The sequence below is a fragment of the Lobosporangium transversale genome (genome assembly GCF_002105155.1).
Source record: "Lobosporangium transversale strain NRRL 3116 chromosome Unknown BCR41scaffold_19, whole genome shotgun sequence".
Classification (NCBI taxonomy): domain Eukaryota; kingdom Fungi; phylum Mortierellomycota; class Mortierellomycetes; order Mortierellales; family Mortierellaceae; genus Lobosporangium; species Lobosporangium transversale.
In genome coordinates, this window is record NW_019028997.1 from 230455 (window position 1) to 342500 (window position 112046).

At 42.2% G+C, this 112046-nt stretch overlaps 22 protein-coding genes and 2 non-coding genes across 24 annotated transcripts; 14 read left to right on the forward strand and 10 right to left on the reverse strand.

Moving 5' to 3' along the window:
• Positions 1-715: 715 nt before the first annotated feature.
• On the reverse strand, positions 716-787 carry BCR41DRAFT_t76. The gene has a single exon. It is a non-coding gene; the product is annotated as a tRNA-Glu (tRNA).
• A 14503-nt stretch (positions 788-15290) lies between these two features.
• Positions 15291-15363, forward strand: BCR41DRAFT_t75. The gene has a single exon. It is a non-coding gene; the product is annotated as a tRNA-Lys (tRNA).
• A 402-nt stretch (positions 15364-15765) lies between these two features.
• Positions 15766-17016, reverse strand: BCR41DRAFT_370825 (hypothetical protein; the record flags this gene model as incomplete). Its single annotated transcript, XM_022026559.1, has 2 exons — positions 15766-16667; positions 16692-17016. The coding sequence occupies 2 exons, from the start codon at positions 17014-17016 to the stop codon at positions 15766-15768; spliced, it is 1227 nt and encodes a 408-aa protein (XP_021881214.1).
• A 652-nt stretch (positions 17017-17668) lies between these two features.
• BCR41DRAFT_370826 (hypothetical protein) lies at positions 17669-18109 on the forward strand (the record flags this gene model as incomplete). The annotated part of the gene is made up of 2 exons (XM_022026560.1): positions 17669-17849; positions 17946-18109. 2 exons carry the CDS (start codon positions 17669-17671, stop codon positions 18107-18109), a joined length of 345 nt encoding a protein of 114 aa, XP_021881215.1.
• A 173-nt stretch (positions 18110-18282) lies between these two features.
• On the forward strand, positions 18283-20299 carry BCR41DRAFT_370827 (hypothetical protein; the record flags this gene model as incomplete). The annotated part of the gene is made up of 5 exons (XM_022026561.1): positions 18283-18546; positions 18659-18823; positions 18902-19003; positions 19111-19552; positions 19818-20299. 5 exons carry the CDS (start codon positions 18283-18285, stop codon positions 20297-20299), a joined length of 1455 nt encoding a protein of 484 aa, XP_021881216.1.
• A 326-nt stretch (positions 20300-20625) lies between these two features.
• Positions 20626-22796, reverse strand: BCR41DRAFT_353813 (hypothetical protein). The gene is made up of 4 exons (XM_022024225.1): positions 22446-22796; positions 21865-22037; positions 21308-21737; positions 20626-21218 (listed from the first exon to the last, which is right to left on the reverse strand). The coding sequence occupies exons 1-4, from the start codon at positions 22536-22538 to the stop codon at positions 20709-20711; spliced, it is 1206 nt and encodes a 401-aa protein (XP_021881217.1). The 5' UTR covers positions 22539-22796; the 3' UTR covers positions 20626-20708.
• A 202-nt stretch (positions 22797-22998) lies between these two features.
• BCR41DRAFT_336700 (WD40-repeat-containing domain protein) lies at positions 22999-25215 on the reverse strand. The gene is made up of 9 exons (XM_022022041.1): positions 24981-25215; positions 24765-24847; positions 24541-24652; positions 24289-24386; positions 23926-24129; positions 23718-23818; positions 23427-23580; positions 23238-23316; positions 22999-23116 (listed from the first exon to the last, which is right to left on the reverse strand). Exons 1-9 carry the CDS (start codon positions 25060-25062, stop codon positions 23043-23045), a joined length of 987 nt encoding a protein of 328 aa, XP_021881218.1. The 5' UTR covers positions 25063-25215; the 3' UTR covers positions 22999-23042.
• Positions 25216-25662: 447 nt separating this feature from the next.
• BCR41DRAFT_386599 (vesicle coat protein) lies at positions 25663-28785 on the reverse strand. Its single transcript, XM_022027812.1, has 7 exons — positions 27948-28785; positions 27599-27787; positions 27343-27470; positions 27084-27226; positions 26749-26958; positions 25991-26634; positions 25663-25877 (listed from the first exon to the last, which is right to left on the reverse strand). The coding sequence occupies exons 1-7, from the start codon at positions 28598-28600 to the stop codon at positions 25679-25681; spliced, it is 2166 nt and encodes a 721-aa protein (XP_021881219.1). The 5' UTR covers positions 28601-28785; the 3' UTR covers positions 25663-25678.
• A 186-nt stretch (positions 28786-28971) lies between these two features.
• BCR41DRAFT_353816 (X-domain of DnaJ-containing-domain-containing protein) lies at positions 28972-31104 on the reverse strand. The gene is made up of 5 exons (XM_022024226.1): positions 30652-31104; positions 30367-30509; positions 30130-30235; positions 29337-29978; positions 28972-29202 (listed from the first exon to the last, which is right to left on the reverse strand). The coding sequence occupies exons 1-5, from the start codon at positions 30932-30934 to the stop codon at positions 29063-29065; spliced, it is 1314 nt and encodes a 437-aa protein (XP_021881220.1). The 5' UTR covers positions 30935-31104; the 3' UTR covers positions 28972-29062.
• A 1500-nt stretch (positions 31105-32604) lies between these two features.
• On the forward strand, positions 32605-37731 carry BCR41DRAFT_370832 (hypothetical protein; the record flags this gene model as incomplete). The annotated part of the gene is made up of 2 exons (XM_022026562.1): positions 32605-35011; positions 35108-37731. The coding sequence occupies 2 exons, from the start codon at positions 32605-32607 to the stop codon at positions 37729-37731; spliced, it is 5031 nt and encodes a 1676-aa protein (XP_021881221.1).
• A 412-nt stretch (positions 37732-38143) lies between these two features.
• On the forward strand, positions 38144-39776 carry BCR41DRAFT_381008 (D123-domain-containing protein; the record flags this gene model as incomplete). The annotated part of the gene is made up of 4 exons (XM_022027285.1): positions 38144-38385; positions 38609-38675; positions 38756-39296; positions 39409-39776. 4 exons carry the CDS (start codon positions 38144-38146, stop codon positions 39696-39698), a joined length of 1140 nt encoding a protein of 379 aa, XP_021881222.1. The 3' UTR covers positions 39699-39776.
• BCR41DRAFT_305944 (TIP41-like family-domain-containing protein) lies at positions 39745-41105 on the reverse strand (the record flags this gene model as incomplete). The annotated part of the gene is made up of 5 exons (XM_022020811.1): positions 39745-39858; positions 39972-40133; positions 40300-40537; positions 40607-40822; positions 40999-41105. The coding sequence occupies 5 exons, from the start codon at positions 41103-41105 to the stop codon at positions 39745-39747; spliced, it is 837 nt and encodes a 278-aa protein (XP_021881223.1).
• Positions 41106-41259: 154 nt separating this feature from the next.
• Positions 41260-42341, reverse strand: BCR41DRAFT_63882 (guanylate kinase). Its single transcript, XM_022030956.1, has 3 exons — positions 42142-42341; positions 41907-42014; positions 41260-41790 (listed from the first exon to the last, which is right to left on the reverse strand). Exons 1-3 carry the CDS (start codon positions 42284-42286, stop codon positions 41318-41320), a joined length of 726 nt encoding a protein of 241 aa, XP_021881224.1. The 5' UTR covers positions 42287-42341; the 3' UTR covers positions 41260-41317.
• A 153-nt stretch (positions 42342-42494) lies between these two features.
• On the forward strand, positions 42495-43861 carry BCR41DRAFT_353821 (partner of nob1). Its single transcript, XM_022024227.1, has 4 exons — positions 42495-42904; positions 42996-43148; positions 43321-43404; positions 43500-43861. Exons 1-4 carry the CDS (start codon positions 42683-42685, stop codon positions 43815-43817), a joined length of 777 nt encoding a protein of 258 aa, XP_021881225.1. The 5' UTR covers positions 42495-42682; the 3' UTR covers positions 43818-43861.
• Positions 43862-44511: 650 nt separating this feature from the next.
• Positions 44512-45836, forward strand: BCR41DRAFT_386605 (hypothetical protein; the record flags this gene model as incomplete). Its single annotated transcript, XM_022027813.1, has 5 exons — positions 44512-44528; positions 44578-44733; positions 45145-45277; positions 45330-45359; positions 45420-45836. 5 exons carry the CDS (start codon positions 44512-44514, stop codon positions 45459-45461), a joined length of 378 nt encoding a protein of 125 aa, XP_021881226.1. The 3' UTR covers positions 45462-45836.
• Positions 45837-47082: 1246 nt separating this feature from the next.
• On the forward strand, positions 47083-48711 carry BCR41DRAFT_353823 (ribosomal protein L37e-domain-containing protein). Its single transcript, XM_022024228.1, has 4 exons — positions 47083-47114; positions 47797-47855; positions 47962-48038; positions 48504-48711. The coding sequence occupies exons 1-4, from the start codon at positions 47112-47114 to the stop codon at positions 48650-48652; spliced, it is 288 nt and encodes a 95-aa protein (XP_021881227.1). The 5' UTR covers positions 47083-47111; the 3' UTR covers positions 48653-48711.
• A 166-nt stretch (positions 48712-48877) lies between these two features.
• On the reverse strand, positions 48878-51210 carry BCR41DRAFT_353827 (Mps1 binder-like protein). The gene is made up of 4 exons (XM_022024229.1): positions 50971-51210; positions 50024-50190; positions 49345-49572; positions 48878-49188 (listed from the first exon to the last, which is right to left on the reverse strand). The coding sequence occupies exons 1-4, from the start codon at positions 50985-50987 to the stop codon at positions 48944-48946; spliced, it is 657 nt and encodes a 218-aa protein (XP_021881228.1). The 5' UTR covers positions 50988-51210; the 3' UTR covers positions 48878-48943.
• An 840-nt stretch (positions 51211-52050) lies between these two features.
• On the forward strand, positions 52051-55050 carry BCR41DRAFT_353828 (hypothetical protein). Its single transcript, XM_022024230.1, has 2 exons — positions 52051-53128; positions 54323-55050. The coding sequence occupies exons 1-2, from the start codon at positions 52081-52083 to the stop codon at positions 54835-54837; spliced, it is 1563 nt and encodes a 520-aa protein (XP_021881229.1). The 5' UTR covers positions 52051-52080; the 3' UTR covers positions 54838-55050.
• A 272-nt stretch (positions 55051-55322) lies between these two features.
• BCR41DRAFT_353831 (hypothetical protein) lies at positions 55323-55999 on the forward strand. Its single transcript, XM_022024231.1, has one exon. The coding sequence runs from the start codon at positions 55437-55439 to the stop codon at positions 55743-55745; it is 309 nt and encodes a 102-aa protein (XP_021881230.1). The 5' UTR covers positions 55323-55436; the 3' UTR covers positions 55746-55999.
• Positions 56000-56019: 20 nt separating this feature from the next.
• Positions 56020-57830, forward strand: BCR41DRAFT_322844 (putative saccharopine dehydrogenase-like protein). The gene is made up of 4 exons (XM_022021482.1): positions 56020-56348; positions 56486-56802; positions 56960-57512; positions 57608-57830. The coding sequence occupies exons 1-4, from the start codon at positions 56060-56062 to the stop codon at positions 57781-57783; spliced, it is 1335 nt and encodes a 444-aa protein (XP_021881231.1). The 5' UTR covers positions 56020-56059; the 3' UTR covers positions 57784-57830.
• An 865-nt stretch (positions 57831-58695) lies between these two features.
• Positions 58696-63187, forward strand: BCR41DRAFT_422265 (hypothetical protein; the record flags this gene model as incomplete). Its single annotated transcript, XM_022030128.1, has 9 exons — positions 58696-59084; positions 59693-60490; positions 60589-60649; positions 60793-60984; positions 61101-61220; positions 61345-61416; positions 61553-61693; positions 61811-61931; positions 62041-63187. The coding sequence occupies exons 1-9, from the start codon at positions 58854-58856 to the stop codon at positions 63185-63187; spliced, it is 2883 nt and encodes a 960-aa protein (XP_021881232.1). The 5' UTR covers positions 58696-58853.
• A 1807-nt stretch (positions 63188-64994) lies between these two features.
• On the reverse strand, positions 64995-67159 carry BCR41DRAFT_353834 (S-adenosyl-L-methionine-dependent methyltransferase). The gene is made up of 2 exons (XM_022024232.1): positions 65937-67159; positions 64995-65593 (listed from the first exon to the last, which is right to left on the reverse strand). Exons 1-2 carry the CDS (start codon positions 66798-66800, stop codon positions 65024-65026), a joined length of 1434 nt encoding a protein of 477 aa, XP_021881233.1. The 5' UTR covers positions 66801-67159; the 3' UTR covers positions 64995-65023.
• Positions 67160-80598: 13439 nt separating this feature from the next.
• On the forward strand, positions 80599-81752 carry BCR41DRAFT_64263 (hypothetical protein). Its single transcript, XM_022030957.1, has 2 exons — positions 80599-81201; positions 81287-81752. The coding sequence occupies exons 1-2, from the start codon at positions 80673-80675 to the stop codon at positions 81349-81351; spliced, it is 594 nt and encodes a 197-aa protein (XP_021881234.1). The 5' UTR covers positions 80599-80672; the 3' UTR covers positions 81352-81752.
• Positions 81753-107601: 25849 nt separating this feature from the next.
• BCR41DRAFT_386614 (hypothetical protein) lies at positions 107602-109746 on the forward strand (the record flags this gene model as incomplete). Its single annotated transcript, XM_022027814.1, has 5 exons — positions 107602-107689; positions 108573-108652; positions 108724-109077; positions 109188-109417; positions 109496-109746. Coding segments are annotated over exons 1-5 (954 nt in total), but the record flags the coding sequence as incomplete, so codon positions are not given.
• Between the last annotated feature and the right edge of the window lie 2300 nt (positions 109747-112046).

Sequence of the window (112046 nt, forward strand, 5' to 3'; positions counted from 1 at the left end):
TGATTGTATGATTGTTTGTATATCTACCGAAACAAACTACACGTTAGAGGTTCCTAATAACTGAACTCATCGTTGTGTGCTTAATAGTGTACGGAAGTACTAGAGATGTATGCACGCGTTAAATGAAAGAAAGCATCGGGGAACCATCCATAATCTATAACAATGCAACCAACAAAAGTGCAAAGTAAAGCTGCATAGTATATTTCAATTATAGATAAATCATTTGTAATTCTGTATTTAGTCCCAGAGTCGCATAAAGAATGCCAACATCTACTCTGAGCTACATACGACTTTGATAAGATAAATATTCTGGTCAGTATTTGATGCTTAGGCAGCGGCTCTAGATCTAAGCCTGTGTCGTGGAAGGCTTCCTGGTTATGGTGTTTAGGGCTAAAATAAAGACCCCGTACAAATAAAAAAAAAGAAATAATTTTTTTTTATTTGCACGGGGGAGCGGTGTAAATAAGGTGTGTACGGGGCAGTGCAAATAGATTTTTTAAATATTTGTACGGGGCAGTGCAAATAGATTTTTTAAATATTTGTACGGCCCCCGTGCAAATATCTTTTTCCAAAAAAAAAAAAAAAAAAAAAAAAAGAAAAAGAACTGTATTTGGCCCCCAGAAGTAGGCTGCCAAACAGATCAATCCTTCCGAAATAAAGACCCGTGCATATTACTTCATCCAACGATCAAAAAATTAGCCATGAGGTACAAATATTCCCAGTCCGGGGATCGAACCCGGGCCTTGTCGGTGAGAGCGACAAATCCTGACCACTGGACCAACTAGGAATCATATAGAGCTGATGAAAAAATCACTGTCTTAAGAACCGGGGGGTTATACTGAGATGCCCTTAAAAACCGCAACGAGACGCAAATACATAGAACACACTGAAATGTTGTACCAAGATAAAGGTCTTTATTAGTTTATGATACATATAATACTATACAAGTAACTAGTGCTGAGATGAATGAGGTTGCATACCTGAAGTGTTGTACCAAGATTTTTTTTTTTTTTTTTTTTTTTTTTTTGATAACAAGGACCCACGAGGTCATGTAGGATTTATTTTGATGTTAGCTCTATAAATGGGTTGCCCCATTACTGGGGTCGCAAATAAAGCGGTATCCAATAATCGGCCGAAGCCGCATCGTCATACTGCCACAGTACTACATCCTGTTCATAAACCACGTCAGCATTGAGTAGACTTCCTTGGTCCCAGAGGACCTGTGGCACGGCTCTACTCCCTACTTGGCCTGTTGTGCGCGAAGGTCATCCTTTAGCCGCTGTCCTCAATCATCAAAAATTTACAGCTTTCCAGGCGCTCCATAATCGCCAATTCCACCTGCTGCCGGTAGCTTGCCGCCACTCGCCGGTCTGCCTCAGTCCTGATCGCCTTCACATCTGCTGTTCGTCGTTGTCCCTGGTGAGAGCCAAAGAATTCACCTCTGCTACGTCTGTGCCTCCCAACACAGTTGCGTCCCCTGGCGCGTTTGCTCACAGAGGTGATACCATTTTCTCTTTCCCAGTTGACGGTGACTTTGCAGCGTCTGTTCCAGATTTCAGTCCTGCCGAGTTCCTCGATTGACTTGACAAAGCGGCAAACAATGTACCTTGAGATCGATGCTGTGGTTCTGAAGATCGTCTTCCATTTTTGTATCAGTTCCTTCGGCACCAAACCGTGGTACAAGTCTTGGACAGTCCAGTGGGCATGCTCACCCTCGTTCCTCCGTCCCATATCCACATCTTCCTCACCAAACAGAGTGCTCGCATGTCGAATCTCTCTGACGCCCTTGAACATCGCTTCCAAAGAGCCCCAAATCACGTTGTCGGCTACAGGTGTAAACGAGGGGCCTCCTTTATTCAGGTTTGGCTCCTGTGTTTTCCCTTGTTTGTCTTCCCAGAGCTTCTTCTCCTTCACTAATGCTCTTTTGCCATCCTTCGTGATGAGTTCTATGGCCTGCTTCCAACCTTTCAATTGCTCGTCCAGTGTCATGGGACATCGCCAGAGGTGTTCTATGTCCTCCTGCTCCTGTTCACACATCCTGCAGATGTCAGTCTCATACAGGTCCGGTCGCCACTGCCTCATATAAGTGAGTGTAGGAAGCATACCATGGACCTTCTTTATTCTGTGCGCTCTCTTGTGACAATCTGCTGGGCTGGTGAAGAGGCCTCTAGGCGTGTTGCCATCGTGAAGAATATGCAGGCTTGCTTTCCATTCTACTTCTCGCCAGTCTGCAATATAATTCCTGACTCTGTTCTGAGACGCCCACAAGTAATGTGTTCTCACTGCTGATTGGAGTTTTAGCAGGTGTCTAAGATCATCCTCCACCACCTCGTTCTCGAAAATAGCGTGGCAGCGCAGATCGTTGTGTTCCAGTACTTTGATTGTCCACATTTCGCTAAAATGAGCATCTTTGGCGGCTTGGTCTGCCCTTATATTGCCTCTATTCCCAGCATGGCCCTTGACCCATTTCACAGTTACCTTCCCGCCCTGCTTAAAGAGCGCTCTCGAAATGGCTGCCCACCACACTGCGTACTTGGATCGCAATCGCTGCCGTTCAGTGCTTGCTTCTCGCTTTTGAGCAAGGTCCTTGAACTGAACCACTACCGCCATGTTGTCTATGTAGACAGTCGTTGGAACGTTACGGGGACTGACTAGAATGGCTGCGTACAGTCCTACTAGCTCTGCCTTGGTGGATGAAGCATACCCATCGACTCTACCTGAAACTACATTTGAGAAGCTTTCTGGGCCTATCTGAGCCACCACTCCGAAAGCCATCCGCGCCGCCCTTCTTCCTGCCTCTTCAAGGGACCCATCGGAGTAAAGTGTTAGCTGACTCATCGTTGATAGTTTCTCTCTTTGACGCAGTATATTGTCCATGTCAACCTGTGGGATCTCTACACCTAGGCACTCAGAGGAGCCAAACCACCGATGATGACCCTCTGGGATTTTATTATTCCTTGTTCTTGAGGAGTCCATCTCTTCTTGCGCTTTCGTCCTGAGCCTCCTATCGAGAGCTTGTTCGTCGAGTTCATGGCGTCCACGTATCTTGTTTCGCTCTTGTGCTCTACGTCTTGCTCGGTTGAAAGCCGCTCGTCGTCGCTGTTCTCTTCTTCCTTGTTCATCGAGCCTTTGAAACCTAGCCTGTAACCGTAGGCGTTCTTGACGGCGAGCTCTTTCGATAGCCTTCGAGTGTGCGGCTTCTTGCTTGGCTTGCACCCACTGTTCACGTCGCCACACTCTCCTTCTCTCCGCCTCTTCTTTTTTCCTCTCTTGCTCTATTTTTCTTAGCAACCATTGCTCCCTCTTCCCTCTTTCCAAACGGTCGCGAAATTGTAACATTTTCCTTCCTTGAGGATCTTTCCACAGCCTATGCCTCTCGTTAGCTTCGCGCTCTTTTTCTCTCAAACGCTCTCTTTTTTCAAAATTTTCTCGCAAGTATTCTTTTTGGAGTTCGCGATCAGACTCAGTGTATCCTTCATACTCCTGCATACCCTCTTGTATGTAACACTGTGCTCTTCTTTCTCTTTCCTCCCGCTGTTCTACACTTAGGGGATCAAGTGGCTCTCTGGGGTCTTCTTCCACGTCACTGAGGTAACTTATATATCCAACTTCATCATCCTCATCATCCTCAGTGGGCTGCTCCTCCAACATATTGTCTTCTGTGAGTAGTTCATCTGCTCTCTCATTGTTTTCAGTCTCATTTAGCTGTTGGAGCTCCCTTAAATCTCTCTCTTCCTCTTCGTCTAGTCTCTGAAGAATGTTCTTTTTGTCTCTACACCATACTTCGATAAAGTTGTGTGTGTAAAGGGACTCATGAAGGGCATTTTGAACATTGTGGAACCATGCTGGAGATGCCTTTGGGTCTCTCCTTTTCGTACGTACCTCATTCCAGGATTTGAGTGACGAATCCTCGTCTAGAGTTTGCTCAGCATAATATATTCCTCTTGCTGCTAATTCCCGCACAGGCTGGTCATCCACAATGCCATGAAGCATGTCTGCTATATTGAGAGCATTTCCAGGGAGCCCAAAATCGTTTGCTAGTTGCAAGTCAAACTTCACTTGTCGATCGGCCATTAGTTTACAGACGCTTGATGCGAAGTTGTGTTTGTATGCTTTTATTTTGTGTGGCTCTGCAGTTGGGAGCTTGCTCGTCCTAAGGCGCTTCTGGAGGGCAATGAGACGTGCTCTACAGATACGTCCCATCAACCCATTGTCATTTAGGCGTAGGAACAGGGTTGATATCTGCTCCTCTGTCTGTGCGTCTTCTAAGTTTTTAATTGCATAGAATCTAGGGTGATGCATTATGCTGTTGGGTGTGGTTGACGGCATACGTGCTTTGCTCTTACATAGCTTCATATACTTACCTGTCATTCGTCTCACAAAAGAAGGGGGAAGTATCTGTGCCGAAATCCTATAAAGCACCTTGGGTATGAGGACGTTATTGATGAGATATGCTGTCTGTTTGTCGGTTACTGCTTTTGAGGAGAGAATACTACACATTGACGTGACTTCTCTTTCTACAATGTTCTCTGTTGTCTTCACCGACCCTCTGGCTGTTACCCAGACACCTAGTATCCGGACAGGGTCATCTTTGCCCAGCGGGCGGATTTCTTCTGCCGGTGTACCAAAATGGAGATTATTGTTATTGTTGAGCTTGCTGTTTAGTGTTAGCACCTGCGTCTTTTTCGCATTGATTTCGACCCCGTTAAGAACAAAAAAGGACGTGGCGACATCTAGTATATCCTGTACATGTTGCTTGGAGTCAGATATCCATGTCGTGTCGTCCACAAAAGCCAGACATGCGAGCTGAGGTGTATCTGGAGGGCCCTCTATTCTGTATCCCTTCATGTGGTCCATAACTTCACATAGTAGTGGATCATAAGCTATTCGCCAGAGTAAAGGGCACTCTACGCCTCCTTGATCCAGACCGCATTCTGGGCGGTACTCTTTCGTAAGCCCGTATTCTGTAATAACTCTATTGACCTTGGTAACAGCGATGTTCTCACACAACCTGATAAATGCCTCTGGAACTCGTAAGCGACGTAGCCCTCTGGACAACATACCATCGGAAGCACAATTGACCGAATCAAAACACCTTTTCATATCTTGGAACACTATCCATTGCTCCTTGCGAAACTCTCTAGCATCTTCCATTGCTGCTTGGAGGATATGAATTGGGTCCTTTGTCGTCGTTCCTTTTAAGACAGAAAAGTTAGGCCCCCGCAAGATGTTATGACGCCGCATCATTTCACTAAGTCTATTGGTTAGAACTGTGAACATGATTTTTCTTGCATGTTCTAGAAGCGCAATCGGCCTGACTTCCGCCATGCTTCCTGACCATTCTGCTGCCTTTGGGATGCAATACAATAGTCCAGTTTTCCAATCCTTTGGTATTGTTTCTTGGACTATTGTGGCACCAACAATCTGGAAAAGAATGTTATGTCCGACTTGGCCTTGATGTTGAAATAAATCGTTCGTGGTGCCTGATACTCCTGGTGCTTTGTTCTTTGGTGTCTCTTGGATCACTACCATAAATTCCTCCCATGAAGGTGGGCTCATGAGCCCATCATACCATTCTTCCTTGATCCTTTCGTGTGGTGCGTATTGTCTTTCCCAGCGTGTTCCTTGTTCCAGAGGTTTTGCAGGCCTGGGACCGTGCCACTTTTGAAACCATTCTCTGACGTGCCTTTTAATACCTTCTGGCTCAAGAATGTTGAAAGTGTCACCGTCCTCCTGTACTTGAATCCTGTCCAGTATGACTCTTCCATGTCCTCTACCTAACAACTTATCAATCATCCGACCTGTCGCCGTAAGCAGCTGTCCGCATCTCTGTTCAATCCACTCTGTCATCTTCGATGCTTTTTCTAAACGCCTCTCTGTCTGCATCTCCGATATTGCCTGTACCCATCTTTTCTTGATACCCTTGCTCCATGTCTCCCATTCTTCTTCATCTGCGTTCCACCCAGGCACCTCGCCTAGATCCTCCATTCCTCTTTCCGTTTCTTCCCTCATCCATTTCGCGTGGTTGTTGAATTTGATCCGCTCCGCCTCTAGATATTCTCTTGCACTATCCTCTAGATCGGTTCGTCTTCTCCGTCTAATTGCCACCGTTGCTTGCTTGATCTTGCTTAGGTCCCGCACTAAGTGTAAGATCGAGAGTTCTGCTTGAGGTTTCACCCCTGATCTACCTACTGTTTTACCTGGTAGGGTCGCTTTTGCACAGCGAAGCACTGTTTTTGAGTACCAGCGCCACGCTTGTTCCACCTTTACCTTCTCTAATTCTTCCGGAGTTATTCTGCCTTCATTTTGGTTCTCATATTTGAGTCCAAGATTCCTCATTTTCTCCTGATCGTCGAGAGCCATGTTTAAGGCATTTTCAAAATCATCCCACTGTGTCTTGTTAATGTCTCGAAATTGAAAGCGGAAGCCTTTGGGTTTCTTGTACTTAAGAGGATCTGCCTTGTGGATGAGTGCTTGGATTGTGATATTGGCCGTCACCATTTTATGGTCCGACGAGACTCCATCAACCGAACTGTGATCAACATACACAAGCTTGCCCACCAACAAGCTATCTGTAAAGATCATGTCAATTCGGCTGACACCTTGGCATGTAAAGTCTTGTGTTGTTGGGTGTAACGCCCTGTAGGTGTCGTAGAATTGCTCTGTTTGTAGCCATTTTAGGATATCGGTTTCTGGATTGGTGCTGGTCCTTGTGCAGTTTTTTCTGTCAATCCTGGGATTGCATACCCCATTGAAGTCTCCCATAATAATTACCTCCCTGCGTTCTGCTCTTGCACTAATACATTCTCCTTTGAGCCACTCGCTTAATTCTCTGCGCTGCTTTTCCTTTTCACGATTCGTTCTATCTTCACTGGGTACATAACAATTAATCACCCGAAGCTTTAATTGTCCTTTGAAATTAAAATCTCTAGACTGCCCTCTGCTTCCACATGAGGATATTCTCCCAGCATGTACCCATAGCCACTTGTGGATAATGAGGCCGACTCCCGTACCTCGCGTTTTCCCTTCCTCACCTGTTAACCACCAAAATTTATAACTTTCTTGTTTTATATAGTCTGCTGCTATTTTCGCACCATGATTCATATTTGTCTCTTGTAACGCAATAACATCATACTCTTCTGACTCTCCCCAATGACAAAGTGTTTCCAATTTTCCAGCTGTTAAAATTCCCTGTGTATTGAAGGTTCCTAACTTCAATCTATCATTCTTTCCATCTCTATTTACTGTCCTACATGTTACTATGTTAGGCGTATTACTCATTTAAGGAAGGTTTTGAGGATTGTCCAATTATCACTACAGGCTTTGATGGCAATGGTACTGTTTTTTCAGCAGCCCTGGGTGGGCCCATTAGCGCCATAATAGCGGCCAAAGTCTCGTTCGTGTCTGGGATAGCTAGTCCACTGGAGTTCTGGCCTTTCTTTGACTTCATCGCGCTGCGACTTGTGTCTGCGCTCAGACCGACTGCCATTAGCTGTTCCTTAGGGACAGTGATGCCCATATTCTTTGAGAGCATTTGAATCACTATAGACATCAACATCTGATTGGTCTGCGCAAGCTGTAATTGCTCCTGTTGCATTCTAACGATAGTCTCTTGAAGCTGTCCAATTTTCTTTTCCAATACATTTTGCATAGCTTTATTTTGTCCATTATGCTGCTGTCCAGGCTGTTGTTGCTTATTTTGTTGTGGCCCGCTGTTTTGTCCATTCTGCAGTCCATTTTGCGGTCCATTTTGCGGTCCATTTTGCAATTCGCTTTGTCTCTGTGTCTGTTCTCCATTTTGGCTGCTACTTCCAATGATCTGTGCAAATGTACGGTTAGCCGTGACCTTAAGCGCTCCACCTCTTTGGTACTCTTTCACTGCCTGGATGTGGGCCTTAGTCTTCATTCTTTCAATGTAAATTGTGCACACCCTTTGAATATGGCCTAGTTCACCGCACTCTCTACATCTTTTGTCTTCTTTATCTCCCCACATAGTTTCTTTCCCACCTACTTTAATGGGAATCTCCATGCAGCTAACCATGTCTGCTTCTGATGAGAAATAAACGAATGCTTCACGTAAAGTCTTTGTGTATTTACCCTCTTTCGAGAAAATCCTTGGGATAATTAAAAACTCAGCCTTATTTTCGCCCAGGATCTCTTTCAAGTCCAAAGGCGTTGTTCCCATAGGGAGTTGAGACAGCTTTGCGACATAACGCAGTTCCCACACTACTTTCTCCTTTCCAATTGTACTTAAACGAGCAAGATCTCTACCAACGAAAACCCACTTTTTCTTTTCCGCTTGGATTTTCTTTACACTCTCCTCTTGTCTAAAGAGAACTCTTGCCACAATTTTGATACCATTTTTGCATGGACGAGTTACAATTTTTTCCACTTCGCCAAACTGAGCCATCGCTGATTTGATCCTGAAATCATCAGTCTTGGGATGAAGACCGTAAATTTCAACTGATCTATCCTGTTCTGTGATGCGTTGGTCCTGATCGACTCTGGTGAAGATAGGCTGCTCCGAAGATGTTCCGTTTTCTTCGTCTTCTTTATGGTGAGTGAGTTCCAGCAGGTTCTCTAGGTCACCCAGCGTTTCAACGGCGACGCGAAAAACTTTTTGTCCGTCCTTATTCTTGATACGGGTTGGTCCCTCCGTGCAGTGGATGCCTTGGTGAATGAGGATCTGCTGGAGTTCATCTCTTTTCATAGCGTAGGTGTCGCCATAGATCAGATCCACAGGAGCCGTGGCCACGAAAAACCTTTCCTTAGTTCTCTGAACTTCGATCCACTCTGTTTCGTCATCCATTTCTTCGTCGTCTTCGTCAATTGCTGTCTCGGTAGCAGCGCGCTCTTGATCAACTTGCATTTGTTTTAGTCCCTTTTTGGGATTATAAGAACAGCGTTGAGTGGAATTCATTGCAATTGGGGTGGTGGCCCCAATACTTTGGCTTGGTTTTTGCGCGTCTTGGCCGTCAAGGGGAAGTTTTTGTTTTTTGAAATTGTTCATTCTGCTTGTTTCTCCATCATCTTGTCGATGATGGAGTTGAATTTTTTCAGCCCCAGACATCTTGGGTTGATAAATACTTTTGCACTCTTGTGCGCTAACGTAGGGTGTGTAAGGGGTGTTAAGAGAGGGGCAGTGTTAATGTAGCGTCCGACTTGATGGATCGGAGAAGAGTTTTATAATGGTCCGACAGTCCGGGTCGAATATGGATCAGTCAATTTGAAGTGTTGTACCAAGATAAAGGTAAGGAACACTTCAGGACGGAGAGTCCACTATTTATTATAGCGGAGGATCGGGTGGCTAGCTCACGTCCAGGCAGGACGGGGTGGGTTTGAGGGTACCACTATAGGTATACCTCTGGTCCTACCTACCATGACGTCACTTGTTATAGGACGTGAGCTAAGTTGCCTCGATTTAGGACGACTTGTAATAAATATATTTTCTATTACACTATCAGCATACCTTATAGTCCCGTGATTGTATTTAGGATTAAAGTATATAATTATCAGAGCGATACTGTCGTAGAGCATCTACTAGTGATCTCTGGAAACTAGTAGGTAATGATGAAAAATGAAGAATTGGGCAAGAGCCTCGTGGTTTTGGGATACGATAGTGATCCTAAGTAATGCTTTGAATGATTTTGAGGATGCTGCAAAAGGGCATCGATAATAAGAAGAGAGATCTTTAATAACTGCTAATTTTCTGAGAATTCATAATGAGAATAATGAAGATAAACTCACCTGCAAAAGGGCATCGATAATAAGAAGAGAGATGCCGTTTTTGCAGTGAAGGAAAAAGCTACTGAAATACTATTTAAAAATGGTAGAAAATAGGATGATAGGAAATAAATAAATTGAAAGGAAATACATATTTAGGTAAATGAATAGGCGTCATTTACGACACCCCTCCATTCGGATTGGCACTACTCCTGGAGTGCCTGGATAGACGCCGTAGCTCTCTCTGATAAATCTCAGCAGCATTTGCTGGAGGAATGATAGGAGAAAGAGGAGCTACAGCATCACGATCAGCGATGAACTGCTCTTGAGCTACACGTTGTCGTGCAGCATCTTGAATTTGTGCCGTTACTGGATCAAGTTCAATGGGTGATCCGTCCATGGAATTATCCATAGAAAATTCATCAGAAGCGCTTTTTGGTTTATACCAAGGCGCCTTAGGCATCTCGTTATCGACTAGAACAGCCTTCTTCAATCTATCTTGATGGACTAAGTCAGCTTTTATCGTACCGTCAGGCCATGCAAGCTGAAAGGTATGTAGAGGCGTTGCTCGAACAATACGTAAGGGACCATAAAAACTTTGATCAAATTTCTTCTTAGCGAAGTGCTTCACAAGGACAGCATCACCTGGAAGAAATTTATTTTCGTCGATTTCATTCTGCTTGTCATAGGTAGAAGCCATAAGATCTGCTGCTTTCTGTTGTAGACCATGTGCCTTGCGACGTATTTCATCAATCTGATCAAACTGTTGTTGTCTGTAAGCTGAGTAATCATCTTCCGTTATGAAGTCGAATAAATGAGGGTGAGAAGTATCTCCAGGGATAACTGGATCTAGACCATAAACCAGTTTAAAAGGTGACACTTTAGTGATAGAGTGTATACGAACTCGACATGCGAATAAGGCTTGTAAAATGTATCTGTCCCAAGCTGTACGATGATTTCCGACAAACTTGTTAATCATTGTGCCTAATAAGCCGTTAAATCGTTCGCACTTTCCGTTGGCTCGGGGATGGTATGCAGATGTTAGTTGATGGTTCGTACCCATCCGATTCATATATCGCTGTAAGGTCGCTGCCGTGAAATTTGATCCACGGTCTGTGACAATTTCAGATGGACATCCAAACTGCATAAAAATTTCCTCATAAATAAAGTCAGCAACTGCCGATGCAGTCGCTTCATGCACAGCACGGGCTAAGGGCCAGTTGGTAGCATAATCAATTGCGGTGATAATCCAACGATTGCCATTCTTGGTTTTCGGTAGGGCTCCTATGAAGTCCATTCCCCAGCGCTGAAAGGGCAAGGTAGGCTCTAGAGGATGTAGAGGTGCAACAGTGGCATCTTGACGGGCTAACAGCTGACATTCAGGACAAGCTGAGACCATTGTTATAATATCAGCACGAAGGGTTGGCCACCATACACGAGTTGAAACCAGATCGAATAAGCCGTTTCGGCCAAGATGACCAAAGCCAGCATGATACATATATAGAGTATCAGCTCGATTGACGAAAGGAACAAATGGGACTGGGCCGTGTTCTGTTATACGACACAAAGTGTCGTGATCGACTTGGAAATGAATTGCTTCATCTCTTACTAGTTTAGCAGATTCATCATCTTCAGGTAAGGATCCATCCTTGAAATAGGCATAGATGTATAAAGGCCAGTCAACATTATCAGCGGCAAAGTCTTTTATAGATGAAGTAGTTGCAAGAGAGGCAACTGTTGGTGTAGATAAACGAGACAAAGCATCTGCGGCTGAGTTATCGACACCTCGACGATATTGAATATCAAGATTGTAGGGCGCCAAAAATTCAATCCATCTGGCCATACGACCGCTCAGATGAGGTTGATTAAATAAAAAGCGTAGGCTAGCGTGATCAGTGAAGACGGTTACTACTGATCCTAAGAGGTAAGAGCGCCATGCTCCACATGCTCGGACTATGGCCAATAGTTCCTTTTCATGGACTGGAAAATTTTTCTCAGAATTAGAGAGCTTGTGTGACACAAAAGCAACCGGGTGAAGACGGTTATCGATCATTTGTGAAAGAACTGCTCCTGTAGCAATGTCAGAGGCATCAGTTTCCACAAAAAATGGCTTAGAAAAGTCTCCGGGGTAAAGAACTGGTGTTGAGGTAAGCAATTGAATCAACTTGTCCATGGCTGCTTGATGGCTAGGAGTCCATTGTGGTAAAGGTCTCTTTTTGGCATTGTTTTGTCCTTCTTGCTTTAATAAATCAGTCAAGGGGCTTGCAATCTTGGCGAAGTTGCGTATAAATCGCCTGTAGTAATTTGTGAAGCCTAAGAATGAGCGTAATTCTTGAACATTGGATGGAGTGGGCCAATCTTTAAGGACTGCAACCTTGTCTGGATCGACTTCAATACCTCGAGAGGATATGACATGACCCAAGAATTTGACTTCAGATACACCAAAGGTACACTTGCTGGGCTTTGCGTGAAGGGAAGCCGATTTCAAAGCTTCTAGAACCAGCTTGAGATGTTGAACATGCTCTTTCATAGAAGAAGAGAAAATAAGGATGTCGTCTAAAAAGACAACAACGAACTTGTCCAAGAATTCCTTTAAGACATCATTGGTTAAAGTCTGGCATGTAGCAGGTCCTCCTGTGAGACCAAAAGGCATGACTACGTATTCGAAATGGCCATATCTTGTATTGAAAGCAGTTTTTGGAATGTCTGCAGGGTGAATACGCACTTGATTAAAAGCACTTTCTAAGTCTAGCTTGGAGAAAACAGTAGCACCAGTAAATCGATCGAAAAATTCTTCGATCAAGGGAAGTGGGTACCTATTCTTGATTGTGATTGAGTTCAAAGCTCTATAATCAATACACAGCCGGAGGGAACCATCGCTCTTGGTCACGAATAGAACAGGGGATGCCCACGGGGAAATGGAAGGTCTGATAAAGCCTTTCTTAAGTAAATCATCAAGTTGTTGCTTTAAAACTAACAACTCTTTTGGGGACATCTTGTAGGCTCGCTTATAGATCGGGCGTGCGTCTACTGTATCAATGTGATGATCTTGAGGTCTCTGTGGTGGTAGAGTCGGACAATGGAGTGAAGACAGAATTTTCATATTCGTATAAAAGCTTCTGTAGTGTAGGATCAATATTGTTGTCTTTAATAACTTCCGCTAACGAAAGAGCAGAAATTTTCGGAGTCGATTGTTCATCTTGAAGAAAAACCAAACCCAGGTCTTGTTGATTTGACACAGCACGCTGGATGGCTCGATGAGTACACAACGAATCCATTTGAGGTTCCGAAGAAAGAACCTTTAGGGATGAGTCTTTGGAAGAAGCCTTGTATGATGCTCCATTCACAGTCCAAGTCAAAGTTCCTTGAACATAATCAGTATTTGGATTATACTTCTTTAACCAAACCAGGCCAAGGTAAATGTCTTGACTTAGGATATCAGCCACGCAAAATTCCTCGTCATGAGTAAAGTTGCCGATAGTAAATACGAGAGTGACTAAGCTTGTCAACTTTACGTTACTAAGATTGGCTGTAGTGGCGATTGTTGGCCGATTGAGTTTTGTTTCTTTTTTTATGAGCGAAGGATCATATGCGCGGATCCTGTTAAGCGCTGTTGTAGAGATCGCGTTGCAATTGCATCCGCCGTCGATAAGGGCAATCAGCTCAGTTGAGCCGACGTTCGTTTTGATGAAGATCTGTTCAGGCAACATTTTGATGTGATCTTCTAGTGGTGCTGATTTATCTGTCATTGTAATAGGCTCAACGGTATGAGCTTGTAATTGATTAACATGGGCAGATTTGTCAGGCTTATTATCAGGCTTTGTAGGGCAAGCGTACCCTTTGTGATCTGTCTTGCCACAGATATAGCATGACCGGGGACCATTGCCACCGTTTTTGTAGCATTGTACCTCAGAATGGCCGTGCCTGCCACAAGTAGGACAAGGTGGACGTCTTGTTCTGAGGGAATCTATGTCCATAGTAGATTCCGCAACATGGTCATGGTCTTGATGACGGTCTTGATGACGGTCTTGGTGTTGTTGTGAATTATTTTGATGAGAATTGTTTTGATGAGAGTTATTTCGATGATAAGTGGTATGTGAGGTTGAATGTCTGACAAAGTCATTATTTTTGTAAGATGCTTGATGTGGAGGAGGAGTATGAGGTTTGTCATTGGATCTTGATGCCTTGTCTAAGAGTCTCTTTGCGTGCCAGTTATGAGATTCTGTGCGACAAACATCTAGGACTTCATTCCAGGTCGTGGCGTTCTCTTTCTGAAGCTTGCGCTGGAGCCATAAATCTGCGACTCGACGGAAGTTCCATACTTTTTCTCCTTCGGGAATTTTATCACGAAGTGGATAGTATGCTGCCTCGAACTCACGGACGAATTCCATAACATCTGAGTTCGGTTTCATGGATAAATTGTCGTACTTGTAACGTAGCTCGAACTCATCATCCGCCTTGGCAAATTGTTCCTTAAAATCATGAGCGAATTTTTTCCAAGTGAGGATATTCTTAGTCTCAAGATCGTCAATGTGTCTAAGACTCCAATCACGTGCGATCTTTTCCATATGTAGAGCAACACGAACTGTAAAGAAGTTATCATTGACGTTGGAAATTTTGTACAAAGCGTCCATAGCGCGTAACCAGGATGAAACATCCGTCTTGCTATCGAATCGTTCAATTCCTGCAAGATTAAAATGCTGATTGGTTGTAGTTTCCATATTTACATCACCATCGGTGTCAAGAAAGGAATTGGAGGATGTGGTCGTGGTAGAGGAGCTTGCGGTGCTTTGAACGTTGATATTGGATGGGGGTTTCATTGTTGATAAATAAAAGGTCTTTGTTTGAAAAAAAAGGGCAAATAAGGGGATGAATAAATAAAAATGTGTGTAAACAAGTAAAAAGGTAACAAATAAGGAAAGAGATAAATGAAACGGAAAAAGAAAGCTAATTTTTTTTTTTTTTTTTTTTTTTTTTTTTTTTTTTTAAAATATGCGCGAAAAATAAAAGTGTGTGGTGAAGGTAAAGAATTTGGTTGAGGAAAAGCAAAAAGTTTGTAATATGATCACAACAAAAGGATGAATATGTACAATCAAAAAGTGTCAAGAAGAATAATAATGGAGTAGTAACTAGGTCGCGTTAGAGGTTAAAAGAACCTTTGCTACCATTTGTCGTAGAGCATCTACTAGTGATCTCTGGAAACTAGTAGGTAATGATGAAAAATGAAGAATTGGGCAAGAGCCTCGTGGTTTTGGGATACGATAGTGATCCTAAGTAATGCTTTGAATGATTTTGAGGATGCTGCAAAAGGGCATCGATAATAAGAAGAGAGATCTTTAATAACTGCTAATTTTCTGAGAATTCATAATGAGAATAATGAAGATAAACTCACCTGCAAAAGGGCATCGATAATAAGAAGAGAGATGCCGTTTTTGCAGTGAAGGAAAAAGCTACTGAAATACTATTTAAAAATGGTAGAAAATAGGATGATAGGAAATAAATAAATTGAAAGGAAATACATATTTAGGTAAATGAATAGGCGTCATTTACGACAATACTCAACAAAAGCCCGGCTAACTCAATCGGTAGAGTGTCAGACTTTTAATCTGAAAGTTGCGGGTTCGACCCCCGCGTTGGGCGTATAATTTTTCTATTTTGGAGTTTTTGAATAGAATATTATTGCGGCAGGAATTATTGGATACGGCTTTATTTGCGACTCCTGAAAGGTTTTTACTTCAGGACCAACAAGGATGTTTGTGTACCTGGACTTTAAAAGGTAACGAAACAGATGATAATACCTTGATGTCCAACTTACAGTTAATGTACCTGGTTTTTTCATTTAATCGTGTGTTGTCCTAGCTATCATTATAAGAATGCCTAAGTTGTTTACTGCTAAACTAAACTAAACCGAGAGCATCAGGTACTACGCATTGGTTTGAACGTTCAGAAAATACCCGTAACCTCTAATTGTGGGCAAAGCTTGATAGCAAGGGTAGATCCGATATTTTGATTTCATCCTGTTGTTTTACCGAATGTTTGGCATTAAGCCATCAATTGCTTCAAATAGCTATCATGCTTTTGGTGTTGCTGCTGGTCAGCATACATCTTCATTGTCAGTACCACTAGGGCTTCCTCAAATTCATAGCAACCACGCCAGCCTCGATACTGGCTCTTGAGCAGCCTCATTACATGCGAGCCTAGGTCTAGCCCTTGGAAGCGTACCTGTGATCGCTCTACCACATGGTGCACGCACATCTGAGTAACCGGGGGATGCTCAAATCCCCATCCAAAGTACACTTCAAGTACGTTTTCGTCTGTGATCACTTGCTGGAGCTCATTAAGGTGCCATTCCACCCAAGGCGTAGAGCTGGGGCACTTGTTTAACCCATACTCCTTGCCCAGATCAAATGTAACCCTCCATTGATCACTCCGAGGTACATATCCATCTGAGGGTAATCTTCCAGAGTAAATGAATCCTATCAACTTCTCAAACACGGCCCATGTGCTAATAGGTGCCGTCAGGACAGTCGTAGCAGGCCGTTGGTGGGGATTGTGCTGAGCAAGTGTCAGCTTCGCTGAAAGTGATGGATATATGGATAAAACAGCGTGATGTGCTCGCTTGCGGTCGAGAACTAGCCCAGCTTTAGAAATGAAACGGAACTCGACATCCGAGGTTGATGTATGATTTTCAAACTGAGTCATCATCTCTACTAAAGGGTCAATATTTCGAGCGATGGGGTCGAATTCAGAGGACGCTAAACTGTGTGTCCAGTGGCCAGCATTGTGTGGGCCTAGGAGCTTGAGTGGAAAGGAAGATAGGATTATGTAGAACTCATAGTTTTGGTCCAACCAGACATCCTTACGTTCCAAATGAACTATTTCAGGATCGGTTAAATTACAGTTTCTTCCCACAAGCTTATTGCAGAACAAAGAATATACAAATACTTGGCATATAAATCAGTACATACATTCAATTCCTTTAAAGATGTCGTCGCTCTTAATGCGCAGACTCAGTAGGACATGACGTGGATCAGGATGAAGCTCATCAGGAGCGGCTACTTGAAGACTACAGCAGTGTTGAAACTCAGTACGCTTCGCTTCCGAATGAGTGAGGGGCGCAAGCGATGCTCGGACTGTGGATTTATCTTCTAAGATCGAGAGCTGGCATGTCCATTCATGTGTGCCATTTTTTGCAACCGTTCCTATGGAAGGTGAGTCTTGAGTAGAGGCAGTAGAGTATACCCTGTCCGGAATACTGAAGTGCAAGATACACAAATTTGTAGCGATGGTCATAATTGGCCTTGTGAGTGATTTACAAGAGACAAGTGGCACGACGAAATATTCAAAAAGTGAGAGCTAAAAAGTCGAGGTGACAACATAGTCATATGGTTCATTTGCACGTGTATAGAGTAACACGGTTTATCAATGATAAAGTCAGACTGAATGTACAGTATACAGCGCATGCTTTCCAAATTAACTTTTTTTCACTTCCAGCTTCTGACTCTTTGGACCAAAGTCGCTTCACTCACTTGCCCATTAGATAGTCATTTCTTTTTGTATTATGCTCTTGATACCCATACGCAGTACAACAGACGCTGGGTTGACGCTCTGGATGCTGTTATTGTTTCTCACAGTCTTGCCCAGAAGCTGTGTATCTATTTTCCCATGGAGCCCATGGTCACGCCCCCCCGCTTCTATGCAGGGTGAGGCGCACCAGATACAGGGTACAGCGGAATCCTTTAATCCAAGCCTAAAATGTAATCAGTCTTGGATCGCTCAATCCAATTGTCAAACATGCTATACGTCGATGCCTCTGCCAAATACCTAAATATAAGCCCGCCATTACTATTCTAGATCCCATTAACTGGGGGGATGATAGTTCTGACGAAGAGATGTCTGCCCTGCATTACGCAACAGGTCTATCCATAATAACTTGTTTATTGTGATGGCTATATCAACCGCTTTACACAGTTGTTTAATCTTTTTGATCGAGTATGTTTTCCTTAAAACCATTACAGAGGCCTTGAAAGCGTACGAGCACAAGCCTGACTGCTTCAAGAAGGCAGCAAGAGCCTTGCGTAAAGAATGCAAAAGCGTTGACATGGATGAGGATGAGAAAATGAAATGTAACAAGAGAAAAGCAAGCTACTTATTATATGAACTATTAGATAGGAGAAGGATGTCAGGGTTTTTCATGTAAACAAACACTTTTTTTATTATAGTTGCGATTAGACTGGCGGCTTGCGAGATTGCCACAGCTAATATGCCTGTACCTGTTGATTGCCGCGCCCTTAGCCCAGAGGGGGAACAAGCACAAAGCGAATCTGCTACGCCGGCCAATATCCGACGATGTGTCCAGTATGGACTTAGGATTGCCCACTTTTGATGCATATTCTTTAAATACTGAGTTGTTCTAATGCTGAGCCCTTAATGGTTTCCGTAATCAACGATATATAATACACAGGTCCCTTGGCCATGTGCCACAGCTCTGGACATCCTATTCTGGATATTTTCGCGAAGTCAAAGTGATGTGTCTTGCGGTTCGATTTTCATTGGAGCATGGTACATGTAGACCTAATCATTAAATTTTTTGACGTGTCGAGCCCAACTACGCTGTCTTACACGTTTCGTACATTCAACGCCACACATCTAGATGATCTACGTGTTTTGCAACGGAACATCTCACGTTCTCATTTGGAGCAAATCGCCTTTTTGAGGGAGAAGCAGAAAGAGCTATTGGAGACACACCGATTAGAAGTTACAAGCTTTCAGGAAACCATGAATCTTCATACAGCCATCAATGATCAGACAAAAACTATATTAGTAAGAGGGTAGAATGATATGCACACTACCATTATATTGCCACACTGTTGCTCCGCTTTTAGAGGAGCCCCAAGAGCACAAGCTTATATTCAATATCATTACTTCGAAATAGTCTCAGGCTAGCGCTTTACGCGATTATTTATCAATGCTTTTCGAAGATATGTCAAGGATGAGTCGAAGAAGTGAGCAGGAAGCTATGCAACAGGGCGTTGCTATTTCGCACCTTCAAGAAGTTAATGGTCAGCTCATAACGGAGTACCACACGAGCATAGAAGAGGTATTAAACTGGCTCAATCTTTTTCAACAGATCTGCAATGTTCCTCTTGGCTTTTTTCTTACAATCAGTATTATATAGACTTTGAGTTCGATCTCCCAAGCGATGCGAAGCTGGCACAAGTCCCTAGAATCGGGCCTTTCACGAGCTGAGACCCTGGATAGAATTAATAAGGACCTTATGGTAGTGTGTCTTTCCTTTATCTAAAAGCCATGACGACACTAGCTTAAGTATTGAGGATATCAGATCAACTGCCTTATTGCAATTTCCTCACAAAACAAACTTTCTAGGCCAGGGTTCAAGAATCTAACGATGGCCTAGATGATATGAAAGGTCAGCTGAACACAGTTCGCAATAGCCTAGATCAAATAGCAAGGGTTGCTAAAGATAATACGCGCACCTTGTTGGATATTCAAGAAGTGGGCTCCCATAAAATAAATGCAGCTATAAATGCATCGATAACCAATGTCACGGAAGCGCTTTGCCAGCTGGAGACTAATAGCCAAATAGCTCGGGATGAAGTAATCAGCGTGTTTGATAGTGTGAGGGTCAACATGCGTGACAAAGTAGCGAGGACTTTGGAAGAGACAACATTTGATATCAGGAACATGGCCGCAACATCACAGGAGAAAATCGAGCAACTCAACATGCTCGTGGACGAGTTCAGAAGCAAACAGGAAGACGTTCTTTGGCAGCTAGGTGTCATACATAGAGCATGGCGATTCATGTCAGGTAGTGTAAATACGAGGCTGTTGCAAAAACTAGGCATATAAGAGTTGAATCATTTACCAACTTTGATCAAGGGGTTCGCGTGAATGATAGGCACCGTAATTGAAAGGGCTTCCATTGTTGATATTGGTATAATCTTTTCAGTACTCGGTGCCGTCTGCCTTGCAAGCGATACGAAGACTGCAGGGAAGGGGTGTTTGCCTATTGGCTTATTGCACTTTCTATCTATTTTATACCATTGATATTAATATCCTTTTTTTTCTTACAGCCATCATTTCGATGGTCTCGATTGCTGTATTTGTAGGTTGCGAGAGACTATTAACTCCAGTTTCATACAAATGGGTATTGCTGAGTGTTATTTGCACTAAGGTTTGCATAAAGGGCTCGCTGTATTGCTGGCGTTCTATGCCCAGCCAACACATAAGAGAGAAATGCCTAGCCAAAGAACAAAAGCATAATCTGGCCTACCTCCTTGATTCCGAGTTTAACATCTGGCGTAAGGAGGAGAACTATTCGAGTGGCCAGTATGGCCCACCACCCTACTATTCACAATGCGATACACGTATGCAGGTTTTGATGCAGCCAGGATGGAGTCAAATATACCGAGGTGAAACACGACTAAGCTATGATTATAATTCTCCAACACATGAGTTGTGTGATCTAACGGGATCCATCAATGAAGAGCATTGTCCGTATATGGGGGAGGCGTTTGGTCTCTCGCTTGGATTGTATACATGTGGCCAAGATTAAGAATATGGATGACATTACAGGGCGAGCTTTTTTTGCAGCGCACAGGCTCTGGTTGCTTCCATCGCTGTGATAACGGATTGCAATCTATGATGACCTTATTTCATTTTTTTTTTTTTTTTTTTTTTTTTTTTGAAAATCATGTAAAGAACGATGGGAAGCTTTGAAGGAAATATTCCAATGCGTGAGCTTTTTTTTTTTTTTTATTTTTTTTTATTTTTTTTTTTATTTTAATATCTTACAAAATAAAAACCGAACGAGCCTTTGATCAATGAATAGTCGAGATGTGATAATGAGTTTTTTTTTTTTTTTTTTTTTTTTTTTTTTTTCGAGCCATGGGATGGATTGGTTAATTATGTGTCTGATAGAATGAGTCTATTGAGATCACTGTCACAACCGTTGTCTTTCATAATTAAACCTTATGGTAACCAGCAGGGACAAAGGGGAGCTTAGTAACGATAGCTTTTTGCTTGCGGCCACGGACTTCAACCTCGAGCTCTGTGCCTGACTTGTGAAGACCATTTTTGACGTAACCCATAGCAACGTTCTTCTTGGTCGAAGGAGAAGGACAACCTGAGGTGACCTTTCCAACCAATTCGCCATTGGCGTAGATCGGAGCATTTTCGCGTGCTGGAGCACCCTGTACAACCAATCCGATACGACGTTTGCTGACGCCATTCTTGAGCTGATCTTGGATCTTGGAAGCGCCCAAGAAGCCACCCTCGGCACGACGACGCTTTCCAATTGTCCAGGTGAGGCCGGCCTCAACAGGGGTGATGGTCTCATCCAATTCATGGCCATACAAACAAAGACCAGCCTCAAGCCTCAAGCTGTCACGAGCACCTAAACCAGCCAGCTCAACATCAGGTGAAGCGAGCAAGAGCTTGGTGAACTCGACAGCATCGTTATTTGGAACCGAGATCTACAAGTACAGGTCAATGGGAATGCATGGTTAATGTACGTACAAACAACATCATTCATGTTTGCATTTGTGAAGAAAAAGTAATTTACTTCAAAGCCATCTTCACCAGTGTAGCCCGAACGAGCAACGTGGCAATCGATGCCCTTGATGGTCATGAAGCGGCCATCCATGAAGGGGAAGTCGCGAAGATCCTTCTCAACCAACGACTCGAGTACAGCAGCAGCCTTGGGACCTTGGAGAGCAATTAAAGCATGGTCATCAATGATCTTCAAGTCAGCATCACCACCCTTATTCTGGAACTCCTTAAGATGAGCGCGGATGTGAGCCAGATCCTTGTCAGCGCAGCCGGCATTAGAGACCACATAAAGTGAGTCCTCATGCTTACAGATGATGGTATCGTCGATAATGCCGCCATCTTCGTTGGTGAAGACAGACAAAGTCGAGCTGCCAACAGGAAGATTCTCAATGTCAGCTACAGTAAGGCTTTCGAAGAATTTGACGCGATCCTTTCCTGTGACTCTAGAGGAATAGCCAAAAAAAAAAAAAAAAAAAAAAAAAAAAAAAACTAACGTTAGACCAATCATGTCTTTATAGGATGTTGGTTTAATAAAAAAGAAGAGGGGGTCATTCGAACACTCGTTTTTACCTGGTGGCAAGCATATGACTGACATCAAAAACGGAAGCATTAGTGCGGGTCCAGTTGTGAGAAGCACCAACACTAAGATTAGAGTATAGAACGGGCATTGACCAGCCAGCATAAGGGACCATCTTGGCTCCGTTCTCAATGTGATAGTTGTACAGGACAGTTTTCCTGAGGGCCTAAATCACCACGAGTTAATTAAAAAAAAAAAAAAAAAAAAAAAAAAAAAACTTCGGTTATGGTTTCGACTCGATTAATTGACCTTGTATGACTCCTGTTCTGATTTGATCTACTACAGTTTCGAAGTATTGCTCGTCAAGAAGCAAAAGACACCAAGTATTTTGGTAATTGGATCATAGCCTTTCTACCAGCAGTAGTTCTAAAATTCCTTTATAGTCATGGATTTTATATGACAAATGCTGGTTCAAGTATCATAATCCTCCAATAATTGGGCTGATTCAAGTTGGTAAAGAACTTTTGCCCTGAATAAGACCATGCTCAAGCATCAAAAAAAAAAACTTGTCACCATGTCACGGTTTGAATGTCAAGGCATTGCATTCGCTCTTCATGCATGCATTAAGGCTTACCTCACTAGCAGCAGCAGCCGAATAGGCACGGTGAGCGGTACGTGCGACTGTAACAGTGGGGATTGACTTGGCAAACCTGAGTGCAGACAACATGGCGCACGGTATTGAGTTTTATAAAAAGTGAAAGAAAGATAGAGAAAAGAAGGGTGAAGAAGGTGTGGGAGAGAAAGAGATAGAAAGAAGAAAAAGAAGAAAGAGAGGAGAGTAGAAAGACGTAGAGTGTGGAGGAAAAGAGGGAAGGGGAGAGTGAAGGGAAAAATGTTGATATCAAAAAGTCTTTTCTCATGCCTCTTTATCTTCCTGATGAAACGGAAACACTGAGTTTTTTTTTTTTTTTTGTAATTCGACTCGGTGGAATGGAAGGACGGGGATTCTTATTTTATATCCACAAAATTTTGCATTTAAGCATGTCGGAAGGCTCTCCACCGCATCCATCCGTGTACTGACTTAATTCATAGAAACTCATATTCTCCTTATCCACTTACTAACACCTTCGTCGCCCCCCTCTGAACCTCAATACATCCTCATCCTACACAACACATACACGCGTTTTCTTGTATTATTTTATTTTATTGTTCTTGGTTGCGTTCAACCAAACTATCTTTGGAACGCGTTGGCGCCATCCTCGGCAGATACAACGCTCATACACTTCCAGTCGCCCGTGTATGTTGCTATATCGAAGCAATTGGGCAAAAAAAAAAAAAAAAAAAAAAAAAGGTTTCGCAGCCATTGCTTGTAATGATTAATTTCAGTTAAATTGTGAAAAATAAAATAAAAAAAGTTCCTTATTACCTTTCCACAATCGGACCTTTCCATCATCCCCTGATGAAGAGAGGATCGTTCCAGTAACGTTCCATTCGACACGCCACACCTAATACAGATATTAAGAAAAAAAAAAGATCGGATTAACAATGCGCTTCTTGAATCCCAATTTTTTTTAAGAGAGACTAGTTGAGAATTGAGAAACCTGCTCGTACGCACCTCCGCGTTGTGATCCGGGAAATCAGCAATACGTGTTACATTGAACATCTTGCGGGTCCATCCACCCGATAATGCACCACCTTGATTGTCTTCGGTCAACTTGAATATCCTTACATGTCCATCTTTACATGCTGTAGCAATCAGGTGGTAACTCCTAGAGTACATAGATATAAAGGTATTGATATCATGTTTGAGGTCAATATCTGTCTATCAAAGAAGCGAAAGTATGATACAGTTGAATCACCCAGAGCAAGCCCACTTTTTTTTTTTTTTTTTTTTTTTTTTTTTTACCTTCCCATATTAGGCGCCCAACTCACATCATGGACCACACCTCCATGACCTCCCAAAACTTCACATGCCTGCCATTTACTGTTGTGGTCCTGTCTGAAGATCTAATGTATGTTATATATAGCCATAAAGGAATGAGATGAACGGAGATATAAAGTCAAAACAATCAATATAGACATAAATCGAATGAAAATCAAGCCAGCTCCTTTACCTTGGCAACATGATCCTTAGCACAACCAACGACCATCATCTGTGCAGCAAACTTCGCAGTACACCATGATAAACAATGGTTTCCTTCCTCGTCCTTGCTTGGTCCTTCTCCAACAGGGAAGGAGTCAATCATGGTCCAATGTGCCAGACTCGTCACATCCATGGCTTCATAAATCCGAACCAGCCCATCTGCAGCAGCAATAGCCTGTCAACAAAACATAAAAGTCAAATAAAAAAAAAGTAATATTCATGAAAAGAAATCAAGATTGAAGGATATAAACATGATCCCTGATCGGTTACTGTTTGGGTCAATATGAACGTTTCATATAAAAGCAAATACGTTTCATAATCATAATCACTGTACCAGACGAAGACCAAGGTGATTTGGTGCGAATTCTACGTCCTGAACAGTTCCGCTGTCATCCCTGAGAGTAGCAACTGCAGTCCACTTCTTGACTGCATCTAAAATAAATTAATAAAAAAGCCAACCATCCATTCACAGACCAAGAGAGGGAGAGACATGTTGGTATGGGTGTAACGACATTGAGCTTTTTTTTTTTTTTTTTTTTTTTTAAAAAAAAAACAAATTCTAACATTAGACAGAGCGATCAATTACCATGATAAGTTTCTTCCCAGACAATGACACTACGATCAAAAGAGCATGAAGCCAACACCTGTCCATATTCTGGATGTGCCCATGATGTCTTGAGAACCGCACAGGAATGGGCCTAGGAGAGAAGGGCAGACAAAGTTTGAAGTATGGAACCCGCTTAGTTGTCTGAATCATCAATCTTTTTTTTCCTTTATTTATTTATTTATTTTTTTTTTTAAAAAACTTGCCTTGAATGAAATATTGGATTCCCACACACCTTCTGCTTCATTGTAGTCCCAGATCTTTATTTTTTGGTCCGAAGAGCAAGTTGCTTTACAGCGAAGGGTTTATTTAAATGTTGAAGTTGCAGTTGAAGTTGAGTTACAAGAAGGACCGCAACAGTAAAATTCACAAAGTATAAAGGGCTTTTGTAGCCACATATTGTTCTGTTCAAGTTTCCTTACCGAGTCGGTTCCCGTAATAGTTGAACGCGACATCGTGGATGAGGTCCTCATGGGATCCTTCAAACTTTGTGACCTGATTCATTTATCGTTATCGTTAACGTGCGTTGTTTGCAATGGCGACCGTCTCTTCGTAATGTGATGAATGTTGAGGAAGGATATTGCCTGAGGAATGCGTCTCGTTTCGTTCCTGTCGCCCTTTCCTGACTGAATAAAAAGAAAATCAATATAGAAGGAAGAAGATGCAAAAAAAAAAAAATTGGGACTGTGCTTCTAGGCTTTGAATTTGTGTTAATATCTTTCCGTATCGTTTGTCCCCACAGACTGCAACGACTTTGTTGCTCAATTGGGACAATGATCGGGACTGTCATCAAAGAAGAGTTGTTATAAAGTAAAGGGCTAGTCACGGGAGCTAATTTTTTCTTCAACTTTCGACGCTTCTTACCAGCACATTTTGTTCTGGGGCAATTGGTCTTGCCGCCAGACCCTGGACGCTTTGGCTGGCTGTTGCAAGAGTAATTGTTCCGTATATATCTCAATTCCTCCAGAATCTTAAATGGAGTGAATTGTCGTCTTCCACGGCGAAATTTTATACATTTAGATATCCTTATCATATTTGCCATGCATGTAGTTTACGTTCAACATGAATCTGATTATGTGTTTTTTTTTTTTTTTTTTTTTTTTTGGTCATTTTATTATTATTAGGCTGCGATTCCTGAGGTTGCAATAGCATCCTCATTCCTAAACTTTTGCAATGAATTTGATTTGGCACAGCGTGTAAAGAACCGCAGAATCTTTAGATCGCGTTTATCTACTCGCATGGATTGCAAAAATGCTTCCACTACGCTCTCATCCGATGCTTTACCTGTCTTGTACAAGTTGTGAAACTGTATTGATTTGCTGTATAAAGTGTAGAAGTAAGAAAAAAAAAGTAAGCCATCTATACAATAATTCACAATCCATAGTTCAGTCCCTCTCAATAACGAATATGTAGTATGGGGAACAAACTGTACCTGACCCATTCATCTCGAAGCACTATCAGTCTCCTAGACTCTATAGTTCGAGGTAGTTTATAGTCCAGTATACCGTTCAAAGTATCGATATAAAGAAGACAAGGGTGTTTTTGAGGCGAAAGCGTTCTCCTCCCTAACGTATCTTTCCCATTCGTATCTTTAAAGTTATCGAGGTATAATGTTTCTGGTGGTTCCTCTCCTGCCTGCAGGAGATATTTCCTTGTCTGCCATAAAGCGCCCCCCTTAGGCGAATGCAGATTGCTTGGCAAAGATGTCGGAGGTTGGGTATGATCAATTGAACCATTCGAAGGCTTCCCCTCCGTAACAGCCACAACTTTCTCCATATGGACGCTTAGATCTTTTATGTCTGATACTAGTGTCGCGTTAGACCAATCCGCTTGGTATACAGGAGACATGTCTTCAGATCCATTCTTGCGGCGAGTATCAACAGGTAAAGATGTTGGGGGAGTTGGAATGTCATGACCAAGAGGATTTGTACAGATGTCAAGTAAAATAAAGTCTTGTGGGTCCAAATCAGTTGGAATTGGGATAGAACGATGGAGTCCAAGGATATTACACGCATAGCTCGGCTCATAGCAGGATCCGTCCAGAATAACAGTGCAGCAATCTTTAGGCAAAATCCCCTAAAAGCATTTAGTTAAGAATAAAGAGGAAAATTAAGAAATCAATCAACCAAATCCATCTGAATATGGAAACGCCTGCATTGCTTTCTACCCATGTAATTCCTTACAACTTACCTCTAGTAACCTGATAATGTCATGAACAACACTGGGCTCTTCTCCGCGCACGATGACTTGATTACCTACAACACTGTTCCATATAAGGCGATTGAATTGCTGGGGTCCAAGTGCTCGTCGTAGATCTCTCAAAGATTCAATGATGATGCTTTGGTGTCCATTATCGCTCGATTGCCGCTCATTTATTTTCTCATATGGATGAGGATCGCTCTACATTTATTATAGTTTAGTTAGTTATCAATGTCAGTCCGGTAGCTAGATTTGGAATAGACCCTGGCTCTCGATGTCATTAAAAAGAAATCGCATGTGCTATCCTGTGAATATATGATACATACAATAGGACGTCCTTGAATATATCGTTCTGTTAGCCTCCGACTGCAGCTGCTCAGCACAGAAACAAATGCAGCATGCAATTGAACAAAAATATCTGGTTTGGCTAAAACGTCTGTTAATGGTCGTCCACGTTTGGTCGGGGCATCTAGTGAAAGTGGAAATCGATCGCACGTGGTTAAAAAATTGTGTGTGACAATGCTCACGTCGGATAGCATTAGCTGCAGGGTCTACAATTGCAACTACAGTAGATGCACAGCTTACTCTCTGGCATGATGGATCCTCGATGATGGGATGAAGAGTAAGATAGAGACCGCGTTGCGGATGATTGATGCGGAGGACATAGAGCGTTTGCCATCGATTGGAGGTTCGATGCGATCACTTGAAATTGACTACGGCATTAAACAAGTTGATAAAAAAAAGAGAGGGAGTGCACAAGTACCATCTGTGTTCAGTGATCCACCAAATTACACATTATTTTCACAGTAGAGCATGGTCTGTCGTCCAAAATATATCGTACCTGATCAAATATTCCATGCTGGCAACAAGATAAACCCGATCTGTCATCATGGTCATAATTGTGTACTTGACTCTATGTCCGCGTGACTGTGCGTCGTAGACTGTAAACATGTATGAGAGCACATAGCCATTGACACCGTCGCCAAAGAAAACAGAACCTTCGCGTCCGCAGTAGGTTTCTGAGTTGAGGCTGGAAGACAGGATAGGAATTGAGTGGACGGTTAGATTTTTTTTTCTTCTTTTTTTTTTGCTGATCCCGCCCAGCCGCTCAAATTGAAGCAAAGCAAAAACGGCTGCGAATCGTGCATGCATCTGTTTTGTGCTGCGAAGTAGGCATGCAAATCACATACGATCGAATGCAGGCAATACGAATAGGTGCAAACAGACTGGCATCCACTGGAATGGGCTGACTAATGTAAGAGAGCTCATGATTGATGGGATCGACCGAATGAAGTGACTTTTCTCCACTTGGGATACTGAACTGACATTCACATGGATTACTATTGCTCGATGAATTGAGTGCAGGGTGGGCTGAGGATGGACGATTGGCAATGGAAACCTGACAGGATCCATTAAGTGACGATTGATGTATTGAACGTCTTGATTTTTTAGTTTCAAGAGGTGGCAAAGGATTTGTTCCTGTTGTTGCTCCTGTGACAGAGACGGAATTAGAGCTGTTCACTAGAGCAGTTTGCGAGTCGAATGATGAGGTTGAGGTTGAGGTAGGAGGGAGAGTACCCTTATTATGAACTGAAGAGGGATGGTCTTCGAGCAGAGCAATCGGTTGGGCTATGGAAATATTGTGAGGTAAAGATGGTAATGAAGGGGTATCGCTGCTGTTATTGGCGGCGTTGCCATTGTCAGCATTGGTGGTTCGTGTGTTTCTGGATGAAGACGTTCCATTGCAAGGTGAGGACGAAGGAGGACGACGATGCTGTGTAGTGAGAATTGTGACTGGGCCATGGGGTTGACACCAGACGGCAAGAGCAATCAATGCATTCATGACAAACCAGATGGAATTGAGAGGAGGAGAGGGGAGCACTCAAAAGGTTTAAGAAACGGTGTACATATAAATGAGTGTTGCAATGGGAGAGGAGAAGAGGCGTAAAGTGGCTGAAAGCGAGCGGGATGAAGAGTGAAAGGAGCGAAGGAAAGGGATGATGGAGGCGTGGTGGAGCTGAAGCAGAGAGCAAGTGACGTGGGCCATGAGCGTACTCCAACCACATTCTTATATATTTTATTATTTTAAATTGTTTTGAGGGCCGCAGAGATGCCACATGGCATGGTTTTATTATTGAACCATGGGACACACTTAACAGAATCAAGATCTGCTGTTCTGTCTTCCTGCATGCCATGTAAACATGAATAAAAAAAAGGTTAAATCGCATGTACATCTTTTTATTCTATTTTCAAATGCCAATGTCTTTCTGTCTTGTATGCATAGTGATATAATTCACTTTAGGATCTAAGGCGTCGTGGGTTTATCGGGCTTCACACCTTCATATACTGCACCAATAATCTTTAATGCACGAGCACGCTCCAACAATGTCGCCTTGGGGACAGCGGGGTCGCCCAGAACTTTGTCACAAACATCACGCAGAACACCTTAAACAAAGAAATAAAAAAATAAGGTTGTAAGTTCAAAGTCCTTTCAAAAGTTCGCCAATGACCCCTGAGCCATGGTTCCGTTAACAAAATCATATGGCAAGACCGATAGAATTGATTAAAAAAAGACATACCTTCCACCTCAAGCTTGGAGCCCTTCCAAAGAGCACGAAGTCCCTTAGATGCTGCTGCCTCTTCAAGAGCCTTTTTAGCGGCCTCGTCCATTGCTTCCTTCTCAGCCTCTTGCAGCTGAGTAAAGCTCTGCTGGAGATCCATTGCTGCTCGAAGAGTGGAGACAGTTTCTGAGAGAATATGTCCCTTTTCACGTACGCCATGGAACCAGCTGCCAAGACCTAGCATTTCGTTCTTGCCGAGATACTGTTTGGCTTTCAAAGTATAGGTGAACCCAATAGCATGCAGCAGTTCCACACCATAGCTCTCTGCTTTCAAGTCCTCGGCCTCCAAACGGATCATTTCCTGATATCCCTTGGCAGCTTCGAGATCACAAGGACCATCTGTAAAAATGCTGAGTTTGTGTATCAGATTTTTAACGAGCTTATCTACACGAGCCTGACGAGCTTCGTCCCTCGCTTTGTCCTTGGATTCGTTAGCAGATGCTTCCCGCTTCGCCTTTTCTTCTGGAGACAATCCTGCTGTGGTTTCATCCTCAGGGTCATTGAGGGCATCCCGCATGTCACGTCCGATCGAAATTTCTCCAATAATATCAACAAAGCGATCTCCTCCAAATTGTTGTTTGAAGAATGCTTCGGGGTTTACTGTTAGGAGTTAATTAAAAAAAAAAAAAAAAAATAAAAAAAATAAATAAATACAAATAATAATAACAATAATAATTCTTGGCCAGTTGTCTATAATAGATCTCTTCGTAAGCGTTGTGCTTCTGATGTTCGTTTATGCGATGCCACCTACCGAAGCCTCCTTCTGGCGACACGTCTTTGTTATGGCCATACATGTTGTAGTCAGACCGCAATTTAGGGTCTGAGAGGACCTGATATGCCTCCGAGATCTTTTGAAACTATTATTACACATATCAGAGTAAAAAAAACCAAATTAGGCTTTAGCGGACTATTGTTGTTTCCAAACCCACGTGCCTCCCACGAGATTACAGCACAAGTTGTTGCCACTGAAAAAATGTGATTTTTTTACCTTGGCATGTGCATCGGGGTCAGGATTTTTATCTGGATGGTTCTGGAGTGCCAAGGCTCTGTAATTCTTTTTGATTTGGGCGGGAGTGGCATCGACTGGTACGCCTAGAATATCATACAGTTCGGTTTCTAAGGGACTGGCATCTGAATATTCATAATAGAAAAAAAAAGGAACCGATGGTTGGTCATTAGGATCAATGTAATGAAGAGTTTGTAGAATGTGTCAATCAGAGCCAAAAGAATATGTTTAGAATCAAAAAAAAAAAAAAAAAAAAAAAAAAAATACCGGTGCCTGTGCCAGTTCTCTTTGGTTTGGAGGAGGGACCATCCTTCTTGTTGTTGTTAGAGCTACTGCTTTTGGGTGAGCTTGTGCCTGTAGAAGCAGAGGCAGAGGCACCTTTCTCTGGGTACTGAATATCGATGCTGAGGACTTGTTTACAGACATAACATTCAATGTAGGTGACATCGCCTGTGCTTTTTGGTATGGGGAATTCCACAGGGGTTTTGCAGCCCACACATTCTGCAGTCAAGTACTGAGGCTTCCTAGATTTGATGATTGTAGGTTCCATTGTTTGTAATTATGTTTGATTGAAGACGGGATGAAGAGAGAGGAGGTGATTGTGTAAATAGTTAAGCGATTGTAGGGTGGCTCAATGACTGCAATTGTGCAGCAGAGTGACTCATGCAACAAGTCAAGGAGGATGGAGCTGAGTGGAGGGAAGCGAGGAGAAAAGGGAAAACAAACAAACAAAAGATAATAATTCCTAAACTCGTTGCTTTGCAAGAGTTGTCAGTCAACACAGTCACTTGATCATTCGATTCATTCGATTCATTCGATTCATTCATAAATTCATCTCATCTCTTACTCCATTTCATTTCTCATTTCTTCACAATTTTATTCTCACTCTCACTCTCACTCTCACTCTCACTCTCACTCATTTTTATTCCCACTTGTCTAGATCATTTTCGATCCTACTTTCAACAACGTAAACCTCCCACTCCAGCATCATCGTCATATTTTTAGTGTTCATCCCTTTATTCCTTCAATTTACTTTTTCATTTCTCTTCATTTTCTCAACAGCACTCAGCATATCTTTATCTATTTTGTTTCTTGTTCATTGCCTCTTTACATTCTTCAGAAACGTAAGTTATTATTCATTCACCTCCTTTCTTTACCAGGGCTTATGAGAAAAAAAAGAGAAAGAAAAGCATTTATGACATCATATACATCACACACATGTGCGCACACATGTTACATCTCATCGCAACATCAACAACGACAGCAGCAAGAAGTTAAAAAAAAGCGAGTGCTTTTTTAATTGAGTAATCCACTTGTCTACTGCTATTGTCTCTTGTGAGGCTCTCTCTTTCTCCCTCTTTGCCCCTCCATAAATATTGCATATATGCAAAGAGAAGGAGTAAAGTGAAAGAGAGAGGAGGAACACAAGCTGTGGTGGGCTTGCATGAGTTGAGTAAATGAAAAAGTGCTCTCGTGTTGACATCGTTGTTATTGAAGGCTCTTTTCTTCTCTCTTTTCTCTTTCGTCTCTCCATGGACGAGGACAGGGTCGAAGAAAGAGAGAGGAGGACTGGCTTGTTTTCTTGTTCTATTCTTTTTTCTTTTTTTTTTTAAAAATGTTCTTTGGAATGAGCACCATGTCTGTCATCATCAATGACTAACTAAACTTGTCATTAAAAAAAAAGGATTCTCATCTGCTCGTCTTTCATGTTCTGTTTTCTATTCCCATTTCATTTTTGCTTCCCTCCTCTTTGTTGCTCCACTCCTTTTCTCTCTCCTGCAGCTTTCTTTTTTTTTTTTTAAGCATTGAGTTGGGCACGCCATTTCCCAATCTTTCTGCTTTTCCCTTCGTCCCTCATACCTCTTCTCAGTATAATATATACAAAGCTGCAATCCTCCCTTGCCGTCCAAACGTGGGTTTCTAACCTTCTCATTCTTTCTTGGCTTATAGTAGCACATCATACTAATTGTTTTTCTTTACTCTCTCTTTTTTCTTTTCTTTTTCTTTTCTTTTTTTTTTTTTTGCACTCTTTTACAGATCCTACACTCGTCTGTACAATGAATCCGGGGCGATCATCTGCATTTTAAAGAAGGAACTTTTTAGTCCATCCTACTCTTCAGGAGATTCAAAGTCCATCCAAAAAAAACCCAATTCAATACCCTCCTCAGAAAACGATATCCACTCATACTTTTAATCTCACAAATCAATATAAATTTTGCCATGTCTTCAAAATCCAATTCAGTGGCACCTTCGTCATCCATTACCAATCTGGCCAACAAAGTCATCAACCGTATCGCCAATAACAGTAATAGCAACAACAATAGTAATCATAACAACAGTAGTCATAACACAATGGAGGAAGAAGAGGACTCTGGCGAAAATGAAGATGACGAAGATGCAGGAATAATCCGTTGTATCTGCAACTATACTGATGACGATGGATTCACCATCCAATGCGAACGCTGCCTTGTATGGCAACATGCCGTCTGTGTTGGTATTGGTCAATCTAATGTCCCAGACAAATACCTTTGCGAGCTCTGTAGTCCTCGCTCTGTCGACAGGAAACGTGCCAACGAGATTCAACGGAGGAGAAATGGAACTTTGGAGCGCAAAAGAGAAAAGTCACCTTCAAGGAAAAAACCTACTGTAGGAAGACCTCGGAAACAATTCGGTTCAGCAAACAGTGCTCTTTCAGACCAGAACGCCGCCCCTGGCTCCACAACCTCCAACTCAAAGGAAAATGGCGCACATCATAGTGTAGGCAGCAATAGTGTGAGCAACGGTTTTCAAGGAAAAAACCCTTCAATGTCAATAGATGTAAATGGGAGGAGGAGTAAAGGCGCCACAAGCAACAAGCATTCTCAACTTCAATCCCACAGCAACCCTTCACCCTTGCAGCATTCTTCCAATAAACATAAATCAGCTGGACAAGCCAATGGCTCCAAGACGTCTTCAAATATTAATGACGATGAGGACCTGGATATGGAGAATGATGGTCATGACACTATGGGAGCCTACCAGGTCGAGTTTTCGTCCATCGACACAAATATTGTCACGTCAAAGCCTGTCCAAGACCTCTTTCGACAGGTGATCGCCCAGTTCCGACAAGCACAATCAAGAAAGCGATCACTCTCGTTGACTTCAGGGGTGAAGCTTCACGAGCTTGTTGCTGCCAGTGCCAATACAGGCAGTAATAATACCCAATCATCTATAGGAACCGAAAGCACCGAGTCTTCATCCGGCTCACTTGGATCACAGCTTCCTCCGACGCCGCCAACATCCAACACTGATCCTTCTAATGTAGTTTCTATGGAGCGTGAGTCCTTGGCGCGACCTCTTATGAAGACAACTGTCAAGCACATTTTGTCTTCATCAAAGTCGACTCATTCCCCAACACCGCAATATGGACTCTTCGCAGAAAGCAACATTGGCGCAGGAAGATTCATGATGGAATTCAAGGGCGAAGTTTCCCTTAAATCAGCTTACAAGGCTGATCCTATCAACCAATACTCCATTCTGGCCACCCCAAAACCCTTTGTCCTTTTTCATCCTCACCTCAACCTCGTTGTTGATGCAAGACGAAGTGGTAATGATGCTCGATTTGTTAGAAGGTCATGTGTACCAAACACAGAAGTCAAAAGCATTGTCGTCCCGGGAGTTCAGGATCAGACTGTTCACCTTGGTTTATTCGCAAAGGTTCCTATCGCTAAAGGCCAGGAGATTACTCTTGACTGGGACTGGAATAGGGATCATCCGGCGTTGCAACCCATTGGGGCCTCGTCAGATAAGCCAAAGGACAACTCCGTAAAACGTAATACCAAGGAAATCCGGAAGGCTAAGCATCTTGTCGCATCTACTTTACTTGCACAAACAGACTGCGCTTGTGAAAACAAAGAAACATGTTTATTACATCGAATGTTGAGAGATGGAATGTCTGAATCTGGGGCTCGCGACCATGAAACCCCTACTACGACTAAAGGAAATCGTCCAAAAAAGGGAACCACTGCCGAGAGTTTGCGACAGCGGTATGGTAATCAGAGAGACAGACCAGATGGGAAGCGCTCAGCAGATCAGGAAACGAGCGACGAAGACCTTTCTATTGCTGGAAGCAGCCCAAGACGGAAGTCTCCTAAAGCAAGCAAGCTTGAGAGTTCTTCTAAAAAGGCACGACATGAGGCCTCACCAAATAATCTTCGGAGTAATCGAGAACAAGACATGGAGTCGGATTCTGATTCAGATGATCAGCGACGACGCAAACAGCCTACATCAGAGAGAGTAGGATCGCCACCCAAGCGCTCTAACCTTGGAAGTCCAGAAATGTCGGTGCGGGAAATGAAGCAGGCTCTGATTCAAATTAAGAAGATGGAAGATAGGGATGCGGCCCACGCAGGACATGCAAAGCAAAAACCAGCAGAAGCTAAACTTGGTGTTACTTCAAAGTCTCGGACAAGGAGCAAAGGCCGATCACAAGAAGTCGAGCAAAAACCCTCATCATCTCATAAAAACACTAACGCCATTGAAGACGACGATGTTTCTATTGGCGATAGTGGAATTGACTCCGATTCTAATAACCGATCTTCCCAAAAGGACTCTTTCCTCGCAAGGAACAAACAGTCTAAATCTCAAGGTAAAAAAACAAAAAAAATAATTGTATTGTTGAGCAAAAATACATAAGCAAATATGGCTGATCATTTCTTGAATGTGCCAATGTTATAACTAATAGGTAAATGGGATATGGAACAATGGGACCAGGATATGCCGTCACATTCGTCTGCAGCATCAGATTCTGACAGGACAGAGTCTAGCAGCAGGGTGCTCAGAAGAGCTTCTTCAATTTCATCTGAAAAGAAGCAACCTTATACTGCTGCGTCCAGAGGGAAGCGTATGGCAAACTACTCAGCCTCAGAATCCTTGTCTAAGAAGCGCTCTACATCCCACACATTAGAGTCACAAGACGATCTTCAAAACATCTCACGATCAAGCTCTATGGATGGAAGCTTCGTAAGCATCCTCGGGAACACAAGTGACGAAGAGGGTGAATCCTTTCATGAGACAGAGCGGAGGGTTTTGCGAGAGAAAAATTTGCCAAAGGAGACATTTCCAACAGTATCCCTTAGATCGTCTGCCTTGCCTTGCAAAAAGGTTTGGAAGATGATTTATCTCAAACAGAGGGCACTGGCGGAGGCCGAAGCGCTTGAGCGGGCTGAGGAGATGAGGAAGAAAGCTGAGGAAGTGTTCGATATCAAGATGGAGGAGAGCGATGTGTCAATAAATGGTTCCAACGTATCCACAGTTGCGAACGACCCTACAGCTGTCGAGTTACCATCATCCGAATCAGATGATGCCCTCAAACGACCAAAGGAACCCGCCACTTTTCAACCGTCATTTGAAAATGACGACGCTCTACAGCCATCCATTGTTGAAGGCGATGTTCTCAATCTATTTCATGAAGACGTCAAGCCGGAGAATAGTTCATCAGGACCAGTTAAGCGTGGGCATCACCTTGAATCAAGAGCAGAGGAAAAGCTCAAGTCTCGTGCACCAGTTATAAAGCAACCAGTTGTAATTAAGCCTCAAGAGTCCAACGCTGGCTCGCACACAGCTACAATGACTGACCGACTGGAGATATCTCAAAAGTCTAACATGGAGCCATATCATGCAAAGCGAGCTGTTTCGAATTCACCTATTCCTTCTAAAGTCTCGCTTGAGGCTGCACCGACCTCTATAGACACAGATAATCATGTATCCAATGCATCGGAAAGCATAGATGTAGAGATGAGTGAGCCTGGTCCTAACAAAGGCGTCGATGGTGCGCAAAATGCGTCTATTGCTGCAGATCATGTAAGTTCCCTGGCAACCTCACAACCAGAGCCAAAAGTTGAAGCTGCCCCAGTTATTCCAAAAGTCAAACTTTCACTGCAAGAGTACCAGAAGCAGCGCCAAGAGGCCTCACAGCGTAATGTTTATGCTGAATCAGAGATTCTAAAGCAGGATAAAACTGGATATGAAGGGTACGATGACGAGGACGAAGCGTTTAATGAGGCAAGTCAGGAACCTGTAGATATTGAAATGGTGGAGTCAAAGGGTCCGGTGACACTGTCGGTGTCAGAGAAAGGGCCATCTTCAAGTGGTGACTACTTTCAGGTAGAGAGTAATCTGCCGACACCTCTAATAGGGTTGTCCTCCCGTACTCAAAGTGGTTCTACTAGTGAATATTTCCCTGTCCAGCCATTCAGTCCTGCTTCTCTCGGCCCTGCGTCATTCTCTAAGCTAAATTTGAGTCCCTCGTCACCGTCACGGTCATCTGCACCTATGGATACATCCTCTCGACCCGAGGTAGATCCCTCTGTTGAAGGAAGGTTTTTAGGGAAGCCACCAACTGGCCAGCGCTTGCCTCATAGCTCCAGCCCCAGAGACCCTTCAAACGCCAATATGGTGCTGAAGAGTTCTGTAAATAAATCTGGATCATCCCCTCCACCCAACAATCCCAACAATAGCATTTCTGGATGGAGAACACCTCGTAATCAACGAGGACATTCGCCCCCGGCGCCAATGTCAATTGGAACTAATGGGAATTATCGCAGTATGCCATCTTCAGAATATCGGTCCATGGATGCACGATCATCGGATGCCCGTTTAGCCTCTCCTCGGTTCTTTGGTTCACCTTCTGATCGATCGGAACGGACAGCTCCTGGATCTTTAAATTCACCTGCGAGGGAGCGTCAGCACTCGTTGACTTCAGGATCCATTCCGTCTTCACCGTTCGAGCCTAATCATCTATCATCCAATGTTCACTATGGTTACAACGAGGAGCCTTCATTTAAACGTACAGGACCTTTGTCTTCGCCGACAGGTCATCCTGGATCATCTGGTCCACGTGATTACTACAAAGGAGATGAGCGAGCTCGGCACCGATCCATGAATGGAGATGAATGGAGCTACGGCGATATGGATTCATCTGGGTATGGAGGTTACCGAGGCCCTCGTGGTGGCCCTCCTCCTCCTCCAAGAGACAGAGATCGTGAAAGAGATCGTGAACGTGAACATGATAGGGAGCGCGAGCGTGAACGCCGCGATCGTTTTGATCGACGGAACGATTACTTTGGCACTGGTCCTTCTGGACCAGGTAATGGAGGAGGCCAGGCCGGCAACAATGGTGCAGGGTTTTATGGATCAAATCGAGGACCTCGAGGAGGCCCTGGTGTACCGGGTGGAATAGGTGGTGGATATGGTCGGCGGCCCAATGACTATTTCAATGGCCAGGGACGTGAGGAAGGATACAATGGCAATGGCCCGAGTAGCGGAAAGAAGGATGGGCTGCCGGACAATTCATCTCTTTCATACTAGTCTGGCTTTGCTGTCTTTTTTCTATTTCTTTTTTTTTTTTTTTTTTAATTATCCTGGTCGTTTACTCTTCTTTTTTGTCTCTTCTTGATCTTTTTTTTTTTTTTTTTTCTTTTTTCTTTTTTCTTTTTTCTATTCTTTCGTATATGAGTGTATCTCAGCTGTTATAATGTGCCTTCTTTTTGTAATACTCTTTTCTGTTCCTTTCATCAGTACTCTCTGTCTGTCTGTCTCTGTCTATCTGACTTCTTTCTCCATCTTCAACCATTGTATTGATATAAGTGTAACATAACTGAGCCCTTTCACCAAAATAAAATTGTTGTTTGTTGTGGCTGTGTGATTAATGTCCTTAAGTTTGGTGGCGAGTTTTTTTTTTTTTTCTTTCCTCACATGGCAGCAAACATTAAGTTCCATCATGAGCGTATACAAACCTGAAGATGAGCAGAATCAGCATCAGGAGAGCCAGGTGCCACTTGAAGCTATCACGCCTAGACCGCTTGTTTTCCCACCATTGACACATCAACGACTGGAGAACTGTTCCTTTTCAGCCTGGTATCCAATTTTTCGAGCCAATACCATAAAGTCGAAAATCATTGCTCTACCAGAGGATTTTATTTCATATCTGAACGCAGATGGTGTTTTTATTCCTGGGCAAAGGTAACTCATACACCTTGCTTTGTGTTTTGCTTCTATCGACTCTTTTTTCTTTTTTTTTTTTTTTTTTTTTTTCTATGAGTATGGGGTAGAATATTTCTAACCTGATCCATGGCTTTTCCTTCTTTCTTTCTTCCGCTCTTACAAGTGGCATTTCAATGGCATTAAGCGACAGTGAAGATGATCATATCAGTGACATGGATCGTCTTCGGGCTTTCAAGGAGAGAACATTTCGACAGGCAACTACAAATGATAACGATAGTAGTGACGATGATAATGACGATGATGAGGAGGTATCTTTTTATGTTTTATAAAAGTATACTGTCTTTGGCTCAAATAGCCCTTGTTGAACCATTTATTTATTTTTAATGAGATACAGGTCCCATTACCCTCTTTCCCTACATTAGAACGAGAAATTGAAAAAACGATCGAAGATCTTGGAGGAGAAGTATTTCCAAAGCTCAACTGGAGTTCGCCTCGAGATGCTAGTTGGATCGCGCCTACCAACACTCTTAAATGCCATAACGCTGCTGATATCTTTTTATTGCTGAAATCGTCAGATTTTGTGGCTCATGATCTTGCACATGCTTATGAGGATTGTTCAGATGGCGCGCCCCTGACGACAAGGAAGGATCACATCATTACCAAAAAGGCTGCAGAGGTTGATGTTGATGCTGATGTTGCTGTTGGTGTACGGCAAAGACCCGAGACCATAGAGCTGGTTCTTCGAAAGTGGTTTGATTTGGCGCCTTCAATGGAATTTAGATGTTTTGTCAAAGGTCATCAGCTGGTAGGCGTCTCACAACGGGATATGACCTATTATGACTTCCTGAAGGGCATCAAGGACGAATTGGAACAAAAGATCATTGCCTTTTATGAAGAGAAGATCAGGAATAAATTCCCGGATCCTGACTGTAAGTCCTACCTTTTTCTTCTCTCTCTATTTCCTTGGTTCGAAATCTCATTTTACTGAATACTTTTTTTTTTTTTTATTTTTATTTTTTTAAAAAAAAATTGGCAAAAAAGATACATTTGATGTGTACATCACCAGGAATAGAGAGCGGATCTACGTGATTGATTTTAATCCATTCGCCCAAAAGACAGACTCTCTATTGTTTGAATGGGAGGAACTCGTTTCAGCCAAAGAACGTCTCCCTCTAAGGCTTTTAGCTTCCGAGGCAGCTGGTCAACATATGAAGCAACCTTTTGCCTTCAATCGCTATCCATCTGATGTTACGGATCTGTCCAATGGTCAAACAGTGGCTGATTTCGCAGAGGCATTTTATAAAAAGGTGCAGGCCGCCAATGAAAAATGATTTTTATTTTTATTTTTTATTTTTTTATTATTATAATTATTGTTCCCTATTGCTCAAGGTTTGCTGCTTCAGTCCACGACGATTGTTCTGGAAGTTGGGATGATACCCAGTTGGAATCTAGTAGCAACGACAGATCCTCTCCATTTGAACGTGGGATTTTCTAACGAGAAAAAAAGAAAAAAAAGAAAAATGAATGGATAAGAAACATTAAATAACCTATATTAAAAAAAGTATTTCATCCAAACAAAACTTTAAAATCAAACATGACATTACTGCGCGTATTTCTTTGTAAGAGCTTTCACGAGTGGAGCATTCTCTGACAACAGCGTTGGTTCCAAACCGATGATAAATCCTAGTGTCATGGATACGGAAAAGCACATCATCTACGCGTAGGAAGAAGCGCAAAAGGATGAGAAAACACGATGGCATGACGCGCTATGAGTGTCGAGAAAGAAATAGAAGCAGAAAATATATATACGGGATGGAGTATATTGGAGATAATATTAGTAAAAGTTGAGCCTGGTATACATTTATATCCTCTTTCCTTCCCTTGGGAGTAGAGAAAAAAAAAAAAAAAAAAAAAAAAAAAAAAAAGGCTTACCACTTTGGTCGTCAGAACAGCGGTGCCATTGTCTGCAAGTTCATCCTCAAACAAAATATTTTCATCATAAAAGAGGATAGGATCAGGTCGTCTGAGCTGTTCGATATCGATGATTTCAGTTGTAGTAGGTGTAAATTGCATCTTTTCATGGACGCTCAAGTTGGTGCCATTGTACTTTGTTGTGTATGTCCAGTCATATGGCTTGACAACATCCGTGATATGCTCCTGGTTTACCATACTATGGTGAAGGCATAAAAAATTGTTGATATAACCTTCAGATAAAAATGAAATAATAATAATAATAAACTTGGATGCTTGCTGATTATAAACTAACCTTCGCTTGTCAAACCATTCCCTTGCATACGAGACTTTGATCAGATCGCTACTCTTGGATGATTGATCCACCATCGCCAGTGCAGGCAAAGCTTTGAATTCAAGCTTAAACCCAGAAGTGTGTTCAATCGATAAGAAATTATTGCCAAAAATCATTTCTGGGATAGGGATCCCCAAGTCTGCAGACGCACTTTTTTTTTTTTTTTTTTTTTTTTTTTTAATGATTGATAAGGTCAACAAAATAAAGAGGGATCGATATATTAGCATGTCAGTATCAAGACAATACCAAGTGTAATGCACAGCGTTTCTTTTTTTTTTTTTTAGCATAAGCTTTTTTCTTTTTTTTCCTCCACTTTTCTCCCTTACGCGTCAATTTCCTGGGAATTAAGAATGGACGTTTTATATGAGAGCACAGTCCATCCTTGAATATCAATGCCATTAGTCTGTTTGTCCTTAATAAGTTTGTGAGTCATTGTTCCTAATCCTGTTCCGTCCCTTATTGTTGCTGCAGCTGTTACTGACATGCTTTTCAGTGATTAGCGTGTGGGGAATGAGAGTAGAGAATGGTAAGAAGCAAAGAAAAAACTGGCCAACGGCAAAAAAAAACAGAGGAAAGGGGTATGGGAGAACAATAAGAGGGTGATCTTGCGCCAATTCAAGGCAGTCACAATCGTCAGGCCTTTTATTAAGTTTTTTTGCTTGCTTGTGAAGAAAAGATAAAGTCTCGCAAGTCTTCATACGCCTTCTTCAGTTGGTCGTTGATGACTACATGGTCAAAGTTGCTAGGGTCCATACCATAGCCCCATTCGTTTTTGGCCCGGTGTAACCGTTTCTGAATCGCTTCCTCTGTTTCTGTTCCTCGTCCTCTTAAACGGGTCTCCAAGGTGTCTAAACTTTTAGGTCGTACAAAAACATATCGAGCCTGTAAACCTGATTTACGGACATGTTGTACACCCTGAAGATCAATATCCAAGATACAAATCTTGCCACTCTCAAAAACATCTTGAACAGCTTTCTTACTGGTTCCGTAATGGTTCCCAGAAAAGACTGCGTGTTCTAGAAACCGATCTTGATTGATTAATTCTTGAATCTCATCTTCTGTGACAAAGTGATACGCGATACCATCCTTCTCTCCAGGTCTTGGCTTTCGTGTTGTATCTTTAATGAATTAAAGTAATGGTAATAAGGATAATCGTAACTAATAGTGAAGGAGGGAAAAATAATAATAATAATAATTAAAAATAAGGGGAAAATAAAAAAAATAAAGCACTTACGAGATACACTAAATCCAAAAGTTGAGGGGTATTCTTGAAATAGCTTCTCAATAAGAGTTGATTTCCCGCTCCCAGAAGGCCCGGTGATCACAATAGGTCGTTTATCAACTACATTTCAAAAGATGCTGCTCGTTAATCACCGTAAGTATGTTACCGTTTTCTCTCCCCCCCCCCCTTTTTTTTATTGTTGTTGTCGCTGTTGTTATTACAATGTCTTTGTGGATTGATACAATACCCAAAATTGGTGGCGAAGGGCCTTTGAGTGTGCTTGTAGTATAATTGCGGCTGAGGGTAGCAAGCGATAGACATGAAACCAATGATTGGCGTGATCTTATCGCCCCTTCCACGTTTCGAAAGAGCGTTGGAGAGAGAGCAAACATAGTTTTTGTGGTTATGGGAAAGGGAGCGAAGGTGGAGGGTTGGGATGGTTGGAGGTTGATCAGGCGCAGGCAGTCACTTTTTTTTTTTTTTTTTTTTTTTTTTAAGGCTATCGAGTGGCTTTGTATGTTTGTAAAAACTATTTTTTTTTTTTTTTTTTTTTTCTATAGTTGAGGGTCATTGCTTTGCCTATAAGCGCATTCAAACTTTTTTTTTTTTTTTGTTTTGCTCCTGCATCCACATTTCATTCCATTCTTATTTCCTCCATCCTACTCTCTTCCCTTCAAGTAAAAAAGAAAAGAAGGAAAGAACGAGAAAGGAAAAGACTTCCATATCATTAATATACTCTTCTTTTTTAAACACACACACATATATATATATTAATATATTCAAGAAAAATGTCGTCGTCCCTGGCTGCTTATAAGGGCCCGAAGCCCGTTGCAAAGCATAATGACATGGAGGAGGATGAAGACGATGTTTTGATCTCGGCTGATACCCTGCCAGGACATGGAAACGCTACTGGACACACTGCCGAGACCGAGGCTAATGCTGAGGATATGGACATGGATAATGAAGTGGAAAAACCAAAGTTCAAAGCTTTAAGCGCCAACCAAATGACTGTATGTTTCTACTTTTTTTTTTTTGTACAATATCAAAAGCAAGTTCCATGGTATCTCTTATATTTAAAAATTTATTGTGTGGATCAAATAGAGCAAAAATTCAGCCCAACAACGCAAGATCCCTATTCCTCCACATCGTATGACACCATTGAAAAACGAATGGATGAAAATATACTCTCCCTTGGTTGATCATCTCAAACTTCAAGTTCGTATGAATATCAAGTCCAAATCTGTTGAAATTAGGGTACTTTTTTTTTTTTTTTTTTTTTTTTCTTTCTTTCTTTCTTCTTCAGTAATGTCGAAGGGTAGTGAATTTATCTTGTTTATGTTTTTTTTTTTTAAAAAAAAAAAAAAAAAAGCACTAATTCAATCCACTTGGTATTATGATTACTTCCACTTCTTATATAAAACTATAGACATCAAAACATACAGTTGATACTGGAGCATTACAGAAAGGAGCCGATTTTATCAAAGCTTTTGCTCTGGGATTTGATATTGATGTAAGTCGACACAAAGAAAGAAAGAAAGAAAGAAAGAAAGAAAGGGAATGCAGCAATAAACTAAACACTACTTATAAATACCTCTTTTCTTTCAGGATGCCACCGCATTGTTAAGATTGGATGATTTATATCTGGATTCGTTTGAGATCAAGGATGTCAAGACTTTGAATGGTGATCATTTGTCGCGTGCTATTGGTCGTATTGCAGGAAAGGATGGAAAGACCAAGTTTACAATTGAGAACGCTAGCAAAACTCGTATTGTCCTTGCAGACACTCGTATCCATATCTTGGGATCTTTTCAAAATATTAAGACTGCTAGAGATGCTATTGTGGCACTTATCTTGGGTTCGCCACCCGGCAAGGTCTACTCAACACTGCGAACCAAGGCAGCTCGTATGAAGGAGCGTTTTTAAAAAAAAGAAAGAAAAGAAATTAAATAGAAAAAAAAAAAAAATAATAATAATCGATGGTCATTATATTTTCGAAAGCTTTCTATCTCCCCTCTGCATTGTCTATACAGCATTTATTATTATTTTCAATACATAGTCCATCCCATTAAAAAACGAGACATTCCACATCTATTGTAAAAAGAAGAAATGTATTAGAACACAGAAATAAATAAATAAATAAATTAACCAAGAAAAAAAAGTACTATCAAGCCAATACTTACAATTTTTTTAAGACGAAGGCCTTTCTGGACCTAGTCATGTTTGTAGTAGATTGTGTCCTACTGTTGTTGCCGGCTTGTCTCTCCCCCTCCTCCTGGACCCAGCAAAGGTCCTTTCGGTGGTCTTGATCCCTCTACTCCTCCTCCTCCTTCATCTGAAAATTTCCTTTTTGTGGGTCTGCTACTACCACCACCACTGCCACCACCACCAAGCCTTCGCCATGACAATCAACAAGAAATGAAAAAAAAAAAAAAAAAAAAAAAAAAAAAAAAAACAGACTTCCTTACGTCCCCCCTCGGTATGTGTATCTGTCTGAACACGTCCTAACTGACATCCTCTCGACAATCCTTCCAAGGCTGCAGTGTTTGAATGTGTACAGGGAACAAAAGAGGTCTAGATACAGGCTCTCTTTGTGACATTGAAGGAGATCGCATGTTTCATGGCTATCAAGACAAGGTACCCCTACAGGCACAAGACAAAGGTATAACTCGGTTCAAACTCAAAGGAACGATTTTGCCAATGGCCTTGTTCTGAATCCACTTGCCTATGACACAGTCCAGACGAAGAGACAGCAGCAGTCTGACGTAGATGAAGAAGATCTCAGCCAGGGATTGAAACTTTCACAAGGGTTCCTTAACACGGCGTGTTTTAAAGGCAGCCGGTGAAGACCTGACAGATGAAGACTACGCAAACATAAACTGGAAGAGGAGCCCCAAACTTCTTGAAAACGTTGGACTCATATTCCATGAGCTAGGGCGATGCTCATCTGCAAATACCACAACTACCGTCTAATGCGATCCTGGTATTGTTAATGCCCTCACGTTTTCTTCGCTAGACCGTCACACCCCTGACCTGCGTCAAACGGTGAAGGTGAGAAGTAGGCTCGTCAACAGCCTGTGTGCCTTATATGCGTTGCACCAATACTCACTGACAGGTTGAGTCCAAATTCGAGATACCAAAATAGCCTTCGCTGAATCCATGGGGAGGAAAGACACCAAGCCGGCAACAACAATAGGATATGATCAGTTGCATATTTCACAGTACACGTGCTACATGAAAATTTATAATACAGACATACTAACAGCTCTATGTCCCATGGTGTGGTGCCCGAGACAAACTTGCAGTTTTATTTTGATACAAATTTGGATAAATGCCCCATGGATGTGATGTGTGAACCCACATCCTATTCTCACTTCTGCTCCCTGGTTACTATTTGTCTGTCTAAAATTTTTCATGAGCTACTACAAACATGACTAGGTCGGGAAAGGCCTTCGTCTTGAAAAAGTTGTAAGTATTAGCTCGACAGTGCTTTCTTGACTAATCTCTTTATTTCTATGCTTGGTCTAGATGGTGTTTTTTTATGAGGAGGACTATTTAGACAACATATAGACCCCACATATCTTAATCATAATAAATTGGCTTGGTGGCATTGTTGTAAAAAATAAGGGATAGAAAGATAGACACAATCAGGAAAAGGCAGGACAAAGAGTGTCAACAAGATTGACAAGAGAAAATAGAGTCAAATAACCTTGACTACAAACAGCGCCATAGAATGTCAAAAGAAAAGATGGGAGCTTTATAGGTGAGCTCACAAACTGAGTTACCGGAAGACAAATGCTTGTTGTGAAAAGGGGAAAAAGATAAATGGCAAGATGAACTGCAGGTGAAGAATAAGACATGTGGGGAAAACTGAAGACTTTATTAAGAAGGAAGTTTCTTTGGCTTTTATACTCGGTAGCTTCTAGGTAAGGCGGACCCGCCTATGACTACAAAGGGCTTTTGCGCAAAGATTCCTTAAGCTGGCTCGACAGATTAGTGGATACAAAATAAACTGAAATTAATTTTAATGACCAGCCACACCACTTGCAAACAAGCGAGTCAATTGGCTGCCAATACATTTAAGAGTATTCAAAAAATATAAGGGATCGCGACCAAATGGAACGGGCTATACTATTCTAAAAAAAAAAAAAAAAAAAAAGAAAAGTTTGTAAGTAATGTCGTAGGCATATCACGAGTTCGAAACTGTTGCTACAGTAGAAAAATCCCTGATCAAATAAAAACTCGCACACTCTCTTCTCCATCAATGTCAAGACTATTCAGAACCACACCTCGGTCCTACCGAGAAGGTATGTCTCTGTTCACTTACTTTCTCTTGAAGTGGCAGTAAACACAATCAGCAATGCTCCTCCTGATGTGTCAATGGCTTGTAGACCATCTAATGTTTTCATTTGTTAGTTCTGTTGAGACAAAGAAGCCTAGCATGAAGATACTATATTGATTTAAAATAAAATAAAATATATATATAAAGGATATCCTTCCAAAATAGGCGGATTTACCAATTGACAATTGATAAACTTGGTGAGCCTCTTCAAGTGGCATCCATGAGTCTCTCTAATCATAACCACTGATTTAGAAATGGGTTCCTTCAACAGCACTCGCAAGTCTAACAACTGATTGAAAAGTAAATGTCTGTGCGCCTTCAAAATAAGGTTTCATAGTACGTAGGGTGTTCAGATGAGCTTGACACCATAAAGATTAGAGGTATAGACAAAGATAAAGTAGTTCAAAGATGATTCTTTTACAAAAAACCCTATCCCCATTTCTGCTGATTGTGAACGAATATAACATCGCTTCAATAGAGTATGTTTTCCCGTGTTCCACCGCAAAAGCGAGCTCTAGTGATGGATTGGTGATCTATCCAAGCTTAAGAGATGAAATGCTTTGAGGGTTTTTTTTATATCGATTTACTAACTAGGACCAACGAGACCGTGAGGAATCATTGAAAACAAACTCTATAAATGCCTTGATGTACTACTAGGGACACAAATAAAGCGGCTTCTCATAACCGATCTTGGCTGCCTGTAAAACACCCTATTCATAAGCCGTGTCAGGAAATGCTTGAAGTCTTTCCCTGTGTAGCAAACAAAAAATAAAGCATCGTATCACGTGGTAAGTTCCACACTTTGAAATTTTCTCTTATGACTGGCACGAGTGTCAAATTTAAAGGTCCCTTCTTTTTTCCAAAATCAATTCCTCGAAATGGTCTCTTGAGAGTGAAAAAAAAAAAAAAAAAAAAATGTATCCATACTATATAATGTGACGGAGGGGAGAGGAAGGAGATGGAAGGCATCCATCCATGGATTTACAACATCCATCGATCACAATTATCAAACAGGATGAATTCAAGGGTCCTTTTTATAGATTGGTGATTTTCTCGACAAACATACTGGGGGCAGGAAACTATTGTTTGAGCATCATCCTTCAACGCCAGTCAACTTTTTAACTTCATCTGTAGGACTATTTATATCAAAAAGACAAAAAAAAAAATATTAATGAATGCAGATTGATTTAAGTCGAACCCAACATCAGCATGCATCAATAGGCTTTTTGAGATGTCAATCCTGAGCAACAAACGAAGCAATAAGAATGGAAAAGGGCTCTATTTTCTGAATGGTCAGGATGAACATTGAGAAACGACTTGGACGCGTGAACAAAGCTGAAACAATGAAAAGAAGCTGGAGAGGCGTTGTTTAGTAGGACAGTAGGACATGCAAAAAAAAAAAAAAAAAAAAAAAGCTGTTATTGGATGGAGGAACATCATAGGACTTTGGAGATTTCTTTTCTTATCTTTGCCTCTCCTTCTTCTCCTCTCGGAATCAGGTTTTTGATGGAGAAAGAGTCGATCGACTTACCTTAAGCGATTTGTTATACTTTGTTTATTTAGACTAAGGGAACCTCTTCGTTTGGTAAACGCCACACCAAGTCGCACACTTTGTGCCGTCGGTATGTCTTTTTTTTTTTTTTTTTAATAACTTGTATTGAAGAGAGATCGTCCACTAGAAGCTAATTTTCAATTGTGGTTGTGTCATTGACTATTTCCATTTGATAGTTGCGGACGCCGCTCTTTCCACAACCAGAAGAAGACCTGTGCTCAGTGCGGCTACCCTGCTGCCAAGCTCCGCTCCTGTAAGCCTTTTTATATTGCAAAAAAAAAAAAAAAAAGTCCATTTTTATGGATGCCAGGCACAAAAAAATACATAATAGATCAGGAGACTACACAGGGGAAAAAGACTTCTTTCTTTTTCTCAGGATTTTTCTGGCTTTGACAATTATATGTGATTCGGAAACTATGACTCTTCAGGATAAGGAACATTTCGTTCAAAACAACTACGCGGATCTTCGAGTGCCAAATGAAGAAGAATTGAAAGGAGGTTTTTTTTTTTCTTTAGCATCCAGGAGATTTTGCGCTTGCTCGAGTCTCACCAACGCCCTATCAACTTGAAGGACGATATATCTTTTTTTTTTTTTTTTTTTTTTTTTTTTTATTTAGGAGCAATTACGTTCCTATATCTGATTTATTTGATTGAGAAATGTCTGACTTTTTTTTTTTTTTTTTTTTTTTTCCTATTTTCTAAATTGACACTAATATAGACAACTGGAGTGTTAAGGGCAAGCGCAGAAAGACTACTGGAACTGGTCGTATGCGCTACTTGGCCGATGTCAGCCGCCGCTTCAAGAATGGTTTCCGCGAGGGTACCCAGGCTAAGAAGCAGGTCAAGGCTGCTGCTGCCACTGCTTAAACATGAAGAAGAAAGAAACAAAGAAAATAAAAAGGTGGAAAAAAAAAAAATAGCACAACTCAACTTTCGCATCAATGATTTCGACTGGGTAAACTTTTATACACATATTTATATTCTCTTGTCAAAAAGAAGCTAAACAGATTCTTGCGCAACTGGCGAGTGTTACAGCCTTTTAATTCATATGATTATTTATTTATTTATTATCTTTATAAACAATGTAATGAAAGAAGATGTTTGGGAATTGGAGAGGAAAAAAGCACTGATTAGATTGAATACGCATTTCTCCATTTTTTAATTTTTGGCTTGGGCCAACAGGGATTCGATCAGATCAGCTAGAGGGGCCAACTCCTTTGGATCAATGAGGTTGAATTCCTTGACAAAAAGGATAAAATGTTTGAAGCTGGTGTTCAAATGGGCCTCTTCGCCCAGGGAAACAATGGCAGCGAAATGAGTTGCATAGATGTGGGCATAGACACGGAATAACCGACGAAAAATATCTTTGACAACAGTCTTGAAATCCGTTGGGAACTCGTTTCCTAAATAGGGACCAAAAAAAAAAAAAAAAAAAAAAAAGACATTGAATTGATGTTGATGTTATTTACATAAGATTAGTGGAATTACATAATGGGAAATATGTGTTGATGTGGAATATGAATGTGAATGTGTGGGGGAAAAAAGAGAGGATTGCTTACCAAGTTTGCTCGGAAAGATGGCCTCATTGTCAAGTTGGGACTGAACCCAACTCATAAGGTGATCAACGTAAACTGGAGCACTCACACGCGCTGGTTTCTTGAAATGGACGTCATCTTTCCAATGATATTCATACTTGGATCCAGCAGACATGACTGGACAATCCAGTGGTGTACAAAACTCTGTTATGGTGCCATAGAGCATATTGATTTGGTTGAAAAAATCAACGGCTAAAAAAAAAATAATAATAATAATTTTAGGAAGGTTAGGGGTATGCTCATATTCATGTTCATATCCAGGGGGGAAAGGTCAGGAGGATAAGAATAGGTGAGAGGGGACGAACGTGAGAGAGGAGGCGGGAAGGCAAGGGAAAAGTAAGGTATTGAAGAATTGCACCGTAGACCAGAGGAATGTTGCAAGATGTATTAATAAATACATTAATACATTTACAACCTTGTGAGCTGTGATGTGTGGGGGGGATGTCTGTATATCCATTGAATGGTACAAATGGTACATACACATTTGTCCACATGCTGTTCTATCCATGCGACAACAAAACATCATCATGCATTTACTCCTTCGCCTCTGTTTTTTTTTTTTTTTTTTTTTTTTTGTAGCTTAATTTGTTTCTTTGGAGTGGGAAAGAAGAAGATATAAAAAAATGAATAATAATAAACTCACTGTTGACTGCAAGCCATTCATTCAAATCTTCGCCCTCGGGTAAATGGACTGCCAGACGTAGATTTCCAGAACCAAGGGTCTGTTCTGCATATTCCTTTTGAAGATATTGTTTTTGTAAGGTCGAGGCATGAAGAGGTTTCTTGGATGTCTTTGGTTTATTGCTGGATCTAATTATGAGTTATATGTGCATTATATGAACGACGAGGGGTTATCATATGAATAGAATCAAAGAACAGACATATAATGCATCCGATCGACAAAAAATGTAAATTAAATCGCTCCTAAATATAACATGTATAACAAGTATAACATGCCGATGCTAATGCCAATGCCAATGCCAATACCAATGTCCTGTTATGTCATGCGAGCCGCTCTCTTGTAGCGCCGTTTTTTTTTTTTTTTTTTTTTTTTCATTTCCTTTATCCTCAAAAAAAAAATTGTTGGTTGCACAAAGAGCAATGGGTAGGTGCAAAGCCGAACGGTGAGCGCTGATCAAAGGGAGACATAACGTCCTTACTCCTACTCCTGTTCCTGTTCCTGTTCCTATTCCTGTTCAGCTGATCAACTATTTATGTAAAACCCCTCATTTCCTTGTCACCTGTTCTTGTCTCAAGTTCCCTGTCTAATTGACTGTACACTTTATCTCCCCCAAAAGAATGAAAACTCATAGTGCCATCATTATGTTATTGCTATCATCCATGGTCGCCGTCATCTTCAATCATTGTCCATTATCCATGAATTGAAATCGGGTAAAGTAGAATAGAATAGAATAGAATAGAATAGGGCAAAATAAAATAAACTGAAGTAACTAGTAAAATTAAAAATAAAATAAAACGGTTGTCCCGCTATGTTCTGTCATGTTCCTACTTGCATACTTGGAATAATAAAAAAAAAAGAGGAAGCTGCAGGCTGATAAAAAAGTAAAAATAAAAATAAAAATAACCTACAAGCCTAGGAAACTCATGTCTGTTGTCGCTGTGCTATGTCGTTTTTTCTTTATGGTCGTGTCAAAGATAGATTGATATTATAATAAGTTCTGATGACGGCTATATTATATTATAGTGTGGTATCGTTTAATATCATCCAGTATGGTGTTGTATCGTCCTGAACTCTTGTTTTTCTGTGTCTGTTGTCTGTTGCCTCGTGTGTACGTTTAAAAGTGAATCAAAGTATGAAAGAAAAAAAAAAAAAAAAAAAAAAAAAGGAAATGGGAAAGGAAAGGAAAAGGTGAATGAATTCGTTGCTCCTTGCTTTACATCCCCTTTATTCCTCTCTCTCTCTGCATCGATGCTTTCTACAACTGCTGCCCTGCCCTGTGTTACGACTTCCCCCTTTTTGGGATCATGTGGGTACGAGGGTTTTGAAGGGTGCCTGAACTGGCTTAAGGGGTAAATGACATAGTGCCACGGCACACGGCATGTTTGATCCATGTGTCGGAAAGCTCACACACAACACAACACAACACATTTATACACATGTTCATGAATGAATATCGATATATATAATATATATATAAATAACATATACCATATCATATCACACGTATACATGTTATTATAAATAATATGACTTGTTAGTCAGTTAGAATAAGCAATTTATTCAATCGCGATTGCCTCATTTGGATGACAACTTGTGTCTCACCAAATTGTGTTCCTAGTGTTCTAGTGTCAGTTCTCATTCAATTCTCATTCAATTGAATACAATAAAAGACAAGCCATGATAAATATATTTAGACAGATCAAAGCCATTCATCGTTTTTCTTTTTCTTTCTTTCTTCTTGTCCTTTTTTTTTTTTTTTTTTTTTTCTTCTTCTTCTTCTTCTTTGATTATTCATTCATTCCATTTCCCAAATGCCAAATTCAAGTAGGACATTCCATTCGTTTTAAAGACCCTTCAATTTTCTTTTTATATTTTTTTACACAAGCCAAACAAAGTTGAAGGCACACAAAGCTTTTTCGATCTCCTTCTTTTATCTTTTTCATTTGTAGTTTGTAGACCACTTTCCTCCCCCTTTTTTTTTTTTTTTTTTTTTTTTTTTACTTCTTCTATCTTCTCAAATGGCTAGTATGAGCATGCCTCCACCAATGTCCTCTATCAAGCCAGAGCCTCAGGTCAAGCAAGAGTCCATTAGTCAACTATCCAGTATCTCACACTCTTCCTCCTACCAGTCGCCTTCATTCTATCATTCTTCAAGTCATCACCAGTATGGACAACAGCCACAGCAGCAACAGCACTCATACTCAAGTCTGTCCCAGCATCAATATCCAATTTCCTCGTCCTCATCCTCGGCTGGTTCCGTGGCCTCGTTCTCCAACATGTCTCCGACTAGCAACTATGGTCTTCCCAGGCACATCACAAACTTAAACATGTCATACAGTGGCTCTGCTGTTTCACCTGCCTCCAATTCATTCGGGGGTATCCATACTGGTGCTAGTAGTGCCCCTGGAAGCGGTGCAGCCACACCTGCAATGTCCAATGCCCATTTAACTACCAACGGTCTGACTAGCACGCCTTCTTCGCCCAATTTGAGTAATCTGCAATATCACCCTAGCAATACCAACAACAGCGGTGGGAACAGCAATCCGTATATGCACTCAACATACCCACAATCACCCTATCAAACCCCCCAGCAGCAACAACAGCCACACTCGTACCAGCATCAGTCTAGCCATGCTAACGATCTGAATTCAAGTGGTTACTACGGCTCTTCTTCGCCGACCTACGGTTCCCATCCACAACAACAACAGTCAGGACAGGGTCAACAACCTCACCACAACAGTGGTAGTAGTGGAAGCAGTAACGGTAGCAATAGTACGAGTGGATCTCATATCCAGTTTAATCCCTCCACAGCTCCTTCGCCGATGCGTCAACATCAACAACAGCAGTACACACCTTTGGTTCCTCCGTTGTCAGAGACTCAGTATGCTCAATACCATCAGCTTCTTGGTTCATCAGCTTTTAGCTCTGCTCAATCAACGCCCTATCACTCGAATCATTCTACGCCTTATAGCTCCATGCCCGGGTCACCGACACGCGACTACCAACCATTAAATGATACACAGGTGGTACCGAAGCCTAAGCGTCGTCAAGTCAAGAATGCATGTGGTAGGTAGAACCGATCTGTTTCTTCCCCCCTCCCCCTTCATTTTCTTCTTGCAATGTGGTTCTTTTCTGCCGTGTGCGTAAACACACGCACTGTTCTCTTGCCACGCTACGGATCGTATTGAAATGGCAGGCTGTTTTTGGTCATTAATGGAAAGGGACGAGATTTTTTTTTTTTTTTTTTTTCTTCCTGCTTGTTTGTTTGTTTGTTTATGGGCTTATTCTATGTGCATACATGTATATGAGTACATGTACATGTACATTTTTCTCCTCATTCTTTGTCGACGTAAAAAAAAAAAAAAAAAAAAAAAAAAAAAGCAAAACAGAGGCGATGAGAGAGCAACAACGTGGGTATGGGATATGACGCTGGTTTGTTTGGTATTCAGGAAAAAAAATCCCTTGAGCTGGGAAACCAATTTTTTTGTATTCTATCTCAATTGAGTCCTGAGAAGATTAAAACAAAAAAAAATTTTGTGTCTAAATTTATCAAAGAACGAAAAGAGAGAGAGAAGAGAGAGGAAAGAGAGGGACAGAAAAAGCTAAAGATCACCTCATTGCGACTCAGTTGTGGCAGAATATATTTTTTGTTTTATTTATCTGATGCAACATTGCAATTGAAACGCAGACACACTTTATTTTATCTTTTAAATGCCATGATTTGTGTGAATGGGAAGTGGAAGAACCCGGACAACACTACACTCTGTGTTAGAACAGTACAACTTGAGACTACAAGGACATTCCCCCCCAATTGATCCAGTTTCTGATAAGGGCAACTTCGGGGGAAAGTGTGTGAGAAGAAAAAAAAAAAAAGAGAACTAACATGAATCACATGTTAGTATTCTCACTTAAAGATGGGGAGGGGAAGAGATCAAAAGCAAAAAGTCATTAAACTGCAAAATTGAAAGGAGCATTACTCTCTATGGCATTGACACCAGTAGAGGCAAAGGGAAAAAGAACAATGAGCAAAAAAAGATTAAAAGAGCAAAAAGGCGTGTATGGTAACCCGACATGCGTGTGTGAATCTGATAGTTTCATCAGTGCACATCCCATCACTCGAGCTCAAATTTCCAACGGGCATTTTTTTTATTTTCCCAACATTAAATGGGATGTCCCATCTCGTCATTCAAAGACTCTTGTGCTAATCGACTGGTCTTTTTTTTTTTTTTTTTTTATTTATTTTAAAAATATGAAAAATAGTCAATTGCCAAAAGGCCTGCAAAAAGTGCGACGAAGGACGGCCCTGTGCTCGATGCATCAAGTACGGTCTCACAGAGACTTGCGTAGATTCGACTCGCAAAGTCCGCAAAAAGGGTATCAAACGTGGTCCTTATAAGCGCAGACCTCCACCCACACAGATTGGATCGGCAACGGCCTCAACCACACCAACAACGCCCACTATGAGGAACGCAATGCCTTCGGGAATCCCAGGATATATGTCTGAGCCTGTGACAGCGCTCAACAGTCCCACACAATCACACATGTTGCCAATTACAAGTACAGCAGGATCCACTACCATGGGTCACACCATCTCTGCACCTCTTGACTTTGGTTATGACAACAGTGGAGGACCAGGTGGGTATTCGTTCCATTCTCCTCAACGGATGGAAACCACTAGCTACGCACCATCATCGTACGCAACCAATTACTCTGGGTCTAACCTTTATGAATCACCTTATGGGATCAACAGCAATGCTGCAAACAATCTGTCGTGAACCACACAAAAAAGACTCATAAAGCGATGCATGATCTAAATCAAGAGCCAAAGTATTCATTATTTTTTTCTTTTTAATCCTTTCCCTTTCCCTTTTGCTTTTTTGCTTTTGCATTACAATCACATTAACACACATTGGAGACTTTCTTACTACCATTTTGCATGATAATAATAAAAAAAATAAAAAATAAAAAAAATAAAAATAAAGAAACTCTGATATAATACAAATATTATTGTTGTCGAAATCAATACAAGCTCATAGTAAGGATGCTTGAAGATTCAAACTAGAGAGAAAAAATGTCTCGCATGTCTTCCTTTACACTTCATGATTAGTATCAAATTAGTATGGGAAATATACACGGAACAACTTACTGCCTGTCCAAGATGATTGGATGGTGGGACTGGCCCCTTTCTTTAAAAAAAAAAAAAAAAAAAAAAAGAAAAGTGGTTGCTGTGCTCTTTCTTTTTTTTTTTTTAGCTTTCATAAATGAATTCAGGCCAAATACCAGGTAGGCAGATGGGCGATTGTGACTCTTTCAGTTTCTCTTTTGACCCGGGTGCGTGGTTCCTCTCTCTGCTTACGAAACTATACCTCTAATAATGATAATGATGATAATGATAATGATGATAATGATAATGATGATATATATGTATGTATATATTTATCCCTTCCTCATAGCTCTATACAACTATATATATATATTTATATATCAGGAATACCATGGTTGCAGAGGTTCTTGTAGAAACTCCTTACTCACAAACAAGTATATGCAAGAGAATAACCTCCAATTAGGCTTGTGGCTTTTTTACTGCTCAAGAGTAGACAATGCTCCCTACTTCCCCTCAGTAACCATCAAAGTATACTTCGCAGGTAGTTACTGTTTTTATTTTTTTATTTTTTTTATTTGAACGGTTCGATATCTTAATTGGAACGAATGTAGTGGAACAAGGACACGTCAACTTTCGGTTCGGTGATGACTAAGAGACCTTCATGTGTAAATGTAATAAAAGCCATGTGCTTTAATACTTTCCATATTTGATAAAGGGTTTTTGTGAGATAGAGTGGCTGAAAAGACAACTGGGCCTGGTCAAAGCCATTCTTCTCACTCTTTCGCGAGAAAGTTTTCCCCTCTCCGTCAAACTCATTCCCCTTCAACAATCAGTTTTTTTTTTTTTTTTTTTTTTTTTTTAAATATATTTATCTAATATTTATAAAGTATATCATGGAAAAGACAATTGACATCACCATTTTTGGAGCCACCGGGTTCACTGGCAAATTTATTTTGTTGGAGGTGTTGAAGACGGCTGCTCGCGCGTCTACAGGTCAAAAGCCATTGCGCGTTGCAGTTGCGGGCAGATCAAGAGAAAAACTCGAGAAACTTGTCGCATCTTTGCCATCCACCACAACTGAGAATCCGTTAAGGATCATACCTACCATTATAGTGGCCAGTGTTGAAGATGAAGAAAGTATGAGAGCCATGTGTCGTCCATCCAAGACATTGGTTGCTGCAGGTAAAAAAAAAAAAAAAAAAAAAAAAAAAAAAAAAAGGAAAAAAAAAATTGATGTTTAGCAATGGTTGTTCTTTGGATGGGTACTGTTCTTCTGCTATAACGTTGCTTATCAACTTTTCCTCATTTTATACATATAGCGGGACCTTACCGTTTCTTGGGCGAGGCTGCAGTAGTAGCCTGTATTGAAGAAAAGTGCCATTATGTGGACATTACGGGCGAACCCGAGTTCTTTGAAAGGATGATACATCAGTACTATGAAAAGGCAAAGGCCAACGGAGTCTCGATTGTTCATGTCTGTGGATTTGATTCGATCCCTGCAGACATGGGTGTTCTCTATACGAAACAACAGCTTGAAAAGGTTCATAATGCGTTGCCTTCATCCATTGAAATGTTCTTCAAGGTCCATGTTGCTGGTAATGCAGGATTCGGAGCGCATTATGCTACATATGAATCAGTAAGTAACAAAGAGAAAAAAAAAAAAGAAAAAGAAAAAGAAAAAGAAAAGAAAACATGGAAGAAGGGACCGTGGGGAAGCAAGTGTTCATTTATATATTGAACATGTCTTTTTTTTTTTTTTTTTTTTTTTTTTTTTTTTAAAAAAAAAAAAATAGGCCATCCATGGATTTGGAAACGCTGATCAACTTCGCCGCTTACGTCGGACTGCAAACCGTCCTCAGATCCCCAAGGTGGGACCAACCCTGGCAGTGAATTCGAAGCCTCATTGGGTCCATAAAGTAGCAGCCTACACAATACCCTTCTTTTTCGCAGATCCATCTGTGGTTCGATTATCACAACAATTAGTCCTTCAGGATAAAGATTTGAAATCAGTCCAAAGTCCACCTGTCCAATTCGCAGCCTACATCTGTATTCCAACCTTCAAGGCTTTAGCAATAACCATCTTTGCGTCAACTGTGTTTGGATTGTTGGCTCCGTATGAGTTTGGACGTAAAATATTGATGAAATACCCTCGATTGTTCACCATGGGAGTATTCAGCCATGAGGGCCCATCGACTCAACAGTTGGCAGAGACATCATTCTCTGAAACATTTTTTGCTCAAGGATTCTCCAAGGAGTTGAGAGACAAGTATCCCAAAACTCCAGAGGCACTTCGACAAGTTGAGCCTGACGTGTCGATCATCACCAACGTCAGTGGACCTGAGCCAGGTTAGGTGGTTTTTTTTTTTTTTTTTTTTTTTTTTTTTCTCGATATACTCTGGAGAAATGCTTAAGCCTTATTTTATTTTCAATATTTTTATTAGGTTATATTGCAACACCCAAGATGGCTGTCCAGGCATGCTACACGATCTTACTGGAAAAAGATTTGATTCCAAATGGTGTATTGACCCCTGCAGTCGCATTTGCAAAGACAAAGTTGATTGATCGTTTGCAGGAGCAAGGAATTATGTTTTCGACTGTGCAAAACATTGTTGTTTAAATTCGTAAAGTCTTTTTGATCTTTAATATACAGTAAAAATAATAAACCGTTTTTTTTTTTCTTTTGTATGGGCATTGTTACTGTTGAGATGATGATGGATTGAGGTTTTTAGAAAGGGTCTTTGTAGTAGGCTCTTTGGGGATAAATTGCATTTACGTGACATGGCAACTTTTTCAAAAGTTTAGAAGATGGAGCGGCGCATTGCTTCGCCCAGTTTGTCACAGACACAAACAAATTGGAGGCGGCTTTTCTTTTTTTTTTTTTTTTTTCTTTTCGATCCAGTATGGTCATCTCTCTGCAATAGTAGCAATGATAGATGCTGTTAATGGTACTCATTCTATCCACATAATGATCAACATCAATGAAAAAAGGATGCCAAACTTTACATTCTTATTTACTTTTTTTTTACATTCCAATCCCCCTCATGGCTTTATTTATTATTCCCGCTGGACATGCAAACTATTTTCGTTAGTCCTTTTTTGTATACAAAGTAACCATGTTTACTTGATCCAACCAAGACTCACCATCCACGCAAGGATACACAAGAGAGAAAAAAAATATAAAAGAATTGCACACACACAGACAGAGAAGTGTAGATAGACTCTTGTGGCAAGCAAGTCTGGTAAGACAAGATGGAGTGCTTGCTTGTCTAAGTTGATTTAGGGCTGGGTAGTGGAAAGAAAGGAAAGGGCTGAAAAGAGACTTTAGACATTTGGGCTCTCTTTTTTTTTTTTCTTTTTGCACACCTTTCCACCTTCCAGCCTCCACCAAAAACCGATACATTTTTCTGTTGCTAAGCAACATCGGCTCTTGAAATTACATCTGTCATCGCCACAGGTCATCAAGACTCCTCACATTCATTCATTTCATTTCATTCTTTTCCGTTTTTTTTTTTTTTTTTTTTTTTTTTTTTTTTTTTTTTCTTCTTCACATTACACTTTCCCTCCATTAAAAACGCTATTGTTCTAGGAACTTGGAGCGCCTTTTTTGTTATTATTATATGTATTTATTTGTCACAACTGAACAACCAAACAGGACAAAACGGACAAAGGAAACAAAAAGGAGCATAAATGACGGTGTCGACACTCCTTCCAGTGAACAGATTTTCAGAGACAAAGTTCTCGGAATCATTCTGGTCCAACTCTCGAGGCGACTATGTCACTGGGCTGAATGTACTTCATGCCAAGATTGACCAGGGTGCTGTTGAAGACCAGGAAATCCTGAGCTATCTTCGAGAACGTATTGAGGTTGAGCAGCGTTATGGAAACTCACTTATTGAGATGGGGAACCGAAGACTGAAGGTAAACAGCAACAACAATTATAGTATCAAAACAATATGAGTTTGGTCGGATGGCATTGCATAATGGCATAACATAGCATAGCATGGGATAGTATAGCATAACTACAGGATCAAATGAGATAGGATGGAGATATGGATAGGGATGGATGGACAGGGCATTGAGTATTGCAATAAGTACTGTTTGGAGCAATCATTTGCGTTCGGATGGTTCACATTGATCCCAAATATCACTCACAACGGAACAATTCACAATCAGAGAAAAGTGGCTACAAAACAAAGAATCATGCACTATTGCTTCAATTCAACATTTTTTTTTTTTTTTTTTTTTTTTTTAAAAAAAAAGGGGGGGTACAGACAAGATCAAGGTCAAATTGGACATGTGCAAAAAAAAAAAAAAAAAAAACCAAAAATCCAAAGGATCATGTTTCCTTTAGGATCAGTCTGACCTCGCTATCCTCCTTTATACCAGCCCTGCCTCTAGTGTATTTTTATTTTTTTTTTATTCTCCCTTACAATGTATGAGGGTCTCCGCGTTTTTTTTTTCTTTTATTTCACATGATCAGACAGAGATTAATAGTGGACTCTATTGAATCACCTTCTCTTGAATAGCTCGACGGATTCTTGCGTGACGATGGCGCATCGCTGCGCAAAACGTTTGAGACTATCAAGGCAGAGAGTGTCGAACTTGGAAATGGTCACTTGACCTTGGCAGCCAATCTGCGTGAGCTTGTTCTTCAACCCCTTGTCAAGTTTAGCACACATGCCCGCCAAACGACACAACATAGCCGTGAGGATATTGAATCCCGTCTAAAGTTGTTTGATAAACACCTCATGGAGCTGGATCGGACACACGCATCCTATGTATCCAAATGCAATGCTGCCGACCAAGCCGATCTGGAAGCCAACAAGATTGCACAGGAGGAAGCTCGAGCAGCCGGAGTTGGGGTCACGGATATGGACCGTCGCCATGAGTTTGCATCACAGCGCTTCACGATTCAGGAACTGAACAAATTCTTGAACCGGATGAGGGCTGAAGTGCCCTCACAAGATGTCAAGGTCCCCATCATTGGTGTGTACAATAACTGTTGTGCTGGATCCAATATTGCGCATTGGATTCAACAAAATACAAAGGCAAGAACAGTGGAAGAGGCTGAACATATCGGACAGTCATTGTCAGACGAAGGATTCTTGAGATTGATCGGACAGCGTGGCAATAAGTTTGTAGCCACACCTGCACACTTTTATCAATGGCGTGACCAGATGTTTGAGCTGCTGGATGAAGATGATAAGGAAGAAGAACTTTCTTTGGTCAAAAAGACTAAGCTGGAGGCTGAGAAGGCTGATGCTGCTTATTTGGCTGCTGTCAAGAAGGCAGACAATACTCGTTTACAACTCGAAGTTGGTCTTGTATGTTTTTTTTTTTTTTTTTTTTTTTTTTTAATCGACAGGTGAAAATGAATCGTGGACTTGACAGAATCATACGCTTTTTTTCTGCTTTTTCTTAGTTCTCTCATATGGATCTGCTTCAACGTTTTGAATACGATCGTATTAACACCTTTAAGAATGGTAAATATGAATTGAGTCTTGCTATCTTTTCAAAAAAAAAAAAAAAAAAAAAAAAAAAAAAGACTTGAGCATGAGAGCCAAACCGGAATGTTTATTTATAAATATCCGTATTAATACGTCACCACCATTATTTCAATATGTAGCTTTTTTGAACTTTGCGGCGATATTCTCCAACATCATCAGTATCACTCAGTCAGTTGCGGATCATTTGCTAATCTTCCAGGAAGCTTTGCGCCCTGCAAATGATGTTCAATATGTGATTGAGCAATACCGCACAGGTGCTTTTGTCCCCATGCCAACGCTTTATAATAACTTTTATCATGGATCAGGTCTAGGTAAAAAAAAAAAAAAAAAAAAAAAAAAGTCTAAAGGTATCCATTGCGTTATACAAGATTATATGACTAATGGTCTTTTTTTTTTTTTTTTTTTTTTTTCCTTTCTTTCATTTTAGATCAAGTTTTTGGTGTTAATATTGATAAGCATTGTAATTTCACTCGCAAGAAGGTTCCTCAATTAGTGATGAAGTGTTTGACTAGGATCAAGAAGAGCTCTGCTGCTCTTAGTAACGAACGTATGTCATTTAAATATCTTCTTATATATATATATATATATTGGTCATGTAGGCTTATTAGCATGATGTTCTAATACCGTAGCAAGTGAAAAAGACTAATGTATCTATTTTTTTATGCTTGTAGAAAAATTGGCGTGCTGGACAGCTGAGGTGCCTTTGGCCGACATTCATGTTCTTCGAAACAAGATTAATCATGGTCAGTCTTTTATTATTGCTATTGCTATTCAAACCGTAAATCTGGATACTGTCTTCAAAAAGCCAAAAGTAAAAGCATTTCATGACTCAACCGCCACTTTCTTTTTTTTTTTTTTTTTTTTTTTTTTTTGTATTAGGCGGCAAGATCACTCAGAAATTGCTTCGCTTGTTTGATGTGGCAACAGTGGTTGGTGTCTTACGCCTCTATTTCTTGGAGCTCCCTGGATCCGTGGTGAATGGCGAAGAATATGATACTGTGAAGATTATTTATTCAAGCGGTAAGGGTGGGAATCTATTGTTCAGCTCTTGGAACAAGGAAAAAAAAAGAAAAAGAAAAGAGGACCTTTGTCGAAAGTAATTTAAAAGACTAAAGCGTGTTATTATTATTGTTATAGTATCGGATGACACGAGTGATAGTAAAAACGATGCACGGATCTCGTCGCTTCGCAATTTGCTTGCTCTCCTTTCCTCTGCCCGATTCTATACCCTTTATGAAGTCGTCAAGCATATCAGCAGGTACTTTTTTTTTTTTTTTTTTTTTTTTCCTTCCTTTTCGTATTGTCGTGGCTTAATGTTGCTAAAGACTCGATTTTCCATAACTAATACAAATGTTTATTTTGTATAGTTTGATTAAAGAAACTTCCGCAGATGAATCATTCACTTCATTTGTTGCTCACCGCTGGGGACCTGTCTTCTTGCGACCTCTGGAAGAAACGGCTGTGACACTTCATGATAAGCATCCTCAGAGGATGATGCGCGATATGCTCAAAATGACTCATCAGATCTTTGAACCGATCAGGATGAGTCGTGAGGAAGGAAATCTGTCTCGTTCTGTCACCACTCGAGCTCCTGCCACGGCCTTGAACCGTCGCAAGGCCGGTATGAGAGCGAGTAGGGATCTTAAGGGAGCTTCCGCATTGGTCAATGGAAACGGTCATGTGGACTTGGCTTCAACAGTGCCTTCAATTGCTGTGGATGGTGAAGCTATTACAGGCCAGGCTGCTGCGACTACTGCGACTGCTGCTACTGTTCAGGATGGTGGATCAGGTGTTGGTACTGGTTCGACAGCTGCACCTTCAGGGGCTAAACTTCAAAGACGACTAGGTCCTTCAGGAGCCGGACGCTTTAGCTTGACGAGGGGTGTGAGTGCTCCTGAGATGTTTAGTGAAGTTCCATCATTTAAGAAGAAGCCTGCTGTGGATGGCACAAGCGGAGTAGAGGGTGATGCTAGCACTGCTAATGGGATACCTGGGTTGTTGAATACAACAGGTCTCCAACATGCTGCAGGAGGTGATAAGAACAGTCGATCACCTCTAAGGCAAAGCGTCAGCGCGCCAAACACAAACGAGAGTATTGTAGAGGTGGAAGAAGAGGAAGACAAGGAGGATGGTGTCTCCAAGAGTATCCCTGCTAATGCTACCGATGATGTGCCGTATAATAATATCGAAGCCACAACAGAAACTACAACCGTGACTGCACCTGTAACTGGAGGTGAAGGAGAAGGAGAGCAGAGTACTCTCACTGTACTGGAATCAATCAAGGATGATAATATTGAGGTGTCTCCTACGGATACGGAGGCAACCAAGGTTGAAGATGCACCAGACTGGAAAGCGGTATCTGGCGCAGAATTCGAGTCCACAGGACGTAAATTAGAACGTCGTCGTAAGAACCGTCAGAGTACACTTTCTAATGCTGATCAGAGAAGCTCCTTAGTTGTTGGAGAATTATCGGCAGAGAGTGTATTGCAGGCATTGCAGGAGGAGGACAAGTAAAAAGAAAAAAAAAAAAAAAAAAAAAAAAAAAAAAACATCGGAAGGAGAGTTGGACTAGGCTAGGATTTAGTTAAGATATGGGTGGAGTTGCAATAGCATCAATTGTACATGAAAACTTTTTGTTTGATACCAGAGTAAAATGAATCCATCTTACGAGATATGAATGTAAAAATGATTCACTCTGTCCTGACGTCGGTCATGGGTGGCCAAAAGGCGATTTGCGGCAATACTTTTTCTTTTCTTTTCCTTTCTTTTTTTTTTTTTTTTGTTCAAAATGAGAGCAAATGGTTCATCAGTTCGTCTGCTTTACACGTCTACTAGAAAACATCCTTTACTTTGTTGGGTAGGAGAATGTCGATAATTGACTCATTGAAGTGTTGCCCGAACACGTTAGGAACTAAAATAAAAAAAGTTGGTCGCGTGAGCGAAGTGTGTAACTAACATTTGCAGAACATGTATTGTATTTAATATATATATAATATTATATATAATCACTATAAATATACACACAGAAATGAATCTTATTCTTTGTATTTGTCCATACCCTGGCACAACATTGCCAATACGGATACAGACAAAGCATATTAAAGTCGATTAATAAATGAAAGAAGGGCATAATCATCAGAGTTCAATTTAATAGTTCCAGGCCTTTTCTCTCTCTCTCTCTCTCCCCATCTCCCCATCTCTCTATCAGCTCAAGCAATAGTCATCTTGAGAGTGTGTGAGCGAGGGATTTTTTTTCAATCTCGGCCAAAGAATATATTCATTTAGAGTTGAGCGCCCAAAGTTTCTTTGGACCTTGCACAGACTTTGGGAGAATCATATTCCCTTTCAACACTCCTCTTATTCACAAATAATAGACATGTATGCATGCTCATTTTTTTTTCCTCCTCCATTGTAAAGAATAGGCCCTTGATATTTACATTTGCCGATTCGAGAGATTTGGTTCTCTTGGCTCAGCAACCTTCTTTTTTTTTTTTTTTTTTTTTTTTTTTAAAGAAAAACATATTGAGGTTCTTTTCAATTGTTCCAGCGCCTAGCGAGCCCTATCGCCTCTGTAGCCTAGTCTAGCCTTTGATAGTGTCTATTGTGACTAAAATAGTATCCACTTTTTTTTTTTTTTTTTTTTTTTACCGCTATGATGCATACAACCAACATTTATGGATGCTCATTGTTTAGCCCTTCTTTCTCCTCTATCTTGTCCTCCTCTTCCTATTACCTCTTTTTTCTGAAGTAAGGACCTCATAGGAGGCCAATATTCCAGACCTGTTCAAACATTCCAAACGAAGGTATTGCCATTAGAGGCGGCTCTCTCAAAGATGGTAAAGCCTCTACCATCCTCCTCTCCCTGTTCTTGTCGTTGTCTTCCTTCTCATGATTTTAGATTCAATGAGAGTAAAAGAGAGCAGAGAGAAAAGGAGATTGAGAGAAGGGTCAGAAAATATTTGTATCTGAAAATTTATTAAATCGTGGGTCAGAAGAGAACGGACAGACAACATTAATGCGGGGTGATCGTTAATCGAGATCCAACGGAGTGCGGACACTTAAATCTTTATCACAATTGAAACATCGACCAACTCTCTTTTTAAATTAATTACTATTATATAAATTATATATATTTATAATATTTGTATTATATATAATTTTAAGTAGAGTAGAATAAATAAAAAAGTAAATGCTAAATAATAAAAATACAAGTGAAGACTGCTCTAGTCAAGGTCAATAGATTGGTATCATATGGGAAGCATAAGGGACAACATTGATTTCCTATGCATTGGCTCCGTCGAATTCCCAGAGCCTTTTTTTTTTTTTTTCTTTTTTTTCTTCTTCTTGTCGTTAAACACCAGTAACCGACTGTGAGGATGGCGATATTGGCAAAGAAGAGGAGGGTTGAGGTCCCTGTGATGCTGCTGTTGCGGCTGCGGCTGCGTGTGCTGCGTGTGCCGCCACGAGGGCTGCGGCGGCTTTCTTTGCCTCCTTGAGCTGCGTTGCTGCGACACTAGGCTTTTGGCCAACGACGAGCCAGACCTTGTAGTAAGATTGATTTTCTTCACATTCTTTATCTGCAATAGCCAAAGTGGCATCACAGGCCTCTTGGTTCATCTTGCCTACTTCACCCTTGAGCCAGATGGTCGCCAGTCCATGCATGTTCTCGCGACTGAGGGCACCAACCTTTCCCCCCCAGTCTCCAACAGGCAATGCGATGTTAAATGAGTTGACATTGGTATATCCTCCTTGCTTCAGACCCGCTTTCATGTTCTGAACTTCATGCGGATCGACACCGTGACGGAGAGAAGTCTCGAGCGAGAGTTGATTGATCTTTTCCATCTCTGGTCCGGCATTATAGACAATACCATCTGATTCCACAAGCTGCAGATGTCCTTCTGGTTTCAATACACGCAATAACTATTACAAAAAGGGATTTACACAAACAAACAAAAAGAAAACGTTTTAGTACTACCGAACTATTACATGTGGAGCATGATTTTTCATGTGCTGACGCGCGTCTCGATAGTACAAAATAAATATGTAATAATGTAACATTTGTGTCTGTGTGTGAATAGGGAAATGATATTCTTTCCTCTGCATGACATGCAGATGGGCGTTAAAATGGTTGTTGAGCAAAAAATGAATATGCAAGACCCTGGGGAGGGTTCTTTGTCTCTATGATGGAAAAAGGTTTCCGACCATACGAGGCGAAATGTACAATCCTTTTTTTTTTTTTTTTTTTTTTTTTTTGTTTTTTTACCTCGGCATTAACTTGTTTACGTTGAGCAGGCGTCAAGGCATAGACGAGTAGGCGTTGATAAATGAAATCAAAGTAATTGTCGGGGAATGGAAGACCATCCAAAATATTACAGAGCTGGAAATGACAGTTGCTGGGCTTGATTTCCGTTGGAAAGATAGGCGAGATATCTACACCATGTATCTCGGCCTTCGGGAATTCATGAGCCATTTCTAATGCCCAGACTCCGGTGCCTGTTGCCACGTCCAAGATCTTCACAGGAGCATCGGGATCGATCTTGACATTATAGTTTCCTTTGAGAATGAAACGAACAAGGTAATGTTGAGCATCTAGGCGATCTGACTCTGTCAAATCGTTTGGAAGCATATAGGGTGCGGTGTCAACAGTATGTCGAGTACGGCCATCATCACATTTTCGGCTATGATATGCCCACTCTGGCAAGGCTCCACCAATAGTTGAACTGGTACTTGAGTTCGTGGTAGAGTTGTCCCCATGATGGCCAATAACATTGGATGAGAACTGTTTCTTCAACTGAGAAGAGATTTTTGACTTTTGGTTACTGATGCTATTGGAACCGCCGGACTGAAGCGAATTATCAGAGTGGCCATCTGAGGTGTCGATAGTATAATGATGGTTAGGAACGACTTGATTGCTTTTTTTGACGGAATGACTAGTGTTGCCACTGGTGTTGCTGTTGCTGGAAGCACTGTCTGTGAATGAAAGGGAGGATTTGGAGCGTTTGCGGAACTGAAAGGAGGGCTTTGATCGTTGGAAAAGAGACTTCTTTGTGTCTGATCCAAAAGGTATATCAAGAGAACCCGGATTGGGCTTTTTGGAGGAGGACAAAGTTGAGTTGGAGTTCCCCATGGTGAAGGAAAAATATGGAGAGGGTTGGAGGAGGGAGAAGAGGGAAAAGCAAAGAGAAAGGGAGATAAATGCGAATTGGATGAAAATCGAACTAAAATAGATCAAGCGTTGGTAACACGCGAATGAGTGAACGGAGTGATGATGAGGACTATTGCTTGTAGATCGTTATAGGACTATTGAAGGAAGAAGAAGAATAAAGCGCAATGGGCAAGCAAAGGACAAAGAAGAGGGGAAGAAAGAAGAAGGAAAAGGAAAAGAAAGAGAAATAGAAATAGAGAGAGAATATGGACAATGCAAATAAATTAGAGTTGAAACCTCTGAAGTAAAATAATGTAAGAATATCCATTCAGGGAAATGAGTATGAAAATTTATACAAACTTGAAATGTCCACAAAATTATAATTATAAATATAAATGTTAAAAGAGAAACATTGAAGAGATCCCTCTTTTTCACCTGCCCATTGCGGAGTGCTCCTTTTTTTCGATCTTTGCCTCTGTTTCTGTCTTGCTCTCTTTGCTGATTCTCCGTCACTCACGATCGAAACCGTTCCCTTGGTTTATTAAGCCAAAAGACCGTTAAGGAAAAAACCTTTTTTTTTGTTTTTGTTTTTTGTTAAGGCAAAAAGCACCAATCTCCTCGTTCTCCACACACAGAAACAAAGGAGAAAAACACGCGTAGTAGATTGTTTATTTACTTCCTTGTATTGCTTATGTTTGGTTTCTTGGTAACAACATGCATAATATTATAATACGAAACTGTCTGTCGTTCCTGCTCCTTTTTATTAAGATTCTCTTTTGTTTGTTTGTCTTTTCTGAAAGGACCATTCACATTCAATATTCTCTATTTGTTTGGAAAAGTGATAATTATATAAATATATACACATATATATATACATGTTTATAATAAAATACTTTGGAGGATGCTCTATTCCATGCGCCGACATATTCGTACATGCATTGACTAATCTACTGGATATATGGACTCACCTATAGACATCCATCTCTTTTTCTCCATGAGTACGGAACTTTAGACATGAAGATGCTAGAACCCCCTCAAGAATTGGAGAAGATAACGTGACATTTGAGCAGATGCAGGGCATAAACAAGTACAGTACAAATATACATATAAACATACATTGATATTCAGTAGACATGAATACATCTTTGCCCTTGCTCACCGGATACCTTGCTCTTGTATCTTTTTCTTATTTAGAGTCCCACAATCTGACCAACAAATGGAAAAAAAAAAAAAGAAAGAAAAAGTACTACCAGGGAGATACTCCCGCAATCATCTTTTTTCCATTATTGAAGATCATTACCTACGCCCTTTACAATAGCTTGATCATAGAATAGGGGTTCCCATCTCTCTTTCCTTTTTTTTATCTTTTTTTGCGTAATTCAATCTCATCATCTCCGTCCTATCTGCTTTCCTCCCTTCACTCCAAATGTAAATCCGAAGCCTTAGTAAAAAAAAAAAAAAGGCGCATTGGCAAAAAAAATATGTAAGATGATGTAGAATGCATGGTGTAGTAGATAGTCCCGAAGCAATGGACGTTGTGATAAGATATCACTTCACCTTGCTTTACTAGACTAAGACAACTTTGGACTAGACTAAGAGTAGTCTCATTTTCATTTGAGCTTAAACAAGAATGGGAAAAAAAAAAAGGGAGCGATGATAATGATGATGTTGTGGATGAACCATGCACAAGTAGCCTACGAGTTCTTTCACAGGTATATACTCTCCCGCCTAAAAAGTAAATGTCCTAGTTTCATAATATGCACTCTGTTGAACAATTTCACTATACGGCGTAAAATTAAAGAATCTTGGTCACCTTGGAGTGAGGGCCAAAAAACCAATTCCTTCCATCTCCGATTCAAGTATTTAATTGTTGACGTTTTAACTGCTTTCCAGTTGGAGTGACTGACATAAGCAGACTTTTAATACAAAGGTTGTCTGTGCGACAAACAAGGCTCACTTTAATGAATGTTTTCTTTCCATTTTCTGCTATGCTAGTGCCATATTAGTGCTCAAAAAATCATTAAAGACTTTGGTGGTTGACACACACTACACACACTTGCATTTGGTATTGTGGACAGATCGGATCCTTAATCTAGAGTCCTTCCCTTTTTACATTATATCACATCGCGTCAATTTTTTTTTTTTTTTTTTTTTTTTTTTTTTTGGAGCAACTGGACTGAGGTCTTGATGTGGATGGTGTTGATTAGCCTATCTCGATGGCTTAAAATAACATTCGTCCCCTAAACGAGCTTACGGATGCTGATCTTGGTACATGTCTGTTCTGTACAGTGCATTCTTTTTTATAACACTGGTCATTGGCTGTTCTCATCGAACTGCAACAACAATTTCATGTTGACGCCCCAAAGGCCATAGAAACCCTTTCTTTGTACCATTGCGTACCATCAGTTCCAGTCTCTCCATCTCTTCTGGGGTCTGCACTTGAGATATTTTGGCGATGGCAGGCGGCAGTTTTCAAGAACTTACTGACCTTACCAATGACTACGGATTGAATTATAGCACCACATCAAGAAAAAAAGAAAAAAAACAAAAAAAAAAAAAAAAAAAAAAGTTAAAGGAAAAGGCAATAAGAGAAGAACGTCAGGTCTCTTTCTACGGACCTCACGAAGCGAGGGACTTTCATCTAATCAGATATCCTAGTGAAAACACTGGAAGATAGAGAGAGTGAAAGAAACATTAGGGAATGTACGAAAAAAAAATCATTCAAAAAGAAAGACTGGCCCGTGCACTCCATTGCAATCAAAATATGGACAATTATAATACATTTTGATTGATCAAGCTTGTGCTGGATAATAAAGTGTCTTCAAGTCCTCAGACTCGTTCTCTTGAATTACAACGACATTTAATATTTGCATATAAGGATATGTAGTTTGACGAGATCTCCTTTTTACTACCCATCAAACATGCTCCGTAGCATGTCCTTTCTTTCTTCTCTTTCTCCTTCCCTTTCAATTCTCTGTTTCTGTCATCATTACCCTCTAATTGCTGTTTTTTCTTCGGAAGAGAATCTTTGTTGGTGACAGGAGTGGTTTTGACCCGTCTCTTATTTCAGAGCACATTTCCTCCTCATTAAGTAGACACACCAGACTCCCTTGAAAACGTAACATCAAAGCTTCGTCTTCATCAACACGGTCGAATGGAAGAGAGAGAGAAAGAGATTTATCTTTATATTAACGTTTATGATCCAAAAGCACAAGTATATTGTCGCAATGCCTCTGTTATTCTCGTCGGAAAGGGGCGATAGATTTGAAGCTGCCAACACTGGAGATGTTCTCGTACCGAGAAGCGGTCCTCAAGGCGCTACATCCTGAATCATCTACCAGATTATCCTGTCCTGGGAAGAATGTCATGTCATCACAGACACCAACGACCCTTAAAATATTCTGCCATTCTGCATGACATGTCACGGTCAGGTATCAAAATCATCTTTCTTCTGTCTTAAGGCGTTGTCATTAGTTCTTAAGACCCTCTTTATTTTCCAAAGATTGACTCCCGATCATCATTCCTTGTGATTATGATTTCAATCTCTTTGTCTCATGGTGTTTTTTTTTTTTTTTTTTTTTTTTTTTCTTCTTCTTCTTCTTCTGATAAGAATACGTTTCCTGCTGATGATTCGAAGCTTTCATGGACTTGAAATTGTCTACGCAAACATTGAATTGACATTATAAAGTCAGTCGGCTCCATGCAATCCTCATCTAAAACATTGAATCAACTTCTTAGTGCCTGTTGGCTCGTCCAAGCAGGCTTGAGCTCAAACCAGAATCTATTACTCCTGCATTCAGGTATTTCATTATAACTCATTCTTGTACATCGTCTCCACTCTACCTTCTGTCTTCTCCTGAATCCCTGCAGACTCGCGCTCTCCTGCTTTATCGCCTTGAAATCAATTGTTTCCTGCTCCATCTCCATCGCTAGAAAGGCTATGCTCCAAGGACACTAAGGGTTGGCACATCGACACATGTTGACGAGATGGTAATCTAAAAACCTTAGAGAGAAATGGACGAAAAAAGAGAGGGAAACACTTTAAAAACTCCTGTGCGTACACTTCCAGTGAGCATTCATGTGCAGACTTAACAGACATACTCAAGCTTCCGAATTGAGAGAATGACGCGTGGAACAGCAAGCCCATCCTCAGCCCAAAGAGATGGTGATAGAAAAAAAAAATCACTTACTAATTGCCTGTAATTAACACCTTTCGGCCTCCTTCCTCAATTACAAGATAGTTAAAAGCACCATCGCGACAGTTGTGTCTACAATTATAATCTGGCTGCATAAAAAAAAAAAGCATTGACAAGACAATAAGTTGGTTCATAAAACATAAACCTGATTATCAGTAAGGTTGCATACTGTTCAGCCCAGATAATGATGACTTTGTAAGCCATGTTCGCTGCATTATAAGGAGCTGAAGATCTAAGCATCTGAAAAAGTGTAGAGCGACATTTGTGTTGCGTGTGGGAAGATAAAAGAAAAAAGAAAATCAAACCTGATATTGCCTTGATACAGTGATATTTCAGGCAACTGATTTACCAACTGACTTCACCATTGAAGGACAAGCGTTGTCTCAAGTAGTAATGACAAACACTTTCTAGAGGTGGCAACAAAAAGAAGACAGTGGTTTTGTTCCTAATTCAGTCTCTCCCTATTGCCACGAGATCTTTAGATCAAAGTCCATCTTCACAAATTCTATTGGCTTTTATTTAGTGGCGGCGTCATGCCTCCACGATGACCTCTCAACGCTTCTAATCGACTTTGACCCTCATTTGTCTCTTCTCTAGCCCAGACTTTCACAACAAGTTAAACTCCTGTCGCAAACCACTGTTTGCTTCACTTTCAACAGATAATCTTGCCTTCCTGCAGCCTTATGTAACCTACCTCAAGGATTCCTAGACCCCAGCTTAACTCAGAACAAACCCATCCAGAACAAAGGCTGCTGCCATCCTGAAGTCTCACTGACTCCTGCGAGCGAGCCCCTTTGTCTTTTGTACCAACCTATTGCAACAGACCTCTTCGAATTTGGTCTCGAAGCAATCCTGCGTTGCGTCTGCATCACCTTGAGAGATTAAGACGGATTCAGATATAATGAAATAAAAACAGTTTTCTCTGCTCTGACTTTCCTATACTTTACCTTGCTCAAAGCCACCCTGTTCGAGTGATTAGTCAAAAAACAAGTAAGCAAGCGGTCTAAGGCTCACTCTTGCTCTTTGCCTTGACCCAAATGGGTCGTAAAGTATGACCTTCAATCTTACCACTTGATTGGGATGGAAGGATGAGAAGACTCGAGCTAAGCTTATAGTCCCAAACTGTCCCTGATCCTGCGCTGGCAGGCACTGAAGACTGTAGACATGAATACAGGGAGGGAACAAGCTCATCATTCATGGCACAGCAATAAACATCTAAAAGAAGCTTAAGCAAAGTTCTAACAAGAGCAACCTTTTGCATCACTCTTCCCACCCTTCCTCCATTTTGCGGAATATCTAAGCTCATTCTGTGATATACCCAGAAGTGAACTGCGCTCCGTCTACGGCCCGATCTCTTAGCTGTTCCTGATCCAATCATCACTTTTTTGTCCTGATCCAATCATCACTCTTTTGTCCTGATCAATCTCTAAAGAAAGTCTATTTTATATATTTATTCGCATCTCTTGCTTAAGCTCTTCTTCCTTTTAAACACCTCGTCCTGTCTAACGCAACTTCTTATTGATCATGTTATCCTGCTCCAACTCTTCTTCCTACCGTTCATATCATCCTGCTCCAACCCTTCTTCCTCCTTTTAAATACTCTAGTTCTCACACTAGCTAGGATATTTTCTACGTCTTGCAAGTCAAGGAAATCAACAATTGTTTTTATTATTGTTGCCAGGCGGGGACCTTTTATTAAGGACCCGCCATGACCGCCACACAATATTCTTACCTTATGAATAAAAATGGAAGTGCCCCCGAGGTGCACTCCCAAGACTCGGTACGTAACGCTAGCCACCTTCGCTATCATTTCTTTGCTTCCATTATCAAAATAAATTTGATGCCCGCATGAACTTCTGCCACAGGAGCTGGGGATAAACGGTGGTCTTTTATTAAGTGACCAGATGTGCTCTATTTAAAGGCGCTTAAGATGTCTGGTAGGTATAGCTTTCATAATATTTTCTCATGCTATTGACAAAGGATACGGTCCTAGGGTATAATCAATATCGTCCCCATGGGGTAGAGCCTTTTACTGTCGATAAAGCAGCAGCCCCAACTTCACCCTCGCAATATCCACTTATGACAAACATTACGTGAGCTTCCCGCTCACGAACTATGGCACCTAAAAGACTCGCCTCACTTTATTAGAGCACCCTATGCCTACTATATCCTTTATTTACTGAATATTCCTTTCATCCCTTTCATTCCTTACAATGATATTCACCTTGCACAACATCCAATTAGATTTTCGGTTCAAAGTTTGAGAACATTGCTACTTTTTCCACAGCACTAAATGTACAGTGGTCATCAAAAGTCATTCAATGATTTTGAATTTTTAACATTCTCATTCCTTTTCTTCATTCTCATCTAGCATGTGGCTAGTATATTTGGGGTAGTGCATTTGTTCCCCACACCTCATGATTACTTTCATGTCTCATTCCCAATTATGACTTCATTGTGAAATAAAACCAATTTCAATTTGACCTGCCTATTGAATGACTTCTGCTGAATTTTAATGTTGATTGCAAAAAAAACTTTTTCACTTCTCTTTTTTCTACCAAGATTACCTTCAGCTATATCTTCATACACCTCTACTTACAATTAACATTCCACATCGTTTAGTATTTATTATGAGGACGCTTTCTATGGAAAAGGTACAAAATGCTCAGGCCTTACTTCGACAAGGGAAGTCTACAAGCGAAGTGGCAAGGCAACTTGGTATCTCTATTTCATCGGCAATAAGGATCAGGAGGGACGTCAAGGACAATATTCCTAAACCCAGAATGGGCAGACCCTCATTGGTTTCCCCTGCTACCAAGAGGGTTATTGCACGCGAGGTTGATACGGGGAAACTTAGATCCATTCTGGCAGTTCAAGAATACATCAGATCGAGCCATGGAGTGCATGTCAGTGTAGAGACTGCCCGACGCTATCTAAAATCAGAGGGTTTGAAAAACTATGTCCGCCCATTCAAGCCTAGGCTGACAAAAATGCAGATTGCGAAAAGGAAGAATTTTGCCCTCAACCACCTTGACTGGACTGTTGATGACTGGAAGCGAGTGATGTTCTCGGACGAAAAGCTTTTTGAAAGGCTAGGGTCCTTAGGAGGAAGAACACAATATAGGCGACCCGGCCACAGGACTTTAGAAGATCGAGATGTTAGAGAGAGATCAAGGGGAGCACATAACAAACTTATGTGGTGGGGCTGTATCACTTATCATGGTGTAGGCGATGGTTGCAGGATCCCTGTCACAGTTGATTCCTCTTTATATGTTGATGTTCTACAAGATTATGTCCTCGGCTCATGGAAGTGGTATGGCCAGGACCCTGAAAAGTTAATTTTTCAGCAGGACAATGCAAGTGTTCATACGAGTAGGATGGTTAAAGAGTTCTTTATTAAGTCACACATTACCACTTTGGAGTGGCCTCCAAATTCTCCTGACCTCAACCCTATCGAGAATGTATGGGCCTACATGGATCATCGGCTCAAGGGATATGAGAAGGTACCAAAGGATCCGGATGAACTATGGGAAAGACTACAGGATATCTGGACATCTATTCCACCTGACTTCCTTGATGAGCTATATGAAAGTATGCCACGAAGGGTAGAGGAGCTACATCGCATGAAAGGATCTCGTACACATTGCTGAAGAACAGAAAAAAAAAAACAAATTTTTTATACTTATTGGAGAACGCTCTTGTATACAATGTTCCTTGTATAAACACCTTCAAACCCAGGAAATATGCCATTGTCTATTAAAACCCTCAGATCTCTTGGATTGGAGCAGCGTGATAGTGCAACATACAGTTGACCATGAGTAAACACGGGAGCAGGGAGATAAATACCCACCTTCTCAAGAGTTTGCCCCTGCGACTTGTTAATTGTCATAGCGAATGCTGGCTTGATGGGGAATTGATACCGTGTAAACTTCACAGGTGATGTTTGGTCATCATCAGCAGTTGTCAGGGGATGCGCGGAATAAACACTCTTTTTCCTTTTAAAGCGCCTGTGATAACTTCTGCTTCCATGCATCTTGAGGTAAGACCACGCACAATAAGTCGGGCACCATTACACAATCCACGCTTGGCGTTCATATTCCTTAACAACATGATAGGCTGGCCGATCTTTAGTAGCAGCTTAAATGGTAACTTAAAACCTCTAGGATGAATGGAAGTGGCTCAATAATGGGCAATACAACTCGACCTCTCTGACAGCAGATGGAGTATTTAAAGTCCTGATTTTTGCTTCTTATTACTTCGTTCCTCTTTACCACACTTTCGCCGACAATCTGGACATTTTATCATCCGATCAAGGTGATGTCTGTGATTTTTAATACTGTTGCCTCTGATTAGATTTTCATTAAAAGGTCGCCTAGCAATGAAAGGTCGCCTAGCAATAGGAACTTGTACTGGAAGTGGAGGTCGTGGTGGGGGATGATAAGGCTCAAATTCATATTCTTCTTCGCGGTTACTTCTGTTCAGGTTAATGTTCTCATTACGTGAATTTTGCACCTCCATGTCACGCTCACTTTGATTTTGAAAAATTGAAAAAAAATATTTATTTAATTATTAGTTCAGCTTTTCCTACACTTGTATCCTACATCCTACATATACTTATCCATTCCTCTGTTGCTCTGTCGTGTTGTCTTGTCATATTGTCATATATGTTCTGCATTTTCCAATTATCACTTATACTCACTTATCAATGACGGGATAATATTCTCAGGACAATTTTCCATATGTCCATGTATTCTTGGACGATTACATGTCTTACATCTGTTGAAAAGACACTCATTACTATTTGATCGTTCATGCGTAACTTCAACTAATTCTCCACGACGCGCATTATTCTTTAACGCATTGGTTGCAAACCATTGTTGAAGTAAGGGAATAAGGGAAAGGGTAATGAATGAGGGAATGAAAGGGGAGGAGGAGGAAATAAAATCCGATCTTAATCCCAAATTGTCTGAAAAAAAATTTCTACACGTGATATATCAAAAAAGGTAGCGGCTATAGTATATTAGAGATGCCACGAAGGGTAGAGGAGCTACATCGCAAGAAAGGAGGTCGTACACATTACTGAAGAACAGAAAAAAAAAACAAATAAAGCAAAGCTGCTGTTTTTCTTCAAATGTCATTCAATGAGATTGCCAATAATTGGCATTCATCTAAATTTTCAATTAGCAACAGGAGCTCATTGACATTGTAGTAGGAGTGACGTTGTCGATGGTCAAACTCGCTACGTAAGTTTCATTAGCGACAAGCAAGATCAAATTGGAGAAAGGAATGAGAATGTCGAAATTCCTAATTCATTGAATGACTTTTGATGACCACTGTAGTTCGATCGCGAATGAGTTGACAGAAATGGATGGCGGATCTTGCTGATCTGGTCGTCTCGAAAGTGCATCTGGAACAATGTTATCAGATCCACGCTTGTACTTGAAATCAAAATCATATTCCTGGAGTAGCTCCATCCAACGCGCTTGCCGCCGTGTTAATTTGGGTTGTGTTGGAAAGTGACGCAAGGTAGCGTGGTCGGTGTATACCACGAAGTGAGTGCCATCGAGGTAATAACGCCAGGTCCTAAGTGCATGAACGACTGCTAATAATTCTTGCTCATGTGTTGGGTAATTCTTCTCGGCTGAACTAAGTTTCTTGGATGTAAACGCTACTGGGTGGGACTCTCCATGCTCATCTGTTTGGAATAATACAGCACCTATAGCGAACCCCGAGGCATCCGTCTCTACTGTGGTGGTTAGGTCAGGGTCAAATATTCTGAGCACAGGGGCCTTGGTTATGGCATTTTTCAAGGTAGCAAATGCGCGCTCTTTTTCTTCATCCCAAGAGAAAGTGGCACTGTCACCTAAGAGAGCAGTCGAGGGTAAGGCAATAGTGGCGAAGTCACGAATGTACTGCTGATAGAACTGAACAAGGCCAATAAACTGTTGTACATCTCTCTGCTTGGTGGGACGAGGCCACTCCTTGATAGCCTTGACATGACCAGCGCTTGTCTTGATGCCGTCTTTACAAACAACATGCCCTAGGAATTCAGTTTCTTCTTGCATAAAGGAGCACTTGCTAAGTTTGGCATAGAGACGATTCTTCCGGAGGAGCGAGAGTACACTGCGAATATGGGCCAGATGCTCGGTCTTGTTCTTGGAGTAAATTAGAATATCATCCAGGTAGAGTACTACACATTTATCTAATACTGGGCCCAGCGCTTGTGACATCATGGTGGAGAACGAAGCAGGAGCATTGGTTAGACCAAATGGAACAACATTAAATTCATAGTGGCCATATCTGCAACGAAATGCTGTCTTATGAGTGTGTGCGTCAAAGATCCGCTGTTGGTGGTATCCTGACATTAGATCGAGTTTTGAGAAATATTTCACATTTCGAAAGCGGTCGATGAGCTCATCGATGCGCGGAAGTGGGTGGCGATTCTTGCGTGTGATTCTATTCAAACCACGGTAATCCACGCACATGCGAAGGGTTCCATCTTTCTTTTTGACGAAAAGAACGGGAGCTCCATAAGGTGATGTGCTGGGCTTAATAAATCCCTTAGCTAAGAGCTCATCCAGCTGTTTGCGCAACTCGTCGAGCTCAGCGATAGGGAGGCGAATCACAGGGCGAAAGGGTGGATCTGCATTAGGGTCTGTTTCAATCTTCATAGAATCGCCTCGGCCTGGTGGAAGACCTGCAGGGAGTGAGTCAGGAAAGACATCAGGGAACTCAACCTGTATAATTGATGCAATGTCAGGGTGTATGTCGGAAGTGGCATTTGTTGAGAGCTGAGGGAGTTTCACTGTGGCGAGGTAAACCTCGCTGTCTGGCTGTGCCGCGACAGTTTGGAAATGCATGTGGCTCATAAGTAGGCCGCGAGACTTAGCTGTAATGGAATTTGTTTGGAATCCCCTGCATGACCAGCGCACGGTATTACCATTGTGTGTGAAGTGGAGATCATTGGTGCGCCAATCGATAGAGGGGTTAACTGCGGTAAGCCAAGGTTTGCCAAGAATGAGGTCATAGTGTTTGAGGGGGTAGACGAGTGATTAGCCACCAGTATGCTCTGTAGCGCTCAGCAGTCGGTCAGTTATATGGGCCAAGATAGCCTTCAAGACCCTGAGGCAGCAGCCACGGCCCATTATCCTGTGGAATATCTGAACAAGCTTAGTCCACCAGGCTTGCCTCCGTTCAAACTAGAGTTAAAAGTCGGTCAACCTGTCATTCTTCTTCGCAACTTGAACCCAAAGCGCGGACTATGTAATGGTACCGGCATGATTGTGCGTGCGTTAGGCACAAGAATGATCCAAACTGAGGTCATCAAAGGGCAATATCAAGGAGAGCGCGTCTTCATTCCCCGCATACCGCTTAAGACGATTGATGAGCGCTCTTCCCCAATCATGTTCTGCAGACGCCAATTCCCAATCAAGCCAGCCTTCGCTATGACTATCAACAAGTCTCAAGGGCAGACACTTAAACATGTTGGTGTTTATCTTCCTCAAGATGTCTTCTGTCATGGTCATCTCTACGTTGCTTTATCACGGTGTACTGACCCAAACAATCTTAAGGTACTGATTGGGAACGGGAAGATAGAAGGCAAGCCTGGGATATACACCCGAAACATCGTCTTCAAGGATGCTTTATAGGCATAATATTTTTAGATCTTCAGGTATTCTGTCATCTCCAGGTCATTAATGTCGGCTTTTAACTCATCTCCGCCGTTATTTCACCTGATGAATATTCTGCAAGATACTTCTCTCTTGGCTGTAGCATTTATTTTTGTATTTTATTTTGTATTTTATTAATTTATATTGTGTACGATAAAGATAACCTTTTGTGTTGTTTTCACGAAATGAGACATTAAATTATTCACGAGGCGAGCAGACCGTGGCGAAGCCACGGTCTCCGGCTCGTAATAAATAAAGATCGCAGTCACCGTTTGACATAAAAACAAATTTAAACGTCGCACTTTCATTCCTTGTGCTTTCATTCCTTTCTCAACCTTCATTCCTTTTCATTCTCTATTTCATTCCTTTCTCTACTTTCATTCCTTTCTCTACCTTCCTTCATTTTTCTACTTTCATTCCTTTCTCTTCCTTCCTTCATTTCTCTACTTTCATTTGCTATTTACCTCTCCCGATTCCCTCTCGCATTTCATCATCATTCGATCATGACAAAACTATTTTGCATCCTTGACGGACAATCCACGGCATTCCCTGTTGAGGTCTCAGTAGAAGACACTATCGACGACCTCAAAAAAGCAATCAAGAAGAAAAAAGAATCTGAATTCAACGACATTGAAGCTGACAAATTGATTCTCTTCCACGTTTCTGTTCCTGATGAGGGCGCTACAATCAATCTCGCCAATATTGAATCAAAGGAGCTACTCACCAGAGCAACAAGCAAGATCTCAAAGATATTTGGCACATCGCCTCTGCCTGAGGAGACTATCAACGTCATTATTCAGCGGCCGTTGGAAGGTAAGGGATTGGCTATTTGTTCTCAAACTTTTGTGTATGACATCATAGTCTGCAATTGCGTCTTTTTGATTGCTGCTTCCATTTTGAGCTTATTTTCTCCACTAACTTATTTTCCCTCCATTCCGTTTCTTGTCACAAGTAATGAAACGCGTCATGCTGATTGATTGCTGGTTTATCTCTAGTATGATGACTGCTAACCAATATTTTTCTATCCCGGCATCTTGCTTCACAGACCGTGTATCAGAGGCCGAATTCGTGCAGCATGTTCTAAGCAATATCACTGGCAGAGATCAAACACGTCGATCCAAGACCAGCACACGTCGTGGTTACTCGATAACTCCCGCGTCTGTGCGAGATTGGAATGACTTTTTACCTTTGGTACGCCGTATGCCTCTGGCAACCGAGCCTCAGTACACACCTCCTAGGTTTTCGGCAGTCAGGACCTTCACAACCAAGTCGGATTTACAAGGGATCTTTCGCTATGACGTTGGATCGGTCCGAGGCCTGCCGCCATTTACAGACACGCGCGGCACTTATAGCTTGACGTACGGCCTTCCAGACCTGATTTGCTCGCGCGAGGATAACCAGTTGGCACTGTTTCCAATTGAAATGAAAAGACCTGTTATGCTGCATCTGAATGACGGCACCAGCTACTCCGCTGCCTACCTAGCACAAGGATCATCGTCACAGGGCCCAGTCGGTCCGCTAAAGCAGATTTTCGGCTACATGAGACTTAATGGATTTCGCTATGGAGTTCTGTCAACCTATACTCAAACATGGTTTATCAAACGAGTCTCGGCACATGGCGACGGCATCCTAATCTCGTCCACAATCCACTTTGACAGGACAAACCCGACTCTACTGCAGTGTTACCTGTGGCTGATTCGGACGGTGGATGGTGATACTGAATGGCAGCCAGCCATACCCGATAAGGCCTCAGTTGAAGACATGCTCTCGAGGGAGCAACCTGAGGACAAGGCTACAAAACGTGACAGTGACTTTGATCCAGGACGTGGTGGTGGTGGAAAATCGAAGCAAGGATTCAGAGCCTATTTGACGCGAAGCAAGTAAGAGGCTAATACTCAAATGTGTTTTGATCGAGATTCTCTCACCAAAGGTGGCTGATCATCCAGTTTTTGACTGCAATCTAGGACCAAGAAGCAGGCAACAGGATCTATGCAATTGGAGAGACGCACTGTTCCAGCTTTCAAGGATATGAGACTTATTACATTTGGCGAGGGTGCGCGTACGTTCCGAGCTACATGGATGGGCAAGGATGTAGTGGTGAAAAAAGCCGACATCTGGAAGCAGTCCCCAATTGTCGATGAGCTGGAGCACGAGGCCACGATTTACAAGGAGCTTCAGATGCTACAAGGTCACTTCGTTCCCGAACTGAAGCTAGCTGGGATCATGGACGGAATGGAGATGGTTTTAGTAACAGAGTTCACTGGGAGCGACCTCTGCAATAAGCATTTGGATGCATCTGATCGAGACAAGATCCGCGGAGCACTCTCAGCGATCCACGATTTGGGTGTCCTGCACGGTGATATTCGACCAGATAACATTACAGCAAGACTTGATGGGCAGGATTCGCGATTCATTTTTATAGACTTTGGCTTTTCAAAATTTGCAAAACACAATTCAGCCCTGGATCGCGAGATGGGAGAATTGGAGGCGCTACTTGAGCTGATGCCATGGCCCGAAGGTAATGACGGTTAATACGGTAATGGTAATGGTCATCGTGCTTTTGCTTCTCAAAGTGTGTCAGGTTAACGCCTTAAAGTGTACAGATTATCGTGTAGGTAATGGAGGAGTTATAACAATCGGAGTGAATGGAGCTAGCAAGTGCGAATAGCCGAGCTCAAATACAGCATGTTGCAGGCCAGGAAAGAATGACAGAATCCTTTTCTCATCCACCAAGGGTACCCATTGTCTTGCGTAGCTTAAAGCAATACCTAGCTGCAAATCGTTATACAATAGCTGTTTGCTCGAACCTTTCAGTTCTTCAATTTCACCCAACGATAACCCGATGGATGGAGAGAGACATTTAACTTCGTTCGCATACTCGTAAGAAAATAAAGCTACATAGCTCACGTAACGAATAATGTATAGTGCGTGCCAAAACTGATGCAATAAATTGCATTTTTCAACATTCATTCCTCATTCTCCTTCTTCCTCTTTATGATCTTCCCTGCCACCACCGTTTCTCATTCTCATTTGTCTCACCTCCATGGAGTCTCATCGTCATCGCCATCAGTGGCCTAATTAGCATTTAATTGCAATTTGCTTTCAGCATCTCATTGCATCTATTATGGCAATTAACAACTTCTTGTTTTTATTTATTCCTGTTACTTCTCCTTTCCCCTAACGATGTTCCCTCCTTTAGCCTTATATAACTCCCTCATCCTCTTCGGCATACCGCAGTATAGTTTGTGTAAGAATTCAGGAGGGATATGTGTCCATACGTCTTGGACTCTCTCCCAGAGATCCTCCATATTCTTTGCCTTGTCTGGATAATGATCCAACTGCACCTTCATGTATGCCCATATGTTTTCTATTGGGTTGATGTCAGGAGAGTTTGCTGGCCATTCCATGAGAGGTATCTTAGACTTTTGGATATAGGTCATTGCTATTCTTCCGGTATGAATCCTAGCATTGTCCTGCTGAAATATAAATTTGTCCTTATCCATCAAGTAGTAATCCCTGGACTTAAAGATATAATCCTTGAGAACGTCGACGTATGTTACCGAATCCACCTTCTCTTGGAGCCAGCAGCCATCGCCTGGTCCGTAGTAAGTTATACAACCCCAGAACATCATTTTGCCTCCACCGCCTTGCCTTGTCTTTTTGATATGATGTGCTCGTAGAGCTTTATCCCATCGATGCTTGTAGTAGTACTTTCTTCCGCAGGACCCAACTCTGCTAAAGATGGTCTCATCTGAGAACATGACGTTCTTCCAGTCTTCTAGAGTCCAGTCCAAGTGATCCTTTGCAAAATTATATCGAGCATAGATTTGCTTCTTCGTCAGACCAGGCTGCTTCTGTTTTACATATGCCCCCATATCATCCTGCATAAGGAACCTCCTGATGCTCGATTTACTAACCTGCACTCCTTCCCTCAATTGAACAAGTTGTTGGCCATCTTTTAGGGTCTCCAATACACCCATGTCAAAAAATCTTGATAAAAGCTGTTTCGTTTTCTTAGTAACTTTGCAGGGTCGGCCCCCTCTCAGCACTGGAATACTTTCTTTGCCTCTTTTCCTAATCCTTTGAGCTGAGGTAACAGATATCCCTAAACTCTTTGACACTTCTCTGGAAGACTTTCCCTGATGAAGTAGAGCAGTTGCATTTTGGATAGTTGATTTGGATAATGATTTCATGTTATGATAAAGATATGGCAGATATGTAGAGTGTCGCTTGGTGTATCAGTGGTGATGGTGCTATAAAGAAAGAATAAAGAATAAGAAAGAAGTAAGGGATGGACAAACCTGAGATGTACTTTTTACCAAAACTGATGCAATGAGACATGACTATACAAATGGCGATTATTCGCTAATTGCGTCATTGATGAGAACAGCGATGACAGTCCACGAAGGTGAGACAAATGAGAATGAGAAGCGGTGATGGTAGGGAAGATCATTAGAAAGGAAAAGGAGAATGAGGAATGAATATTAAAAAATGCAAATTATTGCATCAGTTTTGGCACGCACCATAGATGGGAGCAACCTGGAATACATACTTTATTTGCTCTAAACCTATTAGCGCTCCTGCTTGTTTCTGATAGCTTTTCACTACTTTGAAATTTTTCTCTCATTTGGACAATTTTTTAACCATCGTTTTTTTTCACCTATCAAAACTTCGTATTGCCCCCTTTCGCCCTTATGACTGCTAACATCCGCTCAGGCATACTTCTTATCAGATTGCGGCAGACCTCCTTCGGTGTCTCCTCCTCCCATATCTGGCTCACTCTTTCCCAGAGTTCCAGCATGCCTTCTGGAATGGTCCCATGTTCGCGAATTTTTTTTTTAAATGATCCCACAAATACTCAATAGGGTTTAGGTCTGGTGAATTGACAGGCCATGCCAGTATTCTACCTGACGCTCTTGTCAATCCAATAGAGGCAAGGTAGGTTGTGACTCTCTTAACCGTATGCTTAGAATCATTGTCTTGTTGGAAGATAAATTGCTCTGGATCAATGTTGTACCAATCCACAGTATTCAATAACTCGTCCTGGAGGATACGAATATACAGCTCGGAGTCCAGCATGGAGTCGATCTTGGCCAAGTAGCCTGGCCCATCCCACGTCATGCAGCCCCAAACCATGATCGAACCACCACCATGTTTGACTGTGGGCGAAACTAACTTTGGGTCAATATCGGCCGCCTTCACCTTTGGTTCTTTATTTGTTTCCACCCAAACATAGCGCATGCCATCAGGAGATATCCTACAAATTTTGGACTCATCGGACCAAATTACTCGCTTCCAATCAGCTTCGGTCCAGTCTTTGTGCTGGAGAGCAAAGTCCAGTCGAGCTTTGTTTTGACGTTTTGTTAGCCTAGGCTTCTTGACGGCTTTTTTAGCTTCCATGCTAATATCTCTCAGCGCCCGACGCACCGTATTAGCTGACACCGGATCTTCGTTCTCATCGTTATAGAGTCTGGTAGCATGGACAGCTGATGAGGCTACGGTGAAGCAACAATCGAATATAATATGCATTCCGGTAATCGAACTTCCGTGGCCGACCAGCTCTACTTTTACTCCTGGCAGGCCCTAATGTCTTGGAGATATTATGGACTGAGGACTTGGATATGCCTACTTCTGTGGCAACCTGACGGATGGACTTGTGCTGCTCGAGTAAATGGAGAGCATCCTCAACAACGGAAGCTTTGATTGGCTTCATCTTTGGAGTGTTTAGAAAGAGTAACGTAGGCTCCTAGAAGAGTGTAGGTGAAGAGTATCTACTCAAGTGTGTGGGAGATAATTTGAAAAAAATTCAGCAAAGGTGCGTAAAATAAGTGATGGTTATATAATTGTCCAAATGAGATTAAATACTTTTGTCAATGAAAAACCATGGTGAATGAGACTAGAGATATTTTAAACTGAACCAGTCCACGTATCATTGGCATACTTGTTTACTCTGATAAAAATAAAAGTGCAAGCAACCATCGCTATTATTCTAATCAAGACGGAAAACATGAGCGTGGAACATTTGGACAAATTTGGAAGCCACTGTATAACTCACGCCCTCTACTATCAACTCCTTTTGCCACTACCATATTTTTTTTTATCTTATTAGTTAAAGATCTCTCTCAGTACTACACCAACATCTCAATGCAACGGACTCATGGCCTGTAGCCTGTGCAGCAGTGACAAACATGACAGGAGGTTATGTCCTCAGAACGCAAGGTTCGTGATTGGTTTTTTATTATTTGTATTTTTTTTTTTTTTAAGTATATGAAATTAATAAATTTTCTTACCTAATAGAGGTAAAACGAGTACTTCCAATGGCACCGTTTCTTCCTCCACTTCACGTCTATGTAGTGGATGCAGTCGTCCGGGCCATGTACGCAGCTCATGCCCAAATAAAGGAGAGTAAGTAATTTTGGTGTTTGACAATTGTAGGGAACTTTTTTTTTTTTTTTTTTTTTGACACAGTAGTGGTTGGCGCATACTGAGCTTAAGCTTATACACTATCATGCAAAACTGATTCAATAATTCATTCCCATGTGCATTTCTTTTTTTCATTCCTCGAAACCGTATATGCATACAACACTCATACTTTGGTTTAATAAAGCTCCCGTCTTCTTCTACGTCATAGTGATGCGTTGTGACATTAGCTTGTCTCATTTGAATAGCTAATGACTTTTTTGTTCATTCAGGTCATTGAATCAGTTTCACATGTGCCCATTCGGTGGCCAAAGATCTTTATTCTTTTGTGAGCCATAACCTTACATCAATAAGTAGTATTCCAACCATGGGCATCACTGACAGCTTGGAGTCTCTTATGGATACCTATGATGAGTTTGCGGCAGAAGTCCACTGGGATCCTGTACCATTCAACCGATATTCGCTCCCATAGTTTATCACAGCTCTTAGCTCGCTCGGGATACCTAGAGAGCCGCCTATCCAATTCTGCCCACATGTGTTCAATAGGGTTGAGGTCAGGGGATTGTGCTGGCCACTCTAGAAGTGTACCTTCCTCTTCTGTCAGATGTACTGACTCCAAATACTTCCTAACAATCTTCGCCGTGTGCTTCGAGTCATTGTCGTGCTGAAAGACGATATCGCTTTTAGTTAGGCCCTAGTCATCAAGCGACATCTGTAGATCCTCCTGGAGTAGTTTGATGTAAAGTTGTGCGTCCATATTATTGTCAATCTTTGCAATGTATCCAGGTCAGTACCATGAGAAGCATGACCACACTTTAACATTACCACCCCCAAACTTGACAGTGCCTTGCACCGACCTGCGAGTGAGGCGTCCCGGATTGTCGTCCCAGATCCACTGCACGCCATCAGAGCAGATTCGGTTTATTTTCGATTCATCTGACCAAATAACCTTTTTCCAATCTTCCAGAGTCCATTCCTTATACTTTTTGATAAAATGCAAACGAGCTTTAATATGCCGTCGACGTAAAGCTGGCTTATGTACACGCCTCTTTGCTGTCAATCCTAACTCCTTGAGCCGTCGTCTAACGGTGGTCTCAGAAACAGCCGCTGGTATGAGCTGGTTGGCTCTGACGGTGGCCTCAACTGCAGACTTGAGTGTACCTCGTTTCATGTTCACCTTAAGATACTGCATGATACCTCTAGGTACTTTCCTTGGTCGACCGCCTTTATTGACTGGCATGTACTCCTTATTATGTGCATAGATCCTGGTGGCCGTCGCTATTGATATACCAACACTAGCAGCAGTTTCTCTAGTAGACATACCTCCCATCATTAACCTCCTGGCTTCGTTGACTTTCCTTTGTGGAGTGGGTCTCATATTCTGTGAAGGTATAGTTAAGAGAGAGTTAAGCAAGTGTTCATAAAGGAAAGAGAGAAAAGTCCTTTTTTTACTGGCATTAAATGACGTCCAAAGTTGTCATGGGCAACATTTTAGACCACATGTGAAACTGATTCAATGACCTGCATGAACAAAAAAGTCATTAGCTATTCAAATGAGACAAGCTAATGTCACAATGCATCACTACGACGTAGAAGAAGACGGGAGCTTTATTAAACCAAAGTATGAGTGTTGTATGCATATACGGTTTCGAGGAATGAAAAAAAGAAATGCACATGGGAATGAATTATTGAATCAGTTTTGCATGATAGTGTATACCTTCTACAGCTTTAATAGCACTACCAGTAAGCACACGCAGGATTTTGGGTCGATTCAAAAGCAAAAACTTTCTCGCAGGGCAAGTACCGCCGACCAGCCTCCCATAGTGTTTAAATGCAGTGTTTGTAGTTGTCTAGGGCATACTCGAAAATCATGCCCAAGTAATAAAAGGTGAGAAGGTGAGTTTTATTTCTAACGTTTCGATTTGCCACTCTCTCATCAATAGGCCTCTAAACCTTAGTTTTTCCTTTTCACTTTTTCAGTAGCGTTGGTGATTTAGCGCAAAATGATGCTAGGCCTGTGCGCACACGAAGTATTGCTTTTGAAGGTGACGAAGAGGAAAGTGAAAGGCCCGTGCAAAGACCAAGGTATGTTGCTTTTCATTCGGTTTTTCAATGGGGTATTATATTATACATTATGAGTTCTTAACCTTATACCATTATCATTAACCATAGGTCTTCAGGTTGTACGAGCATGAAAATGATCCTTCTGTTGAAGATAATTCCTTTGCTAAAGATGACTCTCTACCGCTCGCCAGAAGAAAGTTTCGGCAAGATTTGATTTCGGGCCCCAATATTATGCATTATAGGCACCGCTTAGAGCCGATGGTCAGCTGCCCCTATTGCGGCGCCCTCATGTTTATTGAAGAACGTGCACCGGGCAGCAGCAAAATCCGTCCAGAATTTTCGTTGTGGTGTGGGAGGGGCCAAGTAAATATTCCACCACTCGAGCCTATTCCACGCTTGGTTGAACTTCTTGATGGCCAGAGCGGCAAGAGCAAGTCATTCCGTGAGCATATACGGGCATATAACGGCGCTCTTTCATTCACGTCCATGGGAGTAAACCTTGATAAAGACCTTGCAAACAACCGACACGGAGTGTACACGTTTCGTATCGTTGGAGGGGTCGTCCACCTGATTGGCCCCATGACCCCAGCCGAAGGCGCTGTCCCACAGTTCCTACAGATCCATGCTCACATTCATGACCCTGTTCAGCAAGCAAGGATTCGTAATAACCATTTCGGGGATTCTCTTGATGAAGAACTATTGCAGGAACTACAGCAACTCCTTGAACTACACCACCCGTTAGCCCGTACGCTCAAGAACGTCAGAGAACGTGCGCACGGGGATATCATGCAGCTGAAGATCGTTATCCGTGCAGAGCCTCGGCATGAGAGAAGAGGGCAGCAGCGAATGCAATATGGTCCCCTCTCATCAACTGAAATCGCAGTTTTGATACCTGGCGACGGTAATGACGTTTCTCGACGAGACATCATAATAGAAAGCAGAGCTGATGGTTTGAAAAGAATCAATGAGGACCATCCGGCTTACGACAGCCTCCATTACGTCCTCTTGCATCCCAAAGGCGAGGAGGGCTGGACATATAAAAAGTATAAAAAACAACCTAAGCCAGGTCAAACCTCTGCAGGGATTCATCATGACGGTGATGACGGAGGCAGTGGTGATGGCCATCCAGAGGTGGATGTGGGTGGGGATGATGTTCAAGCTAAGAAAAGTCGAGACTACGTCACCTGGAGAGAGTTTTACTCATACAGGTTGCAGATTCGTCCTATGAGCTCATCGGACCAGCGATCTTTCATCTGGATGAATACGCGCTTGACTCATCAGTATGATGTCGACCAATACGCCAAGTTAAAGGCGGATCGGCTTCGGTTCATCAGCGAAAACCAGTCTAAGCTGAAGACAGATGCATATATCGGCGTAATGGATGCAATTGAGCTTAATCTCAGGCCAGAAAACATTGGAAAGCGTATTATCCTGCCATCATCCTTTGCTGGAGGCCCCAGGTTTATGCAGCAGCTCTTCCAAGATGGCATTGCTATGGTCCGAAAGTCTGGCAAGCCTGATCTCTTCATCACATTCACCTGTAACCCCAAGTGGTCAGAGATTCAGGAGGCTCTATACGAAGGCCAAACAGCGGCCGATCGGCCTGATCTCTGCGTGCGAGTCTTTAATCTCAAAAAGAAAGCCCTTGAGGATGACCTTTTCAAGAAAGAGGTCCTGGGAAAGGTTGTTGCCTACAATTGGGTTGTCGAGTTCCAGAAACGTGGTTTGCCACACCAGCACCTGCTTATAATCCTTGACGACAAGGATAAACCACGAACAACGGATGACTTTGACTCTATTGTTTCTGCAGAGATCCCAGATCGTGGCAACGCTCCGCTAGCCTACGAGACAGTAACATCTCACATGATACATGGGCCATGTGGAGCTCGTAACCATCAAGCATCATGCATGGCCGAAGGGAGTTGCAGTAAGAAGTATCCACGCCCATTTCTGGAGAAAACCACGCGCAACGAGCATGGTTACCCTAATTATCGCCGACGCAATGAGCCTGGACGCTCCTTTGTGAACTCGAAAGGCAATACTATCGACAACACATGGGTTGTTCCTCATAATCTATGGCTCGCCACCAAATACAACGCACATATAAATGTCGAAATCTGCGGGACAGTTTCGTCAGTCAAGTATATTTACAAGTATGTGCACAAGGGCCACGACAGAGCATCGATTGCTGTTGCAGCTGCGAACGGCGAGCCTATTGATCTTGATGAGGTCAGAAATTTTAGGGATAGTCGATACGTATCCACTTGCGAGAGCTTATGGCGCTTATATGGCTTTGCGCTGCATGGGCAATCCCACAATGTTGTCCGACTGCCTGTCCATCTGGAGGACCAGCATCAAGTTATCTTCGATACTGGCGCCAGCCTGGAACAAGCTGTTTCTCATAACCAAGACACTCAGCTCATGGCATGGTTCAAACTCAATGCTGCCATAGAGAAAGAAATTGAAGAAATGGGGGGAGCGGCTACGAGTGTAGAGACTGCAGGTAACAGGCCTGACTACTGTTTGTATCCAGACCTGCCGTATCACTACACCTGGAACAGGCGTAGTAGAAGTTGGCAAGCGAGAGCTAGGGGCAGTAGCACGAAGGTTCTCTCTCGGATGTATTTTGTCCAGCCAAAGGAACGTGAACGATACTGCCTTCGGTTATTACTTATGCATGTCAAAGGGGCAAAGAGCTTCGCAGAGCTTCGTACCGTGCCTGAAGCCAAGCAGACCTTCGATACGTTCTACTCGGCTGCTCTTGCTCGCGGCTTGCTTGAGGACGACGAAGAATGGAGCCGTTGCTTAGGTGAAGCATCCACATATCACTCACCAAGGATGCTGCGACATCTATTTGCAATTATGATGCTCAACTGCAATCTCTCTAATCCACTAGAATTGTGGACCCGCTTTGCACCACATATGTCCGAAGACTATCTTCATGTTTTACTGCAAAGAGGAGCAATTGCCTCTGTGGAGGGGAATCCAGAGGAACAAGCTAAGAGCTCAGCACTTTACGATTTAAACGAAGTGTTGAAGGAGCTTGGGTCCTGCCTGGCCAACTTTCCAGAGATGCCTCAAGAGTTCGATAGTGCCTTACATAGAGAAAACCAGGTCGATGAAGCGGAGGAACAACGGAGGTTTGAGCAAGAGGCATGTGACAACGTGCAACAGTTGAACTTGGACCAGAGAAATGCTTTCGACCATATCATTGATGCTGTCGGAGGCAGAATTCAAGAGAGACTATTTTTTATTGATGGTCCAGGAGGAACAGGCAAATCATTCTTATATAATACGCTTATTGGCTTCATCACTGGCCGACTCAAAAAAAGTGTGATTGCCGTTGCATCATCAGGAATTGCTTCCCTTATCCTTCGTAACGGCCATACGGCTCACTCTACATTCAAGATACCAATTCCAGTTAGCTCCCAATCTATCTGTAACATTACTATGAGACAAGCTGCTGCGGCAAGGATACGTGATACTGACATAGTCTTCTGGGATGAGGCTCCATTACAGCACAGATATTGCTTTGAGGCTGTCGACAGACTGCTTCGAGACATCGTGGAAGTCGATACACCATTTGGTGGCAAGGTGTTTGTATTTGGTGGTGACTTTAGACAGGTACTTCCAGTTGTAATCCGTGGGACTCAGGCTCAGATCGAGGACGCCTCTTTGAAAAGATCCTATCTTTGGTCTTCAGTTACAACGCTCAAGCTGACTAAGAACATGCGGGTTATCAGCCATCCTGAAAATCAAGCATATATCGAGTGGTTGCTTCGTATTGGTGAAGGGACAGAGCCGACGATAAGTTTTGGTGGTCATGATGATTATGTCAGGATACCTGACAGTTTTATCCTTAATGTCCCAGCCGAAAACATTGACTATTGCCATGAGAAGCTGCTTATTAGACAGATATTCCCAAGTATCGAAACTGCTGGACTCCTTCCTGAGATGCTCATTGAACGCGCTATCCTGAGCCCCCTTAACGAAGATGTGGATAGATTGAACCAGTTGGCTACCAGTATGCACTGTAGTGTCCAACGGTCCTCTATTTACTTTGGTCAAGATAGGCTTCAAGATCCTGAAGCAGCAGGTACGACCCACTATCCTGTGGAATATCTGAATCAGCTTAGCCCATCAGGTTTGCCTCCCTACAAACTGGAGCTGAAGGTTGGTCAACCTATCATTCTCCTTCGCAACCTGAACCCGAAGCGTGGGCTATGCAATGGCACTCGCATGATTGTGCGTGCGTTAGGCGCAAGATTAATCCAGGCTGAGATTGTCAACGGTCAATATCGGGGAGAGCGTGTCTTCATCCCTCGCATTCCGCTTACAACAGTTGATGATCATTCCTCTCCGATCATGTTCTGTAGACGACAATTCCCAGTCAAGCCAGCTGCAAACGTGTTATACAATACTGACTCAAACCTTTGAGGAGGGCTCAACTATCACGCGCACCCCAGGCGCCAAGACGCCAAGCCCAAGTGCCAAGACACCAAGCCCCAACCCTATCAATTATCAGTATAAATAGTCCACTACGTTATAGCCAAATAAAGTATCCTTTGACCTTCGATTCCACCTAAGATCACCTTTGATTGTTACTATTTACATGGTAGCAAAGGTTCATCGAACCACCGACCCCGTCAGAAACCGCTTATATTTCCCTCTGATATTTTTCCCTAGATCCCTCTGATATTTTCCTTAGATTTCCTATAGTGCGTGCCAAAACTGATGCAATAAATTGCATTTTTCAACATTCATTCCTCATTCTCCTTCTTCCTCTTTATGATCTTCCCTGCCACCACCGTTTCTCATTCTCATTTGTCTCACCTCCATGGAGTCTCATCGTCATCGCCATCAGTGGCCTAATTAGCATTTAATTGCAATTTGCTTTCAGCATCTCATTGCATCTATTATGGCAATTAACAACTTCTTGTTTTTATTTATTCCTGTTACTTCTCCTTTCCCCTAACGATGTTCCCTCCTTTAGCCTTATATAACTCCCTCATCCTCTTCGGCATACCGCAGTATAGTTTGTGTAAGAATTCAGGAGGGATATGTGTCCATACGTCTTGGACTCTCTCCCAGAGATCCTCCATATTCTTTGCCTTGTCTGGATAATGATCCAACTGCACCTTCATGTATGCCCATATGTTTTCTATTGGGTTGATGTCAGGAGAGTTTGCTGGCCATTCCATGAGAGGTATCTTAGACTTTTGGATATAGGTCATTGCTATTCTTCCGGTATGAATCCTAGCATTGTCCTGCTGAAATATAAATTTGTCCTTATCCATCAAGTAGTAATCCCTGGACTTAAAGATATAATCCTTGAGAACGTCGACGTATGTTACCGAATCCACCTTCTCTTGGAGCCAGCAGCCATCGCCTGGTCCGTAGTAAGTTATACAACCCCAGAACATCATTTTGCCTCCACCGCCTTGCCTTGTCTTTTTGATATGATGTGCTCGTAGAGCTTTATCCCATCGATGCTTGTAGTAGTACTTTCTTCCGCAGGACCCAACTCTGCTAAAGATGGTCTCATCTGAGAACATGACGTTCTTCCAGTCTTCTAGAGTCCAGTCCAAGTGATCCTTTGCAAAATTATATCGAGCATAGATTTGCTTCTTCGTCAGACCAGGCTGCTTCTGTTTTACATATGCCCCCATATCATCCTGCATAAGGAACCTCCTGATGCTCGATTTACTAACCTGCACTCCTTCCCTCAATTGAACAAGTTGTTGGCCATCTTTTAGGGTCTCCAATACACCCATGTCAAAAAATCTTGATAAAAGCTGTTTCGTTTTCTTAGTAACTTTGCAGGGTCGGCCCCCTCTCAGCACTGGAATACTTTCTTTGCCTCTTTTCCTAATCCTTTGAGCTGAGGTAACAGATATCCCTAAACTCTTTGACACTTCTCTGGAAGACTTTCCCTGATGAAGTAGAGCAGTTGCATTTTGGATAGTTGATTTGGATAATGATTTCATGTTATGATAAAGATATGGCAGATATGTAGAGTGTCGCTTGGTGTATCAGTGGTGATGGTGCTATAAAGAAAGAATAAAGAATAAGAAAGAAGTAAGGGATGGACAAACCTGAGATGTACTTTTTACCAAAACTGATGCAATGAGACATGACTATACAAATGGCGATTATTCGCTAATTGCGTCATTGATGAGAACAGCGATGACAGTCCACGAAGGTGAGACAAATGAGAATGAGAAGCGGTGATGGTAGGGAAGATCATTAGAAAGGAAAAGGAGAATGAGGAATGAATGTTAAAAAATGCAAATTATTGCATCAGTTTTGGCACGCACCATAGATAAAATTTAAAAATTTACCCCTGCATTTGATTTTTTTTTTTTTGCCATGGACAACCTCACCACTTCCTTGAAAGCTCTTAACCTTGATGCCAGTACCAGCCTATCCGTGCAGAACGCTGTGCAAACCTTCCTCGAATCCCGACAGGATAGTGCTTCTAGCGCTGCCGCCTTTAACGACCATGTCCGCACGGTGGCTGCTGTGATAAAACCTACCAAACCAGAACCATACGAGGGAAATGTCGACGCTGTCGCGGTCCTCAACTTCTTGGAGAACCAAGAAGAGTACTTCGAGATCATGGAGCTTAACCACTCCCGTTGGGTCCGATATACCGTTGTCAACCTGAAAGGAGACGCCAAGGCATGGTGGCGAGACTCGGAAATGACAATTGATACACCATGGGACACTTTCCGAAGTAAATTCATCGAAAACTTCACACCCCCTGACACGGCTTCTTCAGCCCAGAAAGCACTGGTTCAATTAAAACAAGGTAAATCCTCAGTAGCGGAATACACTGCCAAATTCCGCCGCCTCCAACGCCTCACACCCAAACTGGAAGAATCATGGCTTGTCCTCCATTATACCTACGGCCTTGTAGAAGACACAAGCAAGGAAGTCCTCCTTCGCCAGCCTCAGACTCTCAACCAGGCCATCAAGCAGGCTACGATGATCCACAGCATTTTACATTCCTCTAGACCCCCCATCATGACAAGCCAAACAAGCCAACCCACACCGACCCCGATGGACCTAGACGCAATGCAGATGATGTTCAATAACTTCCTACTACAGAGTACAAACTCCACAGGCTTAGCGAACTTCCATCGCCCCTCCTCGACTAACAACAGACCACTCTCCAAGCTCACCGAAAATGACAGAACAAAACTGCGCCGCGCAGGCGCTTGCTTTCGCTGCAGAAAGAAGGGACACATGGCCAAGAACTGCCGCGTGGCTAGGAACTTGAACAATCTGGAACAACAAGACGACTACGACGACTCGGGAAAAGAGGTGAGCGAGCTGTAGACCAGGCCAGCCTCGCTCTCACCACCAACCCTCGAGTCCTGGGCTCTAGAGGGCGTAGTCATATGGATTTAAGTAGTAACAACAGTAATAAAAACTCTAGTTCTCCTAAATCCATGATTATGTCTTCTCGCTCCTCTCCCATATTTTCTCTATCCTCTCTCTTATCACTACCCTCTAAAAGCACCTTGCACCACACCACTTCCATTCCTCCGGATTCCCTAAATCACCTCTCCCCCGATTCCCATCCCGCGTCATCTGTCACTGAAATCAAATCATCTTCAAACCAAGACACAAATGAAAATTCACCTACCCCCTCTACTTCCCACGAACACCTTGCTAGTAAACCACCCCGTCGTCGTCGTCGTCATGCCACACACCTCCAATCCCTGTCCGCTGTCTACACCAATGCGAGACGACTACTAACCTTCATTGGGGCCGTCAACGGACACCCTGCGCGAATCCTCATTGATGGTGGAGCAGAAGGAAATGTATTGAGTTCAAAATTTTGCAGAAAACATAACATTATCATAGACAACGCGAACCCTATCCCTATCATTCATCCGAATGGCACAGCAGTCATGTCCCCAGGAACCGCATCTGTTACCCTCGAACGTGGTTCCTATGGTGAAAAGATTCAAAGTATCATCTACCCCTCGAAAAAATATGATCTCATCCTAGGGAAACCTTGGCTAACCGCAGTCAATCCCCAAATCAACTGGCGCACTAACGATTTACACTTTGAACACGATGGTAAACACATACTATGGGAATGTCGAGGGCATACCTCCTCCTCCGCTCGTCAAAATTGCCTTTCTGCCATAAACTTTGCTGCATTAGCATTAGAACCCGAAACGACAACATTCTTGGCCCAAGTAAGAACCACTTCACCACCAACAAACCTAGACTCAACACTACCCGAATCGATTCAACAAATTGTCCAAGTAGAATTTCCAGACCTCTTTCCTGACACACTACCGGACGGAATCCCTCAGGATTGTGGCGATAGCATGCGAATCGAGACTGAAAATAATACCGATCCACCTGTAAGACCAGTCATTCGCTTATCAATTGCTGAATTAGACGAACTAAAAACACAACTCACAGAACTACTGCGCAAAGGCTTCATCTCTCCAAGTACATCACCCTACGGAGCACCAGTTTTATTCGTTAAAAAGAAGGATGGCGGACGGAGGATGTGTGTAGACTACAGAGGATTAAACAAAATAACCCGTAAGAATCGCCATCCACTACCAAGAATCGACGAGCTAATAGATCGTTTCAGGACAGCACGGTTTTTTACAAAGCTCGACTTACTATCCGGATATCATCAAATGCGCGTTCATCCAGACGACCGACATAAAACGGCATTTCGAACACGCTACGGTCACTATGAGTTTAACGTCGTCCCTTTCGGACTCACCAACGCACCTGCCGCCTTTTCAGCCATGATGCGCAACGTGTTGGATCCTGTGCTGGATAAATGCACCGTAGTTTACCTAGATGATATACTGATTTATTCTGATAACAAAGAGCAACATCTACAAGACATCAGAAACGTTCTTAGGCTCCTACGCAAGGCAGGCCTCTTTTGCAAGCTTTCCAAGTGTTCATTTATGCAAGAGGAGACAGAGTTCCTAGGCCATGTTATATCCAAAGATGGACTCAAAACAAACGGAGCACTGGTTAAGGCAGTTAGAGAATGGCCAACACCCACAACACAGCGCCACGTCATGCAGTTCCTTGGATTAACAAACTTCTATCATCAATACATCAACCACTATGCTGATATCGCGCTTCCCCTTACTGATCTGTTAGGCTCAACTACAACATTCTACTGGAGCAAGCCTCACCGAGAGGCCTTTGAAAGACTGAAGCAGGCAGTCACCATGGCACCCGTACTCAGAATTTTTGACCCTGCCCTAGCAACTTCCGTCGAAACTGATGCATCAGGTTTCGCCATTGGTGCAGTCTTGTTCCAAACAGATCACAAGGGCGAATCGCGCCCTGTTGCCTTTACATCACGAAAGTTGAGCTCTGCAGAACGAAACTACCCAACCCATGAGCAAGAATTACTAGCTGTCGTCCACGCCTTAAGAACATGGCGATACTATTTGGATGGATCTCATTTTATTGTCTATACTGACCATGCCACATTGCAGCATTTTCCAACCCAACCAAACCTGACTCGGAGACAGGCCAGATGGATGGAACTCCTACAAGAATACGACTTCAACTTCAAGTACAAACCAGGCAAAGACAACATCGTCCCCGACGCTCTCTCAAGGAGGCCTGACCACAAGGCGCAGGATCCCGCCAGTGAGCAGATTAACTCCATAGAAATAAGTTTGGACCCAGGCTTACGGCAGCGCCTGATAAAGTGTTACCCATATGACCTTAAGTTAGGATCACTTTACGAAAGCTGCCGCGAGGCAAGTCCCTCTGATCGTTATTTTGTTGCTGATGACCTATTGTGGATTAACATCGCTGGACAGACACGTTTATGTATCCCGAATGATCCTAACATTCGCGCTCTCCTACTTCATGATGCACATGATTCTCCCATTGCTGGCCACCTCGGCTTCGAGAAAACATATGAAACCATGCGAAGGACTTTCTTTTGGCCACGAATGGCCCGAGGCACCAAGACTTACATTGCATCATGCGAACAGTGCCAGCGAAATAAACCACTGCTTCATCATCCTGCCGGATTATTCAAACCTCTCGATATACCTCTTGAACGATGGGAAACTGTTACCATGGACTTCATTGGCCCTTTACCCAAGACGAACCGAGGGTTCAATGCCATAACTGTATTCGTAGACAAGTTATCCAAACAGGTCCACTTCTGCCCTAGCCATACAACGGACACCGCTTCAGATATCGCGCGACTCTTCTTCAATAATGTCTTCCGACTCCATGGCATGCCACGAGCTATTGTATCGGACAGAGACTCAAGATTCACGGGACACTTCTGGACCACATTGATGAAGCTCATGGGAACTAAACTCCATATGTCTACAGCATTCCATCCTCAGACAGACGGACAGACGGAGCGAGCCAACAGGACCCTGGAGGAAATGCTACGATCTTATGTCTCGTACAAACAGAATGACTGGGACTTGCTCTTACCAATGATGGAATTTGCATACAACAACTCCGTCAACCCCTCCACAGGGTTTTCCCCCTTTTTCCTAAACCACGGTCATCATCCCATCGTCCCATCATCCCTCTTGAAACCACCAACAACAGATGTACCGGCTATCTCTACCTTCATTTCCACTCAAGCCTCTGCGTTGGCGCAAGCACAAGACGCAATAGCGACAGCTCAGGACATCCAAAAACGCCAAGCAGATAAAGCACGATCACCCGCCAGGTTCACTGTAGGCGATAGTGTCTTACTGAGTACGGAGCATATCACTGTCGCAGCTCACGCAAACCGACCCTCCAAAAAGTTAGAACCAAAATTCATTGGACCATTCAAAATCATAGAGAAGATCAACGACAACGCGTACAAGCTCGAGCTACCTCCGAACATGAAACAACACCCTGTCTTCAATACAGATTTATTACGACATTATCACGAATCCCCGGAGAATTTCGGCGAACGAGCACCTGCCAGACCCCCACCAGATTTAGTCGATGGCGAAGAAGAATATGAAGTGGAAAAGATTCTGGATTACAAACTATTTGGCAGAACCCCCAAGTGGCTCGTGAAATGGAAGGGATATCCTGACGAAGAAGCAACATGGGAACGGAGATCCTCACTAGTTAATGCAAAAGAAGCACTGGAGGAATTTCAAAAAATGCAACAGTAACACCAAAATTATTTTCTCTGTTTCTTTTTTTTTTTTCTTGTTCTTTATTTTTCTTCTTTTTTTTCTTTTCTCTCTTCCTTTCTTCTTTTACTATCTCCTTTCCTCTCTTCCTCTCTTCCTTTTACCTCCCTTCTCTGCCCACTCCAGCATGGTAACAACCGCCATTTCCTCCATCAATCGACGACGTTCCCGTGCTCGCTTGTCAAGGACTGACAAAGGGTTTGCAAGGAAAGGTAAGTGAATGAATAACAAGAATGATAATGAGCTGAGAACTAGAATGGATTCACGAATAGTTTTATTGCAGACTGAGGTTTACTATGTTACAAATCTATCATATTTATACTTGTTTGACTGAAGCGGAGACGCGCTTCAAGAACTCTAAATAAAGCTTACTCAAATATTTCCTAAGGACTTTTACCATATGCGGAACTTCAAGTGTTGAGTTAACTTAATACACAGGATCCGAGGAAGATATCTGGTGCAATCTTATTTCAAGGTTCCTTGGCACTATAAGTCTTGGTTATTGGTTTATAGCTCTTCTAGAATCCTTGGAGCTATTCACGGAGCTAGAAAACTAGGAGACGCGACTTGGCTTGACAGGCAAACTATGCATGGAGGAATGAGTGAAGGAAATGAGCGGAACAAATTAATCAAGCACACGTGATCTTTTTCAGATTCGAATCAGACAAAAGTCATTCATCAATTCATGAGCTAGACATTGCTTGCTGTTCGTGACAATCCCTCCTCTTATGAGCGATCTCCTGATCGCGGCGAATACCCAGGTGGCCGAGGTAAGTGTGGGTAGCGTTCATGGAAGTCATGAACAAGGTCCTGACTATTCTCGAGATTCTTAGGAGGTTCTTTGGTAGGCTCATCATAACCAATCCACTTGACTAGGTAACGGAAGCGTCGATTCTTAAATTCTGATGACAAGATTTCTTCGACCTCGTATTCGTTTTCGCCATCGATCTCAACCGCAGGAGGCGGCGGAGCGACACGACCCGGGATGGAATTAGCATGGTAGGGCTCGAGCAGAGAGACATGGAAAACAGGGTGAAGTCGTGAAAGTTCTTTTGGCAGTTTAAGTCGGAACGAACGCGTTCCAACGGCTTCAACTATCTCGAAAGGTCCAAGTCGTTTAGCGTCGAGTTTATCAGAGGGCCTGGTAGTCTTTATATTGGTTCTTGACAACCACACCATGTCACCAGGTGAGAATGATGGCTGTGGCTGAGCATGTTGGTTGTAATTACGCTCTTGCGATTCTTGGGCTTCACGAATATAAAACTGAAGGTCTTCTTGAACGTCTTTCAAAACTTGTAGACGATTTTTAGCACTAGGACTACTGGCAGCAACCCTCGGGATTACGAAACTGAATTTTGGGTGATACCCTTGATGCGCGAAGAATGGCGTCTGGTTGGTGGATGAGTGGACCGTGTTGTTGTAACAGAATTCTGCCATAGGGAGCAGACCAACCCAGTTGCCCTGCTGATAATTTAGAAAGCAACGTAGATATTGTTCCAGAGTAGCATTTGTCCTTTCGGTTTGACCATCAGTCTGTTGATGGAATGCTGTAGCAAGATTCTGAGTCACACCTAGGCCCCGAAGGAAGTCCCGAGTGAATTGTGCGGTGAACAGGGATCCACGGTCAGTGATGATATCATCCGGGAGACCATGGACAGCTACGATACGATGTAGGAACAAAGTGGCTAATCCTGCGGCGTCGATATTGTCTGTTGATGGGATAAAGTGCGCCATCTTGGTGAATCTGTCTACGACAACTAGGATAGCAGTCTTGTCCTCAGAGGGTGGTAGTTGAGTGATAAAGTCCATGGAAATGGAGGACCATGGTGTCTCGGGTACAGGCAAGGATTGTAATAAGCCATATGGCTTGTGGTGAGTGGTCTTATTGCGCTGACAAATGTCACATGTAAGGATAAACTTCTTGACGAACTGACGCATCTTTGGCCAATGATAGGTTCGTGCTACAAGCTCGAAGGTCTTATGAACTCCAAAGTGACCCGTGATGATGGTGTCATGACAGTGACGAAGGATATCCAGCTTGATGCGGTCATTGGCGGGCACGACGATGCGGCCCTTATGGTATAGCAGACCATCCTCGATAGCATGCTCTGGGTAGGACTCTGGCTTTTGGTGTAGGCTGTGGAATATAGCAGCTGTTGTTTCGTCTTGAGGGTAGGATTCTTTGATTCTTGCAGTGATGTCGTTACTGCTTGATTCTTGATGTGTGGCTACGGCTAATAATTTTGTATCCCATGGTTCTAGTTTGGGCAGGATCGCGTCATGGACAGCGTCTTCCCCCCCTTCAGGAGGGTGCATGCGAGAGAGGGCATCAGCAGCACCATTGAGAATGCCAGGGCGATAGACCACGCGGAACTTGAACTTGGATAGACGTTCGGCGTAGCGTACTTGACGAGAACTTAGGGAACGTTTTTCAGAAAAGTACTCGAGGTTCTTATGATCAGTTAGGATGGTGGCAGGGAAGTGAGAGTACGCGAAGTAGTGGCGGAATTGTTCCAGACCCTCTACAGCGGCTAGGAGTTCAGTATCATGGACATGGTAGTTTCGCTCAGGGGGTGTCAGAGAGCGAGAATAGTAGGCAAGAGGCCGCAACACTCCTTTGTCGTCCGCCTGGCTACAGACAGCGCCCAACGCGTGCTTTGAAGCATCGGGCTCGAGAAAGCATGGTTTTTCTGGGTTGTAGTGAGACAGGACTGGTTCGGTTGTGAAAACCCTTCGAAGCTCGTCAAAAGCCTTTTGAGCAGGAGGACCCCAGACAAAGGGCACATCTTTTTTAAGGAGGCTTGTGATAGGCGAAACTACATTGGAGAAATTCTTGATGAAGCGACGATAGAAGTTGGCAAAGCCCAAGAACACTTGGATGTCGCGCACAGATGCAGGGGTAGGCCATGATGTGATAGCCTTAACCTTGGCAGGGTCCATGGAGATGCCAGTAGGAGAGATCACGTAACCGAGAAACTCAACGGTGGTAACATGAAACTGGCATTTTTCCAAATTGACTTGGAGGTCAGCATCCATAAGTAATTGCAAGACCTTACGCACATGGTGGACGTGTTCCTCCTCGTTGTTGGAATAAATCAGGATATCGTCCAAATAGATGACGACGAAGGTATCAAGGCAGCTACGAAGGACCTCGTTGAGAAAGGCTTGGAAGGTGGCTGGGGCATTGGTGAGCCCGAAAGGCATCACAAGGTACTCGAAATGGCCATACCGAGTGCGAAAGGCGGTTTTCCATTCGTCACCCTTAGCTATACGAACAAGATTGTAAGCGCCCTTGAGGTCTAACTTGGTGAAGATGAGTGCTAACCGTAGTCGGTCCAAGGTCTCTGATATTAAGGGCAGGGGGCAGCGGTTCTTGATTGTTATTTTATTGAGGGCTCGATAATCTACACAAAGTCTGAGTTTGCCATCTTTTTTTGGAACAAATAGGACAGGAGCGCCGGCAGGGGATTCTGACCGTCGGATAAATCCTCTTTTCAGATTATCATCAAGGTATTCTTTAAGGGCTTCGAGCTCAGTATGTGACAAAGTATACAAGGGGCCAAATGGAATTTTGGAATCAGGTTCAAGAGAGATAGCATGGTCTAAGGGTCTATGAGGAGGCAGAGTTCCAAGTTCTTTCTCTTTGAAAAGTGGTGTGAACTCAGAATAGGTTGGGGGCAAAGATTCAGAGAGTGTTACAGGGCAAGGCTCAGAAGTGCTGGAATTCAGGGATAGAGAGAAACAAGAGAGGTCAGGAACAGAGATCAAGGACTGGGTAGGACATAGGTCCTCAAGATATTCTGAGAGTAATTGACAGAGATAATAATCATTAACAGATATATTATTTTCAAGATCAAGACTAGGCGCAAGACTAGGGACGAAACTAGAAGCAAGAAAGCTAGACAAGATTGTTTCACAAGACACGACAGGATACTGTTCAAAACAGGTTTTATTGCAGAAGTCATCAGAGAAAGAAACTAGTCGCCTTTTCCAGTTTATGGCAGGGTTGTGCTTTTCAAGCCAATCGATACCAAGGATGACTGGGTGCTGGATACTAGTGACGTTCAATGACAAATTTTCACGATGATTTTCTATGGCTAGGGAGACAGGGGCATGGTGAGTGACAAGGCCGTGAAGGCTGGCCTGACCATCAGCCATGTTGAGACGAAGGGGAGTGGACAAGGGGACAGTGATGAGGTTATGTTTCGTGACGAGGCTCACATCGATGAAAGAAGCTTGCGCCCCAGAGTCGATGAGAGCTTTGGTTTGGACAGGGGGCTGACTAGGCAGGGACAAGGTTATATTAACTAAGAGGCAGATTCTAGGTCTTGAGGGCGAGGAAGTAGTGAGCATATTTCCTAGGATCCATTCCTCGTCGGAGCCTAGGCAGATTCGTTTCCCGACTCGGCTTCTAGAACGGATGCATGGATTGTCTTCTTGGTAGGGCAATTCAAGGCGATGTGGTTAGCGCCACCGCAATACAGGCAAAGACCCATATCTCTGCGGCGCTTTTTCTCTTCGGGTGTGAGACGTCGGGCACGCATGGCATCTACATCCATTGCCATAGATGGAGCCGCTGGGGCCGGAGTAGTGGTGCTCACTGGTGGGGGACGTCGGGCTGGTGGTGTCTGATGCTTGAAAGACTCGAAGCGGGGCCGCTGGCGACGATGTGATGACAGATTTCTATAGGCGTCGATTGCCGCGGTCTGCACCTCATGTACGGTCTTGAACTTAGACCACTGTGGCAAGAGCAGGCCATGGATTTCACTTGATAGACCTTTCTTGAAACGGGCCTTGAGGGCTCGGTCGTTCCAGCCACTGCGGGCGGCGAGGCGGCGAAACTCTGTTACATATTCGATCATCGAACCGGATTGACGGATGCAGGATAGTTGATGTTCAACATCTTCCTGCTCGAGATGGTCTCCGAAAAATTCTTCTAATGTCTCGATAAATACTTCGTAGGAAGTCAGGACTCCGGAGTCATCTTCGATTTCTCCATTGATGTACGGAGCAAAGTGCCGAGATGCGTCACCATCTAGGCACTGCAGGGAGTAGTTAATCTTTTCTTCGTCGTTGGATAGGGCGTCAGGAAAACGTGCGAAGACAATTTGTAGACGAGCACGAAAATCTGAGAGGGACAGCTCATCGCTGTTTCCCTTAAACTTGGTAGTGAGGGGTTGCGGGATAGCAGTACGTGGCGTAGGAGCTGTGGCTCGATTTGCAAGTCGGCTCAGAATAGAGTGCATATCTCTTTCGAAGGAGCGCTGCATATTTCTCTGTTCTTGATGCTGGGATGCAAGGGTCTCGATGGCGCTACGTAGGGTGATTAGCCCTGCGGGGTCAGGATTACTGTTCAGTTGGGCGTGCTGTTGGTTCACTACATCTCGGATATTCTGGATTTGCTGCTGCATTCCGCTAACGGCTTCAGCATGGGACTGGAGATGAGCCAAGACTTGACGGGGGTCTACATTAGGATCTTGGGCAAGTTCTTCTAGGGCTCGTGGTGTATAGATTTCAGGATGGGGGTTCTGGGACATGATTGTGAGATTGGGTTAACAAGGGAAAAATATAATTTGCTTAGGATAAGAGTGGGCAGAACAAGAATTTGTGGAGTCTGCAATGTCAAGGACTGACAAAGGGTTTGCAAGGAAAGGTAAGTGAATGAATAACAAGAATGATAATGAGCTGAGAACTAGAATGGATTCACGAATAGTTTTATTGCAGACTGAGGTTTACTATGTTACAAATCTATCATATTTATACTTGTTTGACTGAAGCGGAGACGCGCTTCAAGAACTCTAAATAAAGCCTACTCAAATATTTCCTAAGGACTTTTACCATATGCGGAACTTCAAGTGTTGAGTTAACTTAATACACAGGATCCGAGGAAGATATCTGGTGCAATCTTATTTCAAGGTTCCTTGGCACTATAAGCCTTGGTTATTGGTTTATAGCTCTTCTAGAATCCTTGGAGCTATTCACGGAGCTAGAAAACTAGGAGACGCGACTTGGCTTGACAGGCAAACTATGCATGGAGGAATGAGTGAAGGAAATGAGCGGAACAAATTAATCAAGCACACGTGATCTTTTTCAGATTCGAATCAGACAAAAGTCATTCATCAATTCATGAGCTAGACATTGCTTGCTGTTCGTGACAGAGTACATGCCTGTCAATAAAGGCGGTCGACCAAGGAAAGTACCTAGAGGTATCATGCAGTATCTTAAGGTGAACATGAAACGAGGTACACTCAAGTCTGCAGTTGAGGCCACCGTCAGAGCCAACCAGCTCATACCAGCGGCTGTTTCTGAGACCACCGTTAGACGACGGCTCAAGGAGTTAGGATTGACAGCAAAGAGGCGTGTACATAAGCCAGCTTTACGTCGACGGCATATTAAAGCTCGTTTGCATTTTATCAAAAAGTATAAGGAATGGACTCTGGAAGATTGGAAAAAGGTTATTTGGTCAGATGAATCGAAAATAAACCGAATCTGCTCTGATGGCGTGCAGTGGATCTGGGACGACAACCCGGGACGCCTCACTCGCAGGTCGGTGCAAGGCACTGTCAAGTTTGGGGGTGGTAATGTTAAAGTGTGGTCATGCTTCTCATGGTACGGACCTGGATACATTGCAAAGATTGACAATAATATGGACGCACAACTTTACATCAAACTACTGCAGGAGGATCTACAGATGTCGCTTGATGACTGGGGCCTAACTAAAAGCGATATCGTCTTTCAGCACGACAATGACTCGAAGCACACGGCGAAGATTGTTAGGAAGTATTTGGAGTCAGTACATCTGACAGAAGAGGAAGGTACACTTCTAGAGTGGCCAGCACAATCCCCTGACCTCAACCCTATTGAACACATGTGGGCAGAATTGGATAGGCGGCTCTCTAGGTATCCGGAGCGAGCTAAGAGCTGTGATGAACTATGGGAGCGAATATCGGTTGAATGGTACAGGATCCCAGTGGACTTCTGCCGCAAACTCATCATAGGTATCCATAAGAGACTCCAAGCTGTCAGTGATGCCCATGGTTGGAATACTATCTATTGATGTAAGGTTATGCCTCACAAAAGAATAAAGATCTTTGGCCACCGAATGGGCACATGTGAAACTGATTCAATGACCTGCATGAACAAAAAAGTCATTAGCTATTCAAATGAGACAAGCTAATGTCACAACGCATCACTATGACGTAGAAGAAGACGGGAGCTTTATTAAACCAAAGTATGAGTGGTGTATGCATATACGGTTTCTAGGAATGAAAAAAAGAAATGCACATGGGAATGAATTATTGAATCAGTTTTGCATGATAGTGTATAAGGGCAAATATTGTTAGCCAGCCCCAAAGGCCGCATATGTGTAGCACTTGCAAGCGCCCAGGACATAATCGAAGTACATGTCCGAGTGCTGAAAGGTGGGCTCTACGTACTTTAAATATTTCATTAATCATACTCTTCCTCGCCATCGATTTGACTTTATAACGGATTATTACTGTCCATTGATCCATTGATTTAGCAGCCACATCCAAATGAAGCCAATCATGGAGCAGTGCGCGAGCGAAGCTTTGACCATGACCTTGATATCGAAAGTGAGAGACCCACACAAAGGCGAAGGTGAGCTACATTTTGTTCTCTCTTTATTTCCTTTTTTTATTTTTATTTTTTATTTTTTATTTTTTATTTTTTATTTTTTATTTTTTTAATTTTTTTAATTTTTTCGTACTATATCATATTATATGCATTTTATGTAACATCAGTCTTCAGTTACTCATTAAGCAGATATTTCCGGATATCGAAAATGCTAGACTCCTTCCTGAGATGCTCATTGAGCGCGCTATCTTGAGTTCCCTTAATGAGGATGTCGATAAACTGAATCAACTAGCCACCAGTATGCTCTGTAGCACCCAGCAGTCAGTCAGTTATATTGGTCAAGATAGCCTTCAAGACCCCGAAGCAGCAGCTACGGCTCACTATCCTGTGGAATACCTGAACAACCTTTCCCCGCCAGGCTTGCCTCCGTTTAAACTGGAGCTAAAGGTTGGTCAGCCCGTCATCCTTCTTCGCAATTTGAACCCAAAGCGCGGACTATGTAATGGTGCTCGCATGATTGTACGTGCATTAGGCACAAGAATGATCCAGGCCGAGATTATGAAAGGACAATTTCAAGGAGAGTGTGTCTTTATTCCTCGCATACCGCTTACGACACTTAATGATCATTCTTCTCCGATCATGTTCTGCAGACGACAATTTCCAGTCCAGCCTGCCTTCGCCATGACCGTCAACAAGTCCCAGGGACAGACACTCAAACATGTTGGTGTTTATCTTCCTCAAGATGTTTTCAGTCATGGTCATCTCTACGTTGCTTTGTCACGGTGTACAGACCCAAATAATCTTAAGGTACTTATCGCGAACGGCAAGGTAAGAGATAGGCTAGGAACATACACACGGAACATTGTCTTCAAAGATGCTTTATAGCCACATTGTCTTTTGATTGCCATTTACTGCGTTACCTCCTCGCCGTCGTTAATCTATCAAATGTTGTGATTACCAGATATTCTCCCTCTTGATTGTAGTTTCGTCTGTATTTTATTTTGTATATTTTGTATTCTACTGTATTTTAGCTTTGTATTTTAGTTTTGTAATAAAAAAAACGTGCAGTTTACACATAATTTTTACAGTAGTAAAAGGCCAAAGGCCTACGTGAGTTTATTGTCTTCATTCCTATGTCAAAATATAAACCTTTTGCTGCTGTAGACAATGTTTCTTTTTGTTGTCTTACGAGGCTAAGCATTGAATTTTCTAACGAGGCAAGAGCCGACCGTGGCGAAGCCACGGTCTCCGGCTCGTATGTCAATAAATTCATTGAAGTTTAATTTATTAATGTGATGATTTAAAATTTTCAAAAGCTCAGATCAAATCATAACAATTAGATCCTCATCCTAATTCTAATCGGCATCCTCATCACATTCTAAGCATTATTAAAATGTCATTCCACAATTCTCGCCGTATCTCATCTGGGTCATTCACCCGTGATCCACTCGACACCCCGTGCCGTCGCTATCACCAAGTTTCCCTATATTAATTGTGTGATAGTCCCTCTCCCTTGCGCGGCCCCGGAAGACGGAGCCCGAGAGCTTCACCAACGGACCGTTGGATGATGGGGAGGTCGTCTCGACGCTCTTCGGATCGAAGCGCAGATTTCAGCCGATCTCCCACGGTCACAACCCCTTTGTCGCTGCGCTCATGGCGGCATGCGCCCAACGCTCTCTGAGGGCCAGGATAATCATCCTGCTCCGATCAATGATAATCTCTTCCTCGTTGTGCCAATTGCACCAACACGTAATAAAGGGTGCGTGACTGAATACGAGTATAGAATGGCCGCAAACGTTTATGCTGTCCTATTTAGCGCTCCAGAGACTGTTCAAAAATGGATCAGGGAAACATTTGGGACAGACACGAGTGTGTGCAGCTATCTAAGCTTACAGGTATTAATAGACGTTCGTGCAGAGCAGCTATTAATTGGTCAATCCACGGAGATTCAGGGAAGCCTACCATAGGTGTCGGCCGCGGCGGTAAAATGAAGGAGATGGACCCGGCCGTTGAGAGTCGTCTCGACCAAATTGTGACAAAGGCGAACAGTACTGGATCATCCAACAGTGTATGGGTTGTACGGAATGAACTCAGGGATGTCCACGGTATCAACCTGTCAAAGTCCACCGTTCATCGCTATCTAAGAGCCAGCAACTTCTACTGGGGGAAAGGTATCCGCAGGTCAATTTTGCATGATACCCCACAAAATGTGAGATTCCGACACAAGTACGTTGAAGAACGTTTTTCCAATCTTAGGAAGGAAAATGGTGGCTATGTCTCAATACGACCTGAAGTATTCCTCGACGAGTCGTATTGTCACCTGGACCATTCCTCATCAAATCGATGGGTGAAGAAAGATGGCATTGTATGTAAACCTCCTCGGCAATCGCTCCTTGTCATCTTCGCTGCATTTGTGGTGTACTATGACAAAGATGAAAAGAAAACCGTCGGAAAGTTTGTCAAGGATAGTGTCCACATTTGGGACGGGAACAGAAAAACACCACTCCAGACCACGAACCATGAGCAGTCCACAGATAGGGAGCGTGCAGACGATCGTAGGGAAGCAATATCCTCTGATCATGATTACCATGGTTACTTCAATCATACGGTGTTCGAGGCTTTGTTCGAAAAGCTCTGGAAGAGCTTGATGCAGATCAGGAAGACGGTACTCGATACCCCCAACGAGCAGAAATTGGGTTACTCCGAATTCTTGTATGTATTTCGTTTTTGCTACAGTCTTCAATTTCAACCTTTGCCTTTGTTAACCGTGGTGATTTTAATAGGGCCGCCAGTTTCATCTTCTGCAAGGAGTTGGTGTCGTCCAGCCTTCCGCCTCAGGTGACCGAGGCTCTATATTCTATTCCGATAAAGGAGCAGATGACAGAAGGCGATGTGCGCTTCATACGAGATTGTGCTTCGGAAGCGAAGAAACAGGATTATGAAGTGTATCTGGACAATTTTTCTGCAGAGAAGGAAGGGATAAAGAGGTGCCTATTCAAGGTACTCCAAAAGTGGGCTGAGCAACCCAATTTTTGGACGGGTATACAGGAATTGGGAAACGAGGCTACATGTACCAACAGTGTCATCGTTCCTATGATTGATGGTATATTGTCTGGTTTTTTGTTCAATAGACTAGAGTAAGTAAGCCTTCATTCTTTGATGCAGAAAAGTAATGTTTTTATTTATTGTTATTATTTTGAAGTGATTAAAAAGTCGCGTTTTTTTTTTTTTTTTTTTTTTTGTGCAGTGATAAAAAGCTCGTCCTTCCCAAATACTGCCAAAACGAGCTCAGACCTGATGTCGCCTGGTCTAAAGGAGGGATACCATTCATGATAGCGGAGGTCAAATACCTCTATCTTGATAACGAAGCTCTGATTAAAGATCGGCGGAAGCTGTTCTGGATGATGAAGCTGCTGGTAGACCTTCATATATTTAACAGGACGGAAAGGCCCCAGGTCATTGGCCTGCTTGTCCAGAGTATGAATTGTCGAAAAACCTTCTTTTTTTTTCTCGTCATTCACTTGGCATTGGCACTGACTATGTAATATCTAATAGATAATAGCATTGAGTTCTTTGTGATGAGCTTAGATCATGAAGCTCTTTATATCCCCAGGTCGATGGGCATATTTACGGTTCCACAAAGCGATGAAGAGTTTGCAACGCTAGAACAAAGCTTTAATGCTTTGCTGGCCGTCCGTGTAGGTGTTTATTTCTTCTGCTTTGCTTTCAATCTTTGGCACAGCTGCGTCTTAATAGTTGATTCCATATACCTTGACATGAACAGCCACATGAAAAAATTATACGGCAAAATAAATTTAAAAAATAGTTGACGCGAAGATAGCATCATCCTCTCTCTTTCTTTTTCTCATTTTTCACAACAATAACAACTTGAAAAAACCACCATGCCTTTAAATTTGGATATCGAGGATAAAGCTATCATCGTTGGAATGCACCTTGCGGGAATGAAGGATGCGGAGATCGCGCTGAAACGTAATGTACCAAGATCAACGGTCTACACTATTATCCAAAGATATTACAAAAGAGGTACCACCGCTCGCGCCCGGGACGACCAAGAGCACTGAGTGAAAGAGATATCAGGAGCATAGTGCGCTGCACAAAGAGAGAAAGGAGAGCCACTCTTAAGGACATCACCAATCAATTGCCGAAGAAAGTGTGCACAAGGACCGTTGCAGAGACATTGCATTCACTGATGGACATTAGAAAAGGATTGAAAACTTGGTCTTGTGCTACTAATGGCGTGGACCATGGAACCTTCGCTGCTAATGAAGTGAAAAAAAACTCAGTAACGACATTGACAAGATTGCTTTTGGATGTTATGGAACAGAATACTGCAAGCAATATCATTACATCAAAATATGTGTTATGATTGGCTAGACCAGGTCAAGGATGGAAAGTTAGTTGAATGTCTAAAAAAAAAGAAAAAAGAAAAAAAAAAAAAAAAAAAACTCTTCAGTATCACTAGTCCACATCCGTAGTATCGGTTCATTTATAGTCATAGCCCATATCCATCCAGTATGCAGACAAATAAAAGTTAATTGAGTATACAAGAGTACAAGTAGGCCCTCATGGTCCCAGGGCTCTCGACAAAGAGTTGTGTAGACATATACTTTTGAAGGTTTTTAAGTTGAACGAGCCGGAGACCATTAAATAATAGTAAGAAGCGCCTATTCTTTATTGGGACATGTGTTTCAGTTATGTCCTGGGTGATTGCACATACTGTGAGGTTGTTAGGCTGAAGATTGACAGGATTGTATCCCGGATCCCAAAGGAAATGACATCGGGTTAAAATACAACATGTAATATATGGAGAACCCAGGCACAGACCTCGTTACGACATCTGTAAATATCAGAAGAGCACATTTACTTTTCCTTTTGCTTAAACATCGGTAAAAATAAGTAAAAACAAAAGTAAAAATTTACTCAAAATAATACTCATGTTCGTATGTTCAGCACATCAATATGATTCACTAGCTGCAGATCGATTCTATATCCTCAAATCATTGGCTTTCATCATACGCACCTCCAGATTCATGGTCTCATATCCACCCGTAGCTCTTTCCGAACGACTATTATGGCAATTCAATGATGAATTTTACTTTGGTATAGTGCTCATCCTTCTTGCTCCATCCATGGATGGGTCTCTTTTGCAGAATGGTAAAGAGTAACCCTTGTCCTGACTAATGTTAAAATATACATCGAGAGGTAGTAAATAACGAGATGGGTAAAAGAAAAGAAAAGAAAAGAAAAGAAAGTTTTTATTACGGCTCTTCTCAATACTCCTAGGTAGTTTGTTTAGTTTTTACTTCTTTCATTAAGGCTATTATCCTTTCAACTCGCCACTCTTTAATCTCTTTTCTATACTGAAATTACCGATTGTTCCACATTGAGGTCTTTGTATTGGTAATAGCTTTCTATATAGTCTTTAAAGAGATCTCTAAAGATGAGTGCATGAATAAGCAGAAGCAGTTTAGGACTAAGGACGAGCATGGAATGTCAAAGAGTTTGTTTGTAAAAAATACAGGTTGAAAATACTTTTCTGATTGTTTTGTTTAGCTCCATCCACTCATCTTTTGCCACCAATTCTTAAAAATTGGCTAATTTTCCTCCTAATTGCATATCGTTCTGACACCTTTCTTCATTCATTCATCCATTTGTAGAATGTCAAATTGGTGGCGTGCTAGTACCTAGCTAGTTTTATATACCAGATCAATGGCAGTTGGGTATGCTCAATTTTATCCTTCCTGATCCACTGAAATTATGGCAAGGAAGATGTTGCCTCTCTCCACAGGGCTCTCTCTCTCTTTCTACATGTTGTTTAGGGAAATGAATTGAGCATTTCTTGATCCCCAACTAGACTGTTGCTCGCCACAAAACACAATAACCCCAGCCCTCAAACTCCTCTTTCTTTTCTTTTCTTTTCTTTTCTTCTTTTTCTTTTTTTCTTTTTCTTTTTTTTTTTTTTTAATCCTCTTCCTTTCTTTCATTTAAACATTTTTCATCACAATTGCACTGTTTTGATTCCTTTTTTATTTCTTTTTTTTTTTTTTTTTTTTTTTTTTTTTTTTCCTCTGCTCTCTCTTCAGCC

Bases quoted from the DNA above. Each gene is read 5' to 3' on its own strand.
- BCR41DRAFT_353816 (XM_022024226.1), bottom strand. From the start codon at position 30,934: ATGGAACCTACAATCATCAAATCTAGGAAGCCTCAGTACTTGACTGCA. The intron at 30,510-30,651 runs GTATTTTTTTTT...ATGAATATTCAG, and splicing joins GAGAACTGGCACAGGCACCG to ATGCCAGTCCCTTAGAAACC. The intron at 30,236-30,366 runs GTAAAAAAATCA...GTGTAATAATAG, and splicing joins ACCCCGATGCACATGCCAAG to TTTCAAAAGATCTCGGAGGC.
- BCR41DRAFT_353823 (XM_022024228.1), top strand. The intron at 47,856-47,961 runs GTATGTCTTTTT...TCCATTTGATAG, and splicing joins TCGCACACTTTGTGCCGTCG to TTGCGGACGCCGCTCTTTCC. The intron at 48,039-48,503 runs GTAAGCCTTTTT...ACACTAATATAG, and splicing joins TGCTGCCAAGCTCCGCTCCT to ACAACTGGAGTGTTAAGGGC.
- BCR41DRAFT_322844 (XM_022021482.1), top strand. From the start codon at position 56,060: ATGGAAAAGACAATTGACATCACCATTTTTGGAGCCACCGGGTTCACT. The intron at 56,349-56,485 runs GTAAAAAAAAAA...TTATACATATAG, and splicing joins CAAGACATTGGTTGCTGCAG to CGGGACCTTACCGTTTCTTG. The intron at 56,803-56,959 runs GTAAGTAACAAA...AAAAAAAAATAG, and splicing joins ATTATGCTACATATGAATCA to GCCATCCATGGATTTGGAAA.
- BCR41DRAFT_64263 (XM_022030957.1), top strand. From the start codon at position 80,673: ATGCAATTGGAGAGACGCACTGTTCCAGCTTTCAAGGATATGAGACTT. The intron at 81,202-81,286 runs GTAATGACGGTT...TAAAGTGTACAG, and splicing joins GCTGATGCCATGGCCCGAAG to ATTATCGTGTAGGTAATGGA.
- BCR41DRAFT_353827 (XM_022024229.1), bottom strand. The intron at 49,573-50,023 runs GTGAGTTTATTA...TTTTTTTTTTAG, and splicing joins TGAATGGCTTGCAGTCAACA to CCGTTGATTTTTTCAACCAA. The intron at 49,189-49,344 runs GTAAGCAATCCT...GTCCCTATTTAG, and splicing joins CATCTTTCCGAGCAAACTTG to GAAACGAGTTCCCAACGGAT.
- BCR41DRAFT_353813 (XM_022024225.1), bottom strand. From the start codon at position 22,538: ATGTTGTCTGCACTCAGGTTTGCCAAGTCAATCCCCACTGTTACAGTC. The intron at 22,038-22,445 runs GTAAGCCTTAAT...GTGGTGATTTAG, and splicing joins CGGCTGCTGCTGCTAGTGAG to GCCCTCAGGAAAACTGTCCT. The intron at 21,219-21,307 runs GTAAATTACTTT...CTGTACTTGTAG, and splicing joins CTGGTGAAGATGGCTTTGAA to ATCTCGGTTCCAAATAACGA.
- BCR41DRAFT_336700 (XM_022022041.1), bottom strand. From the start codon at position 25,062: ATGAATCAGGTCACAAAGTTTGAAGGATCCCATGAGGACCTCATCCAC. The intron at 24,387-24,540 runs GTAATTGATCGC...AATTTATTTTAG, and splicing joins CTGGGAAGAAACTTATCATG to ATGCAGTCAAGAAGTGGACT. The intron at 24,130-24,288 runs GTACAGTGATTA...TTTTGTTGACAG, and splicing joins ATCACCTTGGTCTTCGTCTG to GCTATTGCTGCTGCAGATGG.
- BCR41DRAFT_353828 (XM_022024230.1), top strand. From the start codon at position 52,081: ATGGCTAGTATGAGCATGCCTCCACCAATGTCCTCTATCAAGCCAGAG. The intron at 53,129-54,322 runs GTAGGTAGAACC...TATGAAAAATAG, and splicing joins TCAAGTCAAGAATGCATGTG to TCAATTGCCAAAAGGCCTGC.
- BCR41DRAFT_63882 (XM_022030956.1), bottom strand. From the start codon at position 42,286: ATGTTTGCTCTCTCTCCAACGCTCTTTCGAAACGTGGAAGGGGCGATA. The intron at 42,015-42,141 runs GTATTGTATCAA...TTTGAAATGTAG, and splicing joins CCCTTCGCCACCAATTTTGG to TTGATAAACGACCTATTGTG. The intron at 41,791-41,906 runs GTAAGTGCTTTA...AATTCATTAAAG, and splicing joins TTTTGGATTTAGTGTATCTC to ATACAACACGAAAGCCAAGA.
- BCR41DRAFT_353821 (XM_022024227.1), top strand. From the start codon at position 42,683: ATGTCGTCGTCCCTGGCTGCTTATAAGGGCCCGAAGCCCGTTGCAAAG. The intron at 43,149-43,320 runs GTACTTTTTTTT...ATAAAACTATAG, and splicing joins CCAAATCTGTTGAAATTAGG to ACATCAAAACATACAGTTGA. The intron at 43,405-43,499 runs GTAAGTCGACAC...CTTTTCTTTCAG, and splicing joins CTCTGGGATTTGATATTGAT to GATGCCACCGCATTGTTAAG.
- BCR41DRAFT_386599 (XM_022027812.1), bottom strand. From the start codon at position 28,600: ATGAATGCATTGATTGCTCTTGCCGTCTGGTGTCAACCCCATGGCCCA. The intron at 26,959-27,083 runs GTATGTATCATA...TAATAAATGTAG, and splicing joins ATATTCAAGGACGTCCTATT to AGCGATCCTCATCCATATGA. The intron at 25,878-25,990 runs GTACAGTTTGTT...CACTTTATACAG, and splicing joins CTTCGAGATGAATGGGTCAG to CAAATCAATACAGTTTCACA.
- BCR41DRAFT_353834 (XM_022024232.1), bottom strand. From the start codon at position 66,800: ATGGGGAACTCCAACTCAACTTTGTCCTCCTCCAAAAAGCCCAATCCG. The intron at 65,594-65,936 runs GTAAAAAAACAA...TTTTTGTAATAG, and splicing joins GTAAACAAGTTAATGCCGAG to TTATTGCGTGTATTGAAACC.
- BCR41DRAFT_353831 (XM_022024231.1), top strand. From the start codon at position 55,437: ATGATAATGATGATAATGATAATGATGATAATGATAATGATGATATAT.